At 39.9% G+C, this 129,052-nt stretch overlaps 5 protein-coding genes and 1 long non-coding RNA gene across 11 annotated transcripts; 3 read left to right on the forward strand and 3 right to left on the reverse strand.

Annotated features, from left to right (window-relative positions):
• Positions 1 to 1,713: 1,713 nt before the first annotated feature.
• LOC143892431 (uncharacterized) lies at positions 1,714 to 6,059 on the reverse strand. Its single transcript, XR_013255493.1, has 2 exons — positions 5,660 to 6,059; positions 1,714 to 2,816 (listed from the first exon to the last, which is right to left on the reverse strand). It is a non-coding gene; the product is annotated as an uncharacterized LOC143892431 (long non-coding RNA).
• Positions 6,060 to 16,109: 10,050 nt separating this feature from the next.
• LOC143892432 (type IV inositol polyphosphate 5-phosphatase 3-like) lies at positions 16,110 to 32,628 on the forward strand. 4 transcript variants are annotated; one of them, XM_077397049.1, is made up of 12 exons: positions 16,118 to 16,686; positions 16,844 to 16,949; positions 17,219 to 17,290; positions 17,828 to 17,915; positions 18,153 to 18,257; positions 23,722 to 24,580; positions 27,674 to 27,837; positions 29,575 to 29,680; positions 30,141 to 30,283; positions 30,684 to 30,918; positions 31,148 to 31,214; positions 32,389 to 32,628. In XM_077397049.1, exons 1-10 carry the CDS (start codon positions 16,657 to 16,659, stop codon positions 30,913 to 30,915), a joined length of 1,905 nt encoding a protein of 634 aa, XP_077253164.1. In that variant the 5' UTR covers positions 16,118 to 16,656; the 3' UTR covers positions 30,916 to 30,918; positions 31,148 to 31,214; positions 32,389 to 32,628. The 4 variants fall into 4 exon arrangements, with proteins under 4 accessions (XP_077253165.1, XP_077253166.1, XP_077253164.1 ...); XM_077397047.1 differs by having other exon boundaries at positions 16,122 to 16,686; positions 29,572 to 29,680; XM_077397051.1 differs by lacking the exon at positions 18,153 to 18,257 and having other exon boundaries at positions 16,116 to 16,686; positions 29,572 to 29,680.
• A 1,785-nt stretch (positions 32,629 to 34,413) lies between these two features.
• LOC143892433 (glucan endo-1,3-beta-glucosidase 8-like) lies at positions 34,414 to 39,322 on the reverse strand. Its single transcript, XM_077397052.1, has 3 exons — positions 39,091 to 39,322; positions 38,313 to 38,482; positions 34,414 to 35,713 (listed from the first exon to the last, which is right to left on the reverse strand). The coding sequence occupies exons 1-3, from the start codon at positions 39,244 to 39,246 to the stop codon at positions 34,603 to 34,605; spliced, it is 1,437 nt and encodes a 478-aa protein (XP_077253167.1). The 5' UTR covers positions 39,247 to 39,322; the 3' UTR covers positions 34,414 to 34,602.
• Positions 39,323 to 39,932: 610 nt separating this feature from the next.
• LOC143892434 (uncharacterized) lies at positions 39,933 to 49,790 on the forward strand. Of its 3 annotated transcripts, none has more exons than XM_077397053.1 (10): positions 39,933 to 40,090; positions 45,597 to 45,827; positions 46,387 to 46,495; positions 46,606 to 46,687; positions 47,423 to 47,508; positions 48,028 to 48,131; positions 48,218 to 48,348; positions 48,438 to 48,531; positions 49,184 to 49,239; positions 49,415 to 49,790. In XM_077397053.1, exons 2-10 carry the CDS (start codon positions 45,783 to 45,785, stop codon positions 49,509 to 49,511), a joined length of 804 nt encoding a protein of 267 aa, XP_077253168.1. In that variant the 5' UTR covers positions 39,933 to 40,090; positions 45,597 to 45,782; the 3' UTR covers positions 49,512 to 49,790. The 3 variants fall into 3 exon arrangements, with proteins under 3 accessions (XP_077253168.1, XP_077253169.1, XP_077253170.1); XM_077397054.1 differs by having other exon boundaries at positions 39,937 to 40,090; positions 45,669 to 45,827; XM_077397055.1 differs by having other exon boundaries at positions 39,941 to 40,090; positions 45,696 to 45,827.
• Positions 49,791 to 52,504: 2,714 nt separating this feature from the next.
• LOC143892435 (small ribosomal subunit protein uS13z/uS13y/uS13x-like) lies at positions 52,505 to 61,955 on the forward strand. The gene is made up of 4 exons (XM_077397056.1): positions 52,505 to 52,661; positions 52,827 to 52,987; positions 53,804 to 53,992; positions 61,507 to 61,955. The coding sequence occupies exons 1-4, from the start codon at positions 52,659 to 52,661 to the stop codon at positions 61,610 to 61,612; spliced, it is 459 nt and encodes a 152-aa protein (XP_077253171.1). The 5' UTR covers positions 52,505 to 52,658; the 3' UTR covers positions 61,613 to 61,955.
• Positions 61,956 to 115,500: 53,545 nt separating this feature from the next.
• Positions 115,501 to 119,473, reverse strand: BRI1 (Leucine-rich receptor-like protein kinase family protein). Its single transcript, XM_077397058.1, has one exon. It carries the CDS (start codon positions 119,351 to 119,353, stop codon positions 115,751 to 115,753), a length of 3,603 nt encoding a protein of 1,200 aa, XP_077253173.1. The 5' UTR covers positions 119,354 to 119,473; the 3' UTR covers positions 115,501 to 115,750.
• Between the last annotated feature and the right edge of the window lie 9,579 nt (positions 119,474 to 129,052).

Consider the following 129,052-nt stretch of genomic DNA (forward strand, 5'->3'; position numbering starts at 1 on the left):
ACTAACAAGAATGGATTAGAAACACTTTTATGAAACTTCAACAAGATTTTTCTCAAAGAGACTGCTGGTCTTGTCTTTGGGGATTTGGATGACTGAAACCTTGAACAAGACACTTGAAATTGGTAATCTAGAACAACGGCTCTCTTGGATATAATCATGGAAAAGTGGGACTTGCCTCTTGATAGGTGTTTAGATAAACATTTCTTGACCAGGAAAGTATTTAACTAACTGGAAGGAAATTCTGAATTTTAACGGTTCATCTTTCTGAGAAATTGGCTCGACCATCATTGCATCTGAGGCTCTTCCAAGCTTAAGATGCCTTCCTGGGGTATGATCTTTTTACGGAAGCTGGGCTTTCTGATGTTTCTACTTCTGAATTCTTCTGGGTTGATCATCTTTGAAATATAGCTGTTTGACTAGATTCTCGAACTTTTTCAGGTACAATCGCAGGGAGCTGACGAGGCCGGGCCTCCTTCACCGAGACAGTTGCATCATTTGGACATATGGATGACGATTGACTCTTTTTAAATAGAAAACTTAGATAAAAGGCACTACTCAAAGGATTGAGGAGCTCTAAAGGAGTGAACATAGAATAACAACGATTGATTAACTACACTGACAGACACAGTAATGCTTCTGACTTAGTTAACGTTTTATTTGGTAAGTCTACCCTTTCAAGGAATATTTTTTTCAATTGGTAAACACTGGACTTTTTCCTTAAAACAGTAATGCCTCAATGATTTAATTACAACTCCTAGGATTGCTTAGCTCCAATGCCCCCAGTTTTGAGGATGTCACTTGAATTTGTTTGAACTTCAATTGATCTTCAGTCCTGATACCGGCTGTAACCTTCTTATAAATTTGCTTGAACTTCAGTTGATCTTCAGTCTTGATACTGGCTGTAGCCTTCTTATAATGATTCTCTTACCGTGACCAAGTCACCTCTTCAGGGTTTTTAACTTGGCGGACCGTGGTAGCCTTAACTTTTGCCTGAACCGTCTTTCTAGGTTTTCGATTCAGCAGGCTATCCCCTTAGCTTTTGCCTAAGCCGCCCTTTCGGGTTTTCAACTTAACAGGGGAATGATCTTAAATTTTGCCTAAACCGCCCTTTCAGGTTTTCAGTCTAGCAGATCTTCAAACTCCATTTTTTTTTATTCATCATCATTTTTTTTTTTTCGGGACCTAGATCATTAGTTCTGAACATCGGAAGGACTTTATAGGTAGGATAGGGCTTTTCAAATAATGGCTTAAGGTTCAACAAAGATTTCGACCGAACCTGTGAACAGGTTGCCTACATATCCCAAGGTAGGAATCAGGTCGTGTGTAGTTCAGGGCAAATGCCCCTAGTTTGAAAATAAATTGTTTGAAGGTTAATTGATTTTTCTTTTTTTCTTTTCTTTCTGGAATAATTATCTTCTCTTCTTTTGGAACTTGTCCCTCTTTTTTTTTGGAACGATTGATTTTTCTTTTTCTTTTTCTTTTGAATCGACCGAACTCGGTTTAACCGAGCTGCCTACGTACCCCAGTGTAGGGATCAGGTCTCGTGTAGTTCGGGGGAATGCCCCAAGTTTGATGGGTTTTCAAGAAAATTTGATTTAGGCTCGAAGGGTTTGCAAATCGGTATTCTTTTGACATTGGGTTTTGATTTTGGGATTTAATCGGCCAAAGGAGGCCTTCCGATGTTCAGATTGGCTAGAGTCCGTCTGGTACTGATTATTTTTTTCTTTTTTGTTTTGTTTTTTTTTTTTTTTTTTTACGGAGTTTGACGGCATTTCCAGGTAAGAGATAATGGATCTTCTTCTTCCAAGATTCTAAAGTGTGCTTTCGACTTTCATAGAGCGAAACTTGTTCTTTGACATCCTCCATCTATGGATTTGTTCTGATGATCACTTTTCAATGCTTGCTCTTGAACTTCTTATCTTGAATTTGTTGGCTTTATGTTATGAATTTGAGAACCAAGGTCATTAATTGGAAATATGAAAGCTGTTTCCACTCCATGCCCCTTGTATAGCATATATCTTCTCACTTTCTTCATTTTCTTTGAGCTTTCCAACTATGTCTTGCCCCTGGTATCGGTTGTAGCTTTTCTAGACAATCATCTTATTCTTGAAATAATTATATCAATTCTTCACACTCTTCAGAGGGTAATGTATTTTCAATCGGCATTTACTGAATCAAAGTTTCAGTGCCAGCGTTTACCACTTCAATTTCATTTTTGAAAAGCTGGGATTGGCGCTCCTCCTCTTGTTCAAATAATTGCTGTGACTCAAGTGGAGTTTCGTCAATTTTGTCCTCATTTGAGGAGGGAGTCTTATTTTAAGATCAGAAGCACACTTAAGAAACAAACACAAGTGAATTATTGGACACGACCTATCCTGAACATGCTCAGGATTCACAACTCTAAATAAGAAAGGGAAACAGAAGATAACTTGCCTGGACTAGGCATTGACCTTTAACTGTAAGACCGGACTCAACAATTATACTGACCATGATGACTGACTCAACATAAAATAGTAAGTGACTAAAACTTTAACTGCTGCAACTGTTTGGCGTTGAAGGCTCGGCGAAGGCTGGTTCGTTCTGAACATCATCATGGCTGATACTTTCAATTTTGGACAATGATGACTGATTCGCATAGGGGAATGCCCCTAGCTCAAGGATTCTGAGAGTGAACTCTGAAGGACTTAGCAAAATAATCTTGAAAAGGTAGCCCCTAGAGGAGGAAGAGACCAGGGGTACAAGCAAGATTGGATTATCTGGACCAGGCATGATCAGATCATGAGATTGCATAATCGAAAGATTGTGAGATTGTGCTCCTGCCAGTTAGGGGATGGCATGAAGATACGATCGAATCGTATGGCAGAAGAATGAAAGACGCACGATCAAGAGATTAGATGAGATAGCATAGGATTGCTTTCAACGGATAGATCATGAATGACTAATCCTGTGAGATCTTTGGAAATGATGGGATTTATATCCTAACCCAAAGGGAAATTTTTTTTTTTTTTTTTTTCACATTTTATCAGTGTTACTTGAAGGCATCAACCCTAATCCTAATCTATCGGAGTGGAGAGAGAATCTCGACTTATGACTTTGTTCGTGTATCTAAGGACCGATCGTGACCATTGGAAGATGGACCACGGCCTAATCTAGACACCAATGGGTAGGATATCCTAAACTAGGCTCACACACGTGATGCACATGTGTTCGTATACTACATGCATGTGTGGGTTAATCTAGGGGTAAGGCCAAGAGTTCCCTTAGCGCGAATCCCTGTTCGATATACTGTACCAGTGTCCGGCGTATCAGTACGTGAACAAGAGATCCGTTTACGTACCATAAAGGTACTAGGCTAAGGGTGGAATGCTTCTCTAGCACAGAGGCACCAGGTGATGAAATCCCAGTCAACCATGCTAGATAACACTCCGGGTTCCTAAAATAGGACGTGTGTGCACGTGAGATGCAAGAGTTTAGATGCAAGTGATGTAAGTGTGTGCAATATGTTTGCGCAATCTATGATGCCTTCAGGTTTTGTTAAATTAAGTTTGAGTAAAATGTGATGAGAAAATAAAACAAGACAAACTAATCTAACAAGTATAGAGTTTTTATGAGCCATTTAAAATTAAATTCAAATGAATTATCTTTTGAAGTTTTAATGAAGTTAGGTGATCCCCAGCAGAGTCGCCAGACTGTGGTACCCGGATCCCGCGAGAGGGGTGGGGCGCGAGCCGCCGCGCCTCCTCTCTTGGTCTCTTGTATCCACGCGATTGGCGTGTGCATTTTAATATTGATTTGAATTCATCTTTCATGTGAACTTGGGATCACTAAGGCAATCCGAACTCCACACGAAAGAGAATGACAGAGTCGCCACCTAGATGTGGGATCTAGGACCCGAAATTAACCAGAAATCTAGACTCGCTACCTGGTTACGAGAATGGAAGGTATGGGGAGTTATCCGCCACATGCACCATTCCTGCCCGATAATCGGTCTTCGATTCCAAAAGCTAATTCTTTTAAATTTATTTTAAATGGCTCATTCAACTCTATGTTAATGTGCGAACTAAGTGACATGCATCCTATGATCTAATTTTAATGTGAATCCTAGATGTGTATCTTGATTTATTAATTTGTCTGGATTCATTCTAAGTGAAAGTTCTCCTAGAATTCTAATTTCATGGAAAATCCTAAGTGATTTGATTAAGCATTTACAAGAAAATTAATATACAAAACACCACAATTTGTTTGTGGTGCCGACTCGCGGGTGGTATGCCATCAGACATCCAAGCTGCCTACGTACCCAAGCCTCACTGGGATCAGAGTCGACGTAGTTCGGTGCACCTAAGCTAAGCTACTTATGCCTAACTCAACTAGGACACCGACCTAGACGGGATTGACTGTTTCAACAGTTTTAGGAGAAGTTATTTAATTCAAGTTGAGGATTTTATTATCTTAGGATTTCATTTAAGATGCTATATGATTCTCATCTAAATGCAAATGGTCCCTTAGACTAATGCAGGTTTGCCTACATCCTAGTTTACTAGGCTTGTCCTAGGGAAAGATTGGGTGACTAGTGTAACTAGACCTATGGCACGGTTGCTATACATAGCAAACGTCCGTGATGAGGCTGGACTCCTAACTCTAGGACTCCCTAAAACTTAGGACACAACACGACACGACACCATTGTTCCTAAATTGGGCTCTAAGGGTTCTTACGACGGAAACCATAATCCAATGGTTCCGAGAGACACGAGATGAATCGAGATGATGAATAGTGTGAGGGAATGGGAAAGATAGAGAAAGGTGCGACTGAACTTGGGAGTGCCAAATTGCCTACGTACCCCGTGATGGGGATCAAGCCACACGTAGTTCCACTGGGGAGGTTGCTTGGATTTTGGAAGACAGAATTGGTATTTGGATCTGGAATCGGGTTTGTATTTGAGCATTGGACTTGAGATTCAGAAACATTGATCTAGCAATGGGATTTTGGAATTGGGAATTTGCATCAAAGAATTGAGCATATAGGAATCATCAAGGGTTTGAATTTTCGGAATTCAAAGTGGGCGGGCTTATGAGATTTGGCCAAATGGATTCAGACATGCGACTCGGATTGTGTTGGGATATGACTTGGTTGGATTGGGTTAATGGTTAGGGTCAAGTGAGTCAGGTCTAAGTTAGGAGCAAACCCGAGACTAGCCATGGTCTAACTAGGAGGAAGCAGGGTACAAACCAGGGTGCGGACCAGGGTGCACCAGGGTGCGAACCAGCAGGGAACCAGGGTGCGAACCAGCAGGGGAACCAGGGTGCAACCAGCAGGGAACCTGGGTGCAACCAGCAGCGAACCTGGGTGCGAACCAACAGGGAACCAGGGTGCGAACCAGCAGGGGAACCAGGGTGCAACCAGCAGGGAACCAGGGTGCAACCAGAAGGGGAACTAGGGTGCGAATCAGTAGGGGAACCAGGGTGCGAATCAGTAGGGAACCAGGGTGCAACCAGCATCGAACCTGGGTGCAACCAGCAGCGAACCTGGGTGCAACCAGGGTCTAACCAGAGGCTAACCAGGGGGAAAACGGACCCTACATGCTTCCTAACATGGTTTTTCTTTTAAAGTAAAAGATATGCATGAAAACAGACCCTACATAGAATTGAAATAAATGCCTACCTCTTTGGAAACCCACTTTGTGTTTGATTTTTCTTTGATGTTAATTCCTTGAAGATGATTCCTTGCTTGATAATGACTGCTTTTGATATATATCGCCCAACGTATAAAATCACCCGATCCGGCAAGGATGGCCGAACCCTTGAAGAGATGAGGGAGAGGGATGAATTTTCTAAGAGAGGGGTTCTTTTTTTTTTCTCTTCTTCCTTCCCTTTGGATGGTGGGATGAGAGGGTATTTATAGGAGAATGGGATAGGAGGTTAGGTGAGGTTAGGTGAGGTTAGGTGAGGTTAGGTAAGGTTAGGTGAGGTTAGGTGGTTAGGTGAGGTTAGGTGAGGTTAGGTGAGGTTTGGATGGTTAGGATGAGAGGAGAGGTTAGGTGAGGTTAGGTGAGGTTTGGATGGTTAGGATGAGAGGAGAGGTTAAGTGATTTTGGATGGTTAGACCCAGGTCAAGATCTGCCATTGATCTAACGATTTACGGAAATCGGGTCTCGGAATGGAATCAGGGTCCGGGCTATGAAGTGACCCTAGCTTATTTTGTCCCGATTGATGATCCGTAAAATCAGATCAAGATATTAATGACCTAAAACATATAAATCAATGATAGAGGGGGTTCTCACATGGATTTAACACACTAATTTCTTTGTTGATTAAAACAAAACAAAATGGGGTGTCTACACCCTTAGCTACTAAACGTGCTTTATATCGAGCTATAGATCCGTCAGGATTAAGTTTCTTCTTCAATATCCATCTACAGCCCACAGTCGTGGCCCATTTTGGCAAATCGACTAGCTGCCAAGTTAGATTTTGTAACAGAGAGCTCATTTCATCATCAATGGCTTCTGCCCACAACAAAGAATCTCTAGATCTCATCGCTTCCTTATAGGATGATGGATCATTCTCCAAATGGTAGGTCACAAAGTCCCCACCAAAAATTTTGGGTACTCTAATTCTTGTAGAAACTCTTACAGGAACTGACTCAGACATCAATTTGGGACAAGTGTCAGAAGTGACTGGTTCAGACTCAACTGGCAATTCTGTAACCACCTCTATATCGCCTGGTATGGTCAAACCCTGATCTCTGAGAAATTTATTCTCAAAGAAAACTGCATCTCGAGATTCTATAACCATATTGGTTGATAGATCCAAAAATCGATCAGCAGCACTATCTTCTGCACCTCCTAGGTAAACACAAGTGTTTGTTTTAGATCCCACTTTAGGTCTCCTAGGATCTGGTATCCTTACATAAGCAATACAGCCCCAAGTCTTAAGAGTATTATATCTACAAGGATGTCCATGCCATAACTCATAAGGAGTGGAGGAACAGTTTGAGCGTGGCAATTTATTCAGGATGTGATTTGCAGTCAAAGTTGCTTCTCCCCAATAGCAATTAGGAATGCCGGCTGTCAATAACATGGAGTTTAACATTTCTGTTAACGTCCTGTTCTTACGCTCAGCTACACCATTAGATTGAGGAGAGTAAGGAGCCGTAATTTCAAGTATTATGCCCTGAGAGGCACAGAATTCCTTGAACTCTGTCGAAGTGTATTCTCCTCCTCTATCACTCCTAACTCTCTTAATTTTCAGGTTCAGTTGCAATTCAACTCGATTCTTGAAAACTTTAAACTTAGCAAAAGCTTCATCCTTTGATTTTAACAAATAAATATGACAATATCTTGACATATCGTCTATAAATGTGATCAAATACTTCCGACAACCTCTAGTAGTAAAACTTTTAAAGTCACAGAGGTCAGAATGTATCAATTCAAGAAGTTGTGTGCTCCTAGAAACCTGACGAAAAGGTTTTCTAGTGATCTTAGTTTGAGCACAAACCTCACACTTTTCAAAATCATTTGACATATCTAAAGGTATACCATAAGTTTTAGCAAGTTGGACCATTTTTTTGTAGTTTACATGTCTCAGTCTGTTATGTAACAACTTAGGAGCAATCAAAGGTGAACTCACTTGACTAACAGTCTCATTTGCTAAACTCAATCTATACATACCATCTATCAAGAAAGCACATCCAAAATAATAAGAGTTAACTGTTAAAGTTAGTATTTTACCTGAAGAAAGGGCCAGGTTCGCAGTACCAGTGTGAGTGACCTCTACATCTGCTCCACTAGCCACTGTAACAGTCTCCTTTACTTGGGTAATATCAGTGAGAAGTTTCTTTGAGTTGCAAACATGACAAGTGGCACCTGTATCTAACCACCACTCAGAAGAAGTACTAGCCTTCCCTTTGTCCAACATGGCAACAAAACTTTTAGGTTCAGTCTTATCTACCATCATAGTAGCTTGCTTCTGTGGTGTGTCAGATTTAATCTTTTTAGGTTGCCTACAATCTGCAGCAAAGTGACCCCACTTCCCACAGTTGTGGCATTTGCCCTTCTTCTTCTTAAAGATTGGCTTTTTGGCCTCAAACTTAGGGGTATCACTTTTGGTTGACTTGGATGACTTAGGAAATTTCTTGGGATATAACACAGTGTTAGCAGCTGACTGTTGCTGTCTAACAATTTTCAAGTTATTCCTAGCTTTATTCTCATCTTCGATTCGAATGAACCGTTTGAGATCATCCAGTCTCACTTGCACTTTCTTTCTGTACATTTCTGTTTTGAAAGAGTGCCATGCAGATTGTAACTTGTATATAATTGCACCTACCAGAAAAACATCAGGTAAAGGAATATTCTCATTGGCCAATTTAGATCTCAAAATTTCTAAATCAGATATTTGAGGAGTGATTTCCAGGTTCTCTTGGAACTTGAAATCCATGAATTTGTCAACAAGGTGAGTCTTGGACAATTCTTCCTCTTTCTTGAATTGAGCATATAAATGATCCCAGATTTCTTTAGCAGTGCCAAATTTGCTGTAGGTTTCTGCAAGACGATCTGATAAACAATTTAATAGGAAGTCTTTGCAAAAATCCTCATCCTTTTTCCATTGAGATTCATCAACATCTTCTCCCGTATCAGCAAAGGTACTCAGAACAGTATAGAAAACATTCACATATTTCAAACCGAATTGAGTCTTTCGCTTCCAGGAACTGAACTCAGATCCTCCAAAGGATTGAAGCTTGACCATCTCAAAGGGAATAGCAGTCTTTTTCATTTTATAATCACAAAAAAAAAAAATAGAAAGAGTGCACCTGATTAGTGAATCGCGAGAACCCAAAGCCAAGAAACCGCGAATCAAAACGAATACCCGAATCCGAGATTGCTAAGATGAAACCCGCCACAAGAGATTACCACCAATGTAATAACCGGAACCCAAACAACTATTGGGGTTTACGGGTCAACCAGCAGAAAATCAACCAAGGCGAAGACCGGGGCTTTCTGTCTCAGACCAGATGAGTTGGTGAGAAATAATTCTCCAAATTTCTCACCCTTTATTCTGCCGCTGCTTTGCCTCCATCGATGAATATCACACACAGAGCTCGCAAAGCCCTTTTGGGTATCACACAGATATCACACAGAGAAAAATCGTTCAGAATCTGTCACAAAGATCGCGTCAAAACCCTCTAAATTATAGGCGCACAAACAAAGTAGAGATCTTCAACCGAAATTCAATCGGCGAGAGGAATCCACGGCAGAAAATCCATCCACGGCAGAACATCCACAAAGTGGGTTTTGTGACAGCAGCACAAGCATCCACGGCAGCTTTGCTTCAAGATTGTTAAGGCGATGGGGAAGACCAGAGAGTCGGTGGATTGTTCGGATAAGCTCTTTTGTTGCTTGAAGCATTGCTCTCAAAGCATCAAAGTGGAATGCTTGGACAGCTGCCCCCAGCCCCTATTTAAGGATATAAATATTAAAGGGATAAGGAGAGAGGAGGTTATGGGCTTCAGCCCATATGGGCCCAGCACCTGTTCCATTATCTATGGGCTTATATATTTGAACATATATCCAACAATTGTGCCCTCCAATCTGACCTCGTTAAGCTGTTCTACACCTTTCAATGCCTGATTGGCAACTCCTCTGCTGAAAACCCTTCTCTAATTGCCTCTTGCAGATCAATATTTCGATGGATGTTCACTTCAACAGCTAGAATGAAGTTTGTGACTACCTTTAATTTCCAACGAAAATCCCCTTCCGCTGTTGACCCATTCCTAGAACCACCATTATGCCGTTCTCTTTAACTCTTGATTTGAGAGGAAAGTCAAATAGTAAAAGGTGACTTGCATTTGAAAATTTTGCAGTCGACAAGGACGGTTACATTAACAGCACGGCCATGCCCGCTAGAAATTTATTTTTCAAGATAAATTAGTGTCTCAAGACGGTGAGAGTAGAGTTTTTTGTTTCCAGATTTTTAGCCACTTCTCACCCTCATCTCAGTCGTGCCCTTTCAAATCTCTCTCCTTCTCCAACCCAACCCACCCTACCCGTCTCTCACCGCCTGGAGACACTAATTTATAGTGAAAAAAAATAAAAATCCTAGCCAAACATGGCCTAAATGGCAACCAAATTAGACATGGAAAAGGAAAATATGTGCTTTTACTTTTACTGTCCCATAAATCCCTATTTTTGGTGCAAGTAAACGAAGCCCTGGGAAATTTCCATGTCATGTTCATGAGATTCCACCCATTTCTATGAAACCAAACGAACCAAACGAAGCAAGTTTGCATGAATATGATATTTAATTTACTTATATTTATAAGGTATTTAATGTTAAAGAAAACTTTACATTTTAAATCATTGTTTTCCCATTATGTACAGTATTGATGGTGTTTTATGTGTCTCATTCCATAGGATATTTCCAAAGGCTTGATTATGTTGACTAGAAAAAAAGGCATTCCACATTGCGTGAGATCGAGAGAGGGTGAGAAAAAAGTAGTTGAGTGGGCATTGCTTAAAGAAAATGGTATTAGTACGTGTAAGAGAGGAGTAAAGGAAAGGTATAAAGTTTTAGATTTTCTAATTTTATTTGAGGGTGAGAGGGTTTTGGTCTAACCCCTCTACCCAAACCTCTCCAAAATGCAGGAAGCCACATCACTTTAGAGAGAGAGAGAGAGAGAGAGAGAGAGAGAGAGAGGGAGTAAATAAAATATATTAAGATTTAGTTATATATTCACAGCCTATATTTTATAGATTTTTATTTAGTATTTATTTCTTTTATTACTACTTTTAGTGTCGCCATCAAAACAGCGTAGTATCTAAGTTAAGGACAGCATAGGTAGTTTAAGGCAAATGATGAATGGTTTTAGTAATTAGCAGGAATTTTAGAGAAACTCTTGTTAATAAGCTTTAGGCCATGTGATTTTGGTAATTTGCCCTTTTTTTAAAAAAGAAAATGTAATCTTGTCTTTTGTTAGATCTTGTTGTTATTTTTCTTGTGAAAAAAAAAAAACCTATTGGGGGATTAAGCCTCTAGCTCAATGGCCAAGACTTTGTTCTTCAACCTCAAGCTGGGAGGTTCAATCCCTGCTTACCCACCAAAAGTTAAAAACACTCGGTGGGGGATTGAGCTTCTAGCTCAATGTTCAAGGTTTTGTCTTTTTAACCTAGAGATCAGAGGGGGGATTGAGACTCTAGCTCAATGGTCAAGGCTTTGACCTTCAACTTAGAGATCGGAGGTTCAAGTAGAGACAAGTTGCTATTTAATTTACTCATCATCTATTTTTAAGCCACACATCGGAGTATTTGTTTCTTTTACCGTAGCATGCCGTTACGGCGTTACAGGTTTGATGCTCCCTAAAGACAAAACAAAGAGAAGGCCAGATCCACGTACTCTGTCATTGACAATGCTCCAGCTTCTTTATGATCTGTTCCAAGACCACCTAAGTTGTCTCTGTGATGGTACACTTCTTACCATTCGATTCTCTTTCTTCCTTATCCTCACGTACGTTTTATAGTGATTCGTGTCGCGAACAGCGAGGCCACGGCTTCCACCACTTTCATAAAATTGCTGCCTTTTACAATTCATCATATTTGACTCAAAACTTTAAAAAAAATCATAGAATTTGAGGAAGATGAGGTGCATGAGATTCAAAAATATTTATTAAAAAATCATTTTTTTTATTAAAAAATCATAAATTTTGAAGAGGAGTAGATGCATGAGATTTAAGAACACTTATGAAAGTTTAATATTTTATGGAAAATGACCCATGTCATCCTTGTTCTGATGATGGCACTCACTATCGGATTAAACCTATGTAGTTGGTTGTTAATTGCTTTGGTGTTAGTACCTTTTCTTGTAAAGCACTCTCATTAGTTGTTTTTTTTTAATGGCAATGGATTGAATTAAATAAAGTCTTGGAAGACCCCGACAATAGAGATGATCAATACAGAAGACTTTATAAAGAAAGTATGGATCGTTTCATTGTGGTTGGGGATTCATTTAATGTCATTTGTTGGTTGAGTGGGGCAGTGGTGCCCCCATGGAGATTTTCTTTTATTATTGATGAAATAGAAGATCTAATATCGGGCTCTGCTATAGTGTTCAATCATGTGCGACGATCGGCTAATGGGGAGGTGAATCCGTTGGCTGGGAGGTAGTCATTTGGGTTTGGAGTAGTTTGATTTCCTTCCTCCGTGAGAGTTGTATTGCTCTTTTTTTGTTTTTATTTTTGTTTTTCTTTTCGTGTTCTTAGTTTCTCTTGTAGTGGTCCTCCTCAGCCCATTTTCATTTTTCAATAATGATATTACTCTGCCATTTCAAAAAATAAATGATCAATACAGAAGAGAACCACAAGAAACAAGAAAAAGAAAGCAAAAAAATAAAATACAAATTAATGGGGGAGGAAATCAAAGGCATCCAACTCCGCCCTAGCCGCACCATCTCTTGTAAGCCGGTCAGCCTCGCTATTGGACGACCTTCTCACATGATGAAATAAGAACAACGAACCCTCCGTCCAATCTAAGATCTCATCGATCCATCTTGCAAATCTCGAAGGATGAGATGGGCTTCCCTTTAACCATCTAATCACGTTTGAGGAATCACGTTACCTTCCACTACTATTACCTTATCACATATGTTGTGATCCATCAACAACCTCAATCCTTGATGCACCATGTACTCTAATTTCTGCCTTGTTGGAGCTCGCAATCTTAATTCGTCTCGACGTTATCCGTTAAGTTTAAAGGCAAAGAAAAACATTAAAGGGGTGAATCTGTCCTCAAGCAATGAACCATTCTCACGAAAACCCTTTTTTTTTTTTTTTGGGGGGGGGGGGGGGGGGGCTATCATTTCCCTATATATATATATATATATATATATATATATATATATATATATGAGGAAAAGGATTGTACGCTCGAGTGTACCAAGCTTATGGTACGCTCGAGTGCCCAATCACATGTGGGCCCACTTTGTTAGGATGATCCAAAGCATTCATTTGAAAGGCCCTTACATAGATGGGTTGTGTACCAAAAATCAGCTCCATAGGATCATCCTAACCCATCCATTTGTGGAGATCAAAATGGACAGACACTGTTTGTCCACAAATCCGCCCATTTTTGCCCTCCACTTTTGAAGGGGTTAGGATGATTCAATGCAACTGATTTTTGGTACACACCCTATCTATGATAGGGCCTTGCAAATGAATGCTTTGGATCACCACAAAAATTGTGGGACCCATGTGATTGGGCACTCGAGCGTACCATAAGCTTGGTACGCTCGAGCGTACAATCCTTTTCCTCTATATAGATATTATCTATTACAATAAGCTGGGATGAAAAGAAGAGAGTTTTTTTTATTTTTTAAAAAATTACGTGAGAATTACACGTGACATTTCTTGACTTTTTTGAACAAATGCACCCATTCAACTCATATAATTTCAATCCTACCCCCCCTCCTTTATGCTTTTAACAAAGGCATCCATTAAATCATATAATTTCAATCCTACCCCCTCCTTTATGCTTTTAACAAAGGCACCCATTAAAGCCCTATAATTTTGATCTTACCCCCCTCCTTTATGGTTTTTTAATTAAAAAATTATAGGGTGATCTTGACCATCCGATTTAAGATAAGAGGAATTATGGAAACATCTATAGATTGGAGGGCTATGATCGGCCTATGGAAATGATTTTTGGGGCACAACTTATTTATGTTGTGTTCCATCACATGGACGGTTTGGATCAACCTATGACGTGGTCCGTACAGTTCTTTGTCGGCCCGTGCATCGCACAGGTTTTTTACTAGTTATATTATATTTATATATATATAGTAGAAGAGAAAATAAGAGAATTTTTTGTAGAATTACACATCACTCTTTTTGACTTTTTTTAACAAAGGCACCCATTCAACACACATATTTTCAATCATACCCCCTACTTTATGCTTTTTAACAAAGGCACCCATTAAAGCCAAATAATTTCAATCCTACCCCCCTCCTTTATGCTTTTTTAATAAAAAATCTATAAGGTGATCTTAACCATCTGATTTAAGAGGAACAACATATTATGGAAACCTCCGGAAATGAGTTTTGGGGCACAACCTATTTATGTTGTGTTCCATCACACGGACGGTTTGGATCAACCTATGATGTGGTCCGTACAGTTCTTTGACGGCCCGTGCATCGCACGGGGTTTTTTACTAGTATATATATATATATATATATATATATAGAGAGAGAGAGAGAGAGAGAGAGAGAGAGAGAGAACGGTTCATACACATATGTGTAGATAAGTTATCTACACACTAGCTTAAAATACAGTGGGGGCCACATTATTTGGGTGATCCAAACCATTCATTTTTAAGGCCCTCACATAGATAGGGTGTCCACAAAAAATCAGATCCATAGGATCATCCTAACCATTCGAACTGTGGAGGCAAAAAATGGACTAATTTGCAAAGGTTTAAAGACATCCATTTTACCTCCACAAATGGTAGGGTTGGGATGATCCTATGGATCTGATTTTTTGTAGACACCCTATCTATGTGAGGGCCTTTAAAATGGATGGCTTGGATCACCCAAACAATGTGGGCCCCCACTGTATTTTAAGCTAGTGTGTAGAGAACTTTCTCTACACATATGTGTAGGAACCATTTTCTCATATATACACACACATACATTTTTAGAAATTAATATTTAAATAATATTTATTATTTATTACTGATTAAAGTTCTTTTAAAAAAGAAGATGCCTAATTAGTTTTGAAGTAATACTCACCTGCTTCAAAGTTATTCGATAAATTAACTATCTCAGGTTGGGTCGGGTTTTGGGTGCTTTTCATAAACTCTGACTCGACTCCAGATTGGATCAGAAACTGACCTAATCCAAGACCTATAATTTCCTAACCCAATTTAGGGTATTTGTTGGTTGCATAGACTCGGATGCAGTAAAACTTGGCCGAAGTTGTAATCATAATTTTGATATATATAGCTTACACATGGCAAGGCCTAACCAACAAATGATTTGGATCATTTAGGCCCTGTTTGGATTTCAAATAAATAATTTCTATTAGAAAATCTTTTCTTGGAAATTTTTTTACTCTCCAAGATATAGAGGGAAATGATATGATTATGGCTAATTTAGTGGGATATTATCATAAACTGAAGTTCCCTCTAAGTAAAAATTGCATAGGTTGGGTTCTAATTATCTTTTTTGTTGTGTTTGAAAAAAGTAGTTAATTTTAGAAGAGAAAACTGTTGATGAGCTTAAGCGCACCATGCGTTATAACAACTTAAACGCACCAAAAAAATCGTGCACTTAAAGCGCACCAACAGTTTTCTCATTTTAGAAATATTTTTCTTTTCCAAACCTTTGGAGAAAATTCTGACGAGGCTCCATTTGTACTTCTCTCCGTATTCTTAACTCGGGAAATAATATTTACATTAGCTTTTCAAGAATTTCGGTCCCTTGTTTTATCTTTTTCAGAAAATAAAATAACGGAAATGATATCAGCAAAACAATGTTTTAATAATTGCCCACACCTAGCTAATGCATCTTGTCTTTTAGTATTTAAAGAGCTGTCAAAAGATGATTAAAGTGCTTTAGTATTTAAAGAGCTGTCAAAAGATAATTACAGTGCCCAAAAGCTTTGAAAAGGTACTAACAAAAAGGGATTTGCTAGCGACGCAGAAGGCATTTCGCGAATGGGCTGTGCAGGTGAGTGCACCCATAAGCAGATTTTGTCTTCATTCATGATGTGGCTGCTCTCACGTGCAACAGCCCATCCGCGAAATGCCTTCTGCGATGGACACTAGCAAATCTTGAAAAAGAAAGAAAGAAAAGCTGGGCTTGAGCAATTACTAAAGGGAAATGTAGCTGGGTTTGGGCAATTATTACCTTAAAGGGAGATGTTATCAGCACTACTGTATTTTGATGACGGCACTCCTCACTTTATTAAAAGTATGGTATGGCCCGAACCATAGGATGATCCAAACCGTCCATAAAGTGAGGAGTGCTCTCATCAAAATACAGTAGTGCTGATAACATTTCCCTTATATTAAAACATGGTTGTGCAGGGCTTACGTGTCTTAAATCTTTTACCAATTACCAAGCAGAGATGAAATTTGGGAAAGGGTGTGAAAATATCATTTCTGTACTAAAAAATTTCTCAAAACTTTTGCCCCTGAACCCGTCAGTCTTGATTCAGAGTCATTGGGAAGAAGCACATGGTTGGGGAATGGGAAAGAAATACAAAGGTTGTTGAGGTGCCACTGTCCCCCCAAGACAAGGGCACCCAAAACCCAAATCTCTCCCAACTTTGCCGGGCGTACTGGAGAACAATATGGGGATTAACATACATATGGGTTTTGGATGTATGCAGAAGATTTCTCATTAGGCGTGCCAAATATCAGATAAACACATTCACATCTATTTATCCATTATGCTTGTTTTTTGTTTTTACCTTCCATCATTTATTTGATTTTTGTGATCAAAATCTTTCTTCTTTTGTCACCCCCCATATACACAACATATATGGTGGTTACCCACTTACCCACCACTTGTAATAATAACAAGTATTTCAACATTCTTGTTTGCTTCTTTTATTCGGAGAGAAAAGTTTTTTTTTTGTGTGTGTGTGTGTATGTCTTATCTTACTTCTCTCTCACTAAATGAAGCAGCGCCCAAGCAATCAAAGAGAGGTACCTAAAAATCATCTTTTTCTTTCTTTTTTAGTTTCATATTTTGCTGTTAATTAGAAGCTTTTAATGTAGTTATTGGGTGGGTTTTTTTTCCCTTTTGAAAATGAGGATATTGTGGGTTGAGATCTTTTTGTGTTTTGGTTGCACATGCTTATAGCACTACTGGCCTAGAACTGTTCTGAGGAAATGGCTAAACATAGAAACCAAGGAATCTGATTTCAACGCCGATGAAGGTGACAGCCAGAACGAATTTGATGATGGAGGTGAGAAAAAAAATCAAATAGGAAAGAAAACCAAGGTTTTTTTTTTTTGGGTTTTTAGATTGATTGTGAAGGAGTTCAACTTCTTTTAGTTTCATTGTTTGTTTTTGGTTGGTTTTAGAAGCTTTATTTTGAATTGCCACCACGAATTCGATGCGATTTTTTTTTTGAATTCGATGCGATTTTACAACTATGGAACTGATTATAAGAACCCCACTGCATAATTTTATTTCTTTGGCTCAATTATTGATTTTTATGGTGTTTATTTGCAGAAACTGACTACTGGGGGCATGAATTGTGCAAAGAAGACAAGAAAGCAGATGGGTTTAAGTTTGATCCTACTGGTAATACATGTTGTTATTAATCATTCAATTCTGGACTTGTTGGGAGCTTTTCTTTTCTTTTCTTTTCAATTTTATTTCTATATTTCTTGATTATAAAATAGATATGGTGAACAAGGCCTCTTTTGAGAGTTGGCCTTCATACCACTGTTTTATTTGGAAAATGATCATGATAATCTTGGGCTTGCAATTTTCTATATGAGAAATAAAATCTCAGTTAGAATAATTCTTTCCTCTTATAGAGTAAAACACTCTCAAGTAAAGAAATATAAACCATATTCCCCTTTGTCTGTTTTGAATATTGAATACTTTCCCTCAATATTAATTAATTGTTGATAATATTGAAAAATTCAGTCCCCATCATTTAAGGACTCACAATCGGTTCTCAAAATCCAAAACAAACAGGGCCTAAGCTGTATTGTCTCTAACTTTTCAGTTGTAGTTTCTTCCCTTCCATATTGTTGAATTTTTTGCTTCTCCAGGATTGCCCATGCAAAGTTTTTTGTTATTTTTTTTCACTAACTTTATAGTAATGTGCAGGGGGCAGAACAGAGAATTTTCCCTTCAAGTCGAGAAGGCGGAAATCAGAGACCCTTAGGGTGCAATATATAGAGTCCAAAGAACTCAGGCAAGCTGTTCTAAAGACTGTTGCAGCCAGAAATAGTTTGAAACTATCTGTACTTTTATGTGGCACTTGTAGGGAATATGAAAAACTTAGATTATCAAGAAAACCAATGATCTTCACTTATTATTTTTTATCCATCCATTGTCATAATAAATGAACTTTACTGAGTTCTAAAATTAAATAAAAAAGAAAAAAAAAATGTTCTTTCTTCTTTGATCTCCAATTTTTGGTGTACTACAGGATTCATGTCGGTACATGGAATGTTGGAGGTAGATTGCCACCTGATGATCTAGATATTAGTGATTGGCTAGACATTGAAGAGCCTGCTGATATATATGTGCTTGGGTAAATGCCACCTTATACAAGCCAGAATTTTAACTTCTGATGTCTCCACAAATTTATTCCTAGTAATTTCTTTATTTTCTGATATGACCTATAAAATTGGCATTCTATTTTAACTTCTACTCAGAAGCATTCTTTCAAATACACTAAAATTGTCCTTCGGTTCATTTCATGTATCTTTTATTGATATAACTCTATGGGACTACTAGAGTCTTCTGTTCTATAGTAGCCACTTAGCACACCTTGGATGGATTATTCACGTTCAACATGTATCGAGGTGTTTTTGCAGACACTTTGGTGTTATACCTGTCTAATACTTCATTTTGACTGTACAAGCTATACCCATGACCTGCACCCATGTCTAATCTGATTAACATAGTGCTGCAGTCTCGGAAGGGTTTAACAAAGTTTGTTTAAGATGATTGTCAGATACAGTCTATCAAGACTAATAAAAAAAACCCAAATAGCCACAGATTTAAAAAAAAAAATCTAATTACATGACTAATAAAACATGAAACAGTCTCAAAGCAGCCCAAAGGATATAGCTAAAGCAGGAAACTATGAGATTAAGCAAGAAATAATTCAAATGAACCTCAATCAATAAATAAGAGAGAATAAAGAATAAAAAATCATTTAATTGAAGGAAAATACTCAAGAAATAACCCTAAGCTCCACTCCAAATCAACAAATTAGAAGATTCAACCAAGTGGGAGTTCTCTCTTTTTCATAAAACATAATAGAATCTAAAAACCTATGTGGGGCTTGACCCCCCTTAGAGAAACTTACATATTGTTAGGTGAAAAGACACAATTACTCGTAAGTGATTGAGGACCATCCTTCAAAAAAATTAGAAAAATGACTAATTATGATAGTGAGCCCCATTAGAAATTCTGTAGGTTTTTTAATTTTATGGGTATAATTGTCATTTATTTTAATTTTTGGGGCTGAAGGGAAGTTTTGTAATTACAGTCTTGAAAGTTTAAGTGCTTAGATTAATTGCCGTTCCTTTGGGACATGGTGCGAAAGGGTCGGTTTCTGTGGAGGAATGCATCATTAAAAAAAAAAGGTGCTTACATTAATTAAGTGTTTAAGTTCTCCAGGTTTTACTCTAGGTTATAGGTTAAGTAAGTTATCTAGAAGTTATTGGCCATTTTGAGTCTTTTAGTATTCCGAAGTTATTAGTTATGAAAGTTATTAGTCACTTTGAGTCTTTTAGTAACCCGAAGTTTTTTGTATTCCAAGCCTCTTTATATAAAGGTTTGTTTGTAACCCGGTGGATGTGATGTCCGTCATCTTGCTGTGATGCCTTGACAACCATAGGTGTAATGCCATTAGTCTGATTTTTTTTGAAGGGTATGCCATTAGTCTGACTGGTGATTCTAACTATATATCCTCCTACCTTCTTCTATCAAAGTAATTAGTTCTATTTAGATTTCAGTTTATTGCATTCGACTGTGATCCCAATCAGCCTTTTTTTATCTTTTTCTTTAATCTCCTCTAAAACTTTGGATCTTGATTTTTCTCCACATAAAATGGTTTAAATCCCATCGCCCATTGGTACAATTTGTTTATTTTTGGCTCTGACCTCACGAACAGCCCAAGTTCTATGATTTTCAACCTTTTTATTGCTGATTGATCTAGAATTGTTTGGACAATTCGAAAAATCCTTAGTGCCTTATACAAACTGCACCTAGTTTGGATTCAAATAAGTGGTTACAATCAGTCGAAGTTATTCACAATTCCCAAGCTTTAAAGCCCCCCTAGCTAGTACTACATCATTAAGTCCCTACTTTAAGATAAACAAATATCCTTTTATGTCCAACTAGATTAACCTTAAAATGAAAGAAAAAACTAAATCATTGTAAATAAAAAAGAACTCTTCCTAAGCTTACTTAAGGGTCACTTGGGCCCTTTGGTATGCCATGGCTCCTTGCATACCAATCCTTGGTAGGCCATGGTCGTGTAGGACAGCTAGGGCGGATGATTGAAGAGCAAAGTGACGTGGATTGGGTGCAAGGAACGTTAATTCCTTGTTGAAAAGAGCTGAGTTCTACAAGACCGCAAACAACTTACAGTAACCAATGCTTTATTATTGGTGAAAAGTTGTCAATGTTACTAGTTAGGCAAGAACAAAGATCGAATTCATCTTTTGTAATGTTCAGCAAATGAAAGAACTTAAGGAATTGAAGCTCTGCTATTAACTGATCTACATAGCTGAGATCCATGCTCAGATCATAGGTAAGCTGAAGTATAACCTAAGATCGCGAATTGAATAAGAGACGGAAGTGAAAGATAAAGAGAATGGTGCAGATTTGTGTAGTAGTAGTACTAAACCGAAGGACTGAGTTGTTGTTTTTAAAGAAAATAACGATGCTCAGATGAACAACAGTGTAGCAAAACACGGTGAGACAGGAAGATAACGAGTAATGGAAGCATGAAGGCACTGTGCTATAACTAATTCAGTGATGGACAGCAGTTAGCACTTGACTTTGACATGATGCCTTGCTTTAAAAAAAGTAAAAAATAAAAAAAATCTAGATTTCTTTCTAGATAATCAACAAGAAACTAAACTGCAGATGTATCGATTCAAACAGAAACAAGATACTAGACACAAGGATAAAACAAGAACTGAACAAACGAACAACGCAGATTTGAAATTGTGTTTGCAAAGGAATCGTCAACCAGTAATACAGGTTGTGATGAAAGAAGAAAGGAAGATCCTTACTCAGTCAGGCTTCTCTTCTTTTTCTTCTTCTTCTTGCTCATTTTCTGTAGCAAAACTCTCCTCTTAACTGCTGAAGACCAGAGACCTTGCTCTCCCTCGCGTTTTTCTCTAAAGGCAACCCCCCCCCCTCCTCTCAAGGAAGACCCTCTCCTCTATATATAGAAGGAGGTAGGGCCCTTGGACCATTCCTTGGCTGCCATCTGTCCATCTTGGCAACTCAAGGTCAGCTGGCCCGCTGGCATGGCACACCAAGTGTCATTACCTCATGTGACCAGCAAGTGGTCCCCTCAGTCCAAGTGGCATTTGGAGAGGAACTTGGAAGTTGCATGTTGTGGTCCCTCATTGCCATGTGTCACATGGAGTGCTGCTTGGTAGTTGTAGGAATGTGGTCAAGCCATGAGTCACTTGGAGAGAAGATTTGTTGTTGTGATCTCCTCCTTGACACATCTGCCCCTACTACCCTTTGGATTCTCCTTATTTACAATGGTTCCCTCACTACAATGCCCCTCATATCTCACTCTAATTATGCTGTTACCCTTACAAATATCCCTACTAATACATGAATTAAGGGAAAAATGACAACTAAACTAAGGGTGAATCCCAAGAACAGGCTAAACGAGATCAGAACCCTTGGTCAGGGAAAGACATATAACACGAGCAGGCTAGGCGGCAATGGAAAAGTTGCGATCTCTAACTCGTTAGTGACAGAATTCGGATCAAATCAATTAAACAGAGACGAAAGTTGGCCATAGTGATCCGGGAGTTCCGTGTGGAAGGGCTTTCGCTCAACACGAGTAGAAATAAGGAACAAACTAACTAGAAGGATTTTTAAAAATATCCTCTTCTTTCTGTCAGATAGTCGAACGCATCTGTCGACTTTCATTTAAGAAATTTCTTGTGAGTGGAAGTGTCTTCTTTCCTTCCTTGTCGATCCCAAGGACCTCCGCAGCAATCAAAATTTTTAAAAAACAATTATGATCCCTAGTACTGATCTTCCTCTTTCATTACTTCATCGCCCATCCGGGGCCAATAGTACCCTCATTCCAGCAAAACTAAGGTGTGGTGGATTCCCGAATGGCCTGCCCACATGGTTCACAAAGGAAATGGAAGTGTTTTAAGGGTTTAAGGTTGATTTAGGGCTTTTTAATGGGATTTCTAGGGCTCAAGAGTCAAGAATAGGGTTAAGGAAGCAAAGATAATCAAAGGATATAAAAATTATTTTCTGGTTAAAAAAAATACCATACGAAATGTAGAAACCGGCCTGGTTGATCGCCTAAATGTAGGGTTGATCGCCTTCGAGTTAAAGTTTTCCCCTACCTAGTCAGTAAAAAGGTCCTTTGACTCGCCTGAGTTAATGAAAAATTGATCGTATTAATCATTGACTTGCCCGATTTGATTCCTTTTTTTCTTTTGAATTGTAAAAAATTCATTCGAAGCTAAAGACCGAGGAGGTCTGTCTATACAAGGAAAAGAAAAAAGAAAGAGAAAAAAAATACAAATACAGGCCCACCAAATGCATGAAAAGAAAAAAGTCAAGGGGGGAGAAAGTCGAATAACTCCATCGCCGCCCTTGAAACACCATCTCTAGCTAACCTATCCGCCACATCATTGGCTGAACGGCAAACATGAAGGAAAGATACGATAGCCCTATCCAACCTATCTTGAATCTCATCGAAGAGAGGAGCAAATCTCCAGGGGACCTAGTGCGAGCTTCTAAGCTATCTAATTACATTGAGAGAGTCCCCTTCAATCACAACTTTATTGAGATCGACATTTTCAAGAAACTTTTTCCCTTTGTGGACGGCCCTAACTTCAGCTTCATTGGCATCAGCTACTCCAATACGACTTGAAAAAGCCAATCTCACAGCACCCTGCTCATCACTAAGGACACCCCCAGTGCCAGAGGGACCAGGGTTCCCTAGGCTAGAGCCATAGAAGTTTAGCTTTAGAAATCCCTGCATCGGTGGTTCCCAAATTTGAACAATCTTAGGCTCCCTTTCTGAGTCAAAGCAAATCTCCTTCAACCCATACCAAACGTCATATGACGACACGAATCTGAAGGATGGTAAAGCCGATATGACTCCTTTTTACTTTGGCCAAAGTATATCATGATTCAAAGTTTTTAAACATTGATTATGTCCTCTTTTAATTCCATCCTATTCCCACCTTATTTTTCATCTTTGTTTGAAACAAGAGCATTTCCTAGTGAAATTTCTTATCAAACTGAATAATGAATAAGATTGTACAGAACATAGTTCCTTTATAGATAGGAGGATACATAGTTATGTAAAATCCCTTATCGCAGAGTGACTAAGCCCACTTACATCCGGAAAGAAATAAAGGTTTATATTAACTTGGTTGAATGTTGTGTATCCTCAAAACTAAGTACAAACAATTGCTAGAAATGTTTTTTATACTCATATATGTATTCTTATACTTGTGGTTGTCATGTGGATATGCTGGGTTAGGTGGAGTCCCCATGGAGATGCGTGGTTTCTACATGAAAATGCATAATTCTTTAGGACATTGAGATGTAATTTAACGTTACAAATGTTCTGTTTATGTTGTATCTGCTATTTTTGTTTGTTTCTCCACTTAAATATCATTGTTTTTTATTTGTTCCTCCACTTTTATATCACTAGTATCTCACCTACAACTTTATAATTGTACTGTCTTAGGTTTATAACTTTTGATGACTGTTGGAGCCCATTCAAAACAATGATGGATGCTTTATCCTTGTAGTCTGCAGGAGGTTGTTCCGTTAAATGCTGAGAATGTCTTTGGTGCTGAGGACGTACGTCCAGTTCCAAAATGGGAATATCTTATTCGTGAGACACTAAATCGAATTCAGCCAATGAAGGCAAATTATAAATGTTATAGTGATCCTCCTTCCCCGTCAAGGTTCAAGCCATCAGATGATGCCCCAGTTATAGAGGATGGAATATTGCATGAAATTGATAGTGACAATGGTGAGTTAGTCCACCCATTGGATGATGAATTTTTAACCACCAATACAAACAGATACACATGTACCACAATCAGAGAAGAATCCCAATTTTATGAGGAAGTCCACTGCTCTGGAAATGCTAATTTAGGCATATCAGAAACCGATTTTGACAGAAAATTATCTCCAAATATATTGGATAGGTTGAATTGTCTTACATTAGAAGGTGATAGCACAAGTTCGGAAACATCAGTTTTGCAACCCAAGGCCAAACTAACCAAAATGTTTAGCATCTCAGAAAGAATTAGTTTGAGTTGGCCAGAAAAGCCCTTGGATTTACCCTTGGACTTGCTTTCTCAACGTGTTTTGAGTAGTTCAAATTCCTTTAGTTCAGTTAATTCTTTTAGAGCATCCAATTCTTGCGAGTGGCCTATCCATAAGGATTCTAAGGGGTTATCAGAGGCAAATTTGATACAAGAACTTAACCTGAGATCAGTTTTAAATAGAAAGAGGAGATCAACTTTTGTGAGGATAGTAAGTAAACAAATGGTTGGGATTTTCGTTACGATATGGGTTCCTGGAAGATTGCGAAAGCACATCCAAAACTTGAAGATATCTGTTGTTGGTGTTGGTGTTATGGGCTTCATTGGCAACAAGGTCAATTCCTTTTCCCATTCATAGAATTTTGAGTATCCATTTATGGAATTTCATGATATGTAGCAAACCTGTGCCATTTCATCTGTAGAATATATAATAACTAGTGCTAGTATTTTTCTTTTTATTTGGAGATGTCAAAAATCATGTCTTGATAACTTTTGAGTGCAGTTACTCTATCATTCTTTGCATTAGAAAATCATCTCCAGTTGAAATCGGAATTTTTACCCATGACTTTCAAAGTGATGCAATTAAAGTGGGCCTGTCCACAGGCCCCACAAACATCCAACCTCACTTCCTTCAAGACATACATGAAAAAAAGAAGAGGGACAAAAATGGGTCTTGTTCGTGACATCATGACATCAGCAGAGGGGACCACTGAATTTTTAGATTCTTCTAGATGGGTCTCTTGGTAGTGTCAAACTATGTGTGATTGTTGAATATGGAAGAGAAAGCAGAGTGTAAACAACAACAAACCTTAAGCCAAGCTCCTGAATTGTTTGAAGGAGGAGTTCAAGTTAGGGCTAAGGACTTGTCAAATGAAATTATTAGACAGAGAATATTCTATGAGAACTAGGGTTTGTAAATATTCCATAAGAACTAGGGTTTGTAGGAGAAGGAACAAATAAAGAAGAGGAAGAGAGAAAAGGAAGAGAAGGGAATAGAGTTCGTGAGGTTGGAAAACCCAACCCACAGATGCCTTCTATTCATTACCTACGAAAACCGAACTAGGCCCACCTCCATCAAATTTTAGTCATGTGACTTAAATACAAATCACAAACAATAATACTAAATTTCCCCTACGTCTCAACACCCATTGCCTCCACATCTCGACACTCCCCATCAAGTTGAAGCAAAGATATCAATCGTGCATAACTTGCCAAAGGTCTTTTGATAACTTGGTCTTGCAAACACCCTTAGAAAGAATATCTGCTATAGCTGAGTAGTGATGTATAGGGTACAAATCAGTCTAGCATCGGACTTCTCCTTATGAAATTTCTAATCACCTCCATGTACTTTGTATATTCATTTTGGATATGATTGCGGTCAATACTAATAGCTTCCTTGCTAGTCACAATACAAACTCATCGGTCCTAGTGTATAAAACCCCAAATCTTCCAAAATTTAGTTGATGGATTTTTAGTTTTTATTCGGATTTTTCTATTGGCTGAGAAAGCATTTATTTTAGTTTCAGTAGTTTTTCTATAATAGAAGAGATATTTTAGGATTTTGTATTGCACAAATTTTAGGAGAAAGTTTTTCGGGAAGTCCTTTTTGTGTGAAACTTGAGAAACTTTAGGAATTTTTTCTTTTGTTTTGTGTTTTAGTAGAAATAGGAAAGAAGTTCTAGTAGAATTAGTATTTGGGCCATGAAACTTTATAAATAGCATGCACGTGTAAGCGATTCACCGGGCTGAGATTTGATTATGAATAAACATTGAGTTGTAGGAATTTATACTTGAACACTATTGTTACTGAGAACCTTTCTACTAAGCTCTCCATTACCTCATAAGCTGCCTAGCCACTAGCACTCTTGCCGCCCCTCTGCATCCTTGTCAATGAAGCCCCGAGCTAGAATTTCCCCGAGACCCCTTATCACAACCCGATTCATTGTGTCTGTTTTCGTTTCTTGGATGAACAACACATCCGGCTTATACTTTAGCACAACTGCTTCCCCTGAACCTTTTTATCCAGGGCACCCAACCCTCACATTCCATGATAAAATCTTCATTTTAAACCTCAATGAAGTTTTCGATGGGGGTTATCTTTGATCCAAGAGACTATTCTGATCATGCGGGGACAAATTTCCTGATCATGGTCGGCATAATCTTAGTTCCTGCAGATTGGGGCAAAATATGTTATCGGATTTACCTTTTAGTGGAGCGAAGTTTACAAGGCCCAATATGTCATTTTTTCTCCTAATGTAATTCTTTATCTTTCCAAAAAAAAAAAAAAATTATAAACTGACAATATACATGCCAAAAGGAAACAATTAGACTGTGGATGTGAACCTCCCTCAAGATACTTTTTTGCATATTTTTAATGAGATACATATTCTCCATCTGGCCTCCTCAACTGACAACTAACTTCAACTGAAGCACTATAAATGGATGAGTACCTTATGTGAAACTTTTGCGTATGACACCGCAAAATCATCATTACCTTAGAAGGCCTATATCACTGGGAAAAGAGATTAATCCACAAGCGGCAGTGTACCCACACCTAAACCTTTCATAGCAAGCACAATCTTTTGTCGTCTTGGGCATTTTTCTTTACAATGCCAGCACAACCTTTTGTCTTCTTTTGCATTTTCTTTACAAATTGTTTTTTTTCCTTAATTTTCCATGTTGAATTAGGTGACAGGATTTTCTGCTCTGTAGACCATGGAATTCTGTGAAAATTTTGCTTTTCCCTTTGTAGCAATGTTTTCCCCTGTCAAACTTTAGGTGCTACATATCGCTGGGGAAACACTAATATCAGGGATTGTGGTGGTTGAGAAATGGTTTATTAAACTCTACTCTTGAGTTTCAGATTACTGGTTTATAATAATATTAAATTTAATATAAAAAAAACCAAATAATGGTTCAAAGCTCATGAAAATTTCCTGAGAAGACACAATTGTTCTCTGAAAATATCCTTGTACCAGAGTTTGTTTGGCCGTTTTTGAGCTTCTTTTTCCTTCGCTCCAGAGGCATGCTATTTTTTATTGAAATATTGATTGGTATGACTCATATGCCTTAGAATTAGGTCAGTTATAACAAGCCATGTTTAAAATAATTTACTTCTGTTGGAAATCATTGTTCAAAGCGTGACCTACCAGTGATGACGCTTTCAGAAAAGAAAATTGACCATATAACCACCATATATATTATGTCTGTCTTAAGAAATACTTTTCTCTTTTAAAGCATTAGTTTGTATATGTCAATTACAATCTGCTTACTATAAATGGAAAGTCCTTATATATCGGATAATCCAATCTGATCTCTACTTCGGACATTTCTGCTTTTATCGTTGTTTATGGGTGAAAATTTGGACAGTTCAGTTACCCTATATTAATTTAGTAAAATACGTTAACGATTTTTACATATTTTCCAGGGATCAATATCTGTTAGCATGTCCATATACCAGACACAATTTTGCTTTATCTGTACTCACCTTACATCTGGTGAGAAGGATGGGGATGCACTTCGGAGGAATGCCGATGTCCAAGAAATACATCGGAGGACACATTTTAATACTAAAAATATCCATGACCATGAGTAAGTAAACATAATACTTTTTTATATTTGGAGGACACGTACACACTATAAACAGTTAATTTCTGCTTGGATTAATCTATATCTTTCTTTCCGTGGAATTGTCATGGATGCTGTATGGGCTGTTATGATGATGTATGATGAAAGCTAAACTACTATTGTCTCAATTCTATCATAGTTAAACTATGTTTATGAAACCATTCAAAGCTAACTATATATATGACTGACGTATTCGTCCTAACACTCTTTGATGTCTAGCTCAACTCGCCCAAACTCTAAAGGTTCTACCTCATTCTCTTGCTAAATTATAGAGAAGGAAAATCTCCCCTTGATTTTCATTGGTTTTCTCTGAAATGAGGCAACGTTCGGTTGCCTCCCCTTGATGAAACAGATCTGTCCATTTTTCACTTTCCTTTCCGCTGCATGGAGGAAACCAATTAGAGCCTAATGGATTGAAACTGGAAAGAAAATAAAATTTGAAATAAGTTGGCAGGATAGAATAAAGAAATTGCCTAAAACATATTCCATTAATTTCAAAACTACCCTTAATAAGTGAAATGTTCAAATGCCTAGAATACCCCCTATCAACTGAAATAAAATAAGATCTTTTACAGTTCCAACTGTTCGTTCATTTTAGGAGAATATATCATTTGTTCCCAACTTGCCAGGAGTGTCTTCAAGATGAGATCTGTTTTTGTGCCTTCGTAAAAAGGATGGAGTTTAGGAACTCACAAGAAGAGGAAAAGGGCTAGGGATTAGGATTAGGGTTTTGGGTGAGCTAGGGTTAGAGAATTGGGTTTAGGGTTGCACTAAGGAGGATGGACCCAAAATGGGTTTTGAGAAAATCAAGGAGGAGGGAGTCTCGTCTCGTCTTGTCGTGTCTTCAGATTTGTGTGTGTGTGTGTGGGGCGGGGGGGGGGGGGGGGGGGGGGGGAGGGGTTGGTCGTCTCGTCGCGTCGCGTCTTCAGGATACCATGTAAGAATGAGAGTAGAGAAGAGAGTGTGAGAAACATGAATGGGAGATGGTGATGGGAAAACTCTTCTTCTTTTTTTCTTTCCCCTAGAATAGATAAGGATAAGGAAAGAAGAAGAAGATGATTGAGGGAGAAGATGAGGGATTCTCCACTAAGGAGTCCTCCCATGTAAATGATGTATATATAGGCCCAAAGTAAAGCAACCTTGTACAAAGACTACAATACCCCTCATACTACATGACTAAATTACCCTCACACACTCTTTAACACACGTAATTGTCAGGTCGGTTACACTTCAAACAAAATTTCCACTTAAAAGAAAACACTTCAAACAAGATCAGTGAAGCTATTTTTAAATGAAGGCACCACATTTCACATATTTGTCAGAAAATTTAAGTCGGTTACACTTCCAACAAAATTTCACTACAAAAAAAAAACACTTCAAACAAGATCAGTTTACAATTCAATTTCAAAGCTATTTTTAAATGAAGACACCACATTTCACATTTTGTCAGAAAATATATAGGGATGAATGTTTGGCATTGTCAATCTTTCATGCCGTACTAACATTAGCTAATCAATCTCAAGACACTAAAAAACATTTTTAATTGCACCGTACATGTCCTACATGAGTACTTTGGTTGAATTTTTTACACTTCAAAGAAAGCATTTAGTTACCATACAAGTTTTCTTTACCAACGTCTGCCTTTCAAACTTCCTGTAGGAAATTTGAATTTATTTAATTGTTTTGTTCTTTTTTCAGTAGAATTATCTGGTTTGGTGATTTGAATTACCGTATCAATTTATCATATGAGAAGACACGAGAACTCATCTCGAACAAAGAATGGTCGAAGTTACTTGAGAGGGACCAGGTAAGTTGGCTTATATCTATCTTTCCTTAAATGGTTCCTGTGCATAGTTTCCCATGTTTCTTGGCATCGAAAATGGTACAACTTTCAAGTGGTAATCCTTTGAAGTGTTGTAATTTATAATTGACCATAGATTAGTATCTTAAATTGAAAGGCCATATCAACTTTCAAGTGGCATCTTAAACTGGAATCTTCATACGCAAAGGTACTTTAAATTGGTCAGAAGGTACCATAGATTCCTTCTGACCATCTGTCGAATGCACGGGGAAAATTTGAAGTACCTTGACTCTCATACACAAACAAGCACAAGCCCCATTGAAAAAACTATGTCAGTTCTAAAATATATTCTTGTCCTCTATTGCTTCTTTTCTTGTACCTCTTGAACAAACTTAGTCTGTTAGTTCACTTAAACTGCCAATTTTTCTTGATGACAATGAGGAATATCCTATAATATCTTTGGCAGCTGATACGAGAGTTAAAGAAAGGCCGTGCATTCGAAAGATGGTCAGAAGGTACTTTAAATTTCCCCCCAACATATAAATATGAGTTTAACTCAGAGAAGTATTGTGGAGAGGATCCAAAGGTTGGGAGGCGCATTCCTGCCTGGTATGCGTTCATTAATCTCTACTTATTATTTACATGGCCGATCTGTTTGGTGATTTCTTATGTTTCTTTTATTGTTGCTTTTTTATTGGTGATTTCATTGTTATGTTGCTTTTTCATTGTTATTGTTGCTTCTTCGGGAGTGTGCATTTCAGCCCTCAAATTAGAAGTGCTAAATCTCTAGTTATGCAGTTATAAATCTCGAAAACTTGAAATACGAGCTTTATGTAAGTTCCCTTCTTAACTTGTAACCTTGTCCTACAAATGCAATCCTTTCCCATCACTTGGTACTTCATGCTCTAGCAACTGTAATTTTGAATTATCTTGAGCACGCATTCTATTTGTCTTTTTTATTGTGTAACTGCTTGAGTTTATATGATTGTAACACCTGTTGGCTGTTTAGGTGTGATCGCATTCTTTCATTTGGAAAGGGAATGAGGCAACTGGAATATAAGAGGGTTGAGCAAAGTCTTTCAGATCATCGGCCTGTGACTGCCACTTTCCTGGCTGAGGTTGAGGTCTTCTCTCATAGGAAGCTTCAAAGAGCTCTAGCCTTCACAGATGCAGAGGTAGAAAGTGGCAGCATTATATCAGAGATGGATATTGATATTGACCTGGCTCATTTAAGGTTATGAGAGGTAGATTTTCTGTTTATTTGTGAATATACAACTAACCATGTTAGCCAATTAAATGCTAGCCATGGGGTTCTGGCAAATCCATGAATCCTGGCTGCTTGCCATTCATAATCAACTAGAACCAACTGTGAATATTGTAGCATTCATGATCGTTAATCTTGCTTTTCTGATCTTTTTCCTACACATTCGTAAGTTGACTAGTGAGACCAAATATTTTCAATTGATTATGCAGGATCTTTCTGATTTAGACAATTAGGATGGAATGCCCATGCCCATCAGGCGAACATTAACTTACCTGGGTGAGTTCTCACAATTTTCTCAACTCAGTGCTGTTATTGTTTGCAAGATCCAATCAATGAATTGTTTCTTTACTATGATAATTCCCTGATCATGACGTAGCTTATCATTATAACGTTTTATATTCTGAAGTTCAACCAAGACGTATATATTCCACACTTCAACCTATTTCTTTTTTTTTTGAATGGCAAAACGGGATTGACCTATTTCTTTGAAACAAACGGATAGACTAAAAAATTGCATCGGTTTGAGGATGGTCATTTCTCTCTCAATCCAAACCCTTCTGCTTTGAATGCATGTCATCTGTTCTTTTGCTGGTGCATGGTCTCATCGGTCAACAAGCTGACACATATCTAGAATCATATTAGACTTGTCGAAGTGACTATTTCAGCTAAATGTATACTCACCATAGGTGTGATATTCTCTAATGACTCTTTGGGCCTGTCAGAAGTACGTAAAAACTCAGGCACGGTGCCTCTATTATCAGCGTGTAGTTAGTAATAGATGGTTGAGGGAAGACTAAAGTACTCGCTGCCTGGAATTCAAATCTTTGATTGGCAAGGGTACAGTTCAGCAGTTTCTAGCAAAGATTTCATTCAAGCTTCCTGAATCCTTTTTGATTCAATAAGTCATACAAGTTCCCCCCCCCCCCCCCCCCCCCCCCATGCGCTCCCCTTATAAGGCGATTTGACGTGAACAGTGTGCAACTTTGACATCAAATCACCTTATAAGAGGAGCGCATGCGTAATGCGGGGGGGGGGGGGTGAAAATATCATCGCTCTTTTTCTTTTTACATTTATTTTGCTGCACAGAAAAAGTATCAAAATCTGAAACACAAAACATGGAAACAGAAACTGATATATGGAACCTCTTTCGATATCAGCACCCCTCTATTTAAACACCTCATCCGCTGTTACAGTTCCCGCCAAGTTGTCTACAGTCCGTTGAAAAAGTTAAAAATTGAGTTCCCTGCCTTTTACAAATTTAATTATGTTTCCCCAAGCATGCTGGATCAATTTAGAGATGATAAGGCTTTATATTTTTTTATTATGTTTGTTTTCTGTTATTGAGCTTTTTTTGCAGATGGAGTCAATACTAACAATCTTTTTTCTTTAAAATAATGTCTTTATCAGTCGGTGGTTTTGCCTCTTTTTCACAAATATCCCATCCATGCAGGGTCTGACCTCACACAGCTCTGCTGAGAGCTGCACAGAGGAAGCAAAGCTTTGATAAATAACATCCCTCTATTTTAAAATGGGAATCGGTATTGACACCCATTAATTTAGGCATTTTACCCTTTGATAATTTGTATTGTTTCACACTTTTTACTTATATGACAAACTAACATAAATGTCGTGCCTATATAAAAGCCCCTTTAAGTTTCATTTGCTCAGAATAAAGATGAGTTCACGTCAACACAAGGTGGTTTGGGCATTTGTGTGAAAATCAAATTCTCATAGTTGTAAGTTGTAACAGCCAATTAATGATGCTCAAAGTTATTCAAACTGACATGCCGGAATGAGGTGCTGGAACCGGTATCTGACTCTAATTCCACCTGATACTGGCTTTTGGTTTAAAAAAAAAAATGGAATTGACAGGGCGGAATTGTCACGGGATGGAATTAAAGGAGAAAAATGCCAGAACCTGTTGTACGCCCCAATAGGTGGTATTTTGATTCTGCCCCGAATGGAATGAAATTTTTATTATATTTTTAGATTAAAATTTTAATTCCATTTTTTTCCTCGTTACGTTGGAGGAAGAATCAAAATATGATGTTGATTGCGATTCCGGATTCCGGCAATCCAAACAGAGCATTTGGTCTTTAAATATAAAACCCTTATTTGATATTGAGTTTTTATATGGTGCCCGAGCATGAAGTCCAGTGCCTACCCATGCCCATGTCTAGTCATCTAATCTAGTGGGAAGCCAATGGAAGATTTTCCCCTGGAGGGTCCAAAACTTAATTTTGGGAAAAATATTTGAGGCAAAGAAAAGCTTAAAATGTGATATCTATATGGAAGCAAAGAATCCTCTCATTGGTATAGAATGCAATGGAAGAAAATTTCTGCATAAGAAAATGGTGAGAAATCCTCATCTTCAAGCTTTAGTAAAGAAATGGTTTTTATGTGTTTGTAGTGAAGAGTTTTTTTATGTGTTTGTAGCCATCCCATTCATTTGGAAAGGTTAAAAGAAATCAAATGCCCTCTGACCAAATACAAAATAATCACTAAAAAGGGGTAAAAAGGAAAACCCCAAAAAAACCCATGTATTTATGAAATTTTCAAGAAAGTTTTGCACGTTTTCCTTCGGAACGAACAAAACAATTCGGATTGAACAGAAACAGACCATACTGACCAGATTTCTAGACAAAATATTTTATTTTGTGTTTTATTCCATTTTATGAAATGAATTGGAATTTTTCAGACTGAACAAGATAGAATCAATATCTAAGTTGGGGGCCTCATACTAAGAATGAGTATAGTGCACCCATCTTAGTTTGGTAACAAATACATCTTGAGATCAGATTGAGTATGGCATAGATGATAAAGCTTCCAAAATCCCTTGCACATTGGGAGGACGGATTGCAGTGTCTCTAAGTCTTCTTAAGTAATAATTCATCGATGTGCCCGTTGCTTCCAACAAGATGCAATATGCAAAACGAAGAAGATGGGTGTGTACCTTTCATTGGTCAACCTTGGCAAATTTTTCCTTTATTTGTTTATGTATCATCAATGATAGGGGAAGCAAAATCTTAGGCATCATGTATCATCCTTTTTTAAATTCATGAAATTTATTATTTATAGGTTTAAAATGGTTGTGGCTTTCATTTTTCATTCTTCTTCATGCCATCCATCTTCCCTTTGGTTAAACTTCTATGGAATCTTACATTTGATTGAAATGTGGAGTGAATTCATGCCCTCTATTGTTGGATTTGAATTGACTCCCCCCATATCTGGGTCGCCTTTTTAGAGTCCTCAATTTGACTTTATAAACCTCTTTATTTGAATATTTATCCCTCACTGGTTTTCTCATATTTTTTGGTATTTTTTTATAATTATTCTTTTGTGACCCTCCAATGGGATCTTTATGACTTGATCTCTTGAAAACCCGTATGTGGTTTATCGTTATCCGTCTCCTCCGTCAACAACCTCATGAATTGTAGTCTCCCAAACCAATGTGGGACTAAACTTTTGAGCCACATCAAAATAAAGATTCCAAGAGAACAATAAAATTCAAAAGTCCCTCCAAAAATTTTACACTGTATAGTTTATAGCCTTTTATTGAAAGGGCATATAAACTAAAACAATGGCATGAACTGTTTGTTTATACTCTCTAGAAGTAACAAATTCATGTATTTTCTGATATAAAATCCATTTGAATCCCATTATTCTACAGAAAAGCCAAGGCAGCCAACACTATCAAAGTTGTGCCAATGCTAGTTATGGATGCCAACTGAATCCTCTCTCCTGCGCTTATTATCTGAACAGGGAAGAGACAGCCCCCTTGGGAGGCATTCCTGGTGGTGATTTTTGCCAACCCCTGGAAGTTACAAGCCTCCACATCCTGATCTTGGATTTGAAAGTACATATTGAAAGCGTAAGATATATTCCCAAAAGCATCCAAGTTATTGCAGGATGATTCATAGCCCAACGCTGTGCAATCCCCTAATGAACATGCATAGTCCATATTGGCAGACAATGAAGTTAGGTTCTTAACTTCTTTTCTAAACACACACCATTGACTTGGTAAATACTGAACTCCCTTAGCAGGGACTAGATATCGATCGTGTCCTTGGCCTGAAAGATCCATAGGAAACTTTGGCTTCCCATCGAATGTAAAAATCCCCCAGTGTCTCTCGAAATCCCCCGGTGCAATACTCTTCTGGTCCTCATCCAACAAGCCAAAGAGATACACTTCCATGGCCCCAGGCCTCGAGGGAGTCCCCTTTTTTTGAGCCATTTTCTTCAAAAATCCATCATAGAACTTCTGAGCATATTGTTTATTCGCATTCTTGTCTCCATCTGTAGGCCATCCAACTTCCCCAATAATGATCTTTAAGTCAGGTGCCCCTGCCTTTTTTAATGACCAGACGAGTGTGTCATGGTTAGCATCAAAAACATTTGTGTATTGCAGTCCATTGTCGTTCAATGCCTTGCCTCCACCGTCAAAGAAGGCAAAATCTACGGGGAAGCTGTCACTTTGGTAGAGGCTGAGGAATGGGTAGATGTTGACAACAAAGGGGGCTTTGTTGGAGTGAAGGAACTGGACGATTTGGGTCATGAGGTCTCTGATGTCGGAACGAAAGTTCCCTGCTGATGGTACTGGTTTGTTTGGAGGTGAGTTGTAGACGTCCGCATTGACTGGGATGGTAGCTTTGATCTTTTGTCCTATACCAGCCTCGTCAAGGGCTTTCTGGATGTTTTTTAATGCTGGAAAGGTAGTTTTTTTGAAGCTACCGTTGTAACTTGTGAGAAAGGGTTCATTTCCAACGGCTACGTATCTGTAGAAGATGAGAGAAAAAATCAAATACTCAAGCAAACAAAAGTCTTATGTGATCCAAATGATGAGTCAAGTAGCAGAATTGGTAGGAATGACTGGTGATGGGCAAGTTCAAAACCAATTCTTAGTTGGTAGAGATACATGAATTATTTTCTAAGAAAACAAAATAATGTAATGTAATTGCTGTTTACAGAAGGACATCAAAGAAACTCAATTCTGTTTTACTACATTGATTTGGAGTAGTACAGAAATATCCATATCAAGACTTGTTCTCCTGATGTCACCAACTCATTGAGCACATTGAAACTGACAACCATAAAAATCAGATAAATCTATGTATGTTGCTTCAGTGGTATGTGCTTGTTCTGTTTGGGAGAAGTTTCGATTCAAACTGCTGAGCGTAATTTGACCTGTATCAGACCCGTATCATTTTATGGAGTCCCATCTTGCTTTAGGCTGCAGAGCTTGTTCTCATTTGTCAGAGTGCTACCTGCATTTTTTTTCCAAAAATACAATGTAGATACAATTTCCAGATTTTGTTTGCAGCGGTGACGGCTCTGTGTAAAAGTTTTGTATTTGAGTTACTCAATTGTCATGAATCCCCATGGAGAGGAACTTGATTCATAAACTTTTTTGATATTGTAGAATTTGTAGGAATAAGTATAGTAATAAGCTTCTGCATATTCAATTATGATCTTATACGGTACTGTTTATTTCATCTTAGAAAGCCAGAGCGAAAATTTCCACAAACCACTCATCAAAGTGGGAAAGGAAAAGGAGGACAGCATCGAAGTGTGAGAGAGAGAGAGAGAGAGAGAGAGAGAGAGAGAGATTCACTTTAAATGGTTCACCCTAATAGACAATCAATATCATCAAATTGGTTCTTGTTATTGTAAAGGCCACGAACTTTCCAACGTTTGGTTTTCAAACAAAAAAAAAATACAAATCTTTAGAATGAGGGGATCATAAACCTGCATGTACAGAAAAGTTCATATCTTATATGTATGTACTTTCTTGAATTCTGTAATACTATTCTTTCAACTTCAGCATTATTTATTCATATTCTAGCGATAATTGAGAAGATCCATCACATGCCACGAGGTAGGAAGAAAAAGAAATCAGACTAAATGAGTAGAAATCAATCAGAATTTGGTGTCTCAGTTTTTTAGCAGAAGGGAAAGACCTTGTGTGTATTGCTATAGTCAAGACTGCAAATTTCGAGGTTCCTATGGTTATCGAAGGCACTTTTTCGATGCAATCAAAATCGGTCCTTATTTGCAAATAAAAGTATGAAATTTAATTTTCTTTGAAAATGGCAAATTAATGCATCTTTGGAAGCCATTAACTATATCATTTCTAAAGAAACAATGATCATTATTTGCAAATAATCATATTTAACTTCAAAGCCATGTGTATATAAGATTAAAAAGGGTCGGCTCAGTGCACGAGGCTCCCGCCATTGTGGGGTCTGGGGGGCTAGATGTACGCAGCCTTACCCTTGCTTTGCAAAGAGGCTGTTTCCGTGACTTGAACCCGTGACCACCAGGTCACAATGGAGCAACCAAAAGGATCTCTAAGACTTGCTTTTAACTAGACCCAACTGGTTTTGGAAGTTTGGCTCGTTCCAGTTTTATCAGATGCATCCAAAGAGATGGTAAGAAACCTCTGCATCCTTGCAGTTTTATCGGATGTCTGCGAGAGAGCTCAAACCTGTAGAGACATCTCTTCAAAATGTGAAAGATTGAAATTCTTTGCAATTATACTTGAGAAATCTTTTCAAATAAATGAACAAAGAGGTTTAATTGACCAAAATGTTGAGGAATTGGCCAACCTGCAGTCTGTTGAAACTCAATTATACACTCCCCTGAATTGCCTCCCTCTGCAGTCTTATCTAACTCCCACACTTTTCTTTTTTTACATTTGTAAAATTATATGGATGGATCAAGTTTAAGCCAATTTGAAAAGTCCAATCTTTCTTTACTGTATATCATAAAGGAGTCCTGCATCATATGGAAGTATAGGTAGACTCTCAAGTCATTGCTCTCTTTGGATTCATCATCTTTGCACTTAATCAAAATTGTTAAATAGTGAAACTATGAATGTTGTCTCAAATCGTTGAGCAGTATTATTTCTCAACACTCTATTTTGGATCTTTTTTTATTATCTTCTGTAATTGGGTGCATTTCTATAATTTTTACACAACAATGCATTTTCTTCTTCCCAAGCAACCTTAAGGCCCTGATTATTGGACTCAAAATTAATTGTAAATTTGAACCCACTAATGAGTTTTGGACTCGTAATTGCTTGTCAAAATCCAAGACAAACAGGGCCTAAATGTGTCAATAAATCAGTCTAGTTTTCTTCTTTACCATAAAAGTAGAACAGGCATTTAGAAAGAAACCCTTTTGAGTATCAACTTGAAGTTTGCCACAATTCTTTTAAGCTCAAACACCAATGTCTCACCTCTAAAATATATATTTTTCTGGTTACTAACAGACACAAATATAATGCAATAATATAATGGATAAAAGATAACCCGAAATACAGGCATAGGAAGCTCCAAACTAGAATTGGCAGAGAGAAGAAATAAAATTCCTTACTTGATGTTGACACCCCCATTGTGACTGGTAACATTCTCCTTCACCCAATCCTTTGCATTATCATAATCATTCATATGTTTCAGCTGATCGTTGGGAATGGCAAGCATGACTTCAATCCCGGTCCCAGCCAAGGCGTTAACCGTCCACGAATCCGCATCAAACAACTTCACCTGTAGAAGTATAAATGATTAAATAACACCAACTCTGATAGCTTAAGCTTTTGGAGTAATTTGGTTGTTTCACATGGTATAGAGCTACTGCCTCACCACAGGTCTTGGGTTCAAAACCCAACAACTCTTTAATATTAAAACTCCATGTGTACGGCCAACCCAAAAAAAAAAAAAAAAGAAAAGAAAAGAGAGGGGCCATGCTTGAGGGGGAATGTAAAAGTATAAATGATTAAATAACCCCAACTCTAAGAGCTTAAGCTTTTGGTATAATTGGTTGTTTCACATGGTATCAGAGCTATTGCCTCATGACAGGTCTTGGGTTCAAAACCCAACAACTCATTGAAATTAAAACTGCACTAAAAAAAGGAGGGGCCAAACGTGAGGAGGAGTGTAGAAGTATAAACGATTAAATAACACCAACTCTAACAGCTTGGGCCCTGTTCATTTGAGATTATGACAACAGATTGTCAATGCTAGACCGATTTGTTGGACCCAAATTTAAACATAATTTTGAGTCCAGTTAATCGGTTTGGCACTCACAATCGGTTGTCATAATCTCAAACGAACAGGGCCTTAGGCTATTGGTTTAATTGGTTGTTTCACACCACCTTCTTGATTCCATTAGCCTTCATCATGTCCACGACGGTGGTTGGGTTCATGGGGTGGGACGCCATTGACCCCCAATTCACACCAATGCTGCCAGAGGCAGGGGCCAAGAGCAAGATTATAGAAGAGAGCCATGTGAAGATCTGAGCTCTGGCCATGGTTGAAGTGTCTGTAGAGTATGAATTGATGGGTCAAAGGGCAAGGTCTGATTTGAGGGGGGGTATGGAAATTGAGGAGGACATGTTGAGGGTTTCTAGGACTTGGGGAGAAAGGGAATGGTTGGGGATTAAGATGGTTGGGGTTTTCTTCCCCTCCAAGTGAAGTTTTCAAAAGGTGGTTAGGAAGTAAACGGATTCTGTTTCTTTGAGGAGGGTTTTGACAGAAGTGTCCTTTGGGCTTGTCTTGGAAATTAAGTGGGGAATGAAATTTGGGTTGTACATCCAGTCTTTTTTCAAAAAAATACTATACCGCTTACACCATAGGATGATCCAAACCGTCCATTTGATGGGCCACAATGTAAAGAGGTTGTGCCCAAAAAATCATTTACATAGGAGGATCATCCTATGGAGTACAATCCATATATCTTAAATCGAAACCATATGGGGCAGTGCTTAGAGAGAGAGAGAGAGAGCGAGAAAGAGAGAGAGAGACAGAGATGGGATCGATTTAAGATATTAGGGGGTCGATTTATCACTGCCCGTAGAAAAAAAAACGTGACCATGATAATCTCTCCGATCATCCTCTTTCGTAATTAAACTCGTTAAGGAGAAAAATTCACCACGAAAAGTCTTTCCATGCGCAACCAAACAAAAGAAAGTGATAAAAACTTGGAAACTATTTTCTTTCCCTACTACTTTTACGCGAAAGGCGGTTTGCTACACTGTTAAATATTTTTAACTTTCCAAGAGATTGCCCAACTCCGACACTCAGAAAACATCTGGGCAAAAAAACCCTAACGTTTCCTGACTGGAGAAACAGCTTCAAAAATTCTTCTATTAACAGGTACTCTCCTCTCTCTCTCTCTCTCTCCATCTGTGTCTCTATTTTTACTGGAACCCTGTTTTTTTATTTTATTGTTTCGTCTTCTTAAACCCGAATGTTTGTGATTATCTTTTTTTCTTTTGAAAGATCATGTTTGTGTTTATCTAAACTCACCCCCTTTTTATTTGATGAAGTTTCATGCTTATGTCTGATTGTAAAATTATCTGAGATTTTCTGGGTTGTTTTTACCATCTACTATCTCTGTACCCACTTTAACCTTTTGCTATCCTGCATAGCTTTTATGGGTTTTTTTTCCCCGTTTTGAGAGTTTTTAAGGCCGATTCTAGGTAGATAGTATTCAATTGCATACGCTGAAAAGGAAGGATGTTACAGGTATGGATTCTAAACTTATTCATGTAATAAAGTAATAAACTGCAATTGGAAAATATAGAAGCTAAGATGAAAAATGCGAAAAGTCTACTTTTTTTTTCTTTTCTTTTTTTCTAATGGGGAATCAATAGAATCTCATTTACTCATAACATTGGACATTTGGCGCTGATTTATGCTGAAAGTGGCAAGACTCTTTGCCTTTTACTCAAAATTACTTCATCCTTTCTGATTATTGATTGAATTGATACATCTCAGTAGGTTTGTGTGATTTAAAACATGATTGCCTTCAAACAGAGAGTTTTGAGGAGTCAACAAATTTTTAAGTGTTGACAAAGAGGTGGCCATTACTTCCATTACCACCGGTCCTCAAAAGTAGATGCCAACAAGAATTTTTTTTTTGCCTCATTGTCGTGTAACATGTTGGTGTTCAAGGTACCTTTGTTGAAGGGAGACAAATTTGGGATGCGGTTCTCATTGGGAATGTGTGCTTGGATTGGGAAATAGAGAATGAATACTGGAAATGCGTTGTGAAATTGATATGGAGAAAGCATATGATTATGTTGAATTGGGCTTTCCGACTACTTGGTGGAATAAACTTTGGAGAGTAGTGGAGAGGGTGAATATTGGCTTGCTTTTTAGTGGCTTCATTCTCAACGATGGTGTGGTTTTTGGATATTCTAGAGTTGTTAGACAAGGGAATCCCACTTTTCGCTTTCTCGCCGCTAGTTTGTTGAAGCCCATATATGCTTATATAACCAATGAGAAGGTCTTGATCGGAGGCTTTGTGTAGAGACCTCTAGGCTTCCCACTTATCAACTTCAATGTGAGGACGATATGCTTTTTTGATTTTTTTGGGGAAAACTAATGACCTAGGAACCATCCTAAGATGGATTGAAGCAATGCTGGGTCAAGGAGTGAATTAAAGAAAGAGCACCATGGTGGGGGGAATGTGGTTTATAATCATTTTGACTCCTTGTAGAGATAGTGGGATAGATAGTAGAAAAGTTGTGATTTAGCTCTTAGTTTTTTCCCTTGGGTTAGCCATCTTGTTGAAGTCACTTTGGGATATCTCCCGTCATTGTAAGGATGGAGAAAAGGCTTGCTCTTTGACAGAGAATACATATCTTTATTGGTAGGATTGTGCTTATTGAGGTGGCATTTTCTAATTGGCCGACCTGTTTTATGTCTCTTTTCATGATATTGGGAGTGATAATTCATAAGATTGAAAACATCAATGTGAAGTTAAAGACATAGGGGAACATCTTAACAACCCTGTATATGGAAGGTGTGCAAATCAAAGAGGTGTCTTGGCATGGGCAACTTAAATTACAGAATAAAGATGTCTTGGGTAAATGGTATAAATTTGGTGAGGAGAAATTATCTCTTTGGCATCGAAACATCATCGTGAAATATGGAAAAGGATTATGGGGGGTGCGGGGTTGGGGGGATTAGGGTACTAAATATCTGTAGGTGTGGTTCTAAATGAGTTTTCTTGAGAACTTTAACTCTTTAATGTAGTTAGATGTTGCACTGGCTTGAAGACTTTAGATCATTTCAAGAACAATATTTTTTTTTTGCGGGGGGGGGGGGGGGGGGTTGGTTGGGTAGTCAAGACCAATTGGCTGTCCTGAAGTCGTTTGGTTGAGTGGCTCATTATGATCAGTGGAATCAAAGGTATGATGGATTTGTATCCAATTCCAATCGGCTTTAAAGCAATAATCATTTATCTTCCAAGGAAGATTCACATGGATGATGCCATCTGAGAGATGATCCTATAGAGCTGATTTTTTGGGCACACCCTATCTATGTGTGGGCCCATCAAATGAATGGTTTGCATCACCCAAACAATGTGGACCCCCACTGTATTTTAAGCCGATTGAGTAGATAAGTTATCTACTTGATCGAGTAGGAACTCTCTCTCTCTCTCTCTCTCTCTCTCTCTCTCTCTCCACACACACACACACATTGTTTTGAAAATCTTACGATTTACGGTTCGATTTACGATTCTTAGGCAAAACGATTTGAATCCCATGATTGAATCTTAATTTGTATGAATCTTACGATTTTTTTATTGAATCTTACGATTCGATCGTAAATCGTACGATTTATGCGATTTATCTAAATTAAGTTTTGTATAAAAGAAAATATGTCTTTCTTTCTTTCTTTCTAAAGACCTCATTTCCTTTCTACATTACAAGAAGCCTTTGAAATCCCTCTCATTAGAAGGAAGAAGACAGAGGAGGAGGATGACTTAGAACGAATCGAACCAGTCGAGCACAAAGCATTTGTTGAAGGCATACTCACATCGAGGTGGGAGACTACCATAATAAGGACAACATCAATTCCTGTCTTTTATTGATATTTGTCATTTGATGTTTGAGACTTTGAGAAGTGATATGATCTTGTGTCTTTTTTTAAAGATTATTAGCCAAGATGCATGGGTTTGGATGAGAATTAGATGATTAGTATGTGTCAAGTTTGTCAGCAAACAATTCGTATTACGATATTGAATGATAATCATAGTAGTTTTTGTTTGAATTAATGAATTTAGATGAAAAATGAATAATTGGTTATTTTAATTCTTTAATTTATTTATAATTTTTTATTATACATTTTTTTTTAAATGAATCTTACGATTTATAATCCGATACGATTCGACCCCGATTACGATTCGATTCCGATTTTTAAAACATTGCATATATATATATATATATATATATATATATGAGAAAAGAGAAGGTACTCCCTGGAGTAGATAGCTTATCTACTCCCTATCTTAAAATAACAGTTGGGGCCACATTGTTTGGGTGATCCAAAGCATTCATTTGATGGGCCCTCACATAGATAGGGTGTGCCCAAAAAATCAGCTCGATAGAATCATCCTAACCCGATGAACTGTGGAGGCAAAAAATGGACAGATTTGTGCAGGTTTATACACGTCCATTTTTTCCTCCACAGTTCATAGGGTTAGAATTATCCTATCGAGCTGATTTTTTGGGCACACCCTATCTATGTGAGGGCCCATCAAATGAATGCTTTGGATCACCCAAACAATGTGGCCCCAACTGTTATTTTAAGGTAGGAGTAGATAAGCTATCTACTCTAAGGAGTACCTTCTCTTTTCTCTCTCTCTCTCTCTCTATATATATATATATCTGAGAATAGAGTTCCTAAGGTGTCACCTCATATAGCTTATATGAGGTGGCGCTTAAAAACATAAGGGGCCTACTTTGTTTGGATGATCCAAAGCATTCATTTGATAGGCCCTCACATAGATAGGGTGTGCCCAAAAAATGAACTTCATAGGATCATCCTAACCCTTCCATTTGTGGAGGTTGAAATGGATGGGTATAAACCTCCATAAATTTGCCCATTTTTAACCTCCATAAATGGAAGGGTTAGGATGATCCTCTGGACCTGATTTTTTTGTAGGCACCATATCTATCTAAGGGCCTTTCAAATGAGTGGTTTGGATCACCCCAAGAATGTGGGCCCCTTATGTTTTGTGAGCGCCACCTCATATAAGCTATATGAGGTGACACCTTAGGAACTCTATTCTCTCTCTCTCTCTCTCTCTCTCTCTCTCTATATATATATATATATATATATATATATATATATATATATATATATATATGAGGAAACTGTTGGTGAGCCTCACCAAACTTATGGTGAGCTAGCTTGCCCAATCACATGGGTCCCACATTTTGGGGAGTGATCCAAACCATTCATTTGCAAGGCCTTATCATAGATAGGGGGTGTACCAAAAATCAGCTCCATAGCATCATCCTAACCCCTCCATTTGTGGAGGACAAAAATGGGGCAGATTTGTGTCTGTCCATTTTTGTCCCCCACAAATGGAGGGGTTAGGATGATCCTATGGAGCTGATTTTTGGTACACCCCCCATCTATGTAAGGGACTTTCAAATGAATGGTTTGGATCATCCTAACAAAGTGGGCCCCCATGTGATTGGGCAAGCTAGCTCACCATAAGTTTGGTGAGCTTAAGCTCACCAACAGTTTACTCTATATATATATATATATATATGAGAATAGAGTTCCTAAGGTGTCACCTCATATAGCTTATATGAGGTGGCGCTTAAAAACATAAGGGGCCCACTTTGTTTGGATGATCCAAAGCATTCATATGATAGGCCCTCACATAGATAGGATGTGCCCAAAAAATCAACTTCATAGGATCATCCTAACCCTTCCATTTGTGGAGGTTGAAATGGATGGGTATAAACCTCCATAAATCTGCCCATTTTTAACCTCCATAATTGGAAGGGTTAGGATGATCCTATGGACCTGATTTTTTGTAGGCACCATATCCATCTAAGGGCCTTTCAAATGAGTGGTTTCGATCACCCCAAAAATGTGGGCCCCTTATGTTTTGTGAGCGCCACCTCATATAAGCTATATGAGGTGACACCTTAGGAACTCTATTCTCTATATATATATATATATATATATATATATATATATATATATATATATATATAGGAAACGCTTTTTGAGCGATACCTCAGATAAGTTATATGAGCAAGTGCTCAAAAAATCATGTGGGCCCACATTGTTTGGATGATCCAAAGCATTCATTTGATAGGCACTTACATAGATAGGGTGTGCCCAAAAAATCAGCTCCATAGGATCATCCTAACCCTTCGATTTTTGGAGGTTAAAAATGGACAGATTTGTGGAGGTTTATACCCATCCACTTTAACCTCCACTAATCGAAGGGTTAGGATAATCCTATCGACCAGATTTTTTGCGCACACTCTATCTATCTTTGGACTATCCAAATGAATGCTTTGGATCATCCAAAAGTGGGCCCACATGTTTTTTTGAGCTCTTGCTCAGATAACTTATCTGAGGTATCGTGCAAAAAGCATTTCCCTATATATATATATATATATATATATATATATATATGTGGATTTGCTAGGCAATTTTGCTTTTCAACATATTTTGTTTTATTCATTTAATTCATCTGAGGTGCCTGTTCTCATGCAAAATTCAGTCGCGAAATGTCTCTCCGCGAAATTGCCTAGCAAATCCCATATATAGCATATTTTCTGTTATGTGACTCTGGCATTATCCTGATAATTACTAAAACATGTTTTGTTACATGACTCAGGCATTTGTCCTGATGCTTATGTTGTGTGACTGGGTATGGCTCACTCTGCTTTCCTAAGCTTATTGTTGGCAGCTGCTGTCTGGTTTACTGCATATACAGCTGTTGCAGTCCTCAGGTTATTTAGCTTCTAGCGTTTTACACGCATCTCTATTGTGAATTGGTCAAGCAAAATTGTGGTCATCTATCATGGGGTTTGCACAGCTTGTTATTGGTCCCGCGGGCAGTGGAAAGGTGATATAACTCGTTTCTTGGTGCACTTTTTTTCTTCTTGATTCCCAGGTTACACTAGTGTTTCTGTTGATTCTGAGTGCATTTATCATACCCGAGGTTTAAAATGTCGGTTTCGGTCTCAGGCATGAGCTGAAACCAAGAATTCAGCCGAAATTCGGTAAAAAAAAAACAAATTTCAAACTTGTGCTGAAATATCGGCTGAAATTTCAGAAAGAAGTAAATTTTAGCTGACCAAAATTTGGGACACTGGCCGTAACTTCATTTTCAGGTAGTTTCGGTTTCGGTCATGGCCAAAATCCGGAATTTGGACCAAAATTTCGGATTTCGGTCGAAATTTAAACCATGATCATACCATTATTCTTTTGAGTATACTCTAGACCGAAAAATCCGGAATTTGGACCAAAATTTCGGATTTCGGTCGAAATTTAAACCATGATCATACCATTATTCTTTTGATTATACTTTAGAATTCTTAGAGGTATCTTTTAAATGCCATTTTTATGCTTTCTTCTCTTTCTTACAAGTTCACTTTTTCATTTCTCTTCTCTTTCCTATTCAGTCTACTTACTGTTCTAGTTTGTACCGACATTGTGAAACCCTTCGGCGGACTATGCATATTGTAAACCTAGATCCTGCAGCAGAAAATTTCGACTATCCTGTGGCGATGGGTAGCTACTAACTCCAGTTACTCTAGTTATTTTATATTTCTTTAACTGGAAGTTTCTCATTTTCTTGAATAACCTCGGGAATTCAACACTGAACAAATATTCACTTGCAGATATTAGAGAACTCATTTCCTTGGACGATGTGATGGAAGAGCTTGGCTTAGGGCCCAATGGAGGCCTTATTTACTGCATGGAGTATCCTTTTGTTGGGAGTTTATTCTTGTTTGAATCTCATTATTAAGTAGAAGTAATTTTATTCTTGGTAGGCAATCTGATATTATGTTGAGGTACCATTTTCTGAAGGCCTTCTTAGTTGTATGGACTTAACTTGACAATGAATCCATTTATTTTGATTTGATTAGTTTATGAATATGAATAGGATATTCCGGCCTTGCCAAACATGACAATTGTACTTTCTTTAGTTCAATTATATTAATCTTAATCCTTCAAACCATTTCAGGCACTCATATTTAGATGCCTTTCTTTATTCTTTAAATAAATCACGATATCCTGTCTTGGTTCTTGAGAAATTATTGTTCTTTATTCATTAAATAAACCACAATCTTCTTTAATCAAATTTGTGGCTCCAACTTTAACAGAGCATCTATGCAATATAGCTCTAGGGTAAATAATCTGAACACATTCATTATCGAGGGACAAGAAGAAACACATTTGAAAATTTGTTTCTGCCCAGAGAAACAATACTTTCGGAGTCCTTTTTTACATCAAAGTCCACTATTGTCAGTGATTTTGTGATGCAAGTTAGTCTGCACTGAAATTACGATGTTATGAAAGAATCCTTCTTCTTTAGATAAAGCTTTGGTCCAAATTTACTTTGTTTCTCAATTGGATGGTAACCTTAAAAAAAGTAATGTTAACCTGTCTAGTCTTTGGTCTGGTTCGATTTGAATTGCCTTAAAATTTCTTCAGGCACCTTGAAGAAAATTTGGACGATTGGTTGACAGAAGAATTGGAGAACTATTTGGATGATGACTATCTTGTTTTTGACTGCCCAGGTAGCATTTACTTGTTTCATCGTACATGGGCTGTAAATTTTATTACCAACTGAATGTGGAGTGAGATATTTGTTACTCTTGAAGCTTTCCAAATCCTATTTTCAGGATTGCTGTAGCTTGTGTTTACTTTTACATTTAGAGCATTATCTCGTACAAGGTTTTAAATGCTGGTTTCGGCCACCACCGAAACTGAAAATTTTCGGTTTCAGCAGAAATCATGGTAAGATTCGGTCAAAAAAATTCGGTATTTTTTAAAATTTTGGTGGGAATTTACAAAATTTTAGTTGAAAATTCAGCTGAGATTTCGGCAAATTCGGTGGAAATCTTGTAAATTTCGATGAAATTTCGGATTTTAGCGCCGAAATCATGTAAAAAACTGATTCAATGTACTTTCGATTTCTGGCCAAACCGAAACCGAAATATTTCGGGCGAAATTTAAAACTACGGTCGTCGTCGTCATTCATTTATGTTTATTGACCCTGATCTTTTGTAATAAGATCTTATTTTTGTGACCCACAGGCCAAATAGAGCTCTTTTCGCATGTTCCAGTTCTTAGGAACTTTGTAGAGCACCTAAAGCGCAAGAATTTCAATGTCTGCGCCGTTTATTTACTTGACTCACAGGTTTGCTTCGCTTAATACATAAATTTTGCTTGAGAAATGTGTTACAAACCTTCAACCTGAAAGATTAGAATTTGTTTATATTTCAGTTCATGACTGATGTGACCAAGTATATAAGCGGATGCATGGCATCTCTTTCTGCAATGGTTCAACTTGAACTACCCCATGTCAACATTCTCTCCAAGATGGACTTAGTAACGAACAAAAAGGATATAGAAGAGTGGGTTTATTTTTCAGTCATGATGTTATGTTTATCTTGTTTATCTGATTAATTTGGTGCCATTATCATTCTCATTTTATTGGTTGTAGGTACCTTAATCCGGAAGCACGGTTCCTACTGTCAGAGTTGAATCAACACATGGCACCTCAATTTGCAAAACTAAATAAAGCTTTGGCAGAATTGGTGAGTTATCAAATGATTCTTTGGGTAGTCGACATTGTTCAGATGTGGAAATGGTGATTTTATTTATTTTTAACAATACCATTCAATTTTTTTTATTTTTAAACGTTTTTGGGAGTACAACACACAGTTGACTTTGAAATTTGGGAAGTGACCTACTGATGTCATTTTGAACTCAAGTAATCTGGACTTCCATTGCAACACAAATCTTTGCTTTTCAATTTTTTTGATATATCATTGTTTCTATGTTGTGTATTTTGGCTTACTTTTCCTGCTTTAAGAGCATTAATAGATAGCCATTCAAAAAAAAAAGAGTACTAATAGATAGATCTCCCGGAGGCAGATGATGCTGTACTGAATTGACTACTCAACTGGATATTCAACTCGTTTTTTTATGAGAAATAGGAATATTTCTATGATTTTACCCTTACTAAATCAACATATCACCGTCATATATAATAAAAATCTTTTTAGCGCCTGCGTCTGGAGTTTTGCTTTTCAGTAAAAACTAGTAGTTAGTTGTTCCCTACATTTTATAGAGAAATGATCAGTTTTGTAGCAAGAGCTTTATAATTCAATTAATTTCATAGAAGTCACTTTGAGGTTTATTCCATCCTAGAGTCTAATTTTTTCTTTCGTATGTTACTATTGCTAGGTTGATGAATATAGCATGGTGAATTTCTTGCCACTGGACCTGCGAAAGCAGAGCAGGTATTTCTTGGCTCTCATATTTGTGTTCTTGGGTTATTCATTCCTGTACATACATCTCATTTGACCTTAACATTTACACATTTCCACATACCATCTTGGCATTGCATATATGTAAAGCTTGTGTTGATTAGAGAAAGCAGCAAAAATAGTAATGCCTTGTGTTATTGGTTTGCAGTATCCAGTACATATTATCATACATCGACAATTGCATTCAGTACGGAGAAGATGCGGATGTGAAGATTAAGGATTTTGATCCAGAAGATGATGACTAACTCTTTGCCTTTGAATATCAGGTCAAGTGAATATTGCTTAAAACCAAAATAGGAACTGCTTGGGATCATTTTGAGGAAAAACAAAACTGATACTGAAAGATGATACATGCAAGGGTGCAATGTCTGTTTCCATGGCATTTACAACATTTTACTGTAATTTGGGTGTTGTCATCCAAAAATGCACAGATGCCATGTGTAGTTGTGTACTCAACACTGGATCTCGAAATGCTGATGGCGTTTTAGCCATCAAGGATTCATCATAATCAAATAAGTTATGCATATCAATAGTGATTATATCTTGTTGATGGTTTGAGTTTTTATAGATGGGATAAATCTGATAAAATAGACGACGATCATTTAGAACAGAAAGAGTGATGTAACTCATGAAATAAAACTGCGAAGAAAAGCAATCAAGCTCTCTGGCTCTGTTCACTTGTTTTCGTGGGAAAGGAAAATAAAATGTTTCCTGAGAATCTGACGTGGCATTAGGAAAAGAAATCCAGGGAATCTGTGCAGGGAAAAGTTTCCCTAGATTGTTCATTTGCATTGGAAAAGGTTTCCAGGGAAACTGCTTGCCCTTCATTTTGCACTAGTTTTCCAGGGAAACGAAATCCGTGTGTTTTTATTAGGAAATGAAATCCCTAATGCTCTGTTTGGTTGCCGGGTTTTTTTTGTGCCTGGGAGTTTTGTGGGAGAGTAAGTTAAATTTTGGTCCCATCCCATGTTTGGTTGCCTTTTAGCACTAGGTTTATTTTAATCCCACTCTTGTAATGATTACTTGTGGGGTGAATTTTTTAATCCCACTTTTGTAATGATTGCCTTTTCATCCCATCCCAAGATAACCCCAGGAACAAAAAATAAACTCAGGAACCAAAAATAAGCTTGAGAAGAATTTTTTTCTACCCAACAATTCAAGCAACCAAACAAAGGTTTTTTTTTCTCCCACCATATCTCCCAGGGTATTTTTTTCTCCCACATAACCAAACATGGGATTTTTATTTTACCAGGATACTTCCAGGACTCTTTTTTTCCCACCTATCTCCCAAGGTATTTTTTTCTCCCACATAACTCCCGGGAACAAAAAAAACCCGGCAACCAAACAGAGCATAAAGGGTGGGAAAATGGGCTTTTCCATATCATTTTTTTCTTTTTTGCAAATATTCCACATGTGTAATTCTATTTTCCCTGGAAAGCAAGTGAGCACCAGAATTCTGTCTTACAAAGGTCTTGTCATGGAAAAAATAAGCTGTTTTCCAGGGATTTGCTTTCTTGGGAACGCAAGTGAACCGAGCCTCTGGTAATGTGGAATTTTGGGCCAGATTAATGGATCATGAGAAGGTTTAGGGACCCAAAAAAGATTTTTTAACAAAGATGGAGGAAGAAATGGGACACGAGGGTAAGAAAAGATTGGGACTATCTGATCCATCATTCTTCCCCATTTGTATCTGTTTCTTCTGTTTTATTTGTACCGGTTCTCTAGATTTCTTCCTTAATTACCCAACTAAGCTGACAACTGCTGCTGGGATTGGACAGTGATGAGAAATGTCAACAGAAAAGCCAAGAAAGTTGCTTCAGGGGGGGGGGGGGGGGCAGAGCATGGTTGTTATTTAATAATCAATAAATCATTAGAAAGATGGCACAAATTTCAATTTAAATTTCTTTTAATTTAAAAATCCAATAATATTTATTTTTTCATCCCTAGAGAAAGTTTATCCAATTTCCCTCGGTGACTTTACACATTATATTTCTAGGCCTACTATTGGGGGACCCACGATCAGGAATTGTAGTCATCCTAGCCATTTAATATGTTCTAGATCGTTGATTTTTATCACATGATGATGTTATTAATATTGTTTAATTTAGCTTCAAGGGAAACACAAATAAATAGAGAAGTTATGCAGAAAAAACACAAATTAGAAACACAATAAATTTACGCCACGTTTGGATACCCATAAGATTTAGATTTGGATTTAGTTGATATTTTGAACTGGATCATATCCTTAGATTTCCAAATCAGCTACAACAGTGCAAAAAATTTCGATTTTCAAATCTGTTCTGCCAAACATTATTGGGAAATCAATATTTGGGGCAACTTCCTTCACTGTCGCTGCTCCTCGACATTGCTTCTACAGTAGTGAGACACCCCTCCCTCCCTCTCTCTCTTAAAACATGATCACGAAGATGATTGATGTATTTTGTATCCAAAACTCAAATCCAAATCAAAATACAAATGCATGTGGTATCCAAACGGGCCTATTATTCGTGATAAATAGAGAAGTTATGCATTAAACCTTGCATTTTGATGGGTGGGCCCCAACATTTTACACATGCATAGCATATTAGGGCGCCCACCATTTTACATCACATGACAAGTTGGGGCCTACGATTTTAAAGTTTATGTTTTGATTGGTGGGGTCCACCATCTCTTGCATAAGGTGGAGCCCACAATGTACGCCTCGTATTCTCGAGATTTTGTATTTTGTTTTGCGTGAAGTTCAGTATTTTTCAAAGAGTACAAGGATGCCCAATTTTTTTTAAAATGTATGGTGTGGCCTACGTCATAAGATGATCCAAACCATTCATTTGTTGGGCCACTTCGTAAATAGGTTACACCCCTTAATTTATCTCCACATGGTTAGGATCATCCTATGGAGATGATATATGGGGTGATTTACTTTGTGACCCAACCAATAAAGAGTTTGGATCCTCCTATGAAGTGGGTCGCATGGTACATTTAAAAAATATTGACCGGCTCCATAGGATGATCCAAACCGTCCATTAGATGGGCCATTCCATAAATAGGTCTATAGATGGTTAGGATCAACCTATGGAAATAAATTTTTGGGCACATCCTATTTAGGCTGTGGCCCATCTAATGGACGGTTTGGATCATCCTATGGTGCGGGCCATACCTTAAAAGTGAGAGTGCCCTCATCAAAATACAGTAGTGCTGATTTGGTTATTTCAAATTAAAAGGCCGCACAAGCAATTCTGAATTCCAATAGAGGGTATTATGGTCAATAAAAAGAAAATGAATAAAAGAAAACGGAACCCCCAAACCCTAAGAATCCCCAAACCCTAATTTTTGTTCCTCTTCGGTTTGGCTCTAGCTGTAAACGAGTTTCCAAGCTCCATCTCTCAGTAGAAATGGTATTTCCTTTTCAATTCTCTTTGGATCTCTCTTCTTTGTATTGTACACCACCTTTTACTGATAGAGTCGATGTTTTTGTTTTGTTTTTTTTTTTTGAAACGCAAAAACCCTAACTTTGGTTTTTTTTTTTCTTTCTATCTGATCATGTTTTGGGTTTTTACCAGTCTCTAGTCGCGAACGAAGATTTCCAGCATATTTTGCGTGTTTTGAACACCAATGTTGATGGGAAGCAAAAGATCATGTTCGCACTAACCTCCATTAAAGGTATCGGGAGGCGTTTTGCGAATCTCGTCTGTAAGAAGGCCGATGTCGATATGAACAAGAGGTTTGATTTCTGTATTGGGTTTTGTTTGGTTTGGTTTTCTCTCTCTGGGTTTGTCAGGATTTAGAGATTTTAGATGTTTTTTATTTATGATTAAATTGATGGATTCTATAAATGTTTCTTTGTAGCCTACCAAAAATAAAATAAATGTTTGTTGGTATTATCTATCGTTGTTGGGTTTGCAAGTTTTCTTAGGTGAAATAATTTCGAGCTTTTTTAGCATGTTATTTGATGATGTATATTGGGGATTTTTTATAAAGTCTAGTATTTTTCAAAAAAGAACTGTACGGCTCACACCATAGGATGATTCAAACCTCTATTTGATGGGCCACGATGTAAATAGGTTGTGCCCAAAAAATCACTTCCATATAGGTTGATCCTAGCCCTCTCATCTATAGAGTTTTCCATAGATCAGAGGGCTATGACTATCCTATCGAAATGATTTTTAGCGCACAACCTGTCTACAGTGTGGCCCATCAAATAGACGGTTTGGATCATCTTATGGCGCAGGCTGTACAGTATGTTTTGAAAAACACTGGACTACACGGGCTTACACCATATAAAATCTCTATATTGGAAGCGTTTTTTTTATTGGTATATGAGTTTCTGTATGTGGGTCTGATTTTTTTGGTGTTTATTGTATATGTTGAACTTTGCTAGTTTTTTTAATTAAAGTTTATACTCTCTCTCTCTCTCTCTCTCTCTCTCTCTCTCTCTTTTAATGTTGTAGGTTTTTCCCCTGCACTGTTTGTGAATTTTGCTAGATTTTTGGGGGTATAGGCATTTTTTTAAATTTAAATGTTGCTCTGGTTTTGTTAGGGCTGGTGAATTATCTGCTCAAGAACTGGAGAACCTCATGGTGATCGTTGCCAATCCTCGGCAATTCAAAATTCCAGACTGGTTTTTGAACAGGAAGAAAGATTACAAGGATGGCAGGTATTCTCAGGTAGTCTCTAATGCGCTGGATATGAAGCTGAGAGATGACTTGGAGCGACTGAAGAAGATAAGGTATTATTTTATTTGTTTTAATTTATTATGTTAGATATCTTGGGTGCTTTTATTTTGAGAATGGAATGGTGCCAAGTTTTTATTTTTATTATTTGATATGGCATTTGCTTATTCTGTAATTCTTATGCTTGTAATCTTGTGGATCGATTGGATTTTATTTTATATGGTGATCTCTTACTTCACTCATATTCAATTGTTACAAATTTATACAATACACTGGGCTGTGTAATTTTTGACTTTGAAATGTCAAGCAGATTGGATGAGTTAAATAACCGTGTTGTCTTGTTTATGCTTGAAGAAATGATTATGTTCGTAGAGTGTCATTGTTAATGTGTAATTTCGTATACCTACACATTCCCTGATTGAAATGTTGGTATGGATTGGGGATTCTGGTGAGATAAATGTTTACAAGTCAGTGGTGAATCATTTACTTGTTCAACTCGATCTAGTTTCAGCCTACCTAGTTAATAAAAAATTATTTCAACTCACCTTAGTTGACCTTTATTTTCCCTTGGACGAGTTCTCGACTGAGTGCCAAGTTTTTAAACATTTGGAGGGGTTCAACTTAAATCTCTCTCCCTCTCTCTGTTTCTGGGTCTCTCCTTGGACTAGAGTGTGTAATTCTAAAGAGAAGAGAGCAGACATGGAAAGATCTTCGGACTTTCAATAATTTTTACAAAATGTATTATTGGAATTTCATATCAAATATAATTTTCTATAATGAACTCAGAGTGCATAAACTTAATGAAATAAATCAACTGGTACTTAGTACCTCAAATGGATGAATTCTCAATCAAGTTGACAAACATTCACTGATTAACAAATTTAACAAATGTAGATGAAAGTAGCAATTAGATCACGCATCAAGATGAGGTGAGAGTCAAAACTCACTGTCCTTAAGGCAAGATGCCTTCACTACGACGAGTTAGGAGTGCAAATGAGTTGATGACAATTGTCACTAGGATTCAGCAACTCTCACTACAGGGAGTGTGCACTCATGAACCTAAAAACCTGGCGAACACGCTGTGTTCCTTAACGACTTGAAAGAAAAGAGAAAACTTGAACCTTTTTACGATTTGGTGATCCAACTTTAGTCAGACACCAGACACTTAGAGGTATTGGTAACTAGGTTTTCTATTTTTCCATAGTTCGTAAGGAGTTTTATTTGAGTCCCTGAAATGTAACTTGTTTATTATATAACAAGTAACAAGTAGAGAGAAGTGCATCTCACAAAGTTTAGGTAAACCTGAACTCGCTCCCTTGACATTAACCATGTTTGTTAGGTTCTATTGTTCCTTTCAGCAACACCAACTTTTTGAAGTTGGCTTGCAAGGTTTATATTTTCAAATTAAGGATGACCTAACACATTATTTAAAATCATTAATTTGCTGGACTTTAGGTCAATCGTTGGACATGGTGTCTAATTCGTCAAATACATGTTAGCTTGTCGTCTTATGTCGTCTCATGTTTCAAAATACTGGTTAACATTGATGTCCCTACTTAGAGATTGATTCATGAATTTTGACACCTTGGAGATTTGGGAGGGAGTACTCCATGGATGATCTGTTCATCTTTCATTCCCCCCGGAGTGGCATAGTTTTCTTGGTTGCCATCAATCTAAGCAAAGTTCTTTTAAAGCACCCTTACCTTTCTAAACTAAGAATAATATGGCCGAGATGTTGGTTAAAGCGATAAATATTGTGCGTCTCTTTCTCCTTTCTTTGCCCAATGTAGTTGGGAATCCATTTTCAAATATTCCACTCCGTAGAACTTGCATCACTTGATGGAGTGCTTTTTATTTTTCTGAATGATGCAAAAGCCTATCAAGGAAAGAAGCAATAGGATTGATATGGTCAGTGGAAAATAGAGAAGGAATGGCACGTAACAACCAAGTCAAACAAGTTACTCAAGATGGAAAGGGGTAATAACGAACGAGAATTCCCTAGACACGTGACTCTTCAAGCCTAGTAATCCTCATCTGCATTGGCTGACCGAAACATGTGTTGGTAAGTAATAGCACGCCCGTCTATATGATCCAACCTTACTTATGATTATCGTTTCGGTGGACATTTTGCTTTGTTCACTGAAATAAACTTGGAATTGGCACTTGATGGACCTAATTAATATTAAATTTAGTGCAAAGCATCAATAAAGCTCACCTTTCATCATGCTTTATGCCAACTATGAATATTAAAAACATAAATCAAGTTTCAAATTGTTCAAATCTCTCGCTTTTGTTAGATGGGTCATCATGCTCACTTGAGTGGTACATCTTGTCATCAACTTCACAAACATCAACATCGGCTTCAATGCGACGATGTCCTCATCTCATTTGTCTGCCCCAAAACTGGTCGGTCCACTTTTTTTTTTTTTTAATGGTCTGGTTGGTCCACTTGTTGTTAGCCTGAATCCTCCAGGTGAAAATAGCAGGACCATCCTCTGCTATCTAGTTCATCATGACATCAAGAATGTCTTGGCCAAAAGGTTTGCTAGTGGTTGATGTCCTGAAATGAGTACATTAATTAAAAACACTACCTTTCTCGAAACTTCAAGTTATCGCGCACAACGACTTAATATTCCTATCTCTGGTGCTTAAACTGGTTCCTCTTTGCAGAGTGGATGAACTCGTAAGTACTCCAATTCCTTTTGCATTTTGTCGCACTACAAGTCTAGCTAACTGCCATAATTGCAATAATTTGCAGTTATGAGACGCCATTACTGAAACATGGCTACCATTCAACTGTAATGATAAAGTTATCACATTTAGTAATGCATCATTAAATTTTCAATTAAAATTAACTTCAAATCAAAACGTAAGATATAAATGATTTATTTTACTTGGACCTAGTTTGTTTCCATTGCTGATTGTCTGATTGCCATAACTATGCTTAAGTGACTCAAGGCTTTGTGATACACCTCAACTTGAGATATCATGTACTTTTGTTTTTTTTTGGAAATTTGAGATATCATTTACTTTTATCAAGTATCAATCTACCAAAGCAATCTATTGGTGACCTTGTTATGCCCGGAGAAAGTGGGGCTGGAAAATAAAGCCAGGTCAAGGACACAACTTGCGACATGAAGGGGACTGCGAAGCTAGTTATCCTATATTCTATCAACAACTGTCTAGATCAGCATTAAAAAAAACCTGTCTAGATCGGTATTTACTCAACTCACTGATATGATTTCCTTTCAACCCACATGCAAAGAAAACCCGAGGGTTGAGTCTTGCAACCAATAGAGCAGCCTGTTTATTTTTTCACATCGAGAAAGAGTTGCCTATACATCTTGGTGGCTCCCATAGTGGTTGGGCTCGGTTCTATTTCACGGATTGAGAATAACCTTAGAAGCAGGTGGGCCGGCAATAAGCTAGGTGATCTAAATCAACCCAGGATCGTAAACAATGGTGAACACCTGCATTTCGCGACAGCAAGCATACGGAGACGAAAACCTAGTACCTGTACCCATTGACTGCAGAGATATAGTGGAAAACAATCTATGATTTGTGGACACGGGCACAAGTGTTGCGTGTCGACACGGCAAACCCCCAAAATTTAGAAACGGGGACACGGCTAAAATAGGAAGTATATATAATCCTGATTTGTGCATATAGATTTGTGTGCGGAGTTTTGACACGGATATGGGGTGTTTGACATGGCTAACCCGTAAAAATCTAGAAATAATGGCACGTACATATAAAGTTACCTATACTTCTAGCAGACATTTAAAAGTGTCGAAAAGAGTGTGGACACTTGTGGACACGGGTGTCGTGTCAGACACAATACGTGTGTCAACAATAAATTCAATGTTTCTGCCAAATCATAGAAAACAATAGAGGAGATCAACGACTTTCTCAGATGGAGAGATAGATGGCGACCCTCATGTCGATATCGCAACTGATGTCTATTAAAGAGGTATCAACCTCGCAGCCGAATCCTAAACTTGCCACCCATGAGAAAGAGGTGGAGGTCGAGAGTAACCGGGAGGAGGAAGAGATCCAACACCACAGGCATCCGACTCCAGAGAGAGCATACTAGTCCAACCTTGAGAGGTGGAAGCTGGGATCCACATGTCACTGTACGATGGCAAACTCGACGTAGAGAAGCTTGATATGATTGGATCGACAAGAACGGGACTTATTTCTCGATCTACCAATGCACAAATAGCTAGAAAGTGAATTTTTGCCATTATGATGCTGATTAGTCACGCCGTTACATGGTGGAATTCATATGCAAAGATCAAGGGATTGGCTGGCGTGACTTGAGGCAGTTCCAAGCTATGATTCAGAAGTAGTTTTACCCCCTTAGAGACGAGATGGGACAATGGGTACGATGGCAGTACCTATGGCAACAATTCGAACTTGGATGCAAGAATAAACTACAGTATTTCATAAGCAAGCAATAGTGCTTGGGAAACGTCAAAATTATCTCCATTGGCACCATCGAGCAAGCCAGCTTCAAATCCATGGCAATCAAAAATCTACATTGGAGGCGCAAAAAGGATGATTCGACGAGAGACAAATCTAACTATGATCATGGTTTTAAATTTCGACCGAAATCCGAAATTTCTCGGATTTCGGTGAGGAACGAAACGAAATGTTACCGAAACCGAAATTTCCGAAATTTACCATTTCGTAAATTTCGGTAATTTCGTCAAAACTTTTAATAAAATAATAGTTTTTATTGCATTAAAGAATTTCGAACGAAATTACCGAAATTTTGGTAATTTCGATCGTCCTAAACAAACGGGATTTCCATTGGCAAATACCAAATTTCGCCCGAAATTTTGGGATTTTGATTGGCAATACCAAATTTTGCCCGAAATTTCGGTTTCGGATTAGTCTGAAATTTTAGCCGAAACCAAAATTTAAAACCATGACTACGATTCGAAGCTGAGCAAGTACACTAACACAGTCTGCAAGGTGTGTTGTGATAACTGCAAATGGACTGGACATACGACTGAAGAGTGTTGGAAGTTGCACCTTGAAATCTGACCAAAGAGATACGACACGAGGGGAGAATTCCAGATCTACACTGCACACTACAGGAGCCAAGGAGTTACCTGAGCTTCACGAGGCTGACGAAAAGCTAACCTCATGGCTAGGTCAACCGAAACACCGTAGTTAGACGAAAGGGAAGAGCTCTTTCCATGTGCGGATCCAGGTGAAACAAATCGTGGTGCGAGACATCATCAATCCATGCAGCCAAAAGAACCTGATTTCCAAAGGAATGGTCATCAAGATGGGGCTGTCAATTACCCCTCACCCGTGGCTATATCCTCTGGGATGGATCCAAAAGGATGTGGATATGAAGATCACTCAACAATGCCCCAAGTTTGCCATCACTAAGCGAGTCGTGGACGAGGTGACATGCGAGGTGGTACCGTTGGATGTTTGCCAAATGGTCCTCGGTAGCCTGTATTTGCGGGATAGAGATTTGATTCTCTATTGAAGGGAGAAAAAGTACTGGCTCGTGAAAGTTGGGAAGGAGTACATCATCAAAGCTAACCAACTCATAGGAGATGCGACATCCTTTATCTTCGCAACCTAGGCTTAGATGATGGTCAAAGCCAGCAAATTTGCACTGCTGATGTTCAGACCCAAATCCCTCGCCCTACCATTGACTGGAGCATCATTACTGATCAAGGAGCCTTGACAGAAAGTGGCACACTGTTTACCTCCCAAGAGACCACTGGAGAACAAGATACGTAAGCTGAAACTGTTGGCTAAGGAGCGATCACATTGGGCTTGACAGAAGCAAAACAATACCATGACCAACGTGGGGCCAAAGGTGATCCTCAGAAGGTAGAAATTGCTTGGCTACATTCAAACAAAAGAAAATGGCATGTGAGGCGGAGACCGGGAGACGGACCTCAAAGGCTTGGTAATCAAGATGAGGCGGAACTCGTGAACAGCTAATGACAGTATCCATATGGGGCCAGATTGAGCGCCATTTGATTGAAAAGGGTGAACCAAGGCTAAGCCAAGCAACCTTTTCCCCTAACAGCCTTAGCTCCGTCTGCCGGCTCATCTGTTTACCCGAGCTTGGCTTGCTTATACCCCTAGCAAGAAGCAATCCTTACCCTTACCTAACTTACTGTGAAAGAAGGCTAAGCGAAGCGAAGCAACTAGTTTACTTGCTTGCCAGTTCTGAACAACAAGAACAACTCGCTAGCTCCAGTTACCACTAGGTCTCCAGTCGGTGAAAGCAACTTGCAAACTCTGTGCACGACAAGTAGGAAATCCATAGTGTGTCCAGTGAGACTAGTTTGATTAGATAGCTAAGTAGTGAGCGAGTAAATGCGAAAATGAGGGATCAGTGCCCCAAGGCCCAATAATGGTAACCTTGCGAGTCTGGAAGTCATATCAGTGAATGTTATTGTCTTCACTTGCTCTACTGATCTGTCGATTCAATCGTAGTCTCATTATTTGATGCCCTTTTGATTGATAGATACCATGTGGGGGGGCGCTTGCAGCCTTCCCCCATCTCCACATCTAAAATTTGCAGGGGTGCGTGAAGGGGGACACCTGTGTGGGTTCCACATGTGGTAGCAACCACGGGTACCAAGTGTCTTTTTGGCCACAGTAATGTTGTGTGTTTTGGTACCTGTGGAGAATTTGCTGCTCTAAGCAATTCTTATTTAGGTGGACTCTAGTCCGAGACATATTTGGTTGGATGGGTTCATGAGGAATCCTTGGCATGGGTGAATTAGCTGGATTGCTAGTGAAATGTTGTTGCATAATTGGACTACAGTCTATAGAATGCTTGGTAATTGGGACTGGATTTACAATTTTGTAAAGGAGTTTCAGAAGGAGACTTAACACTTTGGGATTCCAATAGATTTGAGGTGGTAGCTAACTGTAGCACTCCACATAAGACGCATTTCTACGAGATTCTGAACTTTGGGAAACTCTGTAAGAGATGAGTTAAGATTTGGTTTTTTTACTCACTGGAAATTAGATGTAAGCTGGGGCTTTTGTTCCCATGGGATTTGGTATTTTCCGTGGCGTCTGGCATATAAAATTGATGAAATAAGGGATCTGATTTCTATTATCCATCCCTCTCTGCAGCACAGGCGTAGATCGGCGAATGGATGGGCCGATACCCTCGAGGACACCCTTGTAATTGTACACGAACCCCTGGAGCTTTAGCTGGTTTTTTACATTATTTTGTAATCGACCTTATTCGTGGTACTTGTTTGCCTTGGGGGACGGCTTGTCCCCTTGTATCGATTTTGACTAATGCAATTTAATATTACCTTCAAAAAAAAAGGAGGAAGAAAAGAGGATGCATTCTCCACTTTCCCATATTTGGCTTGCTGAATGCTTTTTTTGCAAAAAGTCACTGTTATCTTTTGCTATACATGATTTTTCAGAAGCAATCTCTTGTGAAGAACCATTTTGAGCCTGTGCTTTCAGAAATCCTCGTGCCTTTAGAAATCCTTGGGATTATTATGACCGTGATCACATGTTTACGAGATGCAGTTGTGACTTCTTGTCATATTTGGCTGTGCAGGAACCATCGTGGTCTCAGGCACTACTGGGGTCTTCGCGTTCGTGGTCAGCATACCAAGACAACAGGCCGCAGAGGAAAGACGGTTGGTGTCTCTAAGAAGCGCTGAGCCTTTTTTATCCTCTTTGGCCAGGTGAGAGTGTTTTCATTTTCGTAAACTCTTTGTAGTGGGTTTTTCATACTCAATTATAAGTGTCCAATTTAGCGACTTAACTAGAAATTTAGTGGAAATTAGTCGATTATGATGTTATTGGAAATGTTAAACAAACTTCCTATTTATTTTGGTGTGAAGCTTTTGGGTGCTGAAAACTGTTTCATTTTCTGTAAAAGTTCCATGCAAGATGGGCAATTCATCTGGTGTCCACCAACTGGATGGGCCATATAGACAAAATTGTGGTGATTGGACCATCCTATGATACTATTTAACCTTATTGGTGCTGTTGATTCTTGCTTATTTTTTGTTCGTGGTATTCATGGCCCAAGCCTTTTTTAAAAAATAAAAAATAAATGGCGCAAGTCTTTTTTTTTTAAAGGGCCATTTCTTTTTAAAAAAAACATGGCCCGAGCCTTTAAAAAAAAAAGACATGCCCCAAGCTTTTGATGGACAAAGAATGCAGAATGCACTCATTAGTGGTTTTAAACCAGGAGAGATGCACAAAAGATTTCAAGTAGAAAATTTATGCTATTGGGTATTTATTCAGGTACTCCTAGTGCTTGTAAAGTGAACTGACATTGATTTTCAAACATCGCAGAACAGAATGTAATATGATGAAATATCATGCAATAGATGTAGGCATGGTTTGAAATGGTACAAAATTTCGGTCGGAATTCCCTGAAATTTCAGGAAAATCTCCCAAAAATCTGGATTAACTACCTTTAATTAATATTTTCCTGAAATTTCAGCCGGAATTACCGAAGGAATTCTTCAGTAATTTCGTTCTTGTACGTGGTAACATATTATTTGATTTGATTTTGTCCGAAATTTTGAAATATTGGCTGAAATTTCGGTTTTGGAGAGGGGCGAGATGCATTATGAAACTGAAATTTGAAACCTTGGATGCAGGACAGGGAATCTCATTCATTGTTTCTGCTAGAGAAGTTCGTATATGGCCATATATCTATAGGAAATGTCCTACCTTTAACAGGTTTAAAGTACCCAAAAAAGAGGAAGAGGATCTTATATTCAAATGGATTTCAATTTATTTGAATGATGACAGTATGATTTGTCCGTAAGCAGTGGTTATAATTGTTTTAGAAATGATTGCTTAATGACTTCCCAAGAGGCATTAATGTCATTTTTGCACGTAAGATTAAATTAATAAGTCCCTAATAAGTATTGATTTTTTCCACGGAGACGATACAACAGAGCCTTCTAATCTTCCTACGGCAAAATCCAGATGCTGAACCTGTTGAAATGTAGGAATTTGATGTGGGGTCACACTAGCGAGTTACTTTATTTTGTAAATATTCAGGCAATATGGTCCTCATAACTTGAGGGGACTACTGGTACTAGGGATAACAAACAAAAGAGGAGGGAGTTGGGAATCTTTAGGGGCTGCATGGATGCGTGGATTTTACAATCCAGGCTTTTGTTTGAAAGTGGTGTAAAATTCTGGATTTTGCATTCCATTATCCTCGAATTTAAGAAATCCAGGTTTTAGAAATCTTTCCCCAATCCTGAGATTTCTAAAACCAGCAAAACACGGGACGATCTCCTTCTCTCTTGCTCGACAAAAAGAGGGGTGAGAAACCAGAAAACATGGGATGGTGTCATTCTTCTTGTCTCCCATCAAGGATTTTGAGGAAATCCAAGATTTTAAAATGTTGATATCCAAACGACCCCTCCCTTTGTTGTGGTCCAAACAGTCCGAAGAGGATAAAAATTAACTTTCTTAGTGGCCATGACAACTTTTTCCTGATTGTTTCCTTCAGGGACAAATTTTCCACGTTTTGCTTACTGTTTTTTGTAGAAATAATTTTTACCTAAAAAAAGGCAATGGCCATCCTTGGTAAAATTGTTTTCTTGTAAAAAAAATCAGATTTTTTCATGGTTGCCAAACATAGTCAGTGAGAAAATCTAGAGAAGAAAGGTTCTCTATGTGGACTCTTTTTATTATAGTGGCAAACCTCTATTTCCCACTTATTTTCATATATTAACTAGCATTTCGAGGGCGGGCTGTTGCATGAGAGAGCAGCCACATAGCGCACTTTTCAAGAAATTTTGCCTTATTTTTTTAATTCATTTGGGGTGGCTGCATGTTGTTTTATTTGTATTTTCCAGATTTCCGCATATTACTTCGGAAACTCATATCTCCCATATTTCTTATCCGGTTTTGATGATCTTATACTCTACGGAAAGATAAGAGAGAGTACTTTCTGTTAAAAATATTTTCAAAATCATTTGAAAACTTTCTAGATCCATTATCTATAAGATAATGGCCTTTGATCGGCAAAGCAAGTACCAATATGATCTTTTTTCATTTTAGCTCTTCTTTGGCACTTGGTTCTATGGTTTATTTGATTTCTTAATATATTTCACTTTTTTTTTAGTCTATTCTAAATGCCCTTGAGTCTGAGCAAGTTTGAAATGGTTTGGACTTTTTAGAAAAGCTTTTTTCTTTCCCTTAGGATGTGTTTTAGTTGGTTTTAGTTTAGGCCTTGATTTGCATATTCTAAGAAGAATACTATATACATTCTAGACTTGGCTAGTGATACTGCATTCTACATCTTCAAGTCTTCATTTCTTGGGCTTGGGCATTCCTCCAATCTCTATGGTTCTTCCATCTTTTTTTTTATATCTTTAGATCATGCTTTAAAGCTCGCTCTCCATGGATTTTGGCTCATGGACCAATCATCATGGCTTCAATGCTTTGATGCTTCAAAACTAAGAAAACACTCAAGGATAATAGAAGCATTAGTATAATAACAAATCAAACATATCATATTGTGTGTTGTCATCAAAATAAAACTAGAGAAAGAGAACAAGGATAAACCCTTGGGCTAACGGCAAGGATTTTGTTAAGTAGAAAAAGATCATGATATCTCCAGTATATTTAGACCCGGAATTTTAAATCTAAGTTTTGACATCCAAATTCCTATACCCTCATATAATGCTTTCCTTATTAACCCTCCACTTGCTATCTAAAAGCAGAATTTTATTGTAATTTAAAGTCTCTTACCTATTACACTGTGAATTTTAGAAATTGTGTCATATGAGCCTGATGGGGTGTAAAAACTCCAGCCACTCACAGGCTGCCACCTGTCCCAGAGTAGGTGAACTCCAGCCACTCACAGGCTGCCACCTGTCCCAGAGTAGGTGAACTCCGGCCACTCACAGCCTGCCACCTGTCCTGGAGTAGGTGAACTCCAGCCTCTTACAGGCCGCCATATGTCCTGGACACCTGTCCAGGACACCTCACCAGGTTTTCCCTATAAAAAGGGATTCAAAGCTCAAACCAATAGGTAATGCGAAAATCCCTTCTCTCCCTAAACTCTTAGACATCTCCCCTTCACTCCTGCTCATACTGACTTGAGTGTCGAAGGGCCTGTCCGGAGTAAAACCCGGTCTGGTCTTCTGACCTCACTTGCCTTGTGCAGGACTCAGCCCTCACAGCAGGACTCTTTCTCGACCACCTCACTCCTCATTCACTCCGGTCCTTCAGGACTCAGCTCCCCTAGTCATCCAGCTCAGCTCTTACATCATTGCTGTACCTGTTACCGATTTTAGGTCTAACAGATTGGCGCCATCCGTGGGACCCCAGAACTAAAAGCTGTCTTTACATCCCACTCACAAAAATGGCAGGACGCAAGAGTACGCGGATGCCTACTGCGCGGGCGCGGACTACCCAAACCGCGCTACCCCGCAGGACCCGGAGCGAGCGAATTGCATCACTAGTAGTAGCAGCTTCTGCTACTGCAGATCAGAGCCCGGCTCGCTCAGAACATCTGAATCCCTTGCCCACCCCGGAGCAGGTTCAAGCTCTATTTCAGCAGATGACAGCCCTCGTTGGGCAGTACCAGCAACTACTCCAAGTACCCCCTCAACCTCCCCCAGAGGCTCCGCGATCTGTCCAAGGAAGGTCAGACGTCCATAGGGGAGAGTCATCACACCATGGTGAGGGCCGAACTCATCATTCCACTAGACAAGTCCCTCACCCCGCGACGAGGCATGCCCAAACAGAGCCTCATCGCCGTGAAAGGTCACGTTCCCCCTCCGTACAGAGGCGTCGAGCTCATGAAGATCGCGCGCCACCAGCGAAGCGCCGACCTCGTCGTATGAGTCGGGAGAGCCAATCCACCTCCGCGGCGAGCCAGTCTGTGGAAAGGATCAGGTCCTTGGACCACAGGACGGATCCGCTGCTACAGAGAATGGAGGAGATGGACCATCAGATAGAGGAACTGGCGAAGGACCAGAGCCGGCCCGTCTCCAGGGCGTTCTCAAGTAGGACTCCATTCACTGATGATGTTCTGGGTGCCCCAGCACCCAGAGGGTTTAAAATGCCCGTCGTCCCTCAGTATGACGGCACTACAGACCCCGTGGACCACTTGGAGACGTTCAGAACAATTATGCTCCTCCACGGAGCTTCCGATGGCTTTCTTTGCAGAGCGTTTCCAACGACGCTAACTGGCGCAGCAAGAGACTGGTATTCCAGGATCAAACCGAACTCCATCAACAATTTTGATGATTTTGGAGAGGATCTTGTCCGCCACTTCATGAGCAGCCGCAGGCCAAGGAAAACAACAGCTTCCCTGATGGCCTTGCGACAGGACGACAACGAGCCTCTGAAGGTGTTCGTCCGCCGATTCAACAGGGAGGCACTTCAAGTGCCAAATCTAGATCCCTCAGCAGCAATGAATGCGCTCCTCGCAGGCGCCAGGTCTAACGAATTCCGTCGAGCGGTGGCTCGACAAAATCCGCGCTCACTAGCGGATCTTATGGCCGGAGCAGAAGAGTACATAACGGTGGAAGAAACACTGGCAGCTCTTAATTCAAATCGGAGGATAACCTCTGAAGAGAAGAATCTCCCTAAGCAGCGCAGGAAGGATAAACCTCCCAGGAGAGAGAAGTCTCCGCCTCCTCAGAGAAGAGAAGAAAACTTCACGCCTCTCAACACCTCCAGAAAGCACATACTGGCGGCGATCAGTGAAGAAGAGTTCATGAAGTGGCCTGCTAGAATGATCTCCAAGGGAAACAGACGAGATCCCTCAAAGTACTGCCGGTTCCACAAGGACCACGGCCACGACACAGATGATTGTTGGCAACTCAAGCAGGAAATTGAACAACTCATTAGCCGGGGCTATTTGAAAAAGTATATCCGAACTGACAGCCGCAACCAAGAGCGCAGAGGAAAGAGCCCCCAGGGCCGCAGCCCTCGAAGATCACAGCAGCCCCCTGCTCGGGACAAAACCCCTCAGCCGGCCAATGCGCAGCCTGAGGCACCCCGATCTCAGCCAAGGGGGGTCATCGGTACAATTATGGGTGGGTCTGCCGCTGGGGGCACCTCATCTACCGCTCGCAAAGCATATGCACGGCGAGTTAACGCCGTGCACACAACCAGCAAAAAGACGAGAACGGAGAATGAGATCTCCTTCTCAGATGCAGATCTGGATAATCTTATCTTGCCCCACGACGACGCACTGGTTTTAACCATGCTCGTCGCCCACTGGGAGGTGAAGAAAATCCTCATAGACAATGGGAGTTCGGCGGACATTCTATACTACCACGCCTTTGAGAAAATGATGATAGGCGACGACCGTCTGAAGCCGGCAAACTCAGATTTATTTGGCTTCTCCGGAGAGGTCGTGAAAGTGGTGGGGCAGATCGAGCTCCCTGTTCTTGTCGGAGATCCACCTTGTCAAGCTTTCGCCATGGTCAACTTTCTAGTAGTAAGGGCCACTTCGGTCTATAATGCTATCTTGGGACGGCCTGGCCAGAACCTCATCCGTGCAGTAGCCTCGGCCTACCACCAAAAAATGAAGTTCATAACCCCCAATGGTGTGGGGGAAGTTCGAGGAGATCAGCCTCAATCCAGAGAGTGCTACGCAACGGCACTTAAAGGCAAAAATGCAGTGGAGTCACTGCCAATTGAACTGCTCGATGTAAGGGACGAGCTCAGAGGGACTCAACCTGCTGAAGACCTCCTCTCCATCCCACTGTGCCCAGAGGACAGTGAGAAAGTCGCTCTGATCGGTTCCTCCCTCAGCACCGACATTCAGCACCAGCTCACCACTTTTCTCCAGGACAATGCAGATGTCTTTGCATAGGTTCCCGCCGATATGCCCGGCATTGATCCAGAGATCAGCACACACAGGCTCGGTGTTGATTCAACCTGCAGACCGGTGAAGCAGAAGAGACGACATTTCGCCTTCGAAAGGCGGCAGGCAATAAAAGAAGAAGTGGAGAGGCTTCTGAAGGCTGACTTCATTCGCGAGATTCGATACTGTGGACCCCGATCCGGAGAGGACGAGTGCGGCGAGGGACGCGAGGTCCCCACAGCAATCCTCTAAGATCTCCACAATGTGAAGGAGAGCTCTGCCAAGGAACTCTCGAAACGGATGCCACCCTCACAGCATAGCACGAGTGGCGATACAAAACGAATGAGATACATCCTGATCAGGAGCCAGGGCTCGAAACCGAGATGTACCTAAAAAGAACTCAGAGTCGCCATCCATGGATAGGCCATGGAACCCTAAAATCAAATCCTCTGTGCAATGGATAACCAGAAATATATATGGGTTCGTGCCTGGTTACGAATGGGGAAGGTCTGAGAGCACCCCCAATTCGCCCGAGTGCAAGCACTTGGTCTCTTATGCCATTTTCATTAATTCCAAAGAAGTTTGAGTAAAAATCATGTGAAATGGGAACAATCCTCAGGAATCGTCTACCTAAGCATGCATTTCCTGAGAATGGAGAAATAAACACGTAAAATGAAATGAAAAATGTGTCACCTAAGCAAAGCTAGGTTATGAGTGACATGCCTAATGGGTGTCTAAGTTTCTGGTGGACACGCACATGCAAGCTACAACCAAAGGTATAGTATCAGTACAAGAAAGTAAGAAAACATATCAAAACATGAGACACAAATCTATGCTATGTATGACGGGACAAGACAAGTCCTAACTCTAATGCAGGACTGGACTCGGACCAGAATGGCCATCCATCCTAGCTGCGCTACGTATCCCGGCCTCGGGAAGAATCGGAGCCCACGTAGTTCGATGCCCTATTCTAAATTATGATGCCTAAGACATCTAGCCCTCTATCCTAGACTCGATCTAAAAGACCGAACCAGTTATTAAAGCTTCTTGTATGATTATTAAAATTCCAGTGAATTGTGGATTTTAGGACACCCTATATGCCCTAACTAATGCAAGTTGATTAGCCTTAGGCTAATGCAGGTGGTTCCTACAATCCTATGTGTAACTAGGCTGTGCAACCTAATGAAAACCACGGGCTGACTATATGCCTAGTCTAGCCATCGGTTCGACTAAATGTCTAACCGATCGACTCGAGGCCTCCTAACTCTAGGGACACTCACACGACAGGACATACCATATCAATACAAATCAAGACAAACTCCTAACTCTAGAACACAACCTAAACAGCTAGGACACACTCCTAACTCTAAAGGAAGATCTTTTCGAAAATGGTTTGAATATTTTTGTAATTTTCAAAGGTTTAAAATGTTTATTTTTAAAAGTTTGGCTGGACTTGGGATGTGGATCCCAAGCTGCACTACGTACCTCGTGGAAGAGGATCAAGCCAACGTAGTTCGGAACGAACTCTCTACCTATCAAACACTTACGGCAAATCAACTATGCTCTAATAATACTATTATAAGAGCAAATGAGTCAAAGACTCTCTAATGACAGTAACTGGAGAATAAATGAGTCAAAGACTCTCTAATAAAAGCGACTAAAGGATAAACGAGTCAAAGACTCTCTAATAAGAGCAACTGATAACACTGAAATGAGATAACGAAGTCAAAGACTCTCTAATAATACTGCAAATGAAACAGATGAGTCAAAGACTCTCTAAAAACGGAAACACGAGTCAAAGACTCCAATGACACCAACTAAAAGATAAATGAGTCAAAGACTCTCTAAAGGAAAAGAAACACGAGTCAAAGACTCCACTAACATTAACTAAAGGATTAATGAGTAAAGACTCTCTAAAAGAGATGAAAAACACGAGTCAAAGACTCCACTAACACCAACTAAAGGATATATGAGTCAAAGACTCTCTAAAGGAAAAGAAATACGAGTCAAAGACTCCACTAACACCAACTAAAGGATAAATGAGTCAAAGACTCTCTAAAAGAGATGAAAATACGAGTCAAAGACTCCACTAACACCAACTAAAGGATATATGAGTCAAAGACTCTCTAAAGGAAAAGAAATACGAGTCAAAGACTCCACTAATACCAACTAAAGGATAAATGAGTCAAAGACTCTCTAAAAGAGATGAAAATACGAGTCAAAGACTCCACTAACACTAACTAAAGGATATATGAGTCAAAGACTCTCTAAAGGAAAAGAAACACGAGTCAAAGACTCTACTAACACCAACTAAAGGCTAAATGAGTCAAAGACTCTCTAAAGGAAAAGAAACATGAGTCAAAGACTCTACTAACACCAACTAAAGGATAAATGAGTCAAAGACTCTCTAAAAGAGATGAAAACACGAGTCAAAGACTCTACTAACACCAACTAAAGGATATATGAGTCAAAGACTCTCTAAAGGAAAAGAAACACGAGTCAAAGACTCTACTAACACCAACTAAAGGATAAATGAGTCAAAGACTCTCTAAAAGAGATGAAAACACGAGTCAAATCAGATAATATAAGATTGAAAATCTGTGATCAAGATGAGATGAGATAGCATAAGATTGCTTTCAACGGATGGATCATGAATGACTAATCCTATGAGATCTTTGGAAATGAATGGGATTTACATCCTAACCCCAAAGGAAAAGTTTTTTAATCTTCGCACATTTTATCAGTGTTACCTGAAGGCATCAACCCTAACCATAATCTAGCGGAGTGGAGAGAGGATCTCGACTCATGACTTTGTTTGTGTACCTATGACCGATCGTAGCCATTGGAAGATGGACTACGGCCTAATCTAGACACAAATGGGTAGGATATCCTAAACTAGGCTCACACACGTGATGCACATGTGTTCGTATACTACATGCATGTGTGGGTTAATCTAGGGGTAAGGCCAAGAGTTCCCTTAGCGCGAATCCATGTTCGATATACTGTACCAGTGTCCGGCGTATCAGTACGTGAACAAGAGATCCGTTTACGTACCATAAAGGTACTAGGCTAAGGGTGGAATGCTTCTCTAGCACAGAGGCACCAGGTGATGAAATCCCAGTCAACCATGCTAGATAACACTCTGGGTTCCTAAAATAGGACGTGTGTGCATGTGAGATGCAGGGGTTTAGATGCAAGTGATGTAAGTGTGTGCAATAAGTTCGCGCAATCTATGATACCTTCAGGTTTTGTTAGATTAAGTTTGAGTAAATGTGATTTTATCAATGGATTTTATCAATTTTAATTTCGAATTTCGAATGTTGAAAATCACTTGGTAGTAATTAATTTCAAATTTTCAATGGATTGTATCAATTTTAAGCATATGAATGATCTTACAAGTGAAATTATTGCAAACGAATTCGAAATGAGTTGAAATTTCTACAGCAGCAAGATGGGAATGTATGTAGCTTAATAGATGAGTTTTGCAGATTTTTACATTAAATTCATATTTAATCTTGATTTAACAATTAAATGACCAGATTGCCAAATTAACACAGAAACTACAAGAAATAGACATATAAATTCTATGAAATTTCTACAGAAATAAGATATCAATAAAATGAGCATACGGTGAGAATTTCATAAATTATAAAGACTATTTACTACCGATTTCGGATTTTACAATTTTCAGACCAGATTAAGAATTAACACTACATCCCATATGAAAACAGATCCAAATCACTCGAAAATTTTACAGTAACAAGAAATATGGAAGATAAGACTACGGTAAAAATTTTAAGAATTTTAAGGGTGATTTGATGTCAGTAACAAGTCTCACAAAATCTGATAATTTTCAAAGAAAGCATTAAATAATATACCAAATAAACTCCAAAAATCCTTAAAAATTCATGGTAAAATGAATCAGTACCATATTAATTTCCCACGAAATTGCATTAAATTTGGAATCTGTTTGGTATATAATTTAATTTTTCTTCGTCAAAAGATGTTTTTTTGAAGAGTTTTCTATTTTTAAAACACAATTTGCGGAAAAAATCAGAAAAATTCGGAAAAATACAGAAATATTTTGAGAAAAATGCACCTACCTGTGGTGAAGATCTTGCCGCCGCCGATCCGATCCGCCGTCTTTCGCTTTCTCTTAGAGGGAAGGATTGGGAGGTGATTGGGAGAGATAATGGAAGAAGAATATAGGGAAAGGGATTTGAGGGAGTGATTGGAAGAGATAATGGAAGAGAAAGAGATAATGGAAGGTAAATCTCCTTTTTTTCTCCTCTTTTTTATGGATGGGAAGGAAGATATATATAGGGAGAGAAAGAGAGAGAGAGAGATGTGTTGGTGGAGAGCTCATCATGTTGTCCCTCTTAGTGGAGAATCCATCATCATTCTTCTTAGTGGAGGGCCCATCATGTTTCTTAGTGGAGAATCCATCATCATTCTTCTTAGTGGAGGGCCCATCATGTTTCTTAGTGGAGAATCCATCATCATTCTTCTTAGTGGAGGGCCCATCATGTTTCTTAGTGGAGAATCCATCATCATTCTTCTTAGTGGAGGGCCCATCATGTTTCTTAGTGGAGAATCCATCATTATTGTTCTTAGTGGAGGGCCCATCATGTTTCTTTAGTGGAGAATCCATCATTATTGTTCTTCATAAGAGGCCTCACAAGAGGCCCTACTGAGGCCCCACAATGTGGGCCCCATAACGCGGGCCCCACAACGTGGGCCCCACAATGTGGGCCCTCGGTTGATTCGAATTTTAAACAAATGTTCAATGCGGGCCCACCAAACGGGTCCAAATTCTCCCTCGCTTGGATTCTTATGAATAATCTCTCTCAACCTCTCACGGAAAAATGCGAAACATGGCGGAAATGATCGGATGGGGTTTCTCCCAAGCATAGCGAACTTGGGTCCGGTCAAAATGGGGTGTCTACAGATGCCCCTCTTTGGCAGAGCGTGTGTAACACGCGAATGGCAAAGCTGAACAGACGACACATTTTGACTGACCCGAAACCAAAATAAAGCAAATTTTTGGGTTTTCAGTTTTAAAACGATATTCACAAAGATAAAACTCTACTAACAATAGGGAGATAGTCTCTCACCGACTCTTAACTCGGCAACTAAGACATCTCAAAGAGATAGTCTCTCCCTAATACTCATGACTCGACTAATTAATAAAAAACGAACGAACGATTACAAAAACACAAACATTTTTTCTTTTTCTTTTTTTTTTATATATCAGGCTAAGCCAAAGTAAACATAACAATTGCTCCAAGAGCACCAACCAAAGAAACAAGTTAATCACTTCAATCACTCAAAGAGCTTCCATTTTCTTTTTTAATTTTTTAGAAACCACATTGCAATTTGTCCAAGACAAGTATAATTCGAAACACTCAAAGAGTTTTTTTTTTTTTTAGAAACCTGCAAAAATAGGCCAAAGACCAATGTATTGAAACTCGTCCAAAACAAGTTCAAAACCAAACACTCAAAGAGTTTTTCCTTTTTAGAAACCTACAAAAATAGGCCAAAGACCAATGTATTGAAACTCGTCCAAAACAAGTTCAAAACCAAACACTCAAAGAGTTTTTCCTTTTTAGATACCTGCAAAAATAGGCCAAAGACCAATGTATTGAAACTCGTCCAAAACAAGTTCAAAACCAAACACTCAAAGAGTTTTTTTTCTTTTTAGAAACCTGCAAAAATAGGCCAAAGACCAATGTATTGAAACTCGTCCAAAACAAGTTCAAAACCAAACACTCAAAGAGTTTTTCCTTTTTAGAAACCTGCAAAAATAGGCCAAAGACCAATGTATTGAAACTCGTCCAAAACAAGTTCAAAACCAAACACTCAAAGAGTTTTTTTTCTTTTTAGAAACCTACAAAAATAGGCCAAAGACCAATGTATTGAAACTCGTCCAAAACAAGTTCAAAACCAAACACTCAAAGAGTTTTTTTTTTTTTTTTTTTTTTTTAAATCATGCCGATCAGTCAAAGACTCGACCAATTATTAGGGTAATCGAATATTCAAGCTAAACTCAAACTTCTAATACCCGAGGCGAGACTAAGTCTCAAGCCCAGCGATAGTTATACAGATCATTGCTGAAAATAAATCTGTGTAACTATCCGAGTAACTCTGACTCCTCTCTTTCAAGGTAGCGAATCACTCCGGATCATGCGGTTCTGCTAAACAGTTCCACGTAAATCCAAATTCGTAGGTCCTGCTAAACAGTCCCCTACAAACCTCTTCGCAGATACACATGACTCCTAACACGTTAGGAAGCTGCACATTGCGGGACGATGATTAGGTAAGTCACCACTTGACATTACACTACTAATCATCTGGGTACTAAGTACCAGAGGCGAGACTAAGTCTCAAGCCTAGCGATAGTTATACAGATCATTACTGAAAATAAATCTGTTTAACTATCCGAGTAACTTTGACTCGTCTCTTTCAAGGTAGCGAATCACTCCGGATCACGCGGTTCTGCTAAACAGTTCCACGTAAATCCAAATTCGTAGGTCCTGCTAAACAGTCCCCTACAAACCTCTTCGCAGATACACATGACTCCTAACACGTTAGGAAGCTGCACATTGCGGGACGATGATTAGGTAAGTCACCACTTGACATTACACTACTAATCATCTGGGTACTAAGTACCAGAGGCGAGACTAAGTCTCAAGCCTAGCGATAGTTATACAGATCATTACTGAAAATAAATCTGTTTAACTATCCGAGTAACTCTGACTCCTCTCTTTCAAGGTAGCGAATCACTCCGGATCACGCGGTTCTGCTAAACAGTTCCACATAAATCCAAATTCGTAGGTCCTGCTAAACAGTCCCCTACAAACCTCTTCGCAGATACACATGACTCCTAACACGTTAGGAAGCTGCACATTGCGGAACGATGATTAGGTAAGTCACCACTTGACATTACACTACTAATCATCTGGGTACTAAGTACCAGAGGCGAGACTAAGTCTCAAGCCTAGCGATAGTTATACAGATCATTACTGAAAATAAATCTGTTTAACTATCCGAGTAACTCTGACTCCTCTCTTTCAAGGTAGCGAATCACTCCGGATCACGCGGTTCCGCTAAACAGTTCCACATAAACCCAAATTCGTAGGTCCTGCTAAACAGTCCCCTACAAACCTCTTCGCAGATACACATGACTCCTAACTCGTTAAGAAGCTGCACATTGCGGAACGATGATTAGGTAAGTCACTACTTGACATTACACTACTAATCATCGGGGTACTAAATACCCGGGAGAAGGAAGAAAAGACCAATCCGTGTAACACAGGATCGGAAATATTTTCCTTATTAAAACATTTCAAAAAGACCAAACCGTGTAACACAGGTTCGATAATTTCCATCTCTATTAAAATCTTTCAAAAGGACCAAACCGTGTAACACAGGTTCGGTAATTTCTATCTCTGTTAAAAACTTTCAAAACGACCAAACTGTGTAACACAGGTTCGGTAATTTCAAACTCTGTTAAAATCTTTCAAAAAGACCAAACCGCGTAACGCAAGTTCGGTAATTTCAAACTCTGTTAAAATCTTTCAAAAGGAATGAAGAATTTACCATCTTTGATCGATTTCACTAATGGGCCAGTCATCTCTTACCAAGAATAACTAGGAGCGCATGATCTTTGCTGAAAGCAAAACTCAAATAGATTGATGAGATTTTCAGGTGCTGACTCTCTTTAACAGGTGAGAAGCATTTTGATGAGGTTTGAAGGATGCAGGAGTAGATTTTATACTCCGCTGGGAATTAAAGTTTCTGAAACTGACTCCAAAAGAAACAATTGGATCAAGGAATTCAACTCAAAGAGCATGTTCAAGCTTCTCTGCTTTCTATTTGCTAAGAATAGATATCCCAGTTATCATTGTGTAATATCTTTTATGACGTAAGTCATAAAAGATGCCCCTAGTATGATGTGCTTCCATGACAAAGTCTTAAGAAGGCAAAAGCAAGGTAAGTAGAAGAAATTTGAGTTTGCATGGGTTCTTTCTTTGGTATAGTGGTAAAACCAACTCTACAAAGGCTGAACGTAAGAATTCTTCATTTTGCTCAGTGTTTGAGGCTTTGATGTTTCAGGCAGGTCAGAATAAAAAATCTCTTGCCCTTCTTTGATTCTTAAACCAGGATCTACTTTGAATTTTCTTTTCACTTTGGAAGGTATACACCCATTCTCTCCAGTGCCAAACACTTTTGATTCTAAAAGAAAACAATGATAAACAAGGAACAGACTCCTGAAGACTCTTTCAAAGAAGACTTACAATATTCAAATGATTTGACTAAATTTTGATTCACTCTTAAATCAAATGTATCATTTTTTAATGGTAAGGTCAGCCACTCTCAGAGTAGTCTAAAAAACTATGTCAAGATGGCCTAATTTCCTCCATCGGGATCTCCGTCATGGTTATTACCCCTTTCGGATTGCTCGGTCTTAATGCCCCTAGTTTAAAAAGGTGTCAAAATAAGTCTCGCTGACACTACTCGGATTCCAGGATTCTGCCCTGTGCAGAGGTGGCTTCTCCGTCTCCCTGATTTCTCTCTTCAAAAGAAGTCATAACTTTTGCTTTCCAAGCTTTCAGTCTGAAAGACCACTTATCTCAACTTTTGCTTGTACTCAAACTTGGGAATTCTACGTAACTGAGGAACTCCTTCTGCTTCTATTCAACTCAACTATTCATGGGAAGTCTTTGCCCTTGACTGGATTACCTCTTCAAGTTTTCAATCCAGCAGACCACTACCCTGACTTTTTGCATAAGCTAACTCTTTTGGCTGTTAACTTAGCAAATGTATATCTCTAGGCCGCCCTTTCGGGTTTTCAACCTAGTGGGTCTTCAGACTCTCATTCTTTTCTTTCTGTTTTTCTTTTCATTCGCCTCGAACCTTTGCTTGTTTCACCAGAAGGACTTTCTAGGTGGGCTTGGGTTCGAAAGGGTTGAATACCTAAGGTTCTAAAGATTTGAACCGAATCTGGTCTAGCCAGACTACCTACGTACCCCAAAGATGGAGGATCAGATCCGCGTAGTTCGCTTTGGGATTTTTCAAAGAATGGTTTAGCATTTAGCTTCAAAATTTTCAAAGGGGATTTTATCCCAATGTTTGACCGAACTTGAATTAATCAAGTTGCCTACGTACCCCTGAAGAGGTGGGGATCAGGTCCGACATAGTTCGGGTGCATAAATGCCCCGGGTTTATAATGTGTTTGAAAAGAAGTTGTTTTAATTTTGCTTTTGGCCCAAAGGGTTTACAAATGGATTTTAAAACATTAGGATTTTGGCTATAAAAGCTCAAACGATCAAGGATGGCCTCCTGATGTATTTGATGTACAAGCCCTTTTGTTTAAGGTTCAAAGCCTTTGAATTTTTTTTTTTTTTGAGGAGTCTGGTGGTTTTCTGGCAAAACTTCAACCACTGTGCTCCACTCCCGTCTCAAAGATCTTGAATTTATGCTCAAGATTCCACAACTCTGTCTGAAAATCTTCTCTCAATATCTCATCAGCTCCACAGGATGCCTGACGCTTATCTCTTTAAAATTTTATTCCTCAACTGGATGTCTAAAGCAGATGAAGTCTTGCTTTGATCAACGACAGGGCATTCCCCTGGTTTATCCTTATAGGATCAAGTAAAACTACCTCAAACCCCTCTAAACAGGTTTATCAATTCTTTGCGCCCCTTAGGAGATAAAGTTTTTCCAATCCATCCATCCCGAGTTTCGGATTTCGATACCTCTATCAATGGCTTCGTGTGGGACATGATCCCGCGAGAGGGGTGGGGCGCGAGCCGCCATGCACTCTCTCTTGGTCTCTCGTACCCACGCGATTGGCGTGTGCATTTTATTATTGATTCGTCTTTCCTGTGAACTTGGGATCACTAAGGCAATCCGAATTCCACACGAAAGAGACTGACAGAGTCGCCACCTAGATGTGGGATCTAGGACCCATAATTAACCAGAAATCTAGACTCGCTACCTGGTTACGAGAATGGAAGGTATGGGGAGTTATCCACCACATGCACCATTCTTGTCCGATAATCGGTCTTCGATTCCAAAAGCTAACTCTTTTAAATTTATTTTAAATGGCTCATTCAACTCTATGTTAATGTGCGAACTAAGTGACATGCATCCTAGAATCTAATTTCAATGTGAATCCTAGATGTGTATCTTGATTTATTAATTTGTCTGGATTCATTCTAAGTGAAAGTTCTCCTAGAATTCTAATTTCATGGAAAACCCTAACTGATTTGATTAAGTATTTACAAGAAAATTAATATACAAAACACCACAATTTGTTTGTGGTGCCGACTCGCGGGTGGTATGCCATCAGACATCCAAGCTGCCTACGTACCCAAGCCTTACTGGGATCAGAGTCGACGTAGTTCGGTGCACCTAAGCTAAGCTACATATGCCTAACTCAACTAGGACACCGACTTAGACGGATTTGACTGTTTCAACAGTTTTAAGAGGAATTATTTAATTCAAGTTGAGGATTTTATTATCTTAGGATTTCATCTAAGATGCTATATGATTCTTATCTGAATGCAAGTTGTCCCTTAGACTAATGCAGGTTTGCCTACATCCTAGTTTACTAGGCTTGTCTTAAGGAAAGATTGGGTGACTAGTGTAACTAGACCTATGGTACGGTTGCTATACATAGCAAGCGTCCGTGATGAGGCTGGACTCCTAACTCTAGGACTCCCTAAAATTTAGGACACGACACAACACTAGTGTTCCTAAATTGGGCTCTAATGGTTCTTAGATTGGAAACCATAATCCAATGGTTCCGAAAGACTCGAGACAAATCAATTCAAATTCTTGAAGTTAATTAATTTCAGATTTCATGGATTTTCGATTTATGGACACTTGAGGATTACCAATGGTTCTAGGGTTCACCAATTTCGGCCCAGAATAGCATCCAAGGAAGGGAATCGTGCGTTCTTTCCTTGCGCAATTTAATACTTAGGTTATAACATCTTATTGCCTGGCATATCTCAGGATTTCCGTGGACAGTAACCTCGGAGCCAACAACATGCTATAGCTTAAGTATTCAAATTGTCAAAGATCGGTTGCAATTGGGATACGATTATGGATGCACTGGCCATTTTTCCAGGAAAATCTAAAGATCCTAAAATTTCTGTTTCAATGGATTAAGGAGTGAACAAGTGACAAAATTTAAGGTTCTTTGGAAATTTTCACAATGATTTTTAATTAATTTCGAATTTTCAATGGATTTTATCAATTTTAAGCATATGAGTGATTTTACAAGTGAAATTATTGCAAACAAATTCGAAATGAGTTGAAATTTCTACAGCAGCAAGATATGATGAAATGTAGCTTACGGGAAGAGTTTTACAGATTTTTACATTAAGCTCATATTTAATTTCGATTTAACAATTGATTGACCAGATTGCACAAATAACACAGAAACCACTAGAAATATGAATCTAAATTCAATGAAATTTCTACAGTAATAAGATATAAGTAAAAATAACATACTGAGAAATTTTCATAAATTTTGGAAACCATTTACTATCAGTTTCAGATTTTTTAATTTTCAGACCAGATTATGAATTAACCCTACATCCCATATGAAAACAGATCCAAATCACTTGAAACTTTTACAGTAACTAGAAATGTGAGATTGAAGACTACTGTAAAAATTTTAAGAATTTTAGTTGTGATCTGATGTCAGTAACAATTCCTTCAAAAGCTGGTAAATTTCAAAGAAAGCATAAAATAATATACCAAACAAATTCTACAAATTCTCAAAATTTCATGGTAGAATGTACTGGTATCATATTAGTTTCCCACGAAATTTCATTAATTTTGGAATTCATTTAGTATATATTTTATTTTCGAAACACTCATGGAGATCATGATTTTGAGCATACATATTTAATTTTCAACTAAATCCAATTAAATACTAAAAATCATGCAAATATACCAAATAATTCTAGAAAAATCTAAAAATTAAGTACCTACCTGTGATCGAAATCCTCGTCGAATCCGAGAGCCGAAAAATTCGAAAATCGCACCGCCGCTTGATCCGCTTCCGCTTTCTTTCTCTTTTTCTTTGTTTTATTTTCTTTTATATTTTTTTTATATGGAACAAGGGAGAGAGATGGGGAGAAACAAATAAGGAGAGAAAGTAGATAATGATAGTGTGAGAGTGAGAGAGTGAGAGATATTGAGGGAGGGAGATATTGAGGGAGAGAAAGAGAAAACTATCCAAAAACAATGTGTTGTTTTTCTCCTCTTTTCTTCCTCTCATCACCTCTCTTTATATAGTGAAAAACTTAGTGGAGAGGTGGAAATAAAAAATGAGAATGGTGGGTGTGGTGGAGAATAATGGAATATATAATGGTAATGGTGGGAATGGTGGTGGGAATAATGGAATATATAATGGTAATGGTGGGAATGGTGGTGGGAATAATGGAATATATAATGGTAATGGTGGGAATGGTGGTGGGGATAATGGAATATATAATGGTAATGGTGGGAATGGTGGTGGGGATAATGGAATATATAATGGTAATGGAGATAATGGTGGTGGGGATAATGGAATATATAATGGTAATGGAGATAATGGTGTTATTTTAAAGGGAAAAATGAAGTTAGTGGAAATGGTAGAGAAAGTTAAGTCATGCTAATGGTGAGTCCCACTTTGTGGGTTCCGCACAAGCGGGCCCCACATCAGCGGGCCCTACACAAGCGGGTCCCACATCAGCGGGTCCCACACAAACGGGTCCCACATCAGCGGGTCCCACACAAACGGGTCCCACACTAGCAGGTCCCACACTAGCAGGTCCCACACCAGCGGGTCCCACACAAACGGGTCCCACACCAGCGGGTCCCACATTCTCTTTTGCTCGGATTCTCATGAATAACCCTTCTCAATACTCAACGGAAAAAAAAATCAGAACATTGCAGGAATGACCAGAAAGATTTGAGAAAGCGTAAGGGATGAACACGGGAATGGAAAATACTGAAAAATTGACAGCGAAACCCTAATTTCTTTGTTGATCAAAGCAGAGCAAAATGGGGGTGTCTACAGATGCCCCTCTTTGGTAAAGATGACGTAGTCATCAAATACCAAAGTTAAAATGACAGAACCATTTTGCGTAGCTTTAATCGACAAAAGACTCTACACAAAACGGAACTTAGACGCAAACATTTACTACCTAATGCAAGACCCTAAACGAAGTCCTAGAATTGGAATGCAATAATAATAAAAAACAAAATCCCGCTGCGGTGCCGCTCGACATCACATTTATATGATGTTCAAAGAGAAAAGACCATTTTTGAATGGACTCAGAATGAAATACCATATTTTTACGGTTTCCAAGGAAATGAAACATCACATTTGTATGATGCTCAAAGAGAGTAAGAAACCATAGTTGTATGGATTTGAAGAGAATGGAATACCGTATTTTTACGGAGTTCCAAGCAAATGAGGTATCATATTTGTATGATGCTCAAAGAGAATAAGAGAACGTAGTTGTATGGACTCGAAGAGAATGGAACACCGTATTTTTACGGAGTTCCAAGGAAATGAGGTATCATATTTGTATGATGCTCAAAGGGAATAAGAGAACATTTTTGAATGGACTCAGAATGAAATACCGTATTTTTACGGCTTCAATCTTCGGTTGAGATGAATTAATGAATTTGACAATGAAGAATTTGGAGATTTTTTCATGAATTTGAATTTGACGTAGAATTGGATTTGATGAATTTGGGGAATTTGAATTTGACGTAGAATTGGATTTGATGAATTTTGGGAATTTGAATTTGACGTAGAATTGGACTTGATGAATTTTGGGAATTTGAATTTAACGTAGAATTGGACTTGATGAATTTTGGGAATTTGAATTTGACGTAGAATTGGACTTGATGAATTTTGGGAATTTGAATTTAACGTAGAATTGGATTTGATGAATTACGGAATTCCAAGGAAATGAGGTATCATATTTGTATGATGCTCAAAGAGAACATTTTTGAATGGACTCAGAAGGGAATGGAATACCGTATTTTTATGGAGTTCCAAGGAAATGAGGTATCATATTTGTATGATGCTCAAAGAGAATAAGAGAACATTTTTGAATGGACTCAGAAGATAATGGAATACCGTATTTTTACGGAGTTCCAAGGAAATGAGGTATCCTATTTGTATGATGCTCAAAGAGAATAAGAGAACATTTTTGAATGGACTCAGAATGAATGAAATAACGTATTTATACGGATTTCAAACAAATGAGACACCATATTTATATGATGCTCAAAGTTAACTCAAGGACAATGGACTATCGTATTTATACGAATTCCAAGAAATGAGACATCACATTTATATGATGCTTAAAGATAAGAGACCATTTTCAAATGAATTCAGAGATAATTTGAGCTTTGACATAGATTATCAGAGAAAAGGAACTGAAATCTCTAATTAACAACTTTGGAAGCAAATGATTCCATACCACCATGCAGCAAAGGTCTTTCAAGGCTTGAACATGAGATGCCACTTCATTAGCAACCTGCCCCAGTTTAAGGCCTTCTAACCTTCTTCTATTCATTGACCAGAGATCATTCTTGCAACGATTTTTCACCATTCATGACAGTCGCACCTTTTCCAAGTTTCTCGGAATCTGTTAATGAACCTGCCTTCAGAGTGATTGCACCCTACAACAATTCTTTAAAATAGCATTTGTAAATTTTTCTAAAAATAGAACCACAGACATTGGTAATAAAAAGACAAAATAAGAAAGATTACTCAAGTGATCTCGTGATGCTTCTGACTTATCAGTATTTTCTTTTGGGTTAGGTTAGCCTCTTTTAAAGAATGTTTCTCCACTGATAAACATCTTAACTTATTTTTTAAGACAGTGATACTTCATATATCCTTCTATCAACTTTCGGATTGTTTTGAAATTAATGCCCTTAGTTTCGGGAATCATTGTTATTTTTGCCTGACCTACTGAGAGTTCAGAGGTCGATGTAATTCTTCTGGCGTGAACCCCATCTTACCACGACCAAGTATTCCTTTTTAGATTTTCAACTTGGCGGACCGTTCAACCTTAACTTTTGCCTGAATCGCCTTTTCAGGTTTTTGACTCAGCAGGCTACCCCCTTAACTTTTGCCTAAGCTGCCTTTTCAGGTTTTCAACTTAGCAGGGGAATGATCCTAAATTTTGCCTAGATCGCCTTTTCAGGTTTTCAATCTAGCGGATCTTCAAGCTCCATTCTCTTTTTTTTTTTTTTTTTTTTTTTTTTTTTTTTTTTTTTTTTTTTTTTTACTTGAACACCAAAAGGACTTTACAGGTGAGGTAGAGCTTTTCAAAAAATGGCTTAAGGTTTTGCAAGAGTTTCAACCGAACCTGTGAACAGGTTGCCTACGTATCCCAGTGTAGGAATCAGGTCATGCGTAGTTCAGGGGAATGCCCCTAGTACATTGGGTTTTGAAGGAAAATTTTATGTAGGCTCAAAAGGGTTTGCAAAAGGTTATATATTTTTTGATTTTGGGTTATGAATTTGGGTTTTATTCGGCCAAAAGACGGCCTTCTGGTGTTCAAGCATAGAACCTCTTGAGTTGATCAAGATTTGTTGGTTCCGGCAATATTTCTCCATTTAAATTACGGAGCTTGACGGCTTTTCCAGGTAAGATTTGGTCCACGATGTATGGCCCTGACCAATTAGGCTTGAATTTGCCTCTTGGGTCAAACACTGGTGCTCGGTTTTCTTTTAGAACAAGGTTGCCTTCTTCGAGATCTCTGATTTTAACCTTTTTATTAAAAGCCCGGGCTATTCTGCGCTGATAACCCTGCACATGGTAAAGCGCTTTTAACCTCTTTTCATCTAGCATATTCAGCTCTTTATATCTGGCGTCTGCCCATTCATTTTCTGGCAACTTGACTTCAGCCAATACTCGGAGCGAAGGTACACGAATCTCTACAGGTAGCACTGCTTCCATACCATAAACAAGAGAGTAAGGGGTTGCCCCAGTTGAAGCTCTAATTGATGTTCTGTAAGCCCACAAGGCGTACGGCAACTTATTCGACCAATCCCTATAAGTTTCTGACATCTTGCTAATGATAGTCTTGACATTTTTGTTTGCAGCTTCCACTGCTCCATTTGTCTGCGGCCGATAAGGTGAGGATTTGTGATGCTTAATCTTGAACTCTTCGCAAAGAATGATAACTTCTTTCTTGAAATGAGATCCGTTATCTGAGATAAGTTCATGGGGAATCCCATATCTGCATATGATGTTGGTTCGTATGAATTTAGCAACTGATGCGGATGTAAGCTTTGCATAAGAAGCGGCCTCAACCCACTTAGTGAAGTAGTCAATTGCAACGAGTATGTACTCGTGACCACTGGATGACTTAGGGGAAATTTTGCCAATAATGTCAATTCCCCAAACCGAAAACGGCCAAGGAGAAGTAAGAGAATGCAATTCGGTAGGTGGTACATGGATGAGATTCGCATGTATCTGACATTTATAGCATTTCTTCACAAATGTGTGACAATCTGCTTCCAATGTTGGCCAATAGTACCCCAGACGTAGGATCTTCTTTGACAACATCTTCCCATTCATATGAGGTCCACACACCCCTTCATGAACATCTGCGAGAATTTCTTCTGCCTGATCTTCAGTGACACATAAGAGTTGAATTCCGTCGAAGGACCGTCGATACAGCTCTCCTCCACAAATGACAAAGTTAGCCGCCAATCTCTGCAAAGTCCTTATCTCCTTATTCGACGCCTCATTGGGATGCCCCTGGCCCGAGATGTAGTTCTTTATGTCCGTATACCATGGTTTACCATCGGGACATCTTGCAGCTATCTCTATAGCATCAACATATGCAGGAGCCCATTGCTCTTGAACCGTGATGGGCCTCATTTTCATATTGTGAGGTATGTCAATCATAGAAGCTAACGTCGCTAAGGCATCGGCGAATCTATTCTTCAACCTTGGCAAATAACTGAAAGTGATGTGCTGGAATTGCTTAGCGAGAATATCCAAGTATTCATGATATGGCAGCAACTTTTCTTCTTTGGTTCTCCATTCTCCTTGGGTTTGGCAAATGATTAACATTGAATCTCCATATACGTCAAGATTCTCTATGCCTAAGGCCAATGCTGCCTCAAGCCCAACAATGCATGCTTCATACTCTGCCATATTGTTGGTGCAATTGAATTGTAACTTAACTGCAAGGGGAACATGCTCATTTCGGGGTGACACAAGCAATGCCCCTACTCCTTGCCCTGTTTGGTTTGCTGCTCCATCAAAATAGAGGGTCCAACCAGTTTCTGGATATTCATCTTCTACCATCATGATCTCTTCATCTGGGAACATCGTCTTGAAAGGCTGATTTTCTTCTCGGGGTGCTTCTGCCAATTGTTCAGCAATGACTCGGCCCTTTACTGATTTTTGGGTTACATGGGTGATGTCAAACTCAGACAACAACAATAACCATCTGGCAGTCCTGCCTGTCAAGGCTGGTTTTTCAAAGAGATATTTCAGAGGATCCATCCTTGACAGGAGCAAGACCTTATGTGATAAAATGTAATGCCTGAGTCGCTGAGTAGCCCAAACCAAGGCTAAGCAGGTTTTTTCTAGGACAGTATACTTCTGTTCATACTCCAACATCTTCTTGCTAAGATAATACACAGCCTTTTCATGCTTGGTTTCTGGATCTTGCTGCGCTAACATACAACCCATTGTGGTTTCTGTTACTGACAAATAAAGCAGCAATGGATGTCCCGGTATCACTGGTGCTACTATCGGTGGTTCAGACAAACTTTGCTTTATCTTTTCAAAGGCCTGCTGACATTCCTCTGTCCATTCTTTGGAAGAGTTCTTCTTTAAGAGCTTAAAGATAGGTTCACAAGTTGATGTCAGATGAGCGATGAATCGCCTTAGGAACTGTATCCTTCCTAGGAATCCCCGAATTTCCTTCTCGGTTCTAGGCGGCGGCATCTCCTGGATAGCCTTAATCTTCTGAGGATCCACCTCTATACCCCTTTGACTCACCATGAATCCTAACAACTTACCAGAGGTAACCCCGAATACACACTTGCTAGGATTCAGGCGAAGCTGGTATTTGAGTATTCTTTCAAAGAACTTCTTGAGGTTCGGGATGTGATCCCTCCTTTCCCTAGCTTTTACAATCATATCATCGACATAAACTTCGACTTCTCTATGTATCATGTCATGGAGTAAGGCTGTAGCTGCTCTTTGATACGTCGCACCAGCATTCTTAAGACCAAATGGCATTACCCGATAGCAATATGTCCCCCATTGTGTAATGAACGAGGTCTTAGCCATGTCCTCGGGTGCCATCTTAATTTGATTGTAGCCCGAGAAACCATCCATGAAAGATAGTAATTCATGCCCGGCCGTATTGTCCACCAAGATATCGATATGTGGTAGAGGGAAATCATCTTTTGGACTTGCCTTGTTCAAATCCCTAAAATCTACACACATTCTCACCTTTCCATCTTTCTTCGGTACAGGTACTATATTTGCGAGCCATTCTGGATATTCCACTACTTGCAGAAATCCAGCATTCAACTGCTTAGTAACCTCTTCTTCTACTTTCAGGACCCACTCAGGCTTCATTCTCCTTAGCTTCTGCTTTTTAGGTTTAATCCCAGGCAACAAAGGTAGCTTGTGTTGAACAATGTCTTCGCTCAACCCGGGCATATCTTTGTAGGACCAGGCAAAAACTTCTTTATGTTCCTTAAGTAGGTTTATTAATTCATCGCGCTCTTCAGATGATAGAGTATTTCCAATTCGTATTTCCTGTATTAAATCTTCTGTTCCGATGTTTATAATTTCGATTTCATCTTTAAGAGGCTGGGCTCGGCGCTCCTCCTCTTGTTTGAGCATATGCTGTAATTCAAAGGGAGTTTCGTCGATCCCCTCTTCCTCGTCTGAGGAGGGAGTGTTATCATTATTATTAAAGTCAGAAGCAAACACAGAGACATACTGAGAATCAGATTTCATTGAATTGAAAGAAGTTACATCATTATCATTGGACTCATCCTGAACAGGCTCAGGATTCACATAGTAAATAAACTCAGAAAATGACTCGCCTGGACTAGGCACTGACACCGATTCACTCGACTTGACTAGACTTGACTTAGCAATATAATAAGGTGGAAAAACATCAGAACTCCAGTTTGAAAGATTTTCTGTTGCAGGTGCAATCTGACTCTGAGGTTCAGTAAAGGTATCATTACTCTGAATAACTGCCACCAGCACATCTTCACAGTCAGTCTCTTCTTTCTTTTTAGAATGATCTAAAACGGGCAACTCCTGACAAACAACATCAGGCACATCTTCTTCGAACAAAGACCCCAACATATCTGGCTCAAGGCAGACTATCCAATCCTCAACAGTTTTTTCAACACAATATACCGGCGGTTCTGTTTCTGGGAGAGCAAGGCCACTGAATATTTCAAAACCCGGTATCATGATCCCTGTTACTGAGTCATACCATGGTTCAGAAAACCCATAGTATGGAGAAGTCTCACCTTCTTTGATAAAGTGACCATTCATTGATAAGGAATATGGAGTCATCGGGAGTACCCTTCCAGTGCGGCGGATTTCTTCCTTCAATTTCAACAATTCTTTCATGGATTCCTCCTCCTCCTCAGTAGGTATATACCCAAGACCGAAAACTCCAGAGTTTGCTTTGATTGGGCGCCAGTGAGACGCTTTGCTTGGATCACGGCCTAAATTCATACCCGGAAAGTAGTTCATTTTTCTCATCATCTTGGCAACCACAGGACTGATGGCAAAAGGCAAATACAACTCCTCCCGAGAGGCATCTTCATAGGAAATAGCAGTAACATCGAATGCGAAACCATTCAAGTTGTAATCATCTGCTTTTGTAACTGGAAGGATCCGAGCTTCTCCTGTTATCTGCCCTATTTCTGGCTCTTCGTCACCTCTGACAGTGATCAATTTTCCATCTTTGATGAACTTCAATTTTTGGTGAAGGGTTGAAGCCACAGCACATTCCTTATGCAACCAGGGACGTCCCAGAAGCATATTGAACGAGGCCTTGATATCGATAACCTGAAATTCCACCTCAAATTCTTGACCGCCTACAACGATCCTGGTGGTAAGGATTCCGACCACATTTCTGCGGGTGTTGTCATATGCGAGGATACCAAGGGTTGATTCGGCAAAATCAGTGGGACCGAAACCCAAGGTAATGGCAGTTCTTAATGGACACACATTCAACGCAGATCCATTATCGATCAACACAGATGGCACCTTCTTGCCTCCACAGATAATAGTGACATGAAGAGCTCTAGTATGATTCCGACCTTGAGGAGGCAGCTCCTGATCTGAGAAACTAATGGCCCTGGTGGCCTGGGTCAGAGCGACAACCTCAGCTAGTTGCTCTGGAGATATTTGTGAGGACACCTGTGTGGTATTCAATTCTTTCAACACAGCCTCTCTGTGTTTCTTCGATGCTATCAACAACCCCCAAACAGATATAACAGCCTGTGTTTTCTTCAATTGCTGCACAACTTCATCGTCCGGGTCTTTCACATATTGCGGCTCCTCTCCTCGAGCTAATGCCCCTGGATTCTCGACTCTCAATTCAACAGGTTTGAAAATTCTTCCGCCCCTTGTCACATGTCTGACTTCACTTAATTCAGGCTCATCATAAGTGATAATTTGAGGGACTTGTGGCTCATAGGTGATTACCAAGGGAGGTACAGACTCCCTCAGGTATGATTCATCACAGAAGATGATTTCGGGTTCAGAAATGGGTTCTAAAGCACATATGAGGGTGAGAGGGTCAAACTCAGGATCTCCTATGGTTATGGCATTAACGGCAGCGGGAGGATTAGCATGACCAGGTAGCGGGTTTTGGGTGACATTGGGTCTTGGTTGGAATGCAATGACTTTCTCATCAATAAGTTTCTGGATTCTGAATTTCAAGGCGATGCAATTGTCTGTAAGATGACCAGGACCCCTGTGATACTCACAGTGTAGGTCGGCTCGCCAATTGGCAGGTAAAGGATTGGGGGGAGGCCGGGTGGCAGGTAGGGTTATGCGACCTGAAGCCAGACACTGCTTAAGCACCTCTGAAGATGGAATGGGGAGAGGGGTAAATTCTACCCGGGTTTGTTGCCGAGGTGCGGTTGCGGTTTGAGCATAGTCCATTACTAGAGGTTCTTGGGACCTAGAGGATTGAGCACTGGAACGGGAAATGCTATTGACTTGGGCTGGAGGGGACTTTTTGAAATCTCTGGGGTTTGGGTTGCTACGGTTGAATACACCTTGAGCCATAGCCTCTTCTATCTGGGTACCTGCCACTATGAAGTGTTTGAAGTCTGGATAGTATTGCAAAGACATGTGATATTGGAGCTGGGGGGATATATTTTTCATGATTATCTGGACTTGCTCTTCCTCAGACGGACGCTCCATCATCTGAGCTGCTAATCTCCTCCATCTTTTCACAAAAATCAGAAAGGATTCCCTCGAGTCTTGCTTTGTTCTCTCTAAATCCTTTCTGGTGATTTCTGTCCCATCATCATATTTGAACTGCCTGATGAATTGCTCGCCGATATCCTTCCATGTCCTGTAACGAGTTTTGTCCAAGACCATGAACCATCTTCTAGCAACCTTGGTTAGGGAAACTGGGAACAATTGAGCCATTTGCTCAGGAGATAAGCCTTGAGGCTGACACATGATGGTGAACATTTGCAAATGTGTGATTGGACAACCCACACCATCATATTTGTCGAAATCTGGCATTTGAAAATTAGCAGGAAGGCGGATTTCGGGAAATAGAGTAAGATCACTGGGATTGAAACCACCCTGGTCTTGAAACTGAATGTCTTGAACTTTCTTGGTAAGAGTCTCTAATTTCTCCATAACAGACTTATCAACCATGAACTGAGAAGGCTTACTGTGGTCCTGACTGTACTGCTCTTTTTCCAGATCTTCTTCAATTTTATCAGTAATGGGGATAAACGCCGGCTGGGCAGGTGCGACTGAAGTAGCTGTATGGTGCATGGGCCTTTTATCTTTGGACAACGATTGTCCGAACTTCTCAGAAAGCTGAGCCTTGATAACTTGGTTCTCTTCCTTGAGCTCTTGAAGCTGCCGGAGAATCAAGGTAAGAGTATCGGTGATAGCAGCGAGTGGAGGACTGTCCTGGTTTTCTGCCATTGGTGAGGATGAGGACGGGAAAGAAGGAGATACTGGGGTTCTCAGAGAAGGTGGCGGGGATACAGATTTCCTCTGCAACCGAGAAGAGACCCGAACCCAAGGAGTATTAGGGTTAGCTATGGTGTCTACGGCCCTGTAATATTTGAAAGACATATTTAAAATCAGAAAGAAGTAGACACTGATGTATGCATAGACGAAGATACTGAAAGAAAAAGGTGAACTTTTATTGATAGATCATTAAAGCTTGAGTACATGGTTCGATCTTTCAAAGATAGAATGATAAGAGAAAACATGACATTAAGCACTCTTTCTAGACTTCTTCTTTGGACGACTATCTTCCTCAACTGACTCCTTTAAAGATTTGATGACTCGAACATCCCAAGCAGATGAAACGGCTTTGACAATCTTGGGCTTGAAATCCTCAGGCGGATAGAAATGACGAAGGGGAGGCACAATGGATTGCTCTCTTCCATACTGACGCTGAATCCTGGCTGGAATATAAAAGGAAGTCTTTTTGAGGCCAAGAAGGCGAACGTAGTTAGCTTCTCCAGTATTGAAGACAGCTTCTTGGATTCCAGGGATTTGCCAATAAATCTGATCTTCATGGCGAGAACTCAACCACTCAGCCCAATCGCCTTTATGATTGAAAGAAACATCATGACGCCATTCACTGAAGGTGTATAACGTATGATCAAAATGCACAGGAGCTGCAATTTTTAGCTTGTGGCATAACCACACGTGAAGTAATGCAGGACATCCTGAGAAGGACCCAACAAAAGATCGAACATAAGAGCCTGGACCTGAGCTGGCACGAAGACGAGCCATCTCATCCAATCCATTAAAGGTTTCTGCAAGCATAGTAGGAATTGGATTGGCGCCACGATCCATCTGATCAACGAGGTCCAAGAGAACAGCTGACGCAAAGCGAGAAGGCTGGACAGTGAGGAACCTAGCAAAGGAGCAGAATCTCAGAGCACGACATCGGGCTTTTTGAATATCAACAGCACCAATATGCCCAACAGGAGGGTAAATATCAATCAGTTGTTGCATGGACACTTCCTGGTCTTTGATGAAAGAGTTCATGGATTCATCTGGATTATTCATCAAGCGAAGGAACAAAGGACGATAATCCGACACACAAGATGGCTTCACTAGAGGGCCATCTACAGGATATTCCAATAAGGCACACCATTCTTCAAAGGTGGGACACATTTCTTGGTTGCCAAAACGGAAGACATGATGATCGGGATCCCAACACTCTGATGCAGCATAGAGTAATCCCCAATCGAGCTTGATGGTAGCCACGTAACCGAAGAGATTTTTCTCTTGCTCCCTTATGGCATAGATATGGGATTCTCTTAATGTACCACGGATCCAATCAAGAATTGTACGAGTAGACATGATGCCTGTAAGCCAGGAGAAAGGATACAGGAATAATCAGGATTACATGAACATGAGATTGGGATGAGTTCCTGCCAGTATAAAGGAAGTATGGATACACGATCGAATCAGATAATAGAAGATTAAAAATCGTACGATCGAGATGAGAGGAGATAGCATAAGATTGTTTTCAACGGATGGATCATGAATGACTAATCCTATGAGATCTTTGGAAATGAATGGGATTTAAATCCTAACCCCAAAGGGAAAGTTTTTTAATCTTCGCACATTTTATCAGTGTTACCTGAAGGCATCAACCCTAATCCTAATCTAGCGGAGTGGAGATAGGATCTCAACTCATGACTTTGTTTGTGTACCTAGGACCGATCGTAGCCATTGGAAGATGGACTACGGCCTAATCTAGACACAAATGGGTAGGATATCCTGAACTAGGCTCACACATGTGGTGAACATGTGTTCGTATACTGCATGCATGTGTGGGTTAATCTAGGGGTAAGGCCAAGAGTTCCCTTAGCGCGAATCCATGTTCGATATACTGTACCAGTGTCCGGCGTATCAGTACGTGAACAAGAGATCCGTTTACGCACCATAAAGGTACTAGGCTAAGGGTGGAATGCTTCTCTAGCACAGAGGCACCAGGTGATGAAATCCCAGTCAACCATGCTAGATAACACTCCGGGTTCCTAAAATAGGACGTGTGTGCATGTGAGATGCAAGGGTTTAGATGCAAGTGATGTAAGTGTGTGCAATAAGTTCGCGCAATCTATGATGCCTTCAGGTTTTGTTAAATTAAGTTCGAGTAAAATGTGATGAGAAAATAAAACGAGACAAACTAATCTAACAAATATAGAGTTTTTATGAGCCAGTTAAATTAAATTCAAATGAATTATCTTTTGAAATTTTAATGAAGTTAGGTGGTCCCCAGCAGAGTCGCCAGACTGTGGGACATGATCCCGCGAGAGGGGTGGGGCGCGAGCCGCCATGCACTCTCTCTTGGTCTCTCGTACCCACGCGATTGGCGTGTGCATTTTATTATTGATTCGTCTTTCCTGTGAACTTGGGATCACTAAGGCAATCCGAATTCCACACGAAAGAGACTGACAGAGTCGCCACCTAGATGTGGGATCTAGGACCCATAATTAACCAGAAATCTAGACTCGCTACCTGGTTACGAGAATGGAAGGTATGGGGAGTTATCCACCACATGCACCATTCTTGTCCGATAATCGGTCTTCGATTCCAAAAGCTAACTCTTTTAAATTTATTTTAAATGGCTCATTCAACTCTATGTTAATGTGCGAACTAAGTGACATGCATCCTAGAATCTAATTTCAATGTGAATCCTAGATGTGTATCTTGATTTATTAATTTGTCTGGATTCATTCTAAGTGAAAGTTCTCCTAGAATTCTAATTTCATGGAAAACCCTAACTGATTTGATTAAGTATTTACAAGAAAATTAATATACAAAACACCACAATTTGTTTGTGGTGCCGACTCGCGGGTGGTATGCCATCAGACATCCAAGCTGCCTACGTACCCAAGCCTTACTGGGATCAGAGTCGACGTAGTTCGGTGCACCTAAGCTAAGCTACATATGCCTAACTCAACTAGGACACCGACTTAGACGGATTTGACTGTTTCAACAGTTTTAAGAGGAATTATTTAATTCAAGTTGAGGATTTTATTATCTTAGGATTTCATCTAAGATGCTATATGATTCTTATCTGAATGCAAGTTGTCCCTTAGACTAATGCAGGTTTGCCTACATCCTAGTTTACTAGGCTTGTCTTAAGGAAAGATTGGGTGACTAGTGTAACTAGACCTATGGTACGGTTGCTATACATAGCAAGCGTCCGTGATGAGGCTGGACTCCTAACTCTAGGACTCCCTAAAATTTAGGACACGACACAACACTAGTGTTCCTAAATTGGGCTCTAATGGTTCTTAGATTGGAAACCATAATCCAATGGTTCCGAAAGACTCGAGACAAATCAATTCAAATTCTTGAAGTTAATTAATTTCAGATTTCATGGATTTTCGATTTATGGACACTTGAGGATTACCAATGGTTCTAGGGTTCACCAATTTCGGCCCAGAATAGCATCCAAGGAAGGGAATCGTGCGTTCTTTCCTTGCGCAATTTAATACTTAGGTTATAACATCTTATTGCCTGGCATATCTCAGGATTTCCGTGGACAGTAACCTCGGAGCCAACAACATGCTATAGCTTAAGTATTCAAATTGTCAAAGATCGGTTGCAATTGGGATACGATTATGGATGCACTGGCCATTTTTCCAGGAAAATCTAAAGATCCTAAAATTTCTGTTTCAATGGATTAAGGAGTGAACAAGTGACAAAATTTAAGGTTCTTTGGAAATTTTCACAATGATTTTTAATTAATTTCGAATTTTCAATGGATTTTATCAATTTTAAGCATATGAGTGATTTTACAAGTGAAATTATTGCAAACAAATTCGAAATGAGTTGAAATTTCTACAGCAGCAAGATATGATGAAATGTAGCTTACGGGAAGAGTTTTACAGATTTTTACATTAAGCTCATATTTAATTTCGATTTAACAATTGATTGACCAGATTGCACAAATAACACAGAAACCACTAGAAATATGAATCTAAATTCAATGAAATTTCTACAGTAATAAGATATAAGTAAAAATAACATACTGAGAAATTTTCATAAATTTTGGAAACCATTTACTATCAGTTTCAGATTTTTTAATTTTCAGACCAGATTATGAATTAACCCTACATCCCATATGAAAACAGATCCAAATCACTTGAAACTTTTACAGTAACTAGAAATGTGAGATTGAAGACTACTGTAAAAATTTTAAGAATTTTAGTTGTGATCTGATGTCAGTAACAATTCCTTCAAAAGCTGGTAAATTTCAAAGAAAGCATAAAATAATATACCAAACAAATTCTACAAATTCTCAAAATTTCATGGTAGAATGTACTGGTATCATATTAGTTTCCCACGAAATTTCATTAATTTTGGAATTCATTTAGTATATATTTTATTTTCGAAACACTCATGGAGATCATGATTTTGAGCATACATATTTAATTTTCAACTAAATCCAATTAAATACTAAAAATCATGCAAATATACCAAATAATTCTAGAAAAATCTAAAAATTAAGTACCTACCTGTGATCGAAATCCTCGTCGAATCCGAGAGCCGAAAAATTCGAAAATCGCACCGCCGCTTGATCCGCTTCCGCTTTCTTTCTCTTTTTCTTTGTTTTATTTTCTTTTATATTTTTTTTATATGGAACAAGGGAGAGAGATGGGGAGAAACAAATAAGGAGAGAAAGTAGATAATGATAGTGTGAGAGTGAGAGAGTGAGAGATATTGAGGGAGGGAGATATTGAGGGAGAGAAAGAGAAAACTATCCAAAAACAATGTGTTGTTTTTCTCCTCTTTTCTTCCTCTCATCACCTCTCTTTATATAGTGAAAAACTTAGTGGAGAGGTGGAAATAAAAAATGAGAATGGTGGGTGTGGTGGAGAATAATGGAATATATAATGGTAATGGTGGGAATGGTGGTGGGAATAATGGAATATATAATGGTAATGGTGGGAATGGTGGTGGGAATAATGGAATATATAATGGTAATGGTGGGAATGGTGGTGGGGATAATGGAATATATAATGGTAATGGTGGGAATGGTGGTGGGGATAATGGAATATATAATGGTAATGGAGATAATGGTGGTGGGGATAATGGAATATATAATGGTAATGGAGATAATGGTGTTATTTTAAAGGGAAAAATGAAGTTAGTGGAAATGGTAGAGAAAGTTAAGTCATGCTAATGGTGAGTCCCACTTTGTGGGTTCCGCACAAGCGGGCCCCACATCAGCGGGCCCTACACAAGCGGGTCCCACATCAGCGGGTCCCACACAAACGGGTCCCACATCAGCGGGTCCCACACAAACGGGTCCCACACTAGCAGGTCCCACACTAGCAGGTCCCACACCAGCGGGTCCCACACAAACGGGTCCCACACCAGCGGGTCCCACATTCTCTTTTGCTCGGATTCTCATGAATAACCCTTCTCAATACTCAACGGAAAAAAAAATCAGAACATTGCAGGAATGACCAGAAAGATTTGAGAAAGCGTAAGGGATGAACACGGGAATGGAAAATACTGAAAAATTGACAGCGAAACCCTAATTTCTTTGTTGATCAAAGCAGAGCAAAATGGGGGTGTCTACACTTCGATTTCTTCTTTAAGTGGCTATGCTCGACGCTCTTCCTCTCGTTTGACCATCTTTCAGATCTCGAGGTGAATTTCGTCTGCATTCTCATTTGAGAAGGGGGTCTTTAGTTATTTAAACATTAAATCCAAGAGTGAATCATAGAGTATCAAAGATACGAAATCAACAATTTTATTGAATTGAAGACTGTAAGTACATTGATGATTTCTGACACACCTCAATGGGCTCTTCATCAGTTCTGACTCCATATAAGAAAGATTGACAGACATGACTTCTTTTTTTTTTTTTTTTAACATCTACGTAACTGAACTTTTTCAACTTAGAGAGAAGAAAGTTGATGTACGCTCAATGAAAGACAAATCTAAAGATACAGGACACTTCTTCAAAAGTAGTGAACTGACACTGAAAGCTTATAGGTGATACACCTTTCCTCATGATAATGATAACTATAAAGTTCAATCCCGGAGTAGAAATCCCAGAAAAGGCAACTCCACAAGGTCTAGGTTAAATGGGGGCAACAAAAGGCTTATGTTGACAATGTGGGTAAAGCAATAGATTGCCTGGATCAAGTATGATTTTGGATATGGTCAGTCTTTTGAAAGAATGGTCTTTCGCTAAACATAGACTCTTGACTTGGAAGCACACATACTAGATCAATAGTCATGGGATAAAGATTCTGAACAAATAGAGAAAAGAGTAATCTTGAAATACACCAAAGGGTATTTTATTCTGAAAATCAAAGAAATATTGTCTATGAAGGTCAAGGAAAAATAGACAGTGATAATATGACCTACATCAACAGGGTTTCAATGAATTCTCAATCCACACCTTGAAGTCTTATTTGAGTATAACTGCTCTTCTTTTTGGGAATGAAAGAGTTAGGAACGATAAACATCCCTAATCAAAATAAATTTCGATCTCAGCAATGATCATGCACTCAAAGAATACAGGTAAGATCAAACTTTCCCATTAATGATTTCGATATGATCCAAGGGTAAAAGATATATGATAGGTAAACATGGATCAAAAAATCAATGGCTCAGATAATAGACCATGGCCATAAGAATGACAAAAGTAGGGTCAAAGACCAGATCTAAAATCTGAATGATGGATATCAACAACTGTACGATCAATATGAGATGAAATGATAGACCATGGTCATAAGGACAGCAAACGAGCTATCGGCCAGATCTCAAGACAAACAGGTTGACAAATAAGGATCTAATCCTACTAAATGATGTATACATGAGAATCAAGACAAGGCAGACTGACTCCAAAGGATAGCAATCATGCTTAACATACTTTTGGATAAAATCCAGCAGCATAACGGCTATACGAGGAGGTCAAGGTCCAGACTAAGTAAACTGACTCTAAAGAGTAGCCGTCATGCTCAAAATGTTCTGGATAAAATCCGGCAGCATAACGACTATACAAGGGATCACCCTAGCTCAATCGAAAGGTATGAATAACGGTTACTAGAGAAGGGTGATCAACAGATGGACTAACCAAAGGTGAGATTATACAACAATGGGTCAAACCCTATAATCAACAGATCAAGGGCTAAACTCGGCCAAGGTAATGACGGTCAAAATCCACTGACTAGATCTAGATCTAAATTCGGAATGGATATAACCGACTGAAAGGAATAAGGAATCTCTGACTAAGAGGAGAACCATAATATACATAATCAGTATATATAAGTAAATACACATACACACAAATCCTAACCAGGGGCACCAGCCCTAATTCTAATCTAACGGAGTCAAGGAAGTCTCGACTCAAGACAGACTGGTGAGTGTACTAGGACAGTGTTGTAGCAATGTAAAAATGAGCTACCCTAGTCTACAAATGGGGCAAAGCTCCTCTAGGCTCCACATGTGTAAGCAACAGATGTTCGACCCTATATGAATGCAATATACACACGGGTACTCCCTAGTTGGGCTTCACTAGGTCAGTAAGTATATATATAATATATATAAAACAAAGTAGGGCTCCGGACTCAATCTAATGGGTACTATGCGTATGAAACATACTTAATATGCTGCAGCGCTGGCGCATAGCTTGGAAATAGATTCAACAGTACCATCAGGATGTAATAACATCCCAGTCAGGCACGCATTGAATCTATCCCATGGAGCCAATAATGAAAAACAATGAAAAATAATAATAAAAAAAATAAAAAATATGACAATGCATGATGTGCAGTGTGTGAATCCTTTGTTTTAATTACGCACCTACCTGGTGCCCCTGGATTCTAACGATAGAGTTCCCATTTAAAATGATTTTAGCTCAAATTTCTCCAAAGTTAATAAAAACGGCATTTTTAAAGAGTTAGGCAATGTTTCAAGAACTCCCCAGCAGAGTCGCCAGCCTGTGGACCCCGATCCGGAGAGGACGAGTGCGGCGAGGGACGCGAGGTCCCCACAGCAATCCTCTAAGATCTCCACAATGTGAAGGAGAGCTCTGCCAAGGAACTCTCGAAACGGATGCCACCCTCACAGCATAGCACGAGTGGCGATACAAAACGAATGAGATACATCCTGATCAGGAGCCAGGGCTCGAAACCGAGATGTACCTAAAAAGAACTCAGAGTCGCCATCCATGGATAGGCCATGGAACCCTAAAATCAAATCCTCTGTGCAATGGATAACCAGAAATATATATGGGTTCGTGCCTGGTTACGAATGGGGAAGGTCTGAGAGCACCCCCAATTCGCCCGAGTGCAAGCACTTGGTCTCTTATGCCATTTTCATTAATTCCAAAGAAGTTTGAGTAAAAATCATGTGAAATGGGAACAATCCTCAGGAATCGTCTACCTAAGCATGCATTTCCTGAGAATGGAGAAATAAACACGTAAAATGAAATGAAAAATGTGTCACCTAAGCAAAGCTAGGTTATGAGTGACATGCCTAATGGGTGTCTAAGTTTCTGGTGGACACGCACATGCAAGCTACAACCAAAGGTATAGTATCAGTACAAGAAAGTAAGAAAACATATCAAAACATGAGACACAAATCTATGCTATGTATGACGGGACAAGACAAGTCCTAACTCTAATGCAGGACTGGACTCGGACCAGAATGGCCATCCATCCTAGCTGCGCTACGTATCCCGGCCTCGGGAAGAATCGGAGCCCACGTAGTTCGATGCCCTATTCTAAATTATGATGCCTAAGACATCTAGCCCTCTATCCTAGACTCGATCTAAAAGACCGAACCAGTTATTAAAGCTTCTTGTATGATTATTAAAATTCCAGTGAATTGTGGATTTTAGGACACCCTATATGCCCTAACTAATGCAAGTTGATTAGCCTTAGGCTAATGCAGGTGGTTCCTACAATCCTATGTGTAACTAGGCTGTGCAACCTAATGAAAACCACGGGCTGACTATATGCCTAGTCTAGCCATCGGTTCGACTAAATGTCTAACCGATCGACTCGAGGCCTCCTAACTCTAGGGACACTCACACGACAGGACATACCATATCAATACAAATCAAGACAAACTCCTAACTCTAGAACACAACCTAAACAGCTAGGACACACTCCTAACTCTAAAGGAAGATCTTTTCGAAAATGGTTTGAATATTTTTGTAATTTTCAAAGGTTTAAAATGTTTATTTTTAAAAGTTTGGCTGGACTTGGGATGTGGATCCCAAGCTGCACTACGTACCTCGTGGAAGAGGATCAAGCCAACGTAGTTCGGAACGAACTCTCTACCTATCAAACACTTACGGCAAATCAACTATGCTCTAATAATACTATTATAAGAGCAAATGAGTCAAAGACTCTCTAATGACAGTAACTGGAGAATAAATGAGTCAAAGACTCTCTAATAAAAGCGACTAAAGGATAAACGAGTCAAAGACTCTCTAATAAGAGCAACTGATAACACTGAAATGAGATAACGAAGTCAAAGACTCTCTAATAATACTGCAAATGAAACAGATGAGTCAAAGACTCTCTAAAAACGGAAACACGAGTCAAAGACTCCAATGACACCAACTAAAAGATAAATGAGTCAAAGACTCTCTAAAGGAAAAGAAACACGAGTCAAAGACTCCACTAACATTAACTAAAGGATTAATGAGTAAAGACTCTCTAAAAGAGATGAAAAACACGAGTCAAAGACTCCACTAACACCAACTAAAGGATATATGAGTCAAAGACTCTCTAAAGGAAAAGAAATACGAGTCAAAGACTCCACTAACACCAACTAAAGGATAAATGAGTCAAAGACTCTCTAAAAGAGATGAAAATACGAGTCAAAGACTCCACTAACACCAACTAAAGGATATATGAGTCAAAGACTCTCTAAAGGAAAAGAAATACGAGTCAAAGACTCCACTAATACCAACTAAAGGATAAATGAGTCAAAGACTCTCTAAAAGAGATGAAAATACGAGTCAAAGACTCCACTAACACTAACTAAAGGATATATGAGTCAAAGACTCTCTAAAGGAAAAGAAACACGAGTCAAAGACTCTACTAACACCAACTAAAGGCTAAATGAGTCAAAGACTCTCTAAAGGAAAAGAAACATGAGTCAAAGACTACTAACACCAACTAAAGGATAAATGAGTCAAAGACTCTCTAAAAGAGATGAAAACACGAGTCAAAGACTCTACTAACACCAACTAAAGGATATATGAGTCAAAGACTCTCTAAAGGAAAAGAAACACGAGTCAAAGACTCTACTAACACCAACTAAAGGATAAATGAGTCAAAGACTCTCTAAAAGAGATGAAAACACGAGTCAAATCAGATAATATAAGATTGAAAATCTGTGATCAAGATGAGATGAGATAGCATAAGATTGCTTTCAACGGATGGATCATGAATGACTAATCCTATGAGATCTTTGGAAATGAATGGGATTTACATCCTAACCCCAAAGGAAAAGTTTTTTAATCTTCGCACATTTTATCAGTGTTACCTGAAGGCATCAACCCTAACCATAATCTAGCGGAGTGGAGAGAGGATCTCGACTCATGACTTTGTTTGTGTACCTATGACCGATCGTAGCCATTGGAAGATGGACTACGGCCTAATCTAGACACAAATGGGTAGGATATCCTAAACTAGGCTCACACACGTGATGCACATGTGTTCGTATACTACATGCATGTGTGGGTTAATCTAGGGGTAAGGCCAAGAGTTCCCTTAGCGCGAATCCATGTTCGATATACTGTACCAGTGTCCGGCGTATCAGTACGTGAACAAGAGATCCGTTTACGTACCATAAAGGTACTAGGCTAAGGGTGGAATGCTTCTCTAGCACAGAGGCACCAGGTGATGAAATCCCAGTCAACCATGCTAGATAACACTCTGGGTTCCTAAAATAGGACGTGTGTGCATGTGAGATGCAGGGGTTTAGATGCAAGTGATGTAAGTGTGTGCAATAAGTTCGCGCAATCTATGATACCTTCAGGTTTTGTTAGATTAAGTTTGAGTAAATGTGATTTTATCAATGGATTTTATCAATTTTAATTTCGAATTTCGAATGTTGAAAATCACTTGGTAGTAATTAATTTCAAATTTTCAATGGATTGTATCAATTTTAAGCATATGAATGATCTTACAAGTGAAATTATTGCAAACGAATTCGAAATGAGTTGAAATTTCTACAGCAGCAAGATGGGAATGTATGTAGCTTAATAGATGAGTTTTGCAGATTTTTACATTAAATTCATATTTAATCTTGATTTAACAATTAAATGACCAGATTGCCAAATTAACACAGAAACTACAAGAAATAGACATATAAATTCTATGAAATTTCTACAGAAATAAGATATCAATAAAATGAGCATACGGTGAGAATTTCATAAATTATAAAGACTATTTACTACCGATTTCGGATTTTACAATTTTCAGACCAGATTAAGAATTAACACTACATCCCATATGAAAACAGATCCAAATCACTCGAAAATTTTACAGTAACAAGAAATATGGAAGATAAGACTACGGTAAAAATTTTAAGAATTTTAAGGGTGATTTGATGTCAGTAACAAGTCTCACAAAATCTGATAATTTTCAAAGAAAGCATTAAATAATATACCAAATAAACTCCAAAAATCCTTAAAAATTCATGGTAAAATGAATCAGTACCATATTAATTTCCCACGAAATTGCATTAAATTTGGAATCTGTTTGGTATATAATTTAATTTTTCTTCGTCAAAAGATGTTTTTTTGAAGAGTTTTCTATTTTTAAAACACAATTTGCGGAAAAAATCAGAAAAATTCGGAAAAATACAGAAATATTTTGAGAAAAATGCACCTACCTGTGGTGAAGATCTTGCCGCCGCCGATCCGATCCGCCGTCTTTCGCTTTCTCTTAGAGGGAAGGATTGGGAGGTGATTGGGAGAGATAATGGAAGAAGAATATAGGGAAAGGGATTTGAGGGAGTGATTGGAAGAGATAATGGAAGAGAAAGAGATAATGGAAGGTAAATCTCCTTTTTTTCTCCTCTTTTTTATGGATGGGAAGGAAGATATATATAGGGAGAGAAAGAGAGAGAGAGAGATGTGTTGGTGGAGAGCTCATCATGTTGTCCCTCTTAGTGGAGAATCCATCATCATTCTTCTTAGTGGAGGGCCCATCATGTTTCTTAGTGGAGAATCCATCATCATTCTTCTTAGTGGAGGGCCCATCATGTTTCTTAGTGGAGAATCCATCATCATTCTTCTTAGTGGAGGGCCCATCATGTTTCTTAGTGGAGAATCCATCATCATTCTTCTTAGTGGAGGGCCCATCATGTTTCTTAGTGGAGAATCCATCATTATTGTTCTTAGTGGAGGGCCCATCATGTTTCTTTAGTGGAGAATCCATCATTATTGTTCTTCATAAGAGGCCTCACAAGAGGCCCTACTGAGGCCCCACAATGTGGGCCCCATAACGCGGGCCCCACAACGTGGGCCCCACAATGTGGGCCCTCGGTTGATTCGAATTTTAAACAAATGTTCAATGCGGGCCCACCAAACGGGTCCAAATTCTCCCTCGCTTGGATTCTTATGAATAATCTCTCTCAACCTCTCACGGAAAAATGCGAAACATGGCGGAAATGATCGGATGGGGTTTCTCCCAAGCATAGCGAACTTGGGTCCGGTCAAAATGGGGTGTCTACAGATACCCGGACTGGTTGGCAAACGTAGTCCTAGTCAAGAAGACTAATGGGAAATGGAGGACCTGCGTCGACTTCACCGATCTAAATAAGGCTTGTCCTAAGGACAGCTATCCACTCCCGAAGATCGACCAACTCATTGACGCCACAGCGGGTCATGAACTGTTGAGCTTCATGGACGCCTTCTCCGGATACAATCAGATCAGGATGTATGAGTCGGATATACCAAAGACCTCCTTCGTCACAGATCAAGGGACTTACTGCTACCGAGTTATGCCCTTCGGCCTCAAAAATGCCGGAGCCACTTACCAAAGGCTTGTGAACAAACTTTTTCAGAACCAGATCGGCCGTAACATGGAAGTCTATGTAGACGATATGCTGGTCAAAAGTCGGAGTGCGCAGGATCATGCGTCTGATCTCAGAGAAACATTCCAGGTCCTAAAGAAGCACAACATGAAACTTAACCCCACCAAGTGCACATTTGGTGTCAGCTCGGGGAAGTTCTTAGGATTCATGGTGAGCCAGCGAGGGATAGAAGCAAATCCAGAAAAGATCAGAGCCGTCATGGAGCTTACTGCCCCAAAAACCATCAGGGAAGTCCAGCGGCTCACAGGAATGATAGCGGCGTTGGGTCGCTTTATCTCCAAATCAGCGGAAAGGTGCCTCCCCTTTTTCAGCGCGGTCAAGGGACTCAAGACCGCGCCCTGGACGGAAGAATGCCAGGTCGCATTCGAAGAACTGAAAAGATATTTGTCCTCTCCGCCATTATTAACAAAGCCGGAGCCGGGCGATGAGCTATTTTTGTATCTCTCCATCAGCTCCACGGCTCTGGCAGCTGTAGTCGTCCGTGAAGAGCACCGCCAGAAAAAACCAATTTATTATGTTAGCAAGGTTCTTCACGACGCAGAAACAAGGTACCAGCGGGTCGAGAAATTGGCTTACGCGCTGGTAATGGCCGCCAGGAAGTTAAGGCCGTACTTCCAAGCTCACACTGTAAAGGTCTTGACTGATCAGCCACTTCGACAAGTTCTCCATCGACCAGATATCTCCGGGCGACTTGTGAAATGGGCTGTGGAGCTAAGCGAGTTCGATATTCAGTACGCACCCAGGCCAGCTATCAAGGCCCAAGTACTGGCAGATTTTATAGCAGAGTGCACTATCCCCCAGCAGGTCGTCGACCCTGGAGCATTGCAGCTCCCAGTTATAGAGAAAGTAGTCCCTGAAGAGCGTATGACAGAGGAAATTCGGACAGAAATCAGGCCACCTTCAGCCGGACAGGACTCCATAACCAGCACACCAACTTGGGAAGTATATGTCGACGGATCTTCAAATAAAAACGACTGTGGAGCTGGCCTCATCCTCACTGGGCCTGATGAGTTCACTGCGGATTACGCCCTGAGATTCGGGTTCCGTGCATCAAATAATGAGGCGGAATATGAGGCCCTCCTTGCCGGAATGAGCCTAGCAATTCAAACCGGCGCCCAAAAATTGAAAGCATACTGCGACTCGCAGCTGGTAGCAAACCAGATCCAAGGTGTCTACGAAGCCCGAGACGAGCGTATGATTAAGTACCTCGCCAAGGTTCGCCAACTTTCCAGCCGGTTTGCAAGTTTCGAGGTCATCAGAGTGCCAAGAACGGAGAATGCCAAAGCTGACGTGCTGTCAAAACTGGCTGCCTCTGGATATACCACTCTCGGAAGCATACACATGGAGTTTCTACAGAAGTCCAGCATCGACAGTAAAGCCATGGAAGTCATGCAGGTGGAAGATGAGCCGTGCTGGATGGATGAGATCGTGGGTTATCTGCGCGATGCTAGACTCCCGGAGGATAAGAAAGAAGCTCGTAAGGTGATACAGAGAGCTGCCCGATTCTCCCTCAGTGGCGACAATCTATACAAAAGGTCATATACTCTCCCATATCCGAAGTGTCTGAGGCCGAGCGACGCCGCGTATGCACTACAAGAGACTCATGAAGGAATTTGCGGAGAACATCTGGGGGGCAAAGCCCTGGCGATAAAGGTGCTGCTCAGAGGACTGTATTGGCCTACTATCAGGCAGAATGCCCTGGATCTGGTTAAAAGGTGTGAGAAGTGTCAGAAGTTCTCTCCTACCATCCACTAGCCTGCCGTAGCAATGGCTCCAATTATTAGTCTGCTTCCCTTTGCAGTATGGGGGATGGACATCCTCGGCCCTTTCCCACCGGCCTCTGGAAAGCGCATGTTCGTGGTAGTGGCGATCGACTATTTCACTAAGTGGGTGGAGGCAGAACCTCTGGCCCAGATCACTGAGCAGAATGTGCAGAACTTCTTCTGGAAGGCAGTAGTCTGTAGATTTGGGATTCCCCGTATCTTGATCACAGACAACGGCAAACAGTTCGACCGCTAGAACTTTCGAAAGTTCTGCTCGGACCTAAAAATTGAACAGAGATTCACTTCGGTTGCACACCCCCAGACCAATGGGCAAACGGAAGTAACTAATAGAATCCTGCTCCAGGGGATAAAGAAGAGGCTGGACGAAAAAGCTGGCCGTTGGGCAGATGAGCTCTATCACGTTCTGTGGGCTTACCGCACTACTCCTCGCACGACGACTGGTGAATCGCCATTCAACCTTTCCTTTGGTACTGAGGCTGTGATACCAGTCGATATAGGCGCTCCGTCTCCCCGAATCACCAGCTTCAACGAGCAGCTTAACGGCGACGGGCTCCGTGCCGACCTCGACTTACTAGAAGAAATCCGGGAAGAATCTCGAATCCGGGTCGCCGCTTATAAGCAGAGGGTATCAAATTACCACAACTCCAAGATTCGCCCCAGAGAATTCAGGACAGGAGATTTAGTCCTGAGAAAGGCAGCCGTCTCCCAACCGACGAAAGTCGGGAAACTCTCCCCGACTTGGGAAGGGCCATATCGAGTGAAAGAAGTTATCCGGCCAGGAAGCTATAAACTGGAGACACTGGAGGAGCACTTGTTACCTCACGCATGGAACTCCAAAAATCTCAGGAGATATTATCAATAGACAAAATGTACAGCGTAAAAAGGTGACTTTGTAAATTTGTCAATTTGTTGTTATAAATAAATAATCTTTTTTGCAGACTTTGTTTTACTCTTACTCTCTGGAAACCCAGTTCTTAAACTTGGGTACTCACTGGAAACCCATTTCTTAAACTTGGGTACTCACTGGAAACCCAGTTCTTAAACTTGGGTACTCACTGGAAACCCAGTTCACAAAACTTGGGTACTCACTGGAAACCCAGTTCACAAAACTTGGGTACTCACTGGAAACCCAGTTCTTAAACTTGGGTACTCACTGGAAACCCAGTTCTTAAACTTGGGTACTCACTGGAAACCCAGTTCCTAAACTTGGGTACTCACTGGAAACCCAGTTCACAAAACTTGGGTACTTGTTGTTCCTGAACTTGGGTACTTGTTAAAAGACCAGTTCGTCACAATTCGACTATCAACAGCCTCAGTCCCAGGTTATCAAAATTAAAAAGACACAGTCAAGCAAATCACTCAGTTGAGAAGTATCAGAGACAGACATGTGATTTCATTGATCAGAATATGTGGGGCCTCGAGGGCCATTACAAAATTCACTTTAAAAAGGCTGGTAAGAGCTGTAGGGTCTCAAGGACCATTACAAAAAGAGGTCAAAAAAAAAAAAAAAAAACAATAATACTAAGCATCTGGAAGAGAGGTGATGTCAGCAGGAGCATCAGCAGGAGCATCTGGCTCCTCATCAGTAATCTTCGGCCTGGCAGGAAGAGTCATGTTCTGCATCAATAAGTTTGGATTGCAGGCCTGGAGCTCCTGGAGGCAGTCGTAGTATCCAAGACTATAAGCCTCGCTCGACAGGCTGAAAAGTTCAGCCTCCTTCGCCTCTGTGGCCTCTTTCACTGCCTTCTCCTGCCTCTCAGTGGCTCTTCCTCTTTGAGCCTCCATGGCTTCAGCAGCCTTGGCCAGTTTCCTCTTCTCTGCGGCCAGATCCTCTTTCAACAACCTCTTCTCCTCCTCTACTCGCCGGATGCTCGTTTGAAGCTCCTGCACCTCAGCGGCCAACTTTCCGTTCACCTCTTCAGATGCAGTAATGGCTTGGGAGAACTTCTTACTCTTCTCCTTGAGGTCATTATAGTAAAGCAAGATCTGAAGAAAGAAACAGGCATCAGTATGGTGAAAGGAAGAAATGGGCAGAAAGTTAACAAACGGATCACCACTTCCTTACCTGGTAAGCTGAGGATAGCACAGCCTCCTCTCCTGTAGCTGGCGGCTCGTGAAGGATCTGTTGCTTGTCCTTCCGCAGCAAACACTTGCTCATGAGCTCTGCTGCTACTCGGCTCTCGCCTAGGGCAGTGTCATCCTTCAGAACGGCCCAATTGGGTCGAAAGACGTGCTCACTAAGCCCCGTAGGAGGACGAGCCCCATAACCGGTTCCGGTAGAAGTACCACCGGACTTAGAAGAGCCACCGCCCTGAGCAAAGGGGCCTATTAGCTTCACCGTAGTCTTGGGCCTCTGGGATGGGGGTGGAGTGCCCTGTGACGGGGCCGGATTCCCCAGTACAGTCGCCTTTCTCTTCTGGCGCTCCTGTTGTGCCTGTGCAGCACCCTCCTGTGCCCGTGGCTGGGCTCCCTGTCTTATCTTCTCGACAGTCGATTGTTTCTTCATTTCTGCCAGACAAGCAAGCAGTCAGAAGCAAGCATATAAAAGTAAACATATTTTAAAAGACAAGTCTAGCTACATACGTTCTGGAGTCGCGGCACTCACGCCCAGTCCAACTAGCACCTCCTCTTCTGAGAACTCTGCACAGCGGATAAGGACTGATTGCTCAATCTCCTTCCGCATCAAGGCGAAAGTCTCTTTGTCCTCACTCTCGAGGAGCGGCTTTCGACTTAATTTGGAAGTGTCCGGAGTGTCCCACACTAGAGGGACAGGCCAGGGCTCACTGACCTCCTTATCCTCGACGTAGAAGAACCTATTCTTCCATGAATGTATTGACGAGGGGATACCGGTGATGATTTTGAGTTCAGGGCGCTGGCTGATGTAGATCCAGCCCCCTTCCTTATGCCTCTTCAGATGTGCACAAGCACGGAATAGCGACAAGCTCACGCTCCTCTCTAACCGGCCGTGGACAAGATACAAGAACCCAGTCAGTAGTCTCCATGAGTTCGGAGCTACTTGAGCTGGGGCCAGTCCGTAGTATCGAAGCACCGCTGCGAAGAATGGGTGCAGAGCAAATCGGAATCCCGCCCTCATCGACTCCTCATAAATACAGAGATCTCGACTCTCGTTACAGGCTCTGTCTCCCTCTATAACTGCCTTCAGTTCAAATCTTGGAGGCACACAGTACTTATTCCTAATGTCGCCTAGCATGGACCTGGTGAGGTAGTTCTCTTCGACTAGAGCTCGCAGGTTGTATTTTGGGTTGGTGTCCATCCGCGCTCTAGCGACTACCTCCACCGCCTGACCAGGAGGGAATGTTGTAGACGCCTCAGCAACGTCACTTTCAACACTCCCTTCTGCTCGGGAGAGACTAACAGTGGGGAGTGGAGTGGCGTTTAAGTCTAAAAACACCTCCTCCTTGTCCCCTTCGTCGTCACTATCTACAAGATCTACTCTAGCGGGCGTCCTAGCCATTACAGGCTCCTGCGGCGACCTAAATTCTGAACTACTGCTAGTGGAGGACTCCGTACCGGACTCGGAACTCGAATTACTATCAGACATGTAGTAAAGAGAAGGGCTGAGAGGAATACCGGTGAGTGGAGCTCGTCAAGTCCTCGCGCAACTCGAATTGCGAACTGCGAACTGGGAACTGAGAACTGAGAACTGAGAACTGAGAACTGAGAAGTCGAAGCTCCCAGAGCAAGAAAAAGAAGAAAAGATGAAAAGTAAAAAGTAAAAAATGAAAGGGGGTAAAACCTCCTTTTATAGCTTTTCAGAGGCGGTGGGGCATTAAATACGATGCACGCATCTCGAGGACACTCGAATGGCGCCACGTGTCCCATATTTATGACGGACACATTCTCCCACTCAAAAATACGATCAAGCGCACGCGCGTGTTCCTACGTGCATGAAAATTCACATCTCCGCTCCACCTCATGCTCCGTACTCCGTGCTCCACACTCCGCACTCCGAACTGGATATAACGCGTTTCAGCAAAACGACAAAAACCAGTCCGGTCCGAACCGGACTGGCCGCAAGACGACAAAAATCAGTCCGGGAAAATCCGAACTGGATATAACGCGTTTCAGCAAAACGACAAAAACCAGTCCGGTCCGAACCGGACTGGACACAAGACGACAAAAATCAGTCCGGGAAAATCCGAACTGGATATAACGCGTTTCAACAAAACGACAAAAACCAGTCCGGTCCGAACCGGACTGGCCGCAAGACGACAAAAATCAGTCCGGGAAAATCCGAACTGGATATAACGCGTTTCAACAAAACGACAAAAACCAGTCCGGTCCGAACCGGACTGGCCGCAAGACGACAAAAATCAGTCCGGGAAAATCCGAACTGGATATAACGCGTTTCAACAAAACGACAAAAACCAGTCCGGTCCGAACCGGACTGGCCGCAAGACGACAAAAATCAGTCCGGGAAAATCCGGACTCCACTTCCAGCCGGACTCCGGACTGGATCTCCGGACTCCACTTCCAGCCGGACTCCGGACTGGACCTCCGGACTCAACTTCCAGCCGGACTCCGGACTGGATCTCCTGACTCCACTTCTAGCCGGACTCCGGACTGGACCTCCGGACTCAACTTCCAGCCGGACTCCGGACTGGATCTCCGGACTCAACTTCCAGCCGGACTCCGGACTGGATCTCCGGACTCAACTTCCAGCCGGACTCCGGACTGGATCTCCGAACTCCACTTCCAGCCGGACTCCGGACTGGATCTCCGGACTCCACTTCCAGCCGGACTCCGGACTGGATCTCCGGACTCAACTTCCAGCCGGACTCCGGACTGGATCTCCGAACTCCACTTCCAGCCGGACTCCGGACTGGATCTCTGGACTCCACTTCCCGCCGGACTCCGGACTGGATCTCCGGACTCCACTTCCAGCCGGACTCCGGACTGGATCTCCAGACTCAACTTCCAGCCGGACTCCGGACTGGATCTCCGGACTCAACTTCCCGCCGGACTCCGGACTGGATCTCCGGACTCCACTTCCAGCTGGACTCCGGACTGGACCTCCAGACTGAACCCTCCGATTCACTTACACATAACACTTGTCCATCCAGATAAGCGATCAACCACACTTTCCCAAGTCACTCAATGACTTGGAAAACTGGGGGGCAGCTGATGGGGTGTAAAAACTCCAGCCACTCACAGGCTGCCACCTGTCCCAGAGTAGGTGAACTCCAGCCACTTACAGGCTGCCACCTGTCCCATAGTAGGTGAACTCCGGCCACTCACAGCCTGCCACCTGTCCTGGAGTAGGTGAACTCCAGCCTCTTACAGGCCGCCATCTGTCCTGGACACCTGTCCAGGACACCTCACCAGGTTTTCCCTATAAAAAGGGATTCAAAGCTCAAACCAATAGGTAATGCGAAAATCCCTTCTCTCCCTAAACTCTTAGACATCTCCCCTTCACTCCTGCTCATACTGACTTGAGTGTCGAAGGGCCTGTCCGGAGTAAAACCCGGTCTGGTCTTCTGACCTCACTTGCCTTGTGCAGGACTCAGCCCTCACAGCAGGACTCTTTCTCGACCACCTCACTCCTCATTCACTCCGGTCCTTCAGGACTCAGCTCCCCTAGTCATCCAGCTCAGCGCTTACATCACTGCTGTACCTGTTACCGATTTTAGGTCTAACAGAGCCTATTGAGTTTCGCACTAGAGACTTACATTCCACATGTTATGCTGCTTATGACGAGGCATGAGGATTCAGTGTGATGAGTGCTGTATATTTAGGAGAGGCTATTCCACCGTAGATGGGTAATACCTGTCGAGTTTGTCGTAGTCTCGAGGATCTGATTGTTTTTAGCTGGGGTGCAACTCGGGTCGGGCGGGTCGGATTTTGAATAACCCTATCCTACCCAAGAAATATCTCGGGTTGGGTTTTTTTCCAGAAAACCCACGATTCCCAAACCCGGCCCTTCTCGAGCCGGGTCGGGTTTTTCCATGTTGACACGTTCTAGAAACAAAAAACAAACTCCACACAAAAAATCTCTACATTTATGTGATCGAGTGCATAAATTTAAGAAGGAAACTATATTTCCACATCACAAACATGATCACCTCAATGAAAAAAATTAAATCAATAGGCACTAATGCAAAAAAAATTAAAAAATTGGCACTTATCAACACAAATATGAAAATTTTGGCAGTAATATGAGGTAATAGGAAAGAAATTGAAAGAAAAGCAAAAAAAAATCGAAGAAAATTAAAGTAATCGGTAAACAATTGATGGAGTGGGTCCCATCATTTTTCCTCATATTTTGGTGGAGTGGGTCCCACAATAAATCCACAGAAGGCAATGCATAGAGTGGGGCCCACAATTTTACACCCATGTTTTGATGGTGTGGGGCCCATTATTTTGCACCTATTCTATTCTCATAGATCAATAAACCCTAGTAGCGTAAATAAGTCTTTGCATTTGGACATGTTTGACCAAAGGAACCCTAGTGGGATGGTTCTTAATGCACATCCCACGTGACTCCATTTATAAAAACACTGCATACTTACCAAAAACTTTACGATCTAGGATATAAAATTATCAATTTATTAAAACACCCTCGTGCAGAGAGAGAGGTGTTGAATGCACCCGAACAACCAGGGGCAACCACGTGGCCCCACGTGACCCAGAGGTTGAAGACCCTTATTTCAAGGACCCCTAAATAAAGGGATTAAATATTATAAAAATGTTGAGCGTGACAACGAAACTCGTAAAATACGGAGCGTGACTAAGCTCGGAGTGCGAATATCAAGAAAAGGGAGTGCGGGTATTATTTTCTCCATGAAAGATTAACGTAGAACCATGTTCTTCATTAAAGCAAGTTGTTTAATAAAGTTTTATATCATTTTTTAGTACAATCTTCGAAGCTCTCTGCCTTTCGCTCTCTATTTTGTTTCCTTGTCTCTTCGTCCTTATCCGAGTGAGAGAGAGACCGACAAGTGGGGCCCACAGACAGTCCAGCGCACGTGGCCCGAACGGGCGATGACGCTCAGCTGCCCGCATCAATTATTTGGGTGCCCCTTTCACACACGTACATGCCCTCTGCCCGCCTCTTAACCGGTCAGCTCTGCACGTGAGAGGTCGTCTTCGTTAGGTACGTGCGGTGGATTAGCTCCAGTCCCTACCAAATAATAATAGAGAAAAGACTCTCTTTTTTTTTGGGAAAATTAAATATTCTCCCCCTTTTCTTCCTTGAGCCACCCTCTTGTAGTGTAAAAGTTACTAATAAATATGTTTTTAAATTTCTGTTTCGGCCCTCACCGAAACCGAATTTTGGTACACCATTAAAAAAATAATACTCTATTTAATACCAAATTACAGCCGAATTTTCGGGGAAAATGCTATATCGTTAGAAAATTTTAGTTTTTTGGCTTGATTTTTTTGAATTTTCTGACTAAATTTTATAAAACTGAAATTTTGGACAAAATTTTGGTCGAAATCCAATACCGTCTCGGGTATTGGCGATTTCAGTTTCGGTGCTGACCGAAATCTGAAATTTTCGGTCCAAAATATCAGATTTCAGTCCAAATTTAAAACCATGGTAATAAATACACTGAAGGGGCTGGCCCGGGAAGCAAAGGGGGGAATAGATCACTTTCCTCTTTTGTGATGGCCGACCATGCACGCAAGTGTGAAAAGATACACTGGGCCCACATTATTGGATGATCAAAGCCATTTATCTGTTGGGCCCGACATCCCTACCCACAAAATCATCTCACTAGGATCATACATATCGTTATGATTATCCTATGGAAAATTATTCTGCGAGCAAACACTGAGGCTCAATAAATGAATGGTTTAGATCCTCCAATAACATGGGCCCCAGTGTAGTTGCAGCTACACATGCACGAAGGTTCCAAGTCTAATGCTAAATAAAGACCATGCACCCAAATAGAATCAACAGCTTAATAGACATCTTAGTGTGGCTAGTATTTTCTTCAACACCCAAGATCAAAGGGCTAGAACAATCCCATCCCACAAGAGTCAAATCATGAACGATTGCCCGGTTTTGTGATAGCAAGTGGTGGGCCCATGCCATAAAACGATGACGATTCCAAAAGATTTTTTAGGTGCGTGCTGTCAATTGTATATCATACATGAGGTGTACATCGATACATTCAAACTGTGTACGATGATATATGATATAGTTCAAGGGGAGATGATAAATCTTCCCCAAAGGGATGGATTATGACAACAGATTGTGAGTGTCGAACCTATTATTGGACTCAAAATTACATTTACATTTGAGTGCAATAATCGGTTTGGCCCTCACATAGGTTGTCATAATCTTAAACAAACAGGACCTTAAGATTATGACAAATGGTTGTGAGTGCCAGACGGGTTGTTGGACTCAAAATTACATTTAAATTTGAGTCAAATAATCAGTTTAGCACTCACAATCGGTTGTCCATTTTTTATATATTTTGGATAGGGCTGGGATCGAACCCAATCAGTTGTCATAATCTTAAAAAGCATGGCTTAGGCCCTGTTCGTTTGAGATTATGACAACCTATTGTGACCGGTAAACTGATTATTAGACTTAAATTCAAATGTGATTTTGAATCCAGTAACCGGTTTGGCACTCACAATCGGTTGTTATAATCTTAAATGAACAGGGCTTTAGTAACAGTTGTTTTAATCGATTAATATGGCCATAAATTTGAGTGCTCTTCGTTGATGAATCCATTACCAGTAAACTCCAAAGAAAAAAAAACAGAGGCAGGCTGAAAATGACAAGTTTTTTTGGTAGATAATAGGAAATTGACATTGCAGGGTAGCCCCGCGGGCAAACAAAGGCAGCCAATGGCCCGTGTGTCGCTCGGTGAAAGGAATAGATGGGTGTGTCACCACCACACGCCCCATAGATGTACCTGTCTTGTGATCTTTTGATCCATCTAATCTAAGTTAATTAAACTTGAATTATATAAAATAATAATAATAAAATGCTTAATCTAGTATATAATAAGAGAATTTTGTGAATTTTGTAATATAAATAAATAGTTTTTAAGTAAAAAAATAAAAATAAAAAATGGTCGTGCCATGTGTGGACCCACGTCATAATTCAGACAGCTGTTGAACATGTCTGATGTGGGCGAGATTCAAACGAGGTTATAGGCTTAATCCTGTTTTAGGGTTTCTAAATGTTGTACTTTATAATTGTTCAAATATCATTTCTGTCTTTGGCACTTTGAATCTATTGTCCCGTGCATGGTAAACAATTACTGAGAATTTTCTTCTGTTATTATTATATTATAAGCTTAAAGTGTTGGGTCTTATGTTCAGATCTGATCAAGACAGAATAATTGTTAGGACCGTAGAGAAGAAGATAGTATACACCGAAAATTGGTGTAAAAGATAGCTCTACATTTGATTGTTGCACAATCTAACCTGCCAAATTGATTGTTTTCTCTTGTATGGTCTAATCAAACAACCCTAACCATGTAATCAATGGCCATCTTTAAGTAGGGTTTTTAATTGGAAATCGGAATCATCAGATCAAACGATTTTCAGGCATATGAACTGTGACTTTAGAAATAATATTTACACTAACTTTCAATGTCTAAACTAGGGAGACATATTTTTACTCCCCCTGCATTACGCGCATGCTCCCCTTATAACGTGATTTGACGTGAAAAGTGGGCAACTTTATAGCTTTTTGACGTCAAATCACGTTGTAAGGGGGGTGAAAATATCATCTCCCCTAAACTATACCCAAAAGTTATTCCTCATGTGTAGAACTCCAGGCCTTGTTCGGATTGTAAGAATTTTTTGGAAAAGTTTGGAAACAATTTTTACTTGGAGGGACCTTTGATTTGCGATAAATTTCCTCTAGTTTAAACATAATCATATAATTTTCCTCTAAATTGTAGAAAAAAATTCACAAGAAAAAAATGTTTCCATTAAATTTTTAATTAAAGGGACCTTCGGTTCATAATAAAATTCATCTAGATTAAACATAATCATATAATTTTAGAAAGAAATGTTTTTTCTTGCAATCCAAATAGGGCCTTATGGATCGTTCTGCAATACTTCTTATCCTCCCTCTTTAGGAGAGGACTAAATGGGGTAAAATAGAAGAATGGGAATCACCCAGAGTGACTCTGTCTCTCTTAAAAAATACGCTATTTTTTATTGATTCAAAAGGCTTGATTTGAGGAAGGGTGGGGCTCGCATTTGCCTTAAAAAGCGCTCGGTCGCCTAACACAGCCATAATCTCCTCATCTCCGGCAAAACTTTATTATAGGTATGATGAGAAACCAATTTCCGAAGTGAAGAAATTTTGGGTACAACTATGATGTGAAATCAAAACTAAAAGATGCTGATGCTGATGCTGATGATGATAAAGCTGAAGGGTATTTGACAGGTTGATAGATATATATATAGCTGTGGATGGGCATGAATTGGAGAAAATGTGATGATAGGAAGGAAAAGAAAGTGAACAAAAGGTTGTACACTATCAGGTCACCATCTTCATGTCATTTCTGAGCCATATTAGAATGAATATACCTTGTGCCAAAAAGAGCCAGATCTCTCAAAAGACGCACACATCCGTATTCCAGAAAAAAGATGAACATGGAGCAAGAAATTGAACTCCTTTATATACAACATAACATTTTTAGGTATAAATAACAAGATATCTAGATATATAATACATAAAACTGATAAAGGGTAAAGGCGTTCTTTTATGCCATTGAAGTGGAAATGGGAAAAAATTGTGGGGCTAAGCCAAAATCATCCCATTCCTCACTCAAAAGAATCGTGGAAATTTGTTTCGAGTCACCATTTTTTTCCTTCACTTTGAAGCTCTCCCACTCACTTTCTATATCTACTGATTGTTAAGTTCTGGGCCTTCCTTTAAGCTCACCTCCACCACATCTAGTACTCCAAAACTACTATCAGTGGTGCTGGATGAATCTAAACCAGACCCAGATTGGATCTCTTTAAACATGGCCATCACCTGTATCATTGTGGGACGCCTCCACGGTCGATCATCCAAGCAGGCACAAGCAATCTTAAGATGCTGAAGTAGCTCCATCTCTAAGCTTGGATCTGCCTTCATAAGCTCTGGATCAAAGACATCACTTATCTTCAACTTCGCGTGTTGCCTCACCCATCCCACCAAATTGTTGTCCCCAAAATCGGCTGAGTCCGTTGGCTGCTTCCCCGTAAGCAATTCTAGCAACACCACACCGTAGCTGTAGACATCGCCTTTGGTTGATACTCTGAAGCTCTGGTAGTACTCCGGAGGGACATAACCAGGGGTGCCCGCGAGTGTTGTGACGCTCAAATGTGTGTCCATAGCACTCATCAGTCTTGCCATTCCAAAATCGGATACTCGAGCCTCGAGATTATCGTCGAGTAGTACGTTGCTCGATTTCATATCTCTGTGAATTATGTGAGGAATACAGTTGTGGTGAAGGAATGCCAATCCCCTCGCAGCCCCAATCGCGATCTTCCTCCTCGCAGCCCAATTGAGCTTCACCCCTGCCTTTTTTCGATCATGTAGAATGTCTTCCAAACTGCCAAATTTCATGTATTCGTAAACCAAAAGGCGTTCTTCTCCGACTTTGCAGTAGCCCAAGAGAGGGACGAGGTTTCGGTGTTTGATCTTTCCGATGGTTTCCATTTCTGCAGTGAATTCGCGGTCACCTTGTCCACTTATATGAATTAGTTTCTTGATGGCAACAACACTTCCATCCTTGAGTTGCGCTTTGTAGACATCCCCAAATCCTCCAGTGCCGACGAGGCTATCATTGTGAAAGCCATTGGTGGCTTCAAGAAGGTCAGCGAAAGTGAGCTTTCGAAGGGGCTTTTCAAAGGTGGCAAGGTTGATGCTCAGTGCTTCCTTTGCACCTGTCAGCCTCCAGCTAACAGCGGTACCAGAATGAGATCGGCTGTCTATGTACACATCCAGAGTACTATCCTTCTTTTTCTGCCTCTTCTTAGCCTCCACCGCGATGATTAAACCAAAGATGCAGAAAAGGGAGAACAACAGGCCCATTCCTACACTTCTAGCGAGGGAGGCTTGCCTGCGATGAGATTTCTGATGATGGAAATTCTGAGAGTTGGATCCTGAACCCCCTCCGCAAGGAAGGAGAGGGAGCCCACACAAACCCGTGTTATTCGCGTATGCAGAAATGTTGAATGTTCCTAACTGACCAGTCTGTGGGATTGATCCAGTGAGGTTGTTGTTTGAAAGATTCATCTCTGAAAGCAAAGAGAGGCTAGAGAAGGATCCGGGAATCGGGCCTTCTAGGCTATTGTGGGAGAGATCAAGAACACCAAGAATTCTCAAGTCTCCCAACTCTGGAGGAATGAACCCAGATAGAGAATTGTGCCCCAAATTCAAAATATACAGATAGGACATGCTCCCTAGCTCCTTAGGAATACTACCCTCCAACTGATTGTAAGACAGATCAAGAAAAATCATGGACCCATTGTTGTTGAATGTGTATTGAGTCTTACCCATATACATTCTTGTGAAGTTGCAGGAGCGCCTTGTGGGGACTCTGTTGAGCTGATCTGAGCGGATTCCGCTGAACTCTAGTAGGTTTCCAGCTCCACGACAATCGCTACTCCCATCATTCTTCATATACACATAGGTTATCGTCCCGTCAACTAACCCAACAGCAATCTTACCAGATTGTTTGGCAAGCGATGAAGGAATTGTCCCGTTCAAGCGGTTGCTATTCAGATCTAACCATATCAAGCTCTTGCTGTCTCCAAGTTCGGGCGGGATACTGCCATAGAAAGAGTTGTTTCCAAGCTTCAAAATCGCCAGATTACTAAGCTGACCGATCCAGGCGGGGATCTCTCCACTCAAATGATTGCTCGACAGTGAAATCCAATTCAAATTGGTGCAATTGCTTAAACCAGAGGGAATCGTTCCGGTCAATCTGTTATTGTCTAGAATCATATTTTCAAGAGTCTGGATGTTCATCAGCTGAGACGGGATCTCGCCCTCGAGTAGATTCAGCCACATTCGAAGATCACGGAGCTGAGACAGAGATCCCAAACTCGAAGGGATCGTTCCCGTGAGATAATTGAAGCTGAGATCAAGCGAAACCAACTGAGAACAGTTACTAAGAGTCGCCGGTATCATCCCAGTGAACATATTGCCCTGAAGATACAGCTCCTTCAAACTGTTTCCAGAATTTTGACAGAGCCCAGAAGGCAGAGACCCTGGTATACGATTCGAACTAAGATCCAACAATTCCAAATTCGTTAGATTCAAAATCGAATAATCGGGCAAACTCCCAATTAGATTATTGTACGACAGTGTTAGCCTTTTCAAGGTCGAAATAGCACTTAAAATTTCAAAAGGAAATTCCCCTGAGAAGCTGTTGTTGGAGAGATTAATAGATTCTAACAAAGTACAAGAAGCAAAATCAGTAGGCAGAGTACCAGATAAGTTATTCGACGAAAGATCAAGCTGCACAAGATTCACACATCCACCAGCCAATAGCAAAGGGATTTCCCCATTAAAGCTATTAGCAGATAAAACAAGCTGTTGTAAGCTCCCACTAGAGAAAGATGGAATTTTTCCAGAGAAATAGTTATGAGAAACATTCAAGAAGCTCAGTCTCTTGCACCCAGAGATTCCGATTCCGATTCCGATCTCGCCGGAAAACCTGTTTGCTGAGAGATCCAGATGCTGTAACGCCTTACAGTCGCCGAAAAACGGAATCTGACCGGAAAAGTTATTCGAAGAGAGATCGAGATACTCCAAATTTGAACAATTTGAGACCGGAATACTCCCTTCAATCTTATTACCTTCCAAATTCAAGTACTTTAGATCCTTACAACCACCTGTAAGAAGCCATTGAACTACATTCTCGCCAAAAATCTTATTAAAAGAGAGATCTAGACTCTGCAACGAAAGCCTCAGGCCGGAATCTTTAACCGAGAAATCGAAACTGTTGCCGGAGAGATTGAGAGATTGAAGACTAGAACATGAAATGAAGCTAGAAAGGTCCGAAATTGGCCCGGAAAGTCGGTTAGAAGAAAGATCTAAGTCAGTAAGTAGTTTACTACAGTGAGAATTCGAAGCGGAGAGTAGATTCCCAGTGAGATTAACAGATCCGAGCTTCAAACTCTCTAAATACTCCAAACTAAGTAGAAAAGAAGACACGGATCCGAAATCGGATCCTAAGATCCGAGAACTGAGATCTAAAGCTGAGACTCGCGAGTCTTTATTACAAGAGACTCCAGTGAAATAGCAAGGGTTCCAGTTCGGTTCCCAGTTGTTGAGAACTTGAGGGTTTTGAACCGTACCTTTGAAGGAAATAAGCTGTTTAGAATCCATTAAAGCTCCGTCTGTAATAGATGAAGCTCTGGTTTTGAAGATGGAGAGGAGGAGGAAGAAGAGGAGGATTTTTTGGAACTCCATGGAAGGTGTGAGAGAGATTTGGTAGGGTTTTTTTCTCATTTAGGAGTCTAGGGTTTTGGTTTTGTCATATGATAGAGTTGCAGAGGGTTTTATTTTTTATTTTATTTTATTTTGGTGGGAGAGATAAGAGTAGTCAAAAGTCGGGAGAGAGGAAGGGGAGAGGGTATTTATCGGGGGAGGAGGGAACACACAGCTGTTGGTCACATGGCTTCTGATCACATCTAAGCTAACTAGGGTTTTTATTGGGCCCCACCACTCCGTTTTCCTCCTAAAACGGTGTTCTCTAACACTAGTCTACACTACTTAGATCCGACTTTTATTACACTTTCTTTAATATAGAAATAACATGGACGATATTCGCGCTGTTATGTTTTAATAATGGCACCACTCGTATGGTTAAATCTCAACACTATTAGAATACTAAAGATGTGCTATTATCAAAATATGGTAGTGCGCCTGGGACGACCTGCGCTCGGAAAGATCTCATTAGCTAGAGGGCCCGGACTTTGGACTATGGGGACCCGCTAAGGCTCAAGCCAGAAAGGAGCACCAAATAAGGACAGATCTTGACCGTAGAAATGAGATGCGTACCATGGAGTTTGGTCCCCTTTTATAGACTTAGAGACCCCGACACTTTAGGTAACTTGCCTTTTGTGGAGTCCTCATGATTAGCCGACTTGCCTAAGAAGTCGGGCCGCTAGCAAGGTTGGCTATTGGGGCGTAGTTTCTAAAATTAGGACTTCTAGACAAGGTGCAAAATGACATTTGTGTCATCGGTTGCCGCTTCAATGCCTTCGCCCATCTCGGCGCCACGTGTTGATGTCTCATTGGAGGTCGGATTTTCACCCCAACAGACCATCAGGTCCACCCCAACTTAGGAAATCACTTATAATTGATATCCCTACAAAGGAGGAGGTATTATTATAGGAAATTTATGGTTGATATCCCTAATTATAGGGAAAAAAAACAGGAGGAGGTATAATTGATATCCATAATTTCTTGATTGTTCAAAGTTTGATTACATATTTGACATACAAAATAATTGTATTTTGAGTTTGAATTTACGGTTGGATGGTAATTTCAACTCTTTGTACCCAGGTAGAACGTCGTACAGACTAGAAGAACACTTTGCCCTCTTCTTCTCTATTTTTTTGTTTTTCATCTCTCGCACCGTTGATCGATGCTGCAACTCAGAAAAGGAAGAGGAAAAGGAAGAAAAAGAGGAAGAATAAAGCGAAGGAAAAAGAGAGAGCTGCAACTCAGAAGAGGAAGAGGATAAGGAAGAAAAAGAGGAAAAGGTGGACGAGGAAGACATTGAAGAAAAGGAAGGAAAGAGAGTGTAGAATAGATAAAAGGCGCTACAAAATGGAGAAGAAGAAGAAGAAGAATCGGCAAGAAAATGGGTCAAATGTGCGAAAACATCAAACATCAGCAAAGGATGGGTCGTGCAACTCGACCAAATCTTTTGCCGAGCCGACACCATCTTTGCCGAGTAGACCTTATCATTTTTTGAGTTCACCCCGTCTTTGCCGACTTGATGTCATCCAGTGGAGGAGGCACATATAATTCATCTAAGGTGGCTGCTCTTTCATGCGCAAACATACGCTCTGCTAAATGGCTCATGCGATGCGATGGTCGTTTCATATCCCAACAAATAAATGAGGGTGTCACTATCAAAATAAGGCGCTGCAAATATTGGCTCCAATTTTTTATATGATAATGGCCACTCCAGGCTTTATTAGCAATGTTTGCTTTTTAACTGCCCCCTACTGGGGAATTCTGTAGCTTTAAAAGCTAATAAAACGTGTAAATAGTGGAGTGGCATTATGGAAAGAAAGGAGTGAGGATATTAATAATTTGCCCATCCCAGATCCGTTATTTTATGAACCGATGAGACAAAAGCCAGGTATCCAAAAAGCGGATGTTAAGCAAAAGGCTCCGCACGCCCACTACTTTCTTTTCTTTTGTTGACAAATTTAAATATGGGGGCACTGAATTAGGCGAGAGATGAGTTGAAAATGATCTCGGGGCCCACCGACACGTGACTCTGTCTCAATCGATTAATTACGTGGCTGAGTTCTACACGTAAAACCATCTGATTGGTACAATCATTATTTTGACCAATCGGGCACCGACAGGATTCCAATCTGCTCTATCCACCGTTGGATTCATTTTGGAGGGATTTGCAGAGCCCAGACGTCACAAATGATTTTAAGTAGGGTGTAAGGATTTCCTTTCGATGGGTCTCATCCCATGTGATGTATGTAAGCTAATCTTAACCGTTGATCTTATGGATCATACATCCTGTCAATTCCATCATACATCCATGGATGATGGCTTCGGATTCTCAAAATTCAAGGAAAATCCCTGTTTTGTGTTTTTATATTTTCACTAACTCATCTTGTCCTTTAGTGTTTAAGGAGATGTCAAATTGTTATTGCAGTTCCCAAAGGCCAGTTAAAAAAGAAAAGCAAGCTGGGTTTGTGCAATTATTAAAACATGGTTGTGCTGATTTCATTACCCCTTCTTTTTTGTCTCCACAATTTCTCAAGGTACCCTAACATTTCACTAAAAACATTTCTTGTGGAAGCATCCATAAGTTGTAAATTTTTCGTCTCCACAATTTCTTATGGGGCGCTGATAAATTCACCCCCCACAAAAACCATATTCACCCCCTGGTACCCACTTTTACCCGTTGTAAAGTTATTACAACAACTGGTACTCTCTCTCTCTCTCTCTCTCTCTCTCTCTCTCGCCTCAACTAGTTAAATACAAACCGTTGATTTTTTGGGCCACGACAAAAAAAGGGCCTTGCCCATAAACACCTCTATAGATCCAAGTGTTGGGATCATCCAGTGAGGATTAATTTTATGAAAATGCCTACTTACATTGGAGCCTATGAGATGAACGGTTTGGATTTTCAAGCAAGGTGGGTTACAATGAATTTTCTAATAAATACATGTTATGTGATGTCCGTATGTAGGTGCAGCTATTTATTTTTTAAAAATAGAGTAAACCCACCTTACTCCACTATCTAAACCATCAGTTGCTAGGTCCTATAAATAGGTCGCACCAATAAAATGCTCTCCATAGGATGATCCAGACCTTTCTATCAGTGGAGATTTCAAAGTGGTGTCGTTCATTAGGATCATCTGACGGAGACGATTTTAGGGGCACAGCCTATTCACATTGGGGCCCAACATATTGTTGGGATTTATGGCATTTTTTGTGTGGCCCCACTAATCTAATTTCCTCCTTCTATACTCTAATATACATCATGTGATTGATGGAATCTTGGAAAATCCATTAAACCGGATTGAACCTATATTTCCACAGTGAGCGAGGGGTCGTACTGGCCAAATTGGTGCTGGGACAAGAGCACGGAATACACATGTCACCAGGATACCAAACACTCCCCATAGTTACCATGGGTAGAAATGATATCTATGTAGGCTTGCCACCGAATCAATGCCCTTCCGTTTAGCCTCATAGCTACCAAAGGGACGTGGTTTTCTTCTGGAACATCCTTGGTTTATATGAAGTGAAATCCTCAAGTATGATGTGGCACTAGGATATGAAGTGAATCCGATTTGAATTGGATCCAAATCATGGCCACAAGTGTAGACTACAGAATGTGGGTGCTTGAATTTTCTGCTTCACTTTGGATCAGATGGATCAAAATATTGTCTTCGCAGAATCAGGTCAGATGTCAAGGAACTCATCTAAAGCAAAGTTTGGACCTCCACTAGATGGGTCTGGAGTATGTTCATTTCATATGAGATGGGGGCATTTAGGTCATATTCCATGATACAGGGTCTTGTTATTTTTTATGGGATAGGGGTACTTTCTCCAAATTCCATGAGTTAGTGAGAAGTGAGGTGCCCTGTTTTCAGTCACTATGGATCAGTTTACTTCGATGTAAAATGGGTTGTGAAACAAATTTTACTCCCAATTTCAAGTGGGAAAATGGGCGCAAAATTTGATTTACAGCCATTTTACATCGAAAGAAATGGAGCCTATGTTAAAGTGGTCAAGCCAAATCATATTGTTTGAGATAAATGTCGGGTGAGCGGGGAAGCTGCTTAACCCCACTGGTGAGGTAAATAGAGGAATTTATCCTTAAAAAGGAAGGGCCATGATTTAAACTAATGTTTTAAACGATTATGCGTGAGAAATAATGATTTAAGAACAAAATGTAGAGTTTGAAATTTAAGAGGGAGTACAGTTGAAGCCATATTAACAGTTCGCACTTCAATAATCAGTAGAAAGAGGAAGCTTATGTCGAGTCCGAAAGGGGACCCTGTTAATTGGTATGCTCTTTTAAATGTCCACAGGTGCACACGCAAGCATAAGCAATTATTGGAAAGAGAAGAGGTCGAATGTGGGTTCCATTCTCCTTTAAAACAGTGAGAAGGTAGTTAAATGTATGGCTCTCGTAGTACAGAGGAAAGACAGAGACATCAGAGAGATAAGGAGAATTGGGCCAAGAGTATGAATGAAAGAAATGAGTGTGAGGTTTAGGGGTTACATGATAAGATCCCTACTTTATTAAGCACTTTTTTTTATATTATGACGTAGGATGTCCCCACCCCCTTCGGGAGTAGGACTAGTCCCTATGGATACACGACCCAGTCACCACGTGTATCAGGGAAGTCGGGGGCGGGATTCGAACACTCGTCAACAGGGAGCAAACCCGTGACTTTATGCCGAAGAGCCAACGCCTCGGTGGGTTTATTAAGCACTTCTTTGATTGACTGTTAATTGCTTTGGAGAAATATAGCAACTTTTAAATGCTGGGTAGAAAAGTCCTAAAGAGGGGAGTGCCAATTCTAAAACCAAGGAATGCACACTCTTTCCGTATATATACAATAGATATGTATGTATTGTATGTGGAGAGAGAGAGAAAGTTCCAGAGCTATATGTGTAGAGCCCCATTCCCTGTGCAGACGCATTTTCTGCGGAATAACAAAACCGGAGAAGGCTGCGGCCTAGAACCAGACAATATCTACATGGATGGTCGGGGCGTTACATGATCTTAATTCAAGATTATGTAAACCTCTGATCAAACGCTCATTCTAAGCTTCCCTCTCTTCCTAACTCTCTCCCTCAAAGAGTAAATTTTGAAAATTTCAGAAGTTTTATTGCCTAAAAGTTTCTCTTACAAGGACCCCTCATGCCTATTTAAAGCCAAATAGAGGTATTTTAGTCATTTTCTATGTGATATAGGGGAGGTTTTGGTCATGTATTCCTATGATGTGTGTGTGCGTGCGCGTACTTATTATGGTTAAATTCTATGAGAGGGTACTTCGGTTATTTTCCATCAGCTGTGAGTATTTTGGTCATTATTCAGGAGATGGAATTTTGATCAATTCATACGAGATGGAGGCTCTTAGGTCATAATCCATTATAAGGGTCTTGTTATTTTTCATGAGACAGGGGTACTTTCTCCGAATTCCATGAGAAAGTAAGAAAATAAGATTTTCTGATCTCCTATTTACCCCTTTTCAGTTACTATGGATCAGTTTCTTTCGATGTAAAATAGGCTGTGAAACAAATTTTACTCTCATTTTCAAGTGGAAAAATGGGTGCAAAATTTGATTTACGACCATTTAACTCCAAAGAAATGGAGCCTATGTTAAAGAGGGCAAGCGAAATCATCTTATTTGAGATAAATGTCGGGTGAGCGGGGCAGCTACTTAAACCCACTGGTGGGGTAAATAGAGGAATTTCCATCAATTTAGGCCACGGTGTAAACTAATGTTTTACCCCCTATTTATCCTTGCCGAACACTGCTGAAATGAGTACAGTATTTTGTTGAGATTATGCGTGAGAAATAATGAATTAAGAACAAAATGTAAAGTTTGAAATTTAAGATCGCGTACACTTGAAGCCATAACAATTCGCACTTCAATAATCAGTATAAGAGGAAGCTTATGTCAAGTCTGAAAGGGGAGCATGTTAATTGGTATGGTCTTTTAAATGTCTCACACGTGCACACGCAAGCATAAGCAATTATTGGAAAGAGAAGAGGTCGAATGTGGGTTCCATTCTCCTTTAAAACAGTGAGAAGGTAGTTAAATGTATGGCTTTCGTAGTAGAGAGGAAAGACAGAGACATCAGAGAGAGATAAGAAGAGTTGGGCCAAGAGTATGAATGAAAGAAATGAGTGTGAGGTTTAGGGGTTACATGATATTATCCCCACTTTATTAAGCACTTCTCTGATTGGCTGTTAATTGCTTTGGATATAACAACTTTTAAATACTGGGTAGAAAAGTGCTAAAGAGGGAGTGCCATTTCTAACACCAAGGAATGCACATTGGATAGTCCAAAGATAGATAGAGCGTGCACAAAAAAAATGCTCCATAGGATTATCCTAACCCTTCGATTTGTGGAGGTTAAAGTGGATGGGTATAAAACCTCCATAAATCTGTCCATTTTTTAACCTCAAAAAATCGAAGGGTTAGAATGATCCTATGGAACTGATTTTTTAGGCGCACTCTATCTATGTAAGGGCCTATCAAATGAATGCTTTGGATCATCCAAACAATGTGGGCCCATATGATTTTTTGAGCTCTTGTTCAGATAACTTATCTGAGGTATCGCGTAGAAAACGTTTCCCTATATATATAATAGATATGTATGTATTGCATGTGGAGGGTGCGAAACATGGCCCTACTGATCCCTTTTCCTGTTATCAAAGTACACACAGGAGGGATTGTGTTTTGGAACGTAAGGGGCTGTTTGGATACACGGATTTTAGAATCCGGGATTTTTAAAAAATTGTAGCTAAGAGACAAGAGAAGAAGCGGACCAGCCGTCGTTTTTTACTTCGCACCATTCTTTCCATCAGCGAGAGAGTAGCTAATCCTCCCATATTTCCAGGTCTTAAAAATCTTAAGATGCAGGAGAGATTTTTAAAACCCGATTTTGTCACTTAAAATCAAGGAACGCTGCCAGGACAGCAGCAGCAGCTTGATCATGAACCATCTTTTACATCGTTTTCAAACTAAAAACCTGGATTCTAAAATCCGCATATCCAAACTTCCCCTAAATAAATGTCCAAAACCATAGAAAATTAGGAGCATATGAAGTTGCGCACGGTATTTTATAATTTTCTCAGTTAGACACGCCATATAAAATCTCTTGACAAAGATGACCCCCAACCATAATAGCCGACACAAGCACTCGAAAGCCTTTAAAGCATCTCTGTACATAGATTAGATATAGACACATACATCTCTCTGACTCTCCCTCACAGAAGTTTAGGCATTTTACATCATAACATTTTCGTCTTATTGGGGTCGAATTACTTTTAAAAAATATCCCAAGAAATATTTGTAGGGTCGATAGTGAAAGAGAGGGTCTATCTCTCTCAGAAGTTCAGGAATTTTACATCATTACTAGGGGGTGCAACTCGGCAACCCGATCCAACCTGAGGAACCTTTTTTTTCCAACCCGAACCCGATCCTACCCTTTACCCTTTATCCTTTTTCTTCCAACCTGAACCTGATCCGACCCGATTTCCAACCCGACCCGACTCGAGGAACCCTTTTTTCCAACCCGAACCCGACCTGACATGAGTTAACTCGAGTTTTTAAGCTTCCAAAAAAAAAAAAATTTGATAAAAAATGCCGGGTTTCACTCAACCCGACCCAACCGACCCTAACTTCACCCGACCCGAGTTGCACCCTTAATCATTTCATTTTCATCTTATTGGGGTTCGTAATTACTTAAAAAAAATATTCCAATAAATATTTGCAGTCTCGATAGTAAAAGAGAGCTGAGAAAGACAGACCAAAGAGAATTAGATGCGGTTCATGTAGAGAGCTGTTTTCATTTTTAGGGGCTTTTCATGCTACCCTCATTCCCCTGTCAAGTCTCTCCCCCTCTACATTGCTCTCATAAACGGCCTCAATAGTGTTCCACGGAATAATTTTCATGGCTTGCAAACATTCCCTACCATTAGGTACATACAACCTTTTATGTAATAACCAACATACCTTTTATGGTCGTACAAACTAGTGAATAGAGAGGGAAAAGGGGAGAACATGTTAATAATATGCCACTTGTACACCATGCAAATTTCTAAACAAAGAAAGATATGATAGCTAGAGCAGGTTAAATTCCACGATAGCCTTGTCTCCTTCTGGCTAAATTCGTAGATAGACCTTCTTCCTTGAGAGTCTGTGTTTAAACTTCTCATATCCCTTTTCCAAGAGTCCCTCTTTCATTTAAATGCTTCAGTGTGAAGTTACAATAACTACTCTTTCAACCACATACACAAGACACATCACAAAATAAATAAATAATTCTTGTAACCTTTAATAACTACAAAAGCTGATCTTTTCAACTTTCCTAACTTCGTGCTCTTCCTTCCCATAAGAGACGATTTTCACTAAGGAATGTCACTCTAAAATGACTTGAACAAACTAACGTAACTGATGCATGTGCATCTGGCACGATCATCAAATCAACGGTCCACGTTGATCACAAAATTCAAGAATTTTAGATTTTATTAGATTTCATTTATTTAGTTTCCTGGAGTTAGCCGTCCAAGGCTAGGAGAAATTTTAGGAATTTCTTTTAGTTGGATTATGATAGGAGTTTTACTTTTGGTAGGTTTTTTTTTTGAGAAATTATAGGGAAAGTATAGTTATCTTCTAAGATTTGTTTTATAAAAGTTTTTGGGAGTTGTGGACGAAATTCCCATCTTGGTCCGACGTCCATGTGTAGGAGGAATATTAGGAATTTGAGACTTGGTAGGAGATCTTTTCAAAAGCCTATAGATAGGCATCAATGTAATCGTTTTTATTATCTCCGATGAAATAAAATTTAGTTGCCTATTGTGGCTTTTCAGCTAACTATTTTGGTCATACTGATGATTTGGTTCATCTTATCGTTGACACGAAGGCCCGGGACGGTCCAATCACATATCTTGAAATTTCCTAATCAATCCTCTTACTTTTGCCTAACATCCGACCTTTGACCGGCTAAAATGCAATTAGCAAAACATCACGTTCTTACTGGGTCCCACTCTATATTCAATCTATAATTTAATATTATAAAATCTTAATTAGTTGCTGCAGGGCCGTGTGTTACAGAATGATTCATCCATTGCTTGTTTGGATGAGATAAAGATATGTTCCTTCTTTTACTTTGCCTTCAATTCATTCTCTTCTGACTTGTGTGACAACAGAACAATTTACTGGTCCGAGAATTTGCAGAAGATGTTGTGCTTCATCTTGTAGGGAACGGTTCTAATACAGCTATGTGGCTCTAACCCTACCACCGATAGGCGGCCGTCCCTCCTACTAACTATTGCCTTCAACTTATACATGTCGTGCTCTAGCAAACAGCCTCGCAGAATGATCCTAAACACTCCAATCCAAACCTCATGAGATCGGATGGTTAAGATCATCCATGGACGAGCACAAGTGCACAACCTATTTTAGTATGGATCTAAAAAAAATGAATGGTTTGGATTATCCAATCATGTAGGCTCCCCTCCACTTAAAGCAAACTACGTGCACCATACAAAAAAGAGAGGAAAAATTACATATAGACCCTTGTGGTTTGGCCATATCCCGCTTTAAATCATGTGGTTTGAAAGCATCAAACACATCCCCTCAACGTTCTGACATTTTTAAATAGACCCCCTCCGTTGACGGTCCGTTAGTTTAACCTAACGGACTAATATTTTGAGGACAATAATACCCTCATTTGTAGAGGATTAGGGTT

The sequence above is a fragment of the Tasmannia lanceolata genome, unplaced genomic scaffold, assembly GCF_043159265.1.
Source record: "Tasmannia lanceolata isolate RefF3 unplaced genomic scaffold, GAP_Taslan_0.1 ptg000015l, whole genome shotgun sequence".
NCBI classification, from domain to species: Eukaryota; Viridiplantae; Streptophyta; class Magnoliopsida; order Canellales; family Winteraceae; genus Tasmannia; species Tasmannia lanceolata.

What these genes read in the sequence shown, in the direction of transcription:
- LOC143892435 (XM_077397056.1), top strand. An exon ending in GATGTCGATATGAACAAGAG is followed by an intron (nt 52,988 to 53,803) that starts GTTTGATTTCTG and finishes TGGTTTTGTTAG; the next exon opens with GGCTGGTGAATTATCTGCTC. An exon ending in GAGCGACTGAAGAAGATAAG is followed by an intron (nt 53,993 to 61,506) that starts GTATTATTTTAT and finishes TTGGCTGTGCAG; the next exon opens with GAACCATCGTGGTCTCAGGC.
- LOC143892434 (XM_077397053.1), top strand. Translation starts at nt 45,783, where the DNA reads ATGGGGTTTGCACAGCTTGTTATTGGTCCCGCGGGCAGTGGAAAG. An exon ending in GGCCTTATTTACTGCATGGA is followed by an intron (nt 46,688 to 47,422) that starts GTATCCTTTTGT and finishes AAATTTCTTCAG; the next exon opens with GCACCTTGAAGAAAATTTGG. An exon ending in AACAAAAAGGATATAGAAGA is followed by an intron (nt 48,349 to 48,437) that starts GTGGGTTTATTT and finishes TATTGGTTGTAG; the next exon opens with GTACCTTAATCCGGAAGCAC.
- LOC143892432 (XM_077397047.1), top strand. Translation starts at nt 16,657, where the DNA reads ATGAAGCAGCGCCCAAGCAATCAAAGAGAG. An exon ending in ATAGAGTCCAAAGAACTCAG is followed by an intron (nt 17,916 to 18,152) that starts GCAAGCTGTTCT and finishes GGTGTACTACAG; the next exon opens with GATTCATGTCGGTACATGGA. An exon ending in TGGGCTTCATTGGCAACAAG is followed by an intron (nt 24,581 to 27,673) that starts GTCAATTCCTTT and finishes CATATTTTCCAG; the next exon opens with GGATCAATATCTGTTAGCAT.
- LOC143892433 (XM_077397052.1), bottom strand. Translation starts at nt 39,246, where the DNA reads ATGGCCAGAGCTCAGATCTTCACATGGCTCTCTTCTATAATCTTGCTC. An exon ending in AGGCTAATGGAATCAAGAAG is followed by an intron (nt 38,483 to 39,090) that starts GTGGTGTGAAAC and finishes ATACTTCTACAG; the next exon opens with GTGAAGTTGTTTGATGCGGA. An exon ending in AATGGGGGTGTCAACATCAA is followed by an intron (nt 35,714 to 38,312) that starts GTAAGGAATTTT and finishes CATCTTCTACAG; the next exon opens with ATACGTAGCCGTTGGAAATG.
- BRI1 (XM_077397058.1), bottom strand. Translation starts at nt 119,353, where the DNA reads ATGAGAAAAAAACCCTACCAAATCTCTCTCACACCTTCCATGGAGTTC.